The sequence below is a fragment of the Lotus japonicus genome, chromosome 1 (assembly GCF_012489685.1).
Source record: "Lotus japonicus ecotype B-129 chromosome 1, LjGifu_v1.2".
NCBI lineage: Eukaryota > Viridiplantae > Streptophyta > Magnoliopsida > Fabales > Fabaceae > Lotus > Lotus japonicus.
In genome coordinates this window covers 108,976,320-109,116,329 of record NC_080041.1, presented here as the reverse complement: position 1 = coordinate 109,116,329, position 140,010 = coordinate 108,976,320, and the positions used below count along the sequence as shown (strand labels likewise).

The 140,010-nt window shown below is 36.4% G+C and overlaps 17 protein-coding genes and 1 long non-coding RNA gene across 25 annotated transcripts; 8 read left to right on the top strand and 10 right to left on the bottom strand.

The window, feature by feature from the left end:
- The first annotated feature begins 1,244 nt into the window (after positions 1-1,244).
- On the top strand, positions 1,245-4,451 carry LOC130729076 (uncharacterized). The gene is made up of 9 exons (XM_057580704.1): positions 1,245-1,730; positions 1,824-2,061; positions 2,145-2,269; positions 3,084-3,117; positions 3,198-3,244; positions 3,347-3,493; positions 3,578-3,642; positions 3,728-3,800; positions 3,897-4,451. Exons 1-9 carry the CDS (start codon positions 1,363-1,365, stop codon positions 4,054-4,056), a joined length of 1,257 nt encoding a protein of 418 aa, XP_057436687.1. The 5' UTR covers positions 1,245-1,362; the 3' UTR covers positions 4,057-4,451.
- A 2,072-nt stretch (positions 4,452-6,523) lies between these two features.
- On the top strand, positions 6,524-8,746 carry LOC130729075 (rac-like GTP-binding protein RAC1). Its single transcript, XM_057580702.1, has 7 exons — positions 6,524-6,738; positions 6,865-6,952; positions 7,039-7,148; positions 7,245-7,308; positions 7,936-8,000; positions 8,142-8,207; positions 8,298-8,746. The coding sequence occupies exons 1-7, from the start codon at positions 6,640-6,642 to the stop codon at positions 8,397-8,399; spliced, it is 594 nt and encodes a 197-aa protein (XP_057436685.1). The 5' UTR covers positions 6,524-6,639; the 3' UTR covers positions 8,400-8,746.
- Positions 8,747-10,855: 2,109 nt separating this feature from the next.
- Positions 10,856-15,499, top strand: LOC130729073 (protein kinase STUNTED). Of its 3 annotated transcripts, XM_057580700.1 has the most exons (11): positions 10,856-10,994; positions 11,412-11,597; positions 11,715-11,788; positions 11,870-11,964; positions 12,211-12,326; positions 12,743-13,228; positions 13,615-13,863; positions 13,967-14,130; positions 14,319-14,546; positions 14,701-14,850; positions 15,083-15,499. In XM_057580700.1, exons 2-11 carry the CDS (start codon positions 11,462-11,464, stop codon positions 15,329-15,331), a joined length of 1,947 nt encoding a protein of 648 aa, XP_057436683.1. In that variant the 5' UTR covers positions 10,856-10,994; positions 11,412-11,461; the 3' UTR covers positions 15,332-15,499. The 3 variants fall into 3 exon arrangements, with proteins under 3 accessions (XP_057436683.1, XP_057436682.1, XP_057436684.1); XM_057580699.1 differs by lacking the exon at positions 10,856-10,994 and having other exon boundaries at positions 11,266-11,597; XM_057580701.1 differs by lacking the exons at positions 10,856-10,994; positions 11,412-11,597; positions 11,715-11,788 and having other exon boundaries at positions 12,211-12,303.
- Positions 15,500-28,908: 13,409 nt separating this feature from the next.
- On the bottom strand, positions 28,909-29,714 carry LOC130729072 (heavy metal-associated isoprenylated plant protein 26-like). Its single transcript, XM_057580698.1, has 2 exons — positions 29,547-29,714; positions 28,909-29,450 (listed from the first exon to the last, which is right to left on the bottom strand). Exons 1-2 carry the CDS (start codon positions 29,622-29,624, stop codon positions 29,067-29,069), a joined length of 462 nt encoding a protein of 153 aa, XP_057436681.1. The 5' UTR covers positions 29,625-29,714; the 3' UTR covers positions 28,909-29,066.
- A 15,550-nt stretch (positions 29,715-45,264) lies between these two features.
- LOC130732411 (probable BOI-related E3 ubiquitin-protein ligase 3) lies at positions 45,265-46,584 on the top strand. Its single transcript, XM_057584462.1, has 2 exons — positions 45,265-45,662; positions 45,754-46,584. The coding sequence occupies exons 1-2, from the start codon at positions 45,453-45,455 to the stop codon at positions 46,288-46,290; spliced, it is 747 nt and encodes a 248-aa protein (XP_057440445.1). The 5' UTR covers positions 45,265-45,452; the 3' UTR covers positions 46,291-46,584.
- A 3,225-nt stretch (positions 46,585-49,809) lies between these two features.
- LOC130718368 (uncharacterized) lies at positions 49,810-50,448 on the top strand. Its single transcript, XM_057568955.1, has one exon. The coding sequence runs from the start codon at positions 49,810-49,812 to the stop codon at positions 50,446-50,448; it is 639 nt and encodes a 212-aa protein (XP_057424938.1).
- Positions 50,449-51,380: 932 nt separating this feature from the next.
- Positions 51,381-53,656, bottom strand: LOC130718361 (sucrose transport protein SUC2-like). Its single transcript, XM_057568949.1, has 4 exons — positions 53,458-53,656; positions 51,924-52,570; positions 51,736-51,837; positions 51,381-51,470 (listed from the first exon to the last, which is right to left on the bottom strand). The coding sequence occupies exons 1-4, from the start codon at positions 53,654-53,656 to the stop codon at positions 51,381-51,383; spliced, it is 1,038 nt and encodes a 345-aa protein (XP_057424932.1).
- Positions 53,657-56,288: 2,632 nt separating this feature from the next.
- On the bottom strand, positions 56,289-58,605 carry LOC130729071 (chloroplast protein FOR GROWTH AND FERTILITY 2). Its single transcript, XM_057580697.1, has 2 exons — positions 58,208-58,605; positions 56,289-57,382 (listed from the first exon to the last, which is right to left on the bottom strand). Exons 1-2 carry the CDS (start codon positions 58,523-58,525, stop codon positions 56,555-56,557), a joined length of 1,146 nt encoding a protein of 381 aa, XP_057436680.1. The 5' UTR covers positions 58,526-58,605; the 3' UTR covers positions 56,289-56,554.
- Positions 58,606-61,578: 2,973 nt separating this feature from the next.
- On the top strand, positions 61,579-69,693 carry LOC130729070 (uncharacterized). Its single transcript, XM_057580696.1, has 14 exons — positions 61,579-61,846; positions 61,943-62,080; positions 62,215-62,296; positions 62,451-62,527; positions 62,639-62,739; positions 63,090-63,219; positions 63,600-63,716; positions 63,875-63,960; positions 64,951-65,017; positions 65,237-65,315; positions 65,508-65,599; positions 65,856-65,999; positions 68,528-69,244; positions 69,359-69,693. Exons 1-14 carry the CDS (start codon positions 61,748-61,750, stop codon positions 69,476-69,478), a joined length of 2,049 nt encoding a protein of 682 aa, XP_057436679.1. The 5' UTR covers positions 61,579-61,747; the 3' UTR covers positions 69,479-69,693.
- A 1,203-nt stretch (positions 69,694-70,896) lies between these two features.
- Positions 70,897-73,893, bottom strand: LOC130729069 (uncharacterized). 3 transcript variants are annotated; one of them, XM_057580693.1, is made up of 4 exons: positions 73,566-73,893; positions 73,343-73,465; positions 72,308-72,549; positions 70,897-71,891 (listed from the first exon to the last, which is right to left on the bottom strand). In XM_057580693.1, the coding sequence occupies exons 1-4, from the start codon at positions 73,702-73,704 to the stop codon at positions 71,109-71,111; spliced, it is 1,287 nt and encodes a 428-aa protein (XP_057436676.1). In that variant the 5' UTR covers positions 73,705-73,893; the 3' UTR covers positions 70,897-71,108. The 3 variants fall into 3 exon arrangements, with proteins under 3 accessions (XP_057436676.1, XP_057436677.1, XP_057436678.1); XM_057580694.1 differs by having other exon boundaries at positions 73,403-73,465; XM_057580695.1 differs by lacking the exons at positions 73,343-73,465; positions 73,566-73,893 and adding an exon at positions 72,932-73,244.
- Positions 73,894-75,269: 1,376 nt separating this feature from the next.
- LOC130718348 (uncharacterized) lies at positions 75,270-75,689 on the bottom strand. Its single transcript, XM_057568935.1, has one exon. The coding sequence runs from the start codon at positions 75,687-75,689 to the stop codon at positions 75,270-75,272; it is 420 nt and encodes a 139-aa protein (XP_057424918.1).
- A 95-nt stretch (positions 75,690-75,784) lies between these two features.
- LOC130718341 (protein FAR1-RELATED SEQUENCE 5-like) lies at positions 75,785-77,319 on the bottom strand. The gene is made up of 2 exons (XM_057568922.1): positions 76,299-77,319; positions 75,785-76,188 (listed from the first exon to the last, which is right to left on the bottom strand). The coding sequence occupies exons 1-2, from the start codon at positions 77,317-77,319 to the stop codon at positions 75,785-75,787; spliced, it is 1,425 nt and encodes a 474-aa protein (XP_057424905.1).
- Positions 77,320-80,075: 2,756 nt separating this feature from the next.
- LOC130729068 (60S ribosomal protein L5-like) lies at positions 80,076-82,392 on the bottom strand. 2 transcript variants are annotated; one of them, XM_057580692.1, is made up of 9 exons: positions 82,239-82,392; positions 81,923-81,992; positions 81,743-81,834; positions 81,491-81,617; positions 81,294-81,373; positions 81,094-81,210; positions 80,869-81,003; positions 80,591-80,760; positions 80,076-80,372 (listed from the first exon to the last, which is right to left on the bottom strand). In XM_057580692.1, the coding sequence occupies exons 1-9, from the start codon at positions 82,239-82,241 to the stop codon at positions 80,261-80,263; spliced, it is 906 nt and encodes a 301-aa protein (XP_057436675.1). In that variant the 5' UTR covers positions 82,242-82,392; the 3' UTR covers positions 80,076-80,260. The 2 variants fall into 2 exon arrangements, with proteins under 2 accessions (XP_057436675.1, XP_057436674.1); XM_057580691.1 differs by lacking the exon at positions 82,239-82,392 and having other exon boundaries at positions 81,923-81,998.
- A 5,462-nt stretch (positions 82,393-87,854) lies between these two features.
- On the top strand, positions 87,855-106,839 carry LOC130729067 (uncharacterized). Of its 2 annotated transcripts, none has more exons than XM_057580690.1 (28): positions 87,855-88,372; positions 88,474-88,634; positions 89,007-89,072; positions 90,048-90,165; positions 90,269-90,378; positions 90,484-90,579; positions 91,115-91,238; positions 92,326-92,393; positions 92,813-92,899; positions 94,196-94,348; positions 94,472-94,567; positions 95,934-95,993; positions 96,096-96,214; positions 96,338-96,425; positions 97,298-97,402; positions 97,519-97,620; positions 97,707-97,759; positions 97,850-97,913; positions 99,395-99,529; positions 100,293-100,405; positions 100,489-100,582; positions 101,165-101,384; positions 102,327-102,457; positions 104,064-104,210; positions 104,359-104,487; positions 104,822-104,920; positions 105,190-105,228; positions 105,898-106,839. In XM_057580690.1, exons 1-28 carry the CDS (start codon positions 88,135-88,137, stop codon positions 106,033-106,035), a joined length of 3,153 nt encoding a protein of 1,050 aa, XP_057436673.1. In that variant the 5' UTR covers positions 87,855-88,134; the 3' UTR covers positions 106,036-106,839. The 2 variants fall into 2 exon arrangements, with proteins under 2 accessions (XP_057436673.1, XP_057436672.1); XM_057580689.1 differs by having other exon boundaries at positions 97,516-97,620.
- A 5,298-nt stretch (positions 106,840-112,137) lies between these two features.
- On the top strand, positions 112,138-114,592 carry LOC130729064 (glutamate-1-semialdehyde 2,1-aminomutase, chloroplastic). Its single transcript, XM_057580686.1, has 3 exons — positions 112,138-112,410; positions 112,498-112,671; positions 113,271-114,592. The coding sequence occupies exons 1-3, from the start codon at positions 112,240-112,242 to the stop codon at positions 114,336-114,338; spliced, it is 1,413 nt and encodes a 470-aa protein (XP_057436669.1). The 5' UTR covers positions 112,138-112,239; the 3' UTR covers positions 114,339-114,592.
- A 416-nt stretch (positions 114,593-115,008) lies between these two features.
- Positions 115,009-120,236, bottom strand: LOC130729063 (uncharacterized). Its single transcript, XM_057580685.1, has one exon. It carries the CDS (start codon positions 119,760-119,762, stop codon positions 117,375-117,377), a length of 2,388 nt encoding a protein of 795 aa, XP_057436668.1. The 5' UTR covers positions 119,763-120,236; the 3' UTR covers positions 115,009-117,374.
- Positions 120,237-120,366: 130 nt separating this feature from the next.
- Positions 120,367-123,282, bottom strand: LOC130729065 (uncharacterized). 2 transcript variants are annotated; one of them, XM_057580687.1, is made up of 6 exons: positions 123,064-123,282; positions 122,835-122,951; positions 122,496-122,739; positions 122,273-122,364; positions 121,991-122,092; positions 120,367-120,571 (listed from the first exon to the last, which is right to left on the bottom strand). In XM_057580687.1, exons 1-6 carry the CDS (start codon positions 123,217-123,219, stop codon positions 120,410-120,412), a joined length of 873 nt encoding a protein of 290 aa, XP_057436670.1. In that variant the 5' UTR covers positions 123,220-123,282; the 3' UTR covers positions 120,367-120,409. The 2 variants fall into 2 exon arrangements, with proteins under 2 accessions (XP_057436670.1, XP_057436671.1); XM_057580688.1 differs by lacking the exon at positions 121,991-122,092.
- An 872-nt stretch (positions 123,283-124,154) lies between these two features.
- Positions 124,155-128,493, bottom strand: LOC130729066 (uncharacterized). The gene is made up of 5 exons (XR_009015851.1): positions 126,751-128,493; positions 126,477-126,561; positions 124,974-125,058; positions 124,549-124,620; positions 124,155-124,439 (listed from the first exon to the last, which is right to left on the bottom strand). It is a non-coding gene; the product is annotated as an uncharacterized LOC130729066 (long non-coding RNA).
- Positions 128,494-140,010: the final 11,517 nt, after the last annotated feature.

The window sequence follows — 140,010 nt, the reverse complement described above, 5'->3', positions numbered from 1 at the left end:
AAATCACCTTAACGGGTGGACTGGAGTAGCTTGAGTGATTTATCAAGTGAACCAGGATAAAATCCTTGTGTGCTTTTCTATCTCTTATCTTTAGCACTTAAGTTCTCGAAAGACTTGTCAAAATCTTTAAGGTGGAAGCTTTATCTTGAAAACGTTATTCAAACCCCCCCCCTTTCTACCGTTTTTCATACCTTCACGACCAAGGAAAACTAGTGTCTTTGGTAAGCAGGCAGTTCTAGGAGCGTTGGTTGAAGAAGTCGTTGAGATTCTGAGGGTTGAGATTTAACCAGAGAGGGGTCTTTCTCTAATTCTTCATGAAGCATGCGGGTCTAATCGTGCGTTGACGAGAGCTCAGAAGATCTTTCTAATTTCCAAACAAGTAGGAGTGGTCCCCATTGGTACCGAAGAGGAAGTCATCCAGAGCTTAGCCGACCATCTCATTGCTAACCATCCAAGACTCTATGGAGATCCTTAGCGCAACTTTCGGGTGTTGGTCTTTCATGGTTTTTCACTGGTCCTTTTCTCGAAATGTTTTGGTTGTTCTGAGCTGTTTTTTTGGGCTCTTCTGCATGTTCTGAGGGGTTTTGTTGTTTCTCTCGGTAGGCTTTTTAAGCATTGGGTTATTTATTCTCTGGCTAGGTCAGTTTTTTTGATCCCTTAGAGGAGGGTTGTGTATCCGACATATTTCCTCATCTTATATTTAATATATTTCCTCTTTCAAAAAATACTATTTATCAATAAAAAATAGTTTTAAATTTTAAAAAATGTTGTTATAATGTATTTAATTACTAGTATTAACTATAATGTATGTATGTATCATTTGAAAACTGTTTTTTAAATATATTTTTTGATATATTATATATTAGCAAATATGACTTCACGAAATAAATTTAATTTTACTAAATAGTATTTTACGCTATTTAAGTTATAACTTATTATAGTTTTAAAAGTAAAAATTGTTTTATTGTTGAAACACATTTGTATAACCGAGCCTTACATTTCCCAAAGGTGGGTGGTGGAGGACGCGAAAAATCTCTCAAACCGTGGCAGGAGGAGGTGTACGGAAGCTCCAGCGGCGATGGTGCAGCGACATGGGTGGAACCCCCAAATGGGGAGGGGGTGAAACACCCTCTTTTGACTAAAATAAAAATGAAAGGTAAGAGTATCAAAATCACCCAAAGATAAAACTAAAAGGACCAGAAGTGTAATTAAAAAAGTGACAATCCGACCAAAAAATTTGGAAAGAGAGGGAACAATATTAGTTCCCTCCAAAACATTTGATGTTGTGTTCTCTTCTCTTCTCCCTCGAAAATCAAAAGCTAAAACCCTAACCAGTGCAGTGCAGAAGCGATACGAATTACGATGTCAAACCACGAAGACGACTTGGATCTCCTCCTTTCTCTTGATGATCAGGATCAGGAGAGGGTTCTCGAAACCCCTCCTGGTTCTCCCTCCCCAGGTTACTTGACCGATTCCGATTCCGATGGCGCCCCCAACCAAAGGGACAAGAACCCCGACATGTCCGTTTTCAGAAATGCTGTTCAGGATTGCCTTCTCTCTCATTCCCCTGAGCCAAAACCTAAACCTAAATCCAAACTTCCTGCTACTCATGCTAAAGATTCCGATGTCGAGAAATTTTCAGGTCTTCGAATAAGGGACCAATTGTTAACCCCTGCTGAGCTCAGGGACTCCTTTTCAGACATTCGTTTCGTTCGGTTACCAGTTATCAAGTAATCCTCTTCAATTCCTATTCTACTAATTAATTGAAATTCATATAGTCTGTGGATCCTGTTTACTGATTGTGTGAGTGAATGTGCATTTAGGAATTTGTTTATTGGGGATTCTTTTTCTGGAAGTTGGGCGACGGTTGGAGTGTTAACCGAGAAGGGGATTCAGAGGACAAGTTCCTCAGGGAAGGGCTATTGTATATGGAAAATTGGCTGTTTGGATGAGAATACTGTTTCTCTTTTCTTGTTTGGTGATGCTTATCTGAGGAACAAGAACGAGCAGGCAGGAGCGGTTTTCGCGCTGTTTGATTGTTCCGTCCGCAAGGATGCCAAGGTATTGAACTGTTATGCGCTGGTTATTTTTGTTTTCAATCAAGGTTTGCCATGATTTGCAATTTGTTTTATATGTGTTTGCAGGGTAATGGTTTTTCATTGAGTATATACTCCCCTAGTCAAATTAAGAAGATGGGAACCTCTGTTGATTATGGAGTTTGCAAAGGAGGAAGAGCAGATGGGATGGCTTGTACAATGGTCATAAATAAGTATGAAAGCATATGACTATCTTGTTATTTCGATATGATGGCTTTTGAAATCACAATAGGCTTCCTTTTCAATTGTCTGAAGTCTGAACCTTCTCCTTCTGTTGGAATTCACAAAAAGAGTGATGATCGAAGTTTTTCCTTTATTGAATATTCCTGATCTAAGTTTGTAGTTTGGCTCTGCTTGGGGTTAGGGGTCGTGAGTGCTTTTTACATTTGCTTTGGCGTTGCAAGTTTTGCAAGATACTTTTGAAGGAAAAGATTATCTGAGGTTCTCTATAGAAAATGAAGCCTGAAGTGGGTGAATCAATATTTTAGGTTTTTATTAAGTACTCTGACTTAGATAATGGATTTTGTAAGACAATGAGCATCGTTAGTCGTAACATTGATCCATGTGCTTGTCATGCTTGAGTGATTGTAAGTTGTTTTTCTTGAGCACACCAGATATAATAATAGATAATTTGGCCCTAAAACGGTCCGATAAACTATACTCATGTTGATGAAGGATAAATGTTTTATTCTTCTTTTTATATAGAATCCATAAGTAGACATTGAAATGGAATGATCTGTCTTGCTTTTAGGTGTCAGTTATTCAAGAGAGTACAATATAGCATTATAAACATATTAATATTGTACTTTATATAAATTCTTAAAAAGTTTATTTGCTGTGAAGCTATTATCATTTTTTTTTTTGATGAAAGCTTTTCCATGTAAACCATGTTCTTATCCTTCTATTTTGCTTTCCTTCTCAGAGTGTCATAGTTTATTTGGTACTCTGATTGATTGACTTCATTACTGCTGATCTTTGTTATTTCAGGCGTCATGGGGCATATTGTAAATTTCATAAATCAGTAAGCAGCATTTTATTCTTTCATGTTTTATGTGTGGTAACAAGGATATCAATTTGTTAACTATGCATAATTTCCTGCAGAAAACATCAGAGAAATATTCTACAACGAGAACTGAACTTAAGGGAGGGTGAGTGTTCAGCTCTTAAAAGTTTCTACTATCTTATACTTTGCGCTCAACTGGTTTGATTTCATATCACATATGATACACACATGGAGTTTTTATTGGCAGAAACTTAAGGACAGCATTTAGGCCTAGGGATCAGTATCTCAGGTCAGAAGGAATTTTCGTAGTTGACCCGCTTGCTGACAAAACAAACTTGAAAAAGTCTCAGCCTGTGAAATTGATGTCTGTGGATGGTCTCAGAAAGGCATTGAGGTATGTAACTATTAGCAAGGGAATTTGAGTTTATCTTTCACTCCATTGAAATACGGAGTATTCATATTTTAATTTCTAAACCAGTAATGCAGGAAAAGTAACAACAACTATACGCTCGCAAGGGATCAGATTTCTTTCTGAGGTTGCAGGTGACTAGATAATCTTGTAACTAGTTGCCAGAATTTATGTATTCATACTGTCGTATTCTTACATGGATTTTATTACTATTTGCAGGTAACTCTGATCCAAAAATTACAAACAAAGGACCAAAGACTCCAAAAGAACGAAGAACTTCCGCTGAGAAGAGGTTAGTTGCAAAAAAGATTCTAGGTTAATGTTACTTGCATTTTGTGCATATTAGCGATAGAGCATACTAGATGACTTAACATGTTATTGTCTTCAGGAAATCATCTTTTATGAATGTGGGATCCTCTGTCATAAGAAACCAACAGTTTGATGTAAAAAGGAAAAAAACAGATGGGCAAGATTTGGTCGATAAAACCACAAAGAGTTCGGGAAAGATGATTGAATTAGATTTTGTTAGTTCAGATGAGGACTTCTGAAATATCTGCATCGTTCTGCCTGGTTCGTTGGTGTGTACTAATTTTGGTAAAAAATGTGTTGTGAGAGCATAGAGTGAAGGCTTCTGCAAGGTGGTTGTAAAATGGTGTGCGCCGTAGTCGTTAGAATCACAGGATTCACAATCTGAATTGCAAGGTTCAGCATGATTTAGCAAGCCAGTGATTCATATTTATATGATGAATCACAAATCATTTTGTATTGTGCAATATGTGCTTAAATTATTGCTATTCGTGTACTAATATGAAAAACCGCACCCTTCAACAATTTGTAACATTTTCCTTTTCTTTCACTAATTCTCATAAAAGAAATTGAAAATTCTGATACTCATTGTTCAATAGAAAACTAAAGGAGGGCACTTTGTTTAATTGCGTCATTGCTTTATTTCTATTCTTCTCATTGAGGGGCTTCACATAAGCACTATAATATAGGGGCTTCCCTAGTTACTTGCTCACTCTGCGCACTCAATTGAGCTATATCTTGGTTTTGTTTTCATTTTGACCAGGAAATATAACTTAGCTATAGTTTTATGAGGCATATGATTAAGTTTTGTCAATTTCCTGATTTAAAATTATTACATCAGACTCTACCATTAATGACTGTTTTTAATACTATGCTTCTGAAGGTTATGATTTTATCTGTGATATAATTTATGAATCAAAACTATCTGAATCATGATTTGATACCCAAAAAAGTTTGCACGGTTCACTTGGAAATTAGTTTTTTTTCTGGAATACCTAGTTCCTTCACCTCAGTCACTGGGATACCAAATTTGATTAGATGGATTAGTTCATTGTTTTCAATTTTTTGGGGCACTAGTATAAAATATGATTTTTTTTTTGAAAAGTGTATAAATTATGATTAATCAGAATCAAAAGTGTTCTCAATGATATAATCACAATTAGATCATAATTAATCTAGTTAATCTATTGCGGTTACCATAAGAACAAATCCTTAATGCTCAGAAATATGCCCCCTCCCCTCCAAGACTCCCCATCTCCAGTGCCTCTCATTGCGGGTACTCTACCTTTAATCAGCAGATAATGACAGATAACCATTCAGCATGGCCAATTCATGTACTGACCAACTAGCTAGCAAAGCAAAAATAGGTTGATCAAATGAGTTTCCTAGCTAATGTAACTTTGGACCACTCCTCCAGATCTTATGCTTTCAGGATTCGGTGCCTATTTTGTTGATCTCTTAATTTTGTTTGTTGTGTTGTGGTTGGTCCTTTTCTTTACGGTACCAAAATTAAATACTCATGGTAAAGAGAAAATAGAATGAATGGATTATAACCATAATGAATGAGTGATAAGTAAGTTAATGAGAAAAAAAATATATCAACATTAAAAAAAAGTATCTGATTGTTTTGAGAAAGGAAAATTATATATGATATGATATTGTTTGAGTTTAATGGATATGTACGGTTGGTGTAAAATAATGCACCATTTATCTTTTATTGTACTTTTTACTCACTTTTTTTTTTTGTCAAAACACTCACATGATGGTTTGTCTTGTTCATGCACTCCATTTCTCAATTCCGTTTTTTTATTCATCCGAAAATTAACGAAATAAAGCTTTCTCAATTTCATGCCACATAGTAAGTAGTAAAGAGATTTTTTTTAACTACAAAAACATTATTTTCTCACTTTATTTCTATTTTAAAAAAAAGTATACTTCAAATAATGAAATCAATAAAAAGTTACATTTTACTATTTAGAATACAGAGATGATATAAACTCTAGTTCATAATAACTATATAAAATACAATTTAATATAAATTGTGATACAATTTCATCATTAAATTATAGTTCATATCATCTCTGTATATTATAAATTTAAAACACTACCCTTTTCTATCAATTTTTTTGAGTATTTGATAATTAGTCACATATTTCACTTATTTCTCTTGTTTTTTTAATAGGAAATAAGGATAAAAAACTAAAAAGCCGAAGAATTTCTAAACAATTATATTCGAAGATCATCAAGGTTAGTAAGCTCCAACTGCCTACTGACACTCAAACCCGCAAGACAAATCTAAATAATCCCTAGACAACAGTGGAACAACTGCATTCGGGGATCATCAAGACTAGTAGGCTCCAATTGCTTGCTAGCATTCAAACCCGCAAGATAATACATAGGGTCATTAGCCCCACGAGGAATATGGCGAAGTCGAATGTCCCAATTGCGCGCAAGAAGATTTTTTTTTGTGATAAACCATATGAATTATATTGAAACGAAGTACAAGGGGTACTTCAACCCAATATAAATAGAAAAAGAGGAGAAAATGATTGGATAATTTGTTTAATCAACAATAAAATAAGATTGCCTAAAAAAAAACAATAAAATAAGATAGTACTACTAGGGGCCCTGCCCAAAATTGAATTCGGTTTGGTCTCTTTGTTCCCCTAAAAAAAGGTTTAAATTTTTTTTTTTTTTTCAAGTGTCAAGTCAAGTTGTCTTCTTTTCTTTCTTGACCTGATTTCTTGTTGAAGGAAAGAAAGAAAAAGAGAGATTGAGAGTGAGGTAAATGATTTGATTAGGGTTTCTGATTAGAACAAGAACCAATGAGTGCTTCAAGGTTCATCAAGTGCGTCACTGTTGGCGACGGCGCCGTCGGCAAAACTTGCTTGCTCATCTCCTACACCAGCAACACCTTCCCTACGGTCACTCACTCACTCTCTTCTCCTCTTTCTTCTTCCAATCTTTCTTCAATTCCAGAGTTAGGGTTTTGAAATTTGGGAATTGGGATGTAGCAATTTTGATAGCTTGTGCTGTTTTTGTGATTACAGGACTATGTGCCTACTGTGTTTGACAATTTCAGTGCAAATGTGGTTGTGGATGGCAGCACTGTCAACCTGGGTTTGTGGGACACTGCTGGTAACTTTAGATTCTCACTTGTGTTTTAGCTGTATCTCTGTCTGTGTTTCTGGTTATTGGTTTGATGTTTTCATGTTATGGAACAGGCCAAGAAGATTACAATAGGTTAAGGCCTTTAAGCTATCGTGGGGCTGATGTTTTTCTGCTTGCATTTTCTCTCATAAGCAAGGCCAGTTATGAAAATGTTGCCAAGAAAGTAAGCTTTCTTTGCTTGGTGGTTAATTTAATTCTTCTTTCTTCATTTTTATTTGTCCCTTTTACTGAATGTGTGTACATATTTTCTTTTTTCTAGTGGATTCCTGAGTTGAGGCATTATGCTCCTGGTGTTCCAATTATTCTTGTTGGGACAAAACTTGGTTAGATTCTTATTCCTTAGTTACTTTTGATTCCATGAAACCTCACTGACACTACCTTGATTCACCTGCATAATGTTGTAGTCTTCATTTCTAGTATAAGATTGGTTCCCACATGCTGGATTGTTCTCTATCAAAAGGAATCGATTATTAATTTGATTTTAGGCATTCACTAGACATTATGTAAATCATAGTCCATCCAACTCTATTCATCATTGTTTTCTTGGTAAGAGGTAGAACATAATAGTAGTTTCATTGTACAATGCTGATACCAATTGCTATGTTTTTGCTTGTGTAATGTGACATATCTTTCAATGTTTTTAAATGTGAAGAATTACATTTTTATTGAATCTACTAATTAAATCCCTACCTAAATTCTAAAATCTGAAGCCGCTGCGACAACATCTTCTCCCTTTATGACTTGTCATTGGATAGAAATTGAATTTGGTCAATATTTGGTAAAGATATAAGAAAATATTTCTGTTAATTGCTTTCACATGTGGTTGTTTTGAAATGTGTTTCCTCTGTGACATGCAGAATTAATTGAATGCAGTTGATTTTCTATTACAAAGCTGTCATGATTAGTTTGTCTGGTCATTTAATTTTGGGAACTAAATGTTTGTCTTGTAGATCTTCGGGATGACAAGCAGTTCTTTCAAGACCACCCTGGTGCAGTGCCCATCACCACAGCACAGGTATTTGCGAGTTGTTACTGATTCCATTATTTACTTATGATCATAGCTGATTGCACTTCTTTTAGCCTTTATTTATTGTTCATAACTAGGGCATCAACATGCTTGATAGGTTTGTGATCTGTTTTTCTATCTTTTTTGAAGGGAGAGGAACTGAGAAAACTTATTGGTGCTCCAATGTACATTGAATGTAGTTCAAAAACACAACAGGTACGCATTCTTTGCAATTTCAGATCTTTGAAAGTTTGGAAAATGTAAAATATGGTGACCTTAAAAGTGTACCTTTACCGTTGAATGCAGAATATAAAAGCTGTTTTTGATGCGGCCATCAAAGTAGTTCTTCAGCCCCCGAAGAAGAAGAGAAAGAAGAGAAAGGGGCAAAAAGCCTGTTCTATTTTGTGATTTCCAATTCATAATATTCTAGTTCTTGGAGGATGACATGACTGTAGCCTTTTCCGGGTAATCTTCACCATACCATATATCATACTGTTTCCAACCTAGACTATAAATTAAGGTTTGTGAGCTAATTGTCTAGCTGTAATGCTTTGCAATTTCAATATGGTTGGCGTGTGCACCTCGTGTGTTTATGTAGACTTGTATTAATTACCATTTCTTGCTCTAGGCACAATTTGTATTCCTGTTGTACTATTATTAGCGGCCCTGCATTGTGGCCTTGTATGTGAACCAAGTAAAATGTAATTATGTTAGCTATATCTGTATGGCTTACTGAATGTAGTTGTTTGGATCAATGTTTCATTCACTCATTTTCTGTTTTATTTGCTCTCAAGTGCGTGGAAAATGTGATCTGAAGTGTTTTTCCCAACACTTCGTGGGTGTTTGATTTCACTACTAGAATTCACATCTAGACAGAAAATCACGTGAAATCACACACAAACTACAATAAGAAAAAAGTGTGCTTTGTGTGTATCAGATGATATACATCAAAACACACCGGTACTAGTTATTTACACTTAAAATGTAATGGAATTTGTGTCCAAATCATTTCCAAAAACACAGGATTATAATCACTTGTTTTTTGAATTCATGGGCTGATCCAAATCTTTGATCCACATTAATTCACTTTTCTTTTTCCAGAATTATTGGTTTGTTCAAGCACCTACCCGGTGGGTAGATTTCTTCATTATATGCTTCTTAATAGTTACTCCCTCCGTTCCAAAACTATTGTAGTTTTAGTTTTTTCACAAAGTTTAAGAGTTCATTAATTGGTGTTATAATTTGACTGAAACACCCTTATTTAATGAGTTATAAGAAAGAGAGAGAATAAAAATCATTGATCAACTAATTGGTGAGAATTGTGATTGATCAAAATAAGAGGTGGTGCTTGGGAGATACACTATTAAATGAGGGCATGAATGGAAGAGAAAGAGATAAAGTGCTTTGGATATGTAAAACAACAATGGTTTTGGAACAGAACAAAAAAGCTAAAACTACAATAGTTTTGGAACGGAGGGAGTAATACTTATTAGTTAAGGAAATAAAGGGAGCAATTATTGAGTATACAATTGATATTCAAATAAATATACTACTATGCTTTCAATTCCCACTTCTATAATTGCAAAATGCATTGTATTTATGCAACTTTACGAGCATCCATTACCACAATCAAAATCAGCTATGCCATTTAAAATCAAGTCCAGCCACAGGTACAGTTTCTTAATGACAGCAACGAGCAGTGTTTGTGGTTGGCGTTATTGCAGAAGGAATAGTGCGAAACCATTAATATTCTTTAAGCGAAATAGTTCTTTTACTTAATTCCAAAGATGCAGTTGAGTAGGCCATAGTACCTATCTAATCTAATTTGTGGTCGCAAAATTCACACTTTTATTTTATATACATGAAGGATCTTTGGGGGATAACATGACCAGTCAAGATCGTGAGGCTTGAACCACTTTATTTATCTGTTAAATGATAAAAAAAAGTGAACATAACTCTTTGGATAGATTATGATTAAACTTCATTTACATTGCACTTAATTGGTGTCTAAACACAGTCTTGGTTGGTAATGCTGATGCATTTTTTCAAGTTTAGAATCTTTTCCTTGCTTTGACCAAAAGAAATTTCCTTCATACATCATAGATGGTTATGTGACGGGTCTTATTAGACCTCGATATGTTTTAAAACTAAAATCCCTCCCTGACTTTATAAATAATAATTTATTGTTTTTGAAGCTCCATTATCATGGTTGTTGATTCGGATGCAGCCATCCCAGCTAACATGGTTGTAAAACTTTTCGCATATATGCAATAATATAATTCCTCCGGTTCTAAATGATTTTAAAACGTTGAAATAATCGTTTATCTTATGTTTGTTCCTATATGCTTTATCTACAATGCATAAAATATGAAGATCTAGGTTTAAAAAATATTAGAGGGTCATCTCCATCATAAAGTTTTCTTTTGATGGAAAGGAAGCCTATTGTATTGGACATACCTTCAACTACAATTAACAAATTCCAAATTAGGTTGTACCTAACACGATGAGGTGGAGCATATGATCTCACGTTGAATTTGTGGGACCCTAGAAGGATGAATAAGAGATTTTAGACTTGGATTGTTACATGGTTGCCATAATTTTTGTTTTATGTATTGAAAGCGCGCATATTACGTACAAAATCACGTTGATTTACAAACCAATGGACCTCTGTAGCTCACACATCGCACACAATAATGGAAGCATAGTGATAATTAATTTGTTGCATCACTGCAAATATTTTCAAGTGTTACGGGTATGATTATGATGTTATTATTATTATAATTAATAAAAAAATAAAAATCCCAACGATAGTTGTTTTGATTTATGAGGAAATTTGAAAAACATGATACGGGCTTTTCAGTAACGAGAGGTGAAAATTTGGAGTTTGATAAGTCCTCCTCCGACATGAAGGGATTCCCATGAAAAACATACGGCTCTTGTCCCTCAAATTTCGCGGCAACTTCTTCTCTTCTCTTCAATCTCATCATCAACATCAACATCAATGTATTCTTCTTCTTCTTCTTCTTCTTCTTCCCTGCAATCTTGTTAGTGCTAGTAGTAGGTACATATACATGCTAATGCAAATTGGCGCCAACTTCGTTTGAAAACTCTCAACCACAGCGTTCGTTCGTTTAGGTTCATATATTTCTTCTCTAGTCATTCGTCTGTCTTCACCTGTTTATCGGTTTGCTTCAATTCAACATTCTTTTTTTATTATTATTATAATACAATCGTCTTTTATTTACTTTCTTTGTCTGTCACCATTCCAATGGGTCATGTGACAGACTAACTCATTCGTGACTTTGTTTATGGGACTTTGCTTTGCTTTATGGATGCTATTTATATACATGATCGAATACTAGTTAATATTTCAATTCAACTCTAATGATCTGAACCATCCTTGGTAGTTTTGTTTTGCAGAGAATGAGTGAGATTGATTGATATAATAGATTAGAGGCAGAACAAACGCTATGACTGTTGAGAGGAGATTTATTGTGGTGGGAATTAGAATTGATAGCCATAGCAGGCAACTGCTCAACTGGGCTCTTGTCAAAGTTGCTCACCCTGGGGATTCTGTTATTGCTCTCCATGTAGTTACTAATTCCGGTAACCAATTTCATTCACAACTTCACTCATGTTAGTGTTACTATGTATGCACTTTTTTTCTCAAACATATACACAATTACTTGTTGTCTTGTGTTTCTTTATTTAACTTGAATACAGATTATATTTCCAAAAGCAAGCCCTTAATTGATGATTACTTACGAGTTTATCAAGGGTTATGTGATGTCAGAAAGGTAAGTGTACATAATACTATACTATAAAACACCTACCTCACTGTCACTTTGTTATTCATAGGATTCAATATTCAAATTCAGGTAGGTCTCTCCAGTCAGATATTAATAGGAAATTCCATTCCAAACATTCTCATCAGAGAAGCGAAAAACCGTGCTGCTGTGGCTCTAGTGCTAGGGTATGTATGTGGAGCTTAATTGTATATATTTCACAATTTCATTTCTGTTCTGCTACTTGTCAGTTTAGTGTGTGTTTGGACTTTGTATACCAGTTGAGTTGAGTGTTATCTATGGACTTTCATCTCATTTCATAAGAAGATTTCAGTTCTTTTTGTCTCAAAATGAGGGCTAACGTCTGTTTGCACTGCACTGAAGCTAACAAATATCCAAATATAGTCTTATTCTAAAACATATTTCATTTTCAGGGGTCAAGTTTCCATAGCTAAATATTGCGCCAAACGACTCCCACCCACCACCAATGTTCTTGCTATTCAAGGTGCAAAAATTGCCTTCAGAAGGTGCACTGACAAAGAACTATTAGGTTTGGTATATCATGCATGTATTTAATTAATTATGCTTACTTGAGTGAAAATAGAACTCACTTCTTAACCGATTGAATGAATCTTAAATACAAAGTCTGTTTCCGTCCCTGACTTTACCTAATTAATGAACCAATTTCATTAATTCCTATTAGGTTCGGTATATCATGCATTTCTTTACTTAATTATTGTTACTTATGGGAAAATGGAAGTCACTTCATTAACTGATTGAATGAATCTTGCATACAAAGTTTGTATCACTCAACTCTACAACTTGCAAAACTACAACAAACTGAGAACATATCAGTTAACAATTACTAAGAAACAAGTTTTAGTTTTCTGACTTCCTCTTCAAGAAAATCAAGTTCCAATTGACAAAAGGAAACTAGAATTATAAGTTCGTCTTCAATTATGATAGGTAGTCTCATAGAGGATCCAAGACCAAGTCTTACTAACACAGTGATCCTGTCTGATTATGGTGACTCGGAGGTGGAGAGTGAGAAATCAACATGTGAAGATAGCAGAGAATTGGAGGAAGAAAGGTGCAAGAAAGTCTTTTCAAGATCAATATCACAGTTGGCAAGTGACTCTTCTGAGCAGAAGCTTGGATGGCCACTTCTCCGCAGGGCCAACACAGATATCTCACAGGACCGCAATGGAAGGCACATGTCTGTGGTGCAATGGGTAATGAGCTTACCGGATCGTTCACCGCGGAAAAATGCACCCCTTTCCAGCATTAGGGACAATTCGTCAGAACGGGACATCAACAGTGACATTGAGGATGAGAGCTATAAACCCAAAATCCTAAGTCGTAACTGGAGCACAGACTTTCACCCTAGCACACTCAATTGCAAGTGGTTCAGCCTTGAGGTTCTTAAGTCGTGTACTTGTCAATTCTCCTCAGGTTAGATCACCACTGCTCCTTACTGTAACTACTGTTAGATTGAGACTTATCTTGCTAGCTATAATTTACCAAGTTACATATTCATGAATCATGATAACTGAGTAGTAATGATGTCTTAGTATGTAATGATGACTTAGTTATTATGCTTTTGAAAAAAGGTATTTTACTGGTATAGACTTTCAGTTTATAAGACCTTTTATATGTCTGTCAGTTTGTGTATAGAAGCTCGCAAGCTATTAATGAAATACTTGTAACAGTTCATAGAGAAGCTTCTAATTTCCTCTTATGTTGTCTGCGTTTTCGGTGTCTTCCCTGTGTTACTCTATCTTTCTAACAATAACTCTGTTCATCCTCTATTTTAACCCTATACTTGTATCATATTGCAGAAAATCTAATTGGGAAAGGAGGTAGCAATCGTGTGTATAAAGGAACCCTCCCAGATGGGAAACCTATCGCAGTCAAAGTTATGCAGTCATCAAAAGAAGACTTGAAAGATTTTTCCCGCGAGGTGGAAATCATGTCCTCATTGAAGCACAAAGGCATCACCCCTTTACTTGGTATTTGCATTGAGGACAATGCTTTAATCTCTGTTTATGATTATTTCCCCAAAGGAAGCTTAGAGCAAAATCTACATGGTAATGCTTTAGTGAATTTTCCTTTTCACTTCTCAATCTCACCTATTGTTAAACTTATTTGAATCTGGATTTGGTACTGATCTGAAATCTGAAATGGATGTAGGCAAGAACGAGGATGGATCTTTCTTGTCATGGGAAGTCAGATTTAATGTAGCTATAGAGATTGCTGAAGCACTCAATTACCTGCACAACGAGACTTTGAAGCCTATTATACATAGAGATGTCAAGTCCTCCAACATTCTTCTTTCCCATGTGTTTGAGCCCCAAGTACTCATAAGTTGATAGTATTAGTATTTTAGTATTTTAGTATTTAGTATTAAGAACATAAGAGATGCCAAAATTCCTTTTTTTACTGGTTGTGTAACATTGGTATTTGTAATTATACTAGTATGAAAAAGTAGCAACATTACGCTTGAAAATTTTTATGTGACTCATAATTGTCCCTTCTGTGGCAGTTATCTGATTTTGGACTTGCCATATGGGGACCAACAACCTCATCGTTTCTGACACAAGATGACTTAGTAGGAACATTTGGGTATCTTGCACCTGAATACTTCATGTATGGGAAGGTCAGTGACAAGATAGACGTATATGCCTTTGGTGTAGTGCTCCTTGAACTAATCTCAGGAAGGGAACCAATCAGCTCAGAGGCTTGTAAAGGAGAGGAGAGTTTGGTTGTGTGGGTAAGAGCTACCTACAAAAACTGCTCAAACATTTCTTCAGAATTGATATTGACTTTAGAATCAACTGTGGAATTATTTCCAAACATGTACTTCATATAGGATATGTGTCTAAATGTCTAATGAATTCATATATACACAATGGTTTCATTTTCAGGCAAAACCAAAATTAGATAGTGGGGATGTTAAAAGCTTGTTGGATCCAAATTTGCAAGGGAAGTTTGATGTGGTCCAGATGCAAAAAATGGTTCTGGCAGCATCTCTATGCATTACACGGGCAGCGCGGCTTCGCCCTACATTGAATCAGGTAATGCCAATGTTCTCAAGCCGATAAATTCTTAGTGCATGCTTAGTAACCTTTATACAATTAATTTTGAAGTTGGAATCAATTTTGGGAAGAAACTTGTGTGTTGCAAATTGACCGGTGAAAGTTGACCCAAACATGCTATTAGTACAGAACTAGAAGCCACATTTTCAATATATCTCAAAGTATATCTTAACGTTTAGCTCCTGAAGTATATTACTTGCATTATGAACAGATACTGAAGATCTTAAAAGGACATGATGAGAAAGTGGAAAACTTCTTTAGCTCCCATGAGAATGATCATGACCATTATGAAAATCAAGAAAATATTGATGATGAAGTCTATCCAAATCCAAGTGCTGGTTTACACCTGAGCCTTGCATTACTTGATGTTGACGATGACACTACATTGTATAGCAGTACAGAGCATAGCAGTAGTGAACATTTGAAAGAACCGTGGAGCAGATCATCTAGTTTCAGTTAGATTCTTTCAATCTTATGAAATTCTGTAGGTAGCAGTTTGTAGATAGACAATTAAATAAAAAATCTGCTCCCATAGCTCATTAAGAGTGGTTGGTAAATTTGTCTTATAGAGATTTGGTTTACATTTGAAGTTTCCATTTAATAATATTTTGATTAAAGTTTCCATTAAGATGCCAGGTCCAATCATTTCTTCCTCCCCTCCTCCAAACCATTGAGGTTTGGGGTTTTCTTACTTCCGGTCTAGAATCATCTTATCATTCATCAATACTTACGAGGTAAATGCTACTCTCACACTATATGGGAAATATGAGAAATGTTCGCGGAAGATAGAGATAAAAAGAGAAGTTAAGTAAGAGAGAAAATGAGAAATATAAATTACTTTGACATATTAGTGGGATTACTTCTCTTTACTTTGATATAAGAAATTAAAAAATAAATAGAAACAAATATGAGGCAAGAAAAATGTGAGAAAAACGAGTGTAAAAATATAAAAATTCTAATTATAATTAGAGTTACTTTTTTTTAGATAAGCAAAATTTGTATTGAAATGAGAAGTACAAGGGGTAATTCAAACCCAATACATGAGAAAAAATGTAAACAACAAAGAGAGCAAAAAAGCATGAAAAAGCAAACCCAAACTAACAAACCCAACCACCCAATTGGTTGCAAAATAAAGTGTCTAGGCAACCCAAAATCATCTACAGGGAACAAATGCAAGTGATAGGCTCAGCACACCATTCAAACATGGAGTAGGAAAATCCTTTTAAGTTTGCTACATTCCATTGCCACACCCTCCATCTTACTAATTCCACAATTGTTGCCATACAAAATTCCTCTCCCCTGAATATAATGCCATTACGCTGTACCCAAATGGACCAAATACATGCCAACCAGATCGTGAACAAGCCACAACGCTGCTTCATAGAGCCACCAAAATCAAATTGAAGGAGATGGTCCCTTGTAGTAATTGGCAAGGCAGTTTGCACCCCAATCCATTTGTCACATGCACGCCAAATATCCATGGACACAGCACAGGAAAACAAGAGATGAGAAGTTGTTTCCACATTCTCACCACACAATCTGCAAACCGCTGCCTCGTCCTCCAACACCACCCCATGCCTAATCAGATTTTCGCAAGTGGGCACACGATCAAGCAAGCAACGCCAGGCAAATGCTTTGACGTTCGAAGGAGCATGCGAGTGCCAGATAAGCTCAAAAACTGGATCAGCTGGACCAAGAGATGGTTCCTGTAAAAACAAGTAAGCAGAATGCACTGAATATAAGCCATCTGAACTAGGTAGCCAAACCCAAGAATCCCGAACTCCCTCCTGAAAATTGCAGCTAGCAATTGTTTGAATCATTGTAGCTAGCCAATCCAGCTCTCGCCCTTGCAATTGGCGGCGTCACAGAAAGTTCCACTGCCACTGATTTTGAACCCAGTGCCCACAATCAGAGATGTTCTGTTGCTTCAACCGAGACAAGTTAAACAGCCTAGGAAAAAGCTCACGGAGTACACCAGCCCCACTCCAATTCTCTACCCAGAATTTTGTGCTATCACCACCGCGAACAAACTTCTGAACTCCTTCTTGAAACCAATCAACCTCATCGAAACAGCTAGCCTCCTGAATACTCCGCCACCAAGGTGAAACCTTTGCACACGGATCTGCCTCATATTTTGCATTAATCACTCGACACCAAAGAGCATTCTTCTCTGTACGCCACCTCCATAGCCACTTACCCAGTAAGGATCTATTGAAGAGGTCAATGTCCTTAATACCCAAACCACCCACATTTTTGGGTTGGCAAATATCAATCCATTTTACCCAAGCAATCCTTTTCCCTCCGTCACTAGTCCCCCAAAGAAAATCCCGCATTAATCGCAAACCTTCACAACACAGGGAGGGACCCTAAAAAATGAAAGATAAAATAGGGGCAGCGCTGACAGAACACTCTGAATCAAGCAAATCCGACCACCAAATGAAATCAGCTTCTGCTTCCACATTGCAAGTCTATTTCGCATCTTTTTAATAACGGGCTCTCAAGTCTTCAAACAACTTGCCCGTGCTCCCACCGGAATACCCAAGTACACGAATGAAATAGTCATAACTTTGCAGTTCAGAAAAGAAGCAAAATGATGAGCAACCCCTGTCTCAATTGCAATAGAAGCCAGTTTGCTTTTATGAAAATTTACCTTCAACCCGGAGACAAGTTCAAAGTAGTGTAGAATGCATTTCAGAGAGACCAAGTTCTGAATAGTTCCCTCCCCCATGAAAACAGTATCATCTGCAAACTGCAGCAAAGACACCTCAAGGCCCGGATCAGCACCCACTTTGATACCCTTGAAACTCCCCAATCTGACTGAATTATGGAATAAGCCATTCAAACCCTCAGCTACAATCAGAAACAGGAATGAGGCCAAAGGATCCCTTGTCGGAGACCCTTCTTCATTTTGAACTCACCTGTAGGACTACCATTAACAAGCACTGAAACAGAAGCAGATCTCAGACAACCCAATATCCAAGCAATCCATTTAGAGCAAAAATTCATTCTTCCCATCATATATTCCAAAAACCCCCAATCTACAGTATCATAAGCATTTTCATAATCAACTTTGAAAATAATACTTGGTTTTTTCTTCAGTTTAAGTTCATGGATTACCTCATTGAGCACCACAGCACTATCCAGCATGTTCCGCTTCCCCACAAACGCAAACTGGCGCTCATCAATAACCTTCCCAATTATGGTACTCAATCTAATTGCAAGAAGTTTGGAGATGACCTTATAGATGCAACCAATTAGAGAGATAGGTCTAAACTCATTCAAAGCTTGAGGAGAATTCACCTTCGGGATAAGCACTATGAAAGAAGCGTTGCTCCCACGAGGCCAAGCTCCCCTACGCCAAAATTCCTTCACAGCCTTGATCAAATCTCCCTTCAGAACTTCCCAAAATTGTTTGATAAACCTGAAATTAAAACCATCCGGCCCGAGGCTTTTATTTCCACCACAAGCCCAAACAACAGCTTTAATCTCCACCTCATCCATAGGCCCAGTCAGAACAACATTATCATTAATAGACAAGGTTTTAAAATTAACACCCTCAAGCTTCGGTCTAACCCAAGCATCCGCTTGAAATTTAGACTCAAAGAAGCTTTGTACTGCTGCTTTAACCCGAGGCGGGTCTTCCTCCCAAATTCCGTCAACCCACAAACCAATGATTGAATTAGTCTGTCGCTTCCAGTTTATAATAGAATGAAAAAACCCTGAATTTTGATCCCCTTCTGCTAACCACTTGGATCGAGCTTTCTGGCATAACAAAGACTCATGATGACGCGAGATTGACCATAAATCAGATAGGAGGGCCTCTCTTGTCGCCACCTCCTCTTGGGACAACCCTGTTTCATCCTCTTTAACATCAAGGAGATTGATCTTATGAACAACCTCCTCTCGCCGAGTTGTCAGATCACCAAACACAGTTTTATTCCAGTCTCTTAGTCGCACCCTGAGACCCTTCAGTTTCTCCTTAAGCACATAAGAGCCCCAACCTATGAACTTCATCCCCTTCCAAGTATTAGTAACAACAGGAGGTAGTCTAGGATCATCTAACCAACAGTTGAGGACCCTAAAGGGCTTGGGTCCCCAGTCAAACACCGATTGCCTCAAAAGCAGTGGACAATGGTCAGAGATGTTGCGGTCTAGCACTAATTGAGAACAATTTGGCCACGCCTGACACCACGCATCAGAAAACCAGAAACCTGTAAATTCTGCTCTGTGCTTGATTATTAGGCCTCCTCCAAGTAAATTTTCTTCCAGCCAAGGGGATGTCTACCAATTCCATATTGGAGATGAAGAGATTGAATTCATCCATCCCACGACGCTGCGAGTAACTCACACCTGCAATACCCCTCGTTTCTTCCTCAAAGAGCACAGCATTAAAGTCACCAACAAGGCACCAAGCCGGAATCAGACAGTTATTACGCCAAGAAAGGAGAGCAGCCCACAAAGCCCTTTTACTATCAATATCACAACCAGAATAAATGTTAACAATTACGCACCTTGATTGAGATGCCTCCCAACAATCCACAAGGCCAAGGTAACCTGGTCCAACCACACAACCCTCTAAGGTAAAAAGTGTTGAGTTCCATATACAGAGCATTACTCCTCCTCTGTTTACAACAAGTACAGCTTGCCATTCAAAGGCAGAATCTCCCCACAACAGTGCACAAGTCCTTCTGTTAACAGTTTGAAGTTTCGTTTCTTGAATGTAGAGAAATCAACATGATGTTTACACACAACTTCCCTAATCACACGCCTCTTTGCCCCCTCTCCCAACCCACGGACGTTGTAAGAAAGCATCTTCATGGGCACTCCGTATTCATCCCTTCAGTTCTGCAAGTTTGCTGCCCTGTCTTACATGGAGCATCTCGCTGCTCCATCCCAATCAACTTGGGTATCATATCAGCCTCATCACCTTCATATGAAATCCCAATCTCCTGACCCATGGACCAAATGTGCCTCGCTTCCCTGGCTGCACCACGGATCCAAGAAGCCACATGGAAGTGGACCTGGCACAGATGAGGAAGGCGAGGACAATGGACCCCGAGACTGCGCCCCAGACGGAGAAGGAGCTGACGTAGTGGCACAAACTCGCCGGCGCAGTACATTGAACTGGTTCCGGATAGGCACCGGCGACAGCGTGTCACGTCCCTCAACCGCTTGTTGTGGCCGGAATTGTGCGAGTGTGGGACGCGAGGTCATGGCTGGTGAGACCATCGAATTTGTGACTCCAGTGAAGGGAACAGAGATAAGGTTGGTCGGGTTTGGTATTTCCTCCACAAGCTGAAGACCCGACCCATATGGCATTAACCCGCTCGGCCCATTACCCTCAACTTGGCCCGTTGGAAGTGTAGTCAAAATACCAGACAGCTGCACTGAATTTTCCTTTGGTCCCACTGTGACGTCATTCCCCTCTGATTCAGTACCCAAATTTGTAACAACCTGCGAAATAATCTCCTCATCTGTTACAGCTTTTGGTTTCGAATTTGCAATCATGACGCCATCAAATCCCACGTAATCTTCGCCGCCGTTTCCGGGAAAATTGTTACTCTCCCCAACGGAAGCCTCATTTGAATTCATAGCGGCAGCACCTGGCCACACCACGACGGTATCCGGCAGTGTACCGTCGTCTCCGTCAATACTGAAGCCATTCAGCGAATGGGCCAAGCCATGTGAATCGCTGGACAAGGACAGCGTCGCAGAGTCCTCCTCAACACCGCGCGACTGGCACAAACACGAGGAGGTAAAGGCCACACCTACCTCTTCCTTCACACGAACACAGAAGACCACGCCATCAATCATGATATTCCTGACTGAAGAAATGGCCTCATACGTCGTCGTACGAAGTGCAATCGAGCATGCTCGAGTACAGACATGTCTGCTGTGCTGCCATCAATGGACATCAGTTCCCCCAATGGTCGAGTTAGCTCTTTGAAACAATCCTTATTCCACATATGGAGGGGAAAGCGTGTGCATCGAACCCACGCCAACCTAGCAGTCAGAGCCACCGCAGGAGTCCACTTGTACAACTCCTTGAACACAACATCTTCTCCTTCCTCCATATCCTTAAGAGCTTCGCCCAAATCAAACTCCTCCGGACCTGTCAGCAAGACCTTGTCGTCCCCAAGGTATCATGTCAGGGTGTTTGATCACCCCCACTAGACTTCGAGCCAGCCAGGCTTGTCCCTCCATAACGAGGGGTCCCTTCCAATCTTCAACAGGTGATGAAGAGCTCGTCTCTGTCGTGCCAATGGGAGGAGGTGTATGCATAAGTGGTGGGGGGCCAGATTGCACCACCTGAGCAAACGTGCGTGTCACGGAAGCAGCCCTCCGACCGCCAACATTGGCTGATAAGCCAATCTGCAAGTATACAGATTTGCCCGTAGTAATATAAAAGATATCGTACCCAAGGGATTGTGTTCAATTATCGATTAAGACTAGTTCTATGATTTGGTAAGCAAAAGTAAAATAAGATTGGGGGATTTGATTTAATTTTTCAATTGCAAGGAAATATGAGAAAGTTAATAGAATTTGTGAAACTTAATTTGGAAAAATAGCACCTGGATTAGCTTCGCCAATTATCACTTATGCCTAATCAAAATTGTTTGTGTGAAATAAAAATTACTCTCTATGGTGATCTAGCCTAAGTTCTTAACTTGCTAATTCCTTAAACAAGAAAGACTTTTAATCTGAATATTAAGTCTGTGTTACGAGCACCTAAACCAACAGATTAAAGATAAAATTATAATTCCGGCCACCACTATTAACTCCTACCCTCATTCCTAAGGTCGTAGAGAAAAGTTAATAAACTCCGTTCCCTTAAATCCCTAATTTCTAATAACTCTTCCAAGTCTCACAGAAATTAGTAAGGTATTTGCTTGCAATCAAATAGAATTAAAACTAAAACGGAATTCATAGATTGAAATAGAAATTCATCACACAACCAAAGTACAAATTAAAGCATAAGATAAAAAAGACTAGGCATCCCAAGTGCTAAAGAAGAATTAGTTCCTCATAGACATGAGAAACAATTCAATATCTAAGAAGGAAAACATAAAAGATCCAAGAAAACCTGGAAAAGTACTTTCAAGAACCAAAATTATGTCTTTCGGTTGCTCCAATTCGTCTCCAGGGGCTTAGAATCCCAAAAATTAGGTTTAAAACGCTATTTAGAGTGTTTTTCACGTTCTGGTGGGGCTGAGATCCAGTGTGGCAGGGTGCAGCGTAAGAACATGCACCCTCTCAATTCCTGGCGTCAGATTCCAATCTGGTGGTGCACATGGGTGATGTACACCTTAATCACATGTGCGCGAAGTAGGGAGCTGGGACCCCTTTTTTGTCTTTTCTGCTGAAGACGTGATCCGGTGCGGTTGCGCACGCTGTAAGCCTAAATGGTGCGGAATCTGGTGCGTCCTTTTCCAGTGAGCTGACAAGTGGCGCGATCGCGCGGCAGGTGCATGAAAAACTCGCGCGGTCGCGCGGTACATGATCACAGACTCAGAATTTTTAATTAAATTCCATATTTTCTCCATCTTTTCCAAATCTTCTCCTAAAATAACAATAAAAATAGGAAAAAATAATTAAAAGATAATAAAATAAAATCAATAGAAGATAAAATAAGATAAAAACTTAAAATAAACTTATCTAATTCTAAATTAAAATAATAAAACCTAATAATATCTTGAAAAATAATATAAAATGTAGAAAAATACTAAAACCAAGCAAAAATAATAAAATGCATGAAATAAGCCTAAAGTGTCCTAAAATGATTGAAATATATTAAAATGCATAAAAATAAACTAAGAATATGACTTAGACACCCGGGTCATCATTGGCCTCATGCGGTTATGGCAAGGTTTCTCTTCCAGCTCAGGAGTGCGTTTTGGGAAGCGAGGGAAGTTAGCATGCATCTTCATGCTTCCTATCAGGATAGTATCCAATTCCCTCTCCTGCTTTGCAGGGTTTCGAACACCAATGAAGCGAACAAAACCATACCTCCTACCTGATCGATTCCTTCTTGGTGCCACAAACACATCCCACACCCTATCATACCTCTGGAAAACAGGCCAGAGTTCCTTCTCAGAAAAATTATCCGGAAAATTGGTGATGAAAAAATGGGTGATATCTCCACCGCTTGGTGCAGGCTTGCTCCTCCTCCGCTCACCATGTCGACGGTGCTCCGATTCATAGCACCACCTGGCAGTCCTCCTCTCAAAAGCAGCAGACCTCCCTTTCTCTCTAATTTTCCGAACATCTCAATAAGGGTTAGATCTTATAATTATTTTTATTAAGGGTTATTTTAATGCGTTGTAATTGTATATTAATGATTTGTATGCGTTTGCATTTTAATGAACTTAGAGTGCTATTCTAGAAATAATCCAATACTTCAACAGTATTCACTCCACAAATTAATCATTTTCAATTTGATGATTTTTACAACAAACAATGAAATCTTTCAAATGGGGTTAGCTATATGAAGGAAATCATAATTGGCTTCTAAAATTCTCTTTAAAAAAAGATAATTAACAATACAATATTACATGTCATTATTTTTTGTAACTAGATATTGTGGGAGCATCATTTAAAAAAAATGAAAAGACCAATGTGGATATATTGCCTAACATCACACTGAAAGAATGAATGTAATATTGCCATATTAATTAACTCCTAAATATAGGGAGTAATCGGACCGAGTTGGTTATGATTATGGGTGATTAGAATTCGTTTGATATATCGTATTGTATAATGTCTGATAGTATAAGAATTGATTGTATTAGACCTGATAGGATAAAGCCTGATAAAATTTAATACTATATAACGTTTGGTCATACATTGTATAATTTAGTGACAACAGTGGTGAAGGTGGTAGTGGCAGTATTGAAAGGTGATGATGGTGGCGGTAGTGGTGGAGGGTGGCAGTGGTGGTGGTGGCAGGCACAGTGGTGGTGGTAGTGGTGGAGGGTGGAAGTGTGGAGGAGGGTGGTGGTTATGGCGGTGGTAGTGGCGATAACGATGACCGTATCAACAATGGTGGTGGTGGCAGCAATGGTGGTGGTAGTGGGGGCGGCAGCAATGGTGGCGGTTGATTAAACATATTCAAGTAGTTTATATATCACACTTTTATCATGCCTTATCTATCATCTATGGGTGGATTAAATAATCCATCATTTTAATGTATAAGAGAGGATTGATGTAAAAGCTTATACAATACAATATGAGCATCAAACAATGGATAAGTCCATAATGTATTGTATAAATTTATACTATCATGCCTAATACGACATATCAAACGAGTCCTTAGTGTTCTAACAAATCAAACATGGGTTGGGTTAGATTTTCTGATTTTTGCTTTTGGATCGAACCAAATCAAGACAATCTCAACTGGGTTGGTTCGGTTCAGATAGTCAAATTCAGAATAAAAAAAATATTATTGCGCACGAAATTTATTCTAAAATGTGAAAAAATATAAAAACTCCATATAATCCAACATCTCTAAAAGAACATAACATTCTTTCAAAAAAAAAACATAACATTCTATAATCCATATAATTCAAAATAAGCAAACTAAAACCAACATCTCCAGTACAAACATAAATAAACAACATAATATTAAACCCATAAGTAACTTAGGTCTTAACAAACAAACATTATGTAGTAGGCTAATGCTCTTTGGGATGAATGGTAACAAAAAATAACTGTTCCCAATACCATCAAGTTTATTCAGATTCATCGGATATTCGATCCTCAAATCATCACCCAAACCGATGTTGATCGGATACAGTAAATACAATCTGCACCGAACCAATGCCCAAATCCAATCCACTTTAACGTGTTTGGTTTGGTTTAATTTGATCGGGTATACGGACTGGACCTTACCCGTTGACACTCCTACCTAAATGGCTCATGACATATGATGCCTAACTCCTAAGCCAAACACTTCTTATATTTAAAGAAGTCTTGAAGCAAACTTGGAAAATAACATCCCTTATATAGTGAAGTTTGTCTTGAGAAGTGTTGGAATCAAGTGTTAGAGTCAAGTCCCACATCGAAGAAACCAAGGTGAGAGGGAAAGTTTATAAGGAGATGGACTCATAAACCTAATGCCTTAAGGTTTTGGGTTAAGATGTGGAGTCCAAGATCTCCTTGGTGTTTCCCCTCGACCTAAACTAAAGATTTTAGCCCAAGATACAATGAGCCAAATCTCAACAAGAAGTTCTAGCCAGCACAGATCAGACATGGACTCAATTATGGTATGCTTATGAGAGTAACAACTTATAAGGGACTAGGGGTGAAAATTTTAAGCTATTATATAAAGAGGGAGTAGAGCTTTTGATAATTCTAGGTCTTACTGAGTTACCTTATTTAAGAAAGATGTAAGCATATGTCTCTCCATTGATACAAAATCAAACAAATGTGACATACATGGATTCACTCTGTAGCTCTTCCAAATGGTTCAAAATGGTAGAGTGTAGGGCAAAGCATATATGTCAGCATCAGGCAAATAATGGGCATGTGGTTGGATTCCTTGATAGATGCCATTGCCAGTGTCATTGCTAACATGTTTGGTTTTTGTTGTTTTGCTTCCAGACACATTTTCCCTATAAAGCCACTCTTCATCTGCAACTTCAGTTGAAACCAATTCCATTGGAGGAGGGACCCAATCCACAATCAACTCTCTGTACTTTGCTTCGGTCTTCAACATGCTTCTTTCAAAAGTTGACATAGATGCTTTCAAGTTCTCATTTGCAACAAATTTACCCTTTCCCATATAACAAGTGTCACCTACATCAGATTCCATTTTCTGAGGGGCGACTTGGGAAGGAGAAGCAGAGAACTTCACTTTCCCATTTGCATGAGGAGAAGCAGGGGACTTCTCTGCAGCTGCATAGAACTTCATTTTCCAATTTGCAGGAGGTAATTCACATTTGCCAGAGTAGTCACCACCAAACTTGTCTTTCCCATTTTCATGCTTGTTGTCATCATGGCCAATCCTTTCCATCCCAGCCTCATTTTCATTGCGTTCAAGTTTCCTCCTTCTCTTCCTTTCTTTTCTTTCCTTCTTCCTTTCTTTCCTTTCCTTCCTTCTTTTGTGCTTCAAAATGCCAAAACAAAAAGTCAGCATGTCAATTAAAAAAGCTTAAAATGGTCAAATATCTTTGCAATAATTATTTACATTGATTTAGATGATGAGAACAAGTCTTCATCAGTTTCTACAAATTGAACTAACCCTGTCAAAAGTGAGAATTGCATGTGACAACATTATGGGTAACAATCACCAATTTCAGGTTAATTCCATAGAGCAAATACATACCAGAAAAATAACAAATCTACTAATGAAGTAATATGAGATAACATCTGATTTTTAAAATCAAGGGATAAAGAAAGTCTTAAATACATTTAAATTTATATGTAATCTTGATTTTAAGAATAACTAATATTATTTTAATATAATCATAATATGAAAACAAATCAAAACAATATCTGAAAATAAAATCTAAATCTTAACCAGAAATCTCCTCTTAATTGCAACTATTATAAGCACAAATAGGTCAAAATTTTAATCAAAATCAGCCCCAATAGGTCAAAATTACAATTTGTTTAGACCATTCATATTTGTATAAATTTCATATATAATTTTCTTACATGTCTCCGAATCATGTTTATAACCAGCTACCAATAGTCACTACACTAAATTATGAATGCAAAGATTGTTACGACTAGACACTTCGGTGTGTCATACAAAACAAACGAAGAATAATTTTAAAAACTGCTACCAAATCGAAGTACAAATATATCTGATCCACTCAAAGATTCCTATAGGCATTGAACTAATAAACCTTAATTGCTCTTATATACGCCCAAAGAATATGCAAATCTAATATAAAAAACCCAATCGAAGTATAAATATATCTGATCCACTCATAAATAAGAAGAAAAACTTTCATTTTCAAAGTGTCAATAAATCATCTATTCCTGCTTCGATTATAAAGAAATGGAGCAGATGAGTAGTCAATGCTTATGGTTCTATTAAAACTAAGTTTTTTTTTTCCATTTCCTGTGCACATTTTACATGAATCGCAATCCAATAAATTTAAAAGAAAAAAACTTTTACACGACGTTGGAACTGACCTCTAGTTGTTTTAAGAGTGCATCACCTCCTATACCATCTTTCACATAGTTTGGTGGAGGGAAAGGTAGACATCTTGACATTTTTTGAGAGAGAAAAAAAATCAATTATCCCAATTTTTTGTGCGGAAAATTTGTTTGTTCACACCTAATACACTCGCAGACAATAGAGGGATATAAAGATATAACAGAGTGACAAGTCGAAATGTGGTAGATGATGTAATATGAAAGGAAAAAATGAAATTTAAAAAGATAACATCATTGAAATTGGAACCCAAGGGTAAATGGATGTAAATCTATTAAATTGTTTTTGTGCTGAACTAAGCACAGTAGCTTTGATTTTACCGTTACTTGATGGTAAATGCAGGGTATCATAGAATATTTAAGATTATACACTAAAAATTGCGATCTAATATATTGGGAAGGAAAGAAAACCTGAAAATGCTTTTAGGTTATTATTATTTTCATAATTCATCAGAAAAAGTTTATTTTTCCCTGTTTTGTCAGCCGCTGTAATACACAATTTTTCAAAGTTAACTCTTTTCACATATTAAAAATGCAGAAAAATATTACTATTGGAATGGCACCATCTTACTCTATCCCTCTTTCAATTCCAGTCGGAGCTAAAACAAGTCTCACAAGTCTAAAGAAAGAATTCCCCTCACTCTCACTTCGCTGAACAAAGCCCACTTTCTAGGGATTTTAGATGGGTTGGGTTTCAATCAAATATCTCATTTGATAAATATTAATATGTTCCCATTTGTGGTAAATAATAAAAAAAAATATCAAAATATATATATTCCCAGTTATAGTAGATATTAATAGAAAATACTCATCTAAATTAATGTGATTAATTACTACAAGATTGCTTTTCAACTGTCCATTAAAGATTTTGGCATGAGTATTAAACAAACAGTAATAATTAATAAGTAACCGATGAAAAGTCAATGTAAATAATTAGTACTCCATAAACAATAATTATTATTATAATATTTATATATTATTTTTCTAAAGAAGGAAAAAGAAAAAAAAGAAATTTTGAATATTGTGTAATAAATTAAGAAATAAATTAAAGAATAAGTTGCCGAATCAGAAAATGACCTTTAAATTTAATTAAAATAAAAAGGAACATTAATGCTTATAAATACGTGACATTCAATTATTAAACGTCTGTGTAAAAATATTTTACAACGACAGTGCACAGTCATTAAACTTTAAATTAAATATAGTTGATTGAGGATTTCATTCATTCATAATCATAATGTATGTGTAAAAATATTTTACAGCGAGACAGTGCAAAACCATTAAACTCTATATTAAATTTAGTTGATTGAGAAAAGAGCAAGAAGAAGAGATATTTTGAGAGAGAAATAAATTGAAGGATCCAATTGTAGCATAAAAATATTTGATTGATGGATAAACATGGGCCGTGAGTGGGATCGGACCCAATTTGGAAGAACTCATTTGAGTTTATCTGATAACATAAACTCTTATATCAGTGTTTGAGAGAGTTTATGTAACGAGCTTATGGCATACCAAAAGTTATTTTGAGCTAATTTTCATAAGATATTCAGAATAGCTTATGAAAAAGAGCTTATGCTTATATATAGCTTATTTTCAATTTATTTTAATAAATATTTTAAAATAGCTAATGAACAAGCGCTTATTGTCAAGACAATAAATGGTTAATTAAGTCGTGTTTCAAACGGGGCCTATTGTACAATAAAGTCAGCATGCATTTTACACTCAATGTTGGATTAGAAAGGGTATGAACTCACTCATAGAAGCATTAGCTAGGCAGGTAACCATTACCAAGTAGTTAAGGAAGATGAATTGGAAGAATCATGATTCATGATTGAGCTCAAAACCAAAATACTAGTAATTTACAAGGAAGGAACATGAGAAATCTAATCTGCCCAATTTGATTTAATGTTACAGACTTACAGGGAAGGAAGAAAGCAAAAAGCTAGCTACTAGGCAAGCAAGCATTCCTCCTATTCATTCATAATCATATCATAACTAGTACTATATAGTTTGGTTTAATTACAAATTCACATTCACATGACGACACAGGCGGTGGGGTTTTCGTCGCTGAAAGCGGTGGTGTACCGGACCTCCGTGGAGCTGGCACGTGTGAGCTGGGAATACTGAGTTTGCTCAGCGTCTCTGACATAACCAGAAGGTGCTCTCTTATCATACACACCAGGGGCATAGGGGTGAGCAACGACGTCGTATGGAACATAGGGCCAGATCTCTGCCTTTTTCCCAGTGTGGTGAGCGATGCGGGACACAACCTTGTTGGGTTCCACATACCCAGTAACGGTGACCTTGCTGGCCTTGCGCTCAATATCCACCGAGTTCACTCCTTTCATACCCTCCACCGCCTTCCTCACCTTCCTCTCGCATCCGTCGCAGTCCATCTTCACTTTCACCTCCACCGTCTGCATCCATCAGTATCACACATATATACATGAATAAAGAAATAATGAAAGAAGAAGTAATTTATGGATCTGAGATCTATGGATTGGATTACGTACCTGCAATTGTTTGCGTTTTTTGTGTGAACTTCCGCTGGAGCAGTCAAAGAGATCAGAGATGTGATCAAGAGCACCCATTTTTGTAAATCTAAGTAGTATAATTTCTAGCAGTAACTGAACACTACTGAACAAAGAACTGTGAGAGATTCTAATTCTATGCTTTGGTTTGGGCAATTTTATAAGCAAGTACTGCAAACAGATAACAACACAGATTGATTAGCTTAGGGGAATGAATCTGAGACGTCCGTCCGTTGGATGAGATTTGAAGACACGTGTCCAACTCTAGTGAACTGTGATGGTTACAGAAATCGATAGTAACAAGTTTTTTTTTTTTATTGGTAAATGTTAGTGGTTCGTCGCTAGTAAGTTAGAAAATTCCTTCAAATTTCTCTTTCAGGATTTGAACCCTGGACTTTCCCATCCCAAACTCGTATGTCCCCTAGTTCTTATTACTTGAGTTAACTCTCGGGAACATCCATGGTAGCAAATGGTGGATTGGATTCATTCACACACGGGCCTAAGCGAAGCGTGGAACAGGGGAAGAGACAAGTGAGTAGTGTCCCAAAACAGTGTCTGTGGGGACGCGTAACGCTGGAACCCAATATATGGAACGCGCTACATTTGGTCCCATTCCACATTTTAATTGTTTCCTTTTCTTTTCGGCTCTTACGGTTGTTGTTATCACAACAGACTCCATTACTTTTCCATTAATCATTCATAATCACATATTTGAATCTCCACATTGTAGGTTGGGCCCAACACAAATATCTTCAATGCTATACAAACAAAATATCTTCTCTTCTCACCCTGGCCTCAATACTAAATTCTTCTTAGAGCATCAGCAACAAAGAAACTAAAATTTCTTTATGACATGTTATCTGAAGTAAAATTTTTTAACTGTTGCAGAAAATTAAGTTTCTCTACATGACAAGCAACTTTGCTCCAAAGTTTCTTTCTAGAGAAATTTGCTCAAAGTTTCTCTTCTAAATTTAATGATTAAAAAATAAATAAAAAACAAATAAAAAAGTAAATAAATAGGTAACTGGATTTACAAGAAAGTAGTGGGGTATATTGTGGGATCCATTTAAGAAACTTTTTAGAATTTCTGGATTAGAGTAAACAGTGAGTAGAGTTTATGAAAGTGGTTTAAATAATGTGGCATTACCAAAATTTAAATTAGAAACTCTAATGAGTTTCTTGGATAATGATGCTCTTAAACTACAAAATGCATATGTAAACCTTTATTTACCGAGTTACTAGTTAACAATCAAAATTAGGTAATCCTTTACTCGGTCCTCTCTTTTGTTTTTATGTTGTTCTAAATGAGTTATTATTTTTGGAATTACGAAGGTCTAACTAAACTCAAAAGTTAGCTCAAGAGTTGAGGGTTGCTCTACGTTTTATAATCACGTATTTAGTCATATTTATAACCAATGTGTAACTTCTAGAAATTATTATGGTGCTAGCTACAGTGCTCTTCAATCATTTTATTGCTATTGTAAATGAAAAACTTAGCTTCCTTTTGGGTCGGTTGATACTGAAAATCTTAGTGGGCTCACAGAATATTGTTGTTGGATCTCGGAATGAATTGGGCTAGCCCATCGATAAAAAAAATAGGAGAACGCAATCATTATATGGTTGTTTGACAAAAACAAAATCATTATTTGGTTATGAAATATAAGTGAGATTTTGACAAAAAAAAAAGATATTTAACATTTCGATATATTCTTTAATAAAGTTATTAAATATTTTAATATTAATTATTTCCCTATTTGAAGGAAAAAAATTAAACGAAAGAAAAATTAATGGTTCAGCTCAAACTGTTTGAAATTTGATTGAATGTAAATTTTAAACAAAAAGATTAGATGATAAAAAGCTATTGTTTAAAAGGATTTTTTCTCTGCTCATAAGTCAATTAGCTACTCTGGTTTCTGCGATTTTCTAGAGGCTTTTGAATGACCTAGCTTTGCATCATGTTTTTAGCTTTTTGCTTTAGTGTGCACGCTTGTTTTTCATTTCCTCATGTATTTGTGAATTGTTGCATCATTCTTAAAGATTTAGTGCCGGTTTGTTTTTCCATTCACTTGAAAGTGAAAGTACTACTGTCCAACCCAACACAAGAGTTCCATTGGGAAAAAAAGGGCCTAGGAATTCAGGATTCTACATGGCATGGCAACCCAACTTATACCAACCCATAAATAAACAATGTCTTTATTTTCATGTTGTTCCTTTTGTTGAGAATTCAAGTGTGAGTTAGAGTCTCACACTAGTTAAATATGGGTGAGGTATAGACTTTATAGAAATGGAACCCATAAACTCAATGTCTTAAGGTTTTTAGTAAAATTATTGCGTCAGATTCTCTGGACGTCTTATTTCTTTGGTCCAAGAACTCCCTCTGTCTTCTCAACCCCTTTGCGTATTTATTTAAACATTTTGATAAAAAAGAATTGGCTTACTCTTTGAAATCAATTCATTCCAATCTATAAATACTTTTATGGTACACCATATATAAACTTTGATTTTTATGTATATACCATGAGTTCATGACACCAACCCTGGGAACTGGGAAGGACCTGAATTTTGGTGCAGTAAAAAAGTTACTAAAATGAGTTCAGTTAACAAATCAGAGCTGTTAAATAATAAAGATCACAAGACTCAATTATTTTGGGGTTGATGTCTGATTTATTAGATCGATATATTTGTGCTGTTCTACAATCATCCAATATCTTCATTTCACTTGCCTCACTAACTAGCTACACCATTTTGAACTGTACCAAATCCGGTCCCCTATATATGTGATGATTTATTGAAAGACTTATATGATATGAAAATCTTGTTAAGGTTATATAAACATGCCATCTTTGATACTGGTTGGTATTATTTTTTTTGAAATATTACTGGTTGGTATTCGTAACCAATAAAAGGTGCAAGTTGTAGCGGGGTGTTGACTTATAGTCAATGTTACAAGAGATCAATTAAGCACTCTAACCTCTATCTCAAGTCTCATTACTCTGTTTTGGGTTAGGCAAAGACAAGCGACCCCATCCCAATCCCAATATATATCCCAATCCCAATATATATCCGAAAGGGGTCTTTAAATTTGCCCACAAACAGAGACTTCCAAAATTCACATGAGTTGCGTGCGTTGGCCTCCAATGTAGTGGTATATGTATAATGTATAGGAGAAATCAATATCGACATGATCGCACCAACCAACACTCTATATAGTATATACCCACTGAATTGAATTTTCTTCCACTAGACCAGACCAAGGCTATGTTTGAAACTAAAGAAATTAAACATGACTCAAGAAAACAGTGTGAAAAAGTACATTGTCTCTAGAAAACACACATGAAAGAAAAGATTAGCTAGGGGCCCTCATAAATTTTTCTAGGCTCCAATAATAGCGAGAAAACTGTGTGCAGAAACTCCATTCCCATTATGCCATGTACAAATTAAAAGACATATTTTCTTATACTATATTTCACATATTCAAGGGCAAAACAATTGAAGTTTTCTGAATGACCTATTGAAAAATTTAATTTAATAACTCATAATCCTAGGTGGACCAATCACATTTAAGATAAGTGAAATATAATTTGTATATTTTATTCATAAAATAATCTTATTAGTCTATTAAGGTGGGGTTAAGTATCTCTCGTGGGTCATTTAGTCACCCTCAGAAGAATAATTATGTACAACAATTATTTTTAATTCTACTTTTCTTCTCATTTTCTCTTCATATTTCTATCAATCCAAACAACTATAAATTCTACTTATTTTCTCTACATTTTCTTTTATTTCTGTTACCTTTCTACTTATTTTCTTGCGTCATCCAAACACACCCAAGAGGTTAGTTAGCTTCTCATCTTATATATGACTATGATTTCGTTGTTATGACAAAAGGGGATCAATGCATGTTTTCGCTGTTATGACAAAAGAAATGAACATATAAATTAAATTAATTATTGGACTAATCTGTCAAATCACTGCAACATTGTTGATTGAAGAGGAAACAACGAAGCTCGTGTGCAAAGATGATTGAGGAGAAGGACAGAAGGTTTTGAGGTCGTCCCTTGTTGTCAAACCCAAGAGGGGTCCCTATGAAGACATTTTAATACCTAAGTTAGTGATAGAGAAGTTTGGGATTTATTTAAATGTTGGAATAAGATGTGTGTGTCTGCTTTATACTTGAGTCTGACCTTTTATACCTGTGGGTGTGTTAGGGAGGTCTCGAGGATTGTAATGAGTGTCTAGCCTTAATCGTTGGGTACACTGCTATCTTCAGAGATTTCATGGCTGAAGATACCTCGTGAGTGAGACCCGGAGTCTTAACCTCACACCTACAATGTTGCTAGCTTTAGGATCTCGTGATGAGGTGACATAAACGTCTTGGGTGTTAGGACTAGAAGTGAGTAGTAGTTGTAGGGGGAGGGGTGATCGTACAAATCCCTTAGGGATGGTTGTGATCGGAGAAGGTGCTCGATCAGGTGTGGGTCTTAGTCGACAAAGGCATGGTTATTGATGGCATGGTCGTCAAAGGTGTAGTTGTCGGAACCTTCTAAACAGTACTATGGTATTCAACTATGAATGTTGAGAGGTATAAGTATGGTATGTGACGAGTTAATTGAGGAGTCAATCAGATCAACCTCCGCAACAAGTAAGTTGTTGAGTAACATCATAAACATAGGTGTTAGAATTTGAAAAAAAAAAATTGATAATATCTTTATTATATCTAGATTGATTTTTTTCCATATTTCTTTATTTAGTTAGAATTATGAGGGTACCCCATTACTGTTTTTCTTTATGAACAAAGGAATTTAAATATGTGTAAGTATTTTATCTTTTAATTAAAATATCATTCACAATATAAATCCTACCATATTTTCATTCTATTTGTTCTTTTCATCCTCTTTTCTTTTCATTGTTTCTATCTCTTAATTGAATAACTGAATTGTTCCTGAAAAACTTTACGTTTGAAGGGGTTAATCAGACATTTTTCTTTTGTCTTTCCTCCTTAGAAGTGGTGGGTAATGTTAGCAATAGAAGGCTCTCATGTTGTTGTAATATATATGATGTTTTTAGTGTTGTTTTTTTATTTTTTCCTATGTGTATTAGACTGATGTACTCTTTGTACTTCATTTCAATATATTTCAAGGCTTATAAAAAAATATTGACCAACAATCAATGAAGTGCATGTAGAGATCAGATTATCTAATTATCTCTATCGATCGTTGTAGCTACTAGCTAGATACAAACAATCAATTGTATTGGGAAGAATCGAAGTGTGAACTAGGGAGAGGGACTGTCGACCAACAAAGAATTTTCTTGGTTCAAAGACAATCACCCAAGTTCCGTGATGAGCAAGGCAATAATATCATTCAAAATTGACTTGATTGTTCTGACTGTTTCTATTTTAAGTAGTCCACTTCAACTACATATGGACACATAACTTAACGTAGGGGTCGGAGGTGGGACTGCCCTTATATACTGCACAAGTTCCATGTCGCGCGCATTTCTCAAGGTACGTTCAATAAACAAACAGAGGCAGGGGAAGCCGTTGAGGAGTTGCAGCAAAGACTTTTTTGCGACAAATGCAAGATTTTTTTAAAAAAAAAAAATGATAGAAGTTATAGAAAACACCTTTAAATTGCTGGGTACGTAAGGCGTAATAGTATGTTCAGTAAAGACTCACTTCTAGATATTGGTGTTGGGATTTTTCTAAGAAAATTGTTCATCATTAACAGAGATTTTACTCAATGCGGAGAAATTCAAACCCTCAACTTATTGAGAAATGATAATTGAACTTAAAATATGTAACTAGTTGTGTCAAATGCCAGAAATTGAACATATACAATTGTACATCCCCGACTGACTTTAATAATATAAATTGGTTTCAGTTCAACAAAGCAATTATATATCTCCTATTTCCCACGAGAGAAAGAGAAAAAGAAAGAAAAGTGATCGAGTACGTGACGATGATAACAATTATGAAGGTGAGTCAATTATATTAATGTCGATCGGGGTGCATGGCATGGTACTTTGTAAATTAGACTATTATCAGTAGGTTGGTTTCACATGTTTTTGGTTGCCGTTACACAAGGGCCAAGCTAGCAGTGATGAACTATATATTCATGTGGTCAAGGTGGGTGGCCTGCATGTGGCTCCACCACCACTCTCCACCTCACCACACCACAACATGACATGGACATATGTTCAAATCTGTCTCCATCTACGTCTCTCCTACTTTCCACTCCTTCTATATAAATCAAAAACAAAAATATATGCGATGACTTGACACTTATGAGTTTTATCATCAAACAGGATTTCCTTCTCCTATTTGCAGGACATAAACAAACTACTATAATATTGTTTCCGTGATTTGGGGTTTCACCACTCCACAACCGTCCAAGGCAGGGTTCATCATCATACCATGGTTTCGTCAGTGTGCAGTTCCAAAAAGGATAGCTCCACTATAACCTCCAAACTTTAATTATATATATCGTGTGTGCGCGCTGCAATTTTTTATTTTTTCAACCACCATATGTTTACATTTTACAATTTAAATTTTAAAATGAACTTATAGCAAAAACAACGTACTTTTTATTCATATCGTTTTGTTTCATAATTTGTGCTCTTTATACTCTTTCGCTTTCGGTTCTCTTCGATCGATCTATTCCCCAAACCAGGGGCGGACCCACAGCATAGTGAGGGGTTCAGTTGAACCCCCTGAAAAAAACAAAATTTTCACTTACCCTCTTATATAGTTTTTTTTGAACCCTCTGAGAATTTTAATTTGCACCTTACTCCTCTCTCTCTCTCACACACGTACAGACTCACTCAGCCTCACCCTCTTACTCTCGCTCTGCTACCCTAGGTCTGGACGTCTGGTCAAGCACACACGCACAGCGTCGGCGCGCCACCGGCCACCACCAGTCCCTCCCTCTCTATCTCTGTATCTCTGCAGCTCTGCTAACTCCGTATTTTTTTCCACCAAAATCTCTTTCCTTTTCTCGCTCTGTTCTAGAATTTTCCTTTTCCTCTATTTTCTCGGAGATTTTCCGAGTTGCCAAACACCGACATAATCCTGCAGAATCTTTTCGTTCCGATCGTGATCCCACCGATTTGCAATTTCTCACTCAGGTTCTCTATATTGATTCCGCTATTCCGATTGAGAGTGAGAAAAGCGTTAGGAGTGGTGAGTCAAACTATTTGGAAAATTGAGCAAGTTACCTGTTTGTTGTTGAATTTTTTCCTCCATTTTCCTCCAATTTCTCTCAAGTAACAATAATCGAGAATTTTATTCCCATGAAAAGGTGTTTATTGTTTTTCCCTAATTCTTGTGTGAAGCACTGAAGCTTGATTGCTAAATTGATTTTGGGTGAAAACTGAAATTCTGAAAACCCATGATTGATTGATAATTTGATATATATTTCACCTATTTTCAACTTGAGGGGGGTGAAAAACTAATTGAGTTAGAAGCAAGCGATGGGAGCTTGGGTAATCTGGATATCTGTCATCTTTTTTACAAAGGGCAACGACATTAGATGATTTAGATTTTGCTTTGTCTACAGGAAAGTTCTATTCTAAATTGCTATGGATATGAAGGTTTTTTATTTTTTGATTGACTGGTCACTGATAGCCAAGTTACTCCTTTGGCTCAAGTCATTGTTTCCCTGTCTGATTTGTGTTATTCTGCATTTTTCTCCCCTGCAATTCTCATTGTTGCTGTTATTTGCTTTCTTTCTTTGTCTATTTTTTTCTCTTCCTCTAATTTGTATCCTGTTAGAGCTAGAGCTAGTTAGTTGAAGTAATGAAAATTAGTCATTCAATTTAGTTACATTTTTCTCTCTTTTCAGTTCTATCTTTCTACTTCCTATTAAAAGTACCCCTTTTCATAATTTGTTGTTGAAATATTGCATTTGGTTAATGAAATACCACATTATAGTACTATGAAAACTTGACAGTTATGCACCGACTTGAAATGCTAATTATGTGCTACATTTGAGTGAAATGTGTGTTGATGTGATTTTTTTATCTCCCTTGGTATAAGCTTGAATTGAAGCAAACTGTTTATGTGCTATGTAAGTGTTGTTAGGACAACACAATCTTGACCTTGATTATTGGTCATGAGGTATATAAAGAATTCTGATTATGATATGCTTGAACCAAAAATTTGAACCCCCTGACCCCGGGTCCTGGATCCGCCACTGCCCCAAACAAAGCTATATATATAATATAGCTGACGCTCATTACGGGTTTTGCCTAGCACCCACCGTGGTTCAGTTAATTTTTCACCGTTCGATTTAATGTTTTTTTAAATTCATGGATGAGATTAGTTAACATTAAAAAAATCATTTGTTGGTTTTACAAAAACACCCCCTATCAGTCTACCCATACTAAGTTGTCGGTTTTACTGTTCGTTCTCCCATCCATGCCCTGTTCCAGTTCCTCCATCTACATCGCCGACCACCGTCGCCACCACAAACGACGAAGCAACCACCTGAAGCCTTCTCTTTATCACACCCTTCTCCTTGCCTTACAGCTCTAAGTCTCTAACTGCCATCTCCGGAAATCAATCTCTCTCTAGGACCAAACTCGCTTCTCCGAAAGTTGGATCTTTTAATTGGGTTTCTTCATGTCCAGGTTCCAGAATCCAGATTCAAGAACCTACGTTCCTATACTATAAGCCAACCAAAACGATTTTTTTGAGAAAAAAATATAAAATCATAGAGTTCAACACTGTTTATTTCAATCAAATTAATTATTATGAACTTCAAGGATAGAAATGCCAAATTAGTGTAAAATTTGTCCTCTGCACCACTGGACAAGCAACATTGTATCATTATACCAATTTGTCTCATAAGTCCACTTGAGGTACTTGACGAGAAACAGAGATGGAAGAAGCTTGGAGAAAAGCTTTGGGATATGGAAGAAATACCTCTGATCACCCTTAGTTCCTTTTTGCAGTTTTCTTCTTCTTCGATCTGATCTTTGACCTCTAAATTTTTATATTTGACTTCAATCTCTAATTTTCGATATCTGATTTTCGATCTACGACTTAGATCTCTGTTTTTCGATCTCCGACTTCGATTTATATTCTCCAATTTCCGATTTTCGACTTTCTACATCAACGTGTCTTCTTGCTTGTTGATTTCCATGGATGGATCTTCAACACCACTGCATTTCCCTCTCTTTCTCTTTCTTTCCCAGTAGATCTGCAAAGTGGAGATCTATCTTCACATGTGTGCAAGATCTCTATGAATTGGCTAGGTGGGGGAACAGAGGAGGAAAAATCGGAGGAAGTGGTGGAGTGGCGGAGCTGTTGGAGTGATGGGTTGAGACAGGCGCGGTCTGTCATGGCTCACCGGAGACAGATGGGAAGGGCAGTGAAAGTGAGAGAAAAGGAGAAGGATGGAAAGTAAAAAGGAAAAATAGACAATTTAAGTGTGGAATAGTAACTACACCACCGTGGTTCATTTTGAAAAGCACCCACGGTAGGTGCAGCCCTCATTACGTCTTCTTTTTGGCCTTTGGCTTTTGCCTTCTGCTGGAGGACAAGGTTTATACACGTCTTTCAACCACTCCCAAACCAATTTAATTTGTAGCCAAAGTATTTATAGTGCTTGAAAAACACATCATCATGATCATCAAAATTCAGCATAAATATAATATTAAGCTCAGGATATAAGAGGGCATATATGCAAATGCAACTTACCTTCAAAACAAAAATTATTAAACTTCTTGCTCCAATCGAAGCTATCCGTGATATATGCACTAGCTTATTTGTGTACGTAGAAAATGATATATAATATAGGAATTAGCAAATACAACTATTCAGCTTGGCATACTATATACTATATAACTTATTTAATTTGTGTACGTAGAAAATGTCAAGCAAACTTAATCTCTATATCGATCAATCATTTTTTAATAATATATTAGTACAACTATTAGCAAGTACAACTATTTTAGCTTTTAGACTGAGGGAAGTTAGTAGGGAACTAAACAGTTCAAAAGCTAATCCGAGGTTAAAGAGAAATAATTGGTAATTGAAAAAATTTCTCGGCAATAACTTTTAATCTTGGAAATAAAATAGCGACACCAAATTTATGTTTCAAGGTGAAGATTTTGAGACTCGGAGATGACGAGGGCGATGAGTCATCGCTGGCGCAATGAGAAGACACAAACAAGGAGAGACTCCTGGTAAGTCTTCTAGGCGAAAGGAAACATGAATGATCTGATTTTCACACAAGAGCGAGATGTATTCCGAGAATGTATAGGTATGGATTATACATTTGTGGATGACTTATAAGATTTGATTGATACTACTCATAACAACAAGGTGCATCTTATTTTTTGGATCCCAAATCGTAAAAACTCCAAAAGTTAAATGTGTTTGCATTGGAGAAGTTTGTGATGGACCTTCTGAAAAAATTTCTCAGAAAGCATGTGTGTGTGAGTACAAAGCGTAGCGAAAATATTCGTGTTGTTACCATGTGGTCAGTCTTCAAATTAAGATGTTACAAGAGATATAATACGTGTAGAAAAAATATACCTATGTGAGTAATGGGTAAATATGAGTCATCTACAATTAATTGATTTGTGCCATTATAGAGGTTGTTAGACATGAATTTGACCAAGGTCATTTGTGATATAATGCGCGCGTAAAGCCATAATCCAATATTCATTACTCCCTCCGTTTCAGAAAGTTTGTAGTTTAAGGTTGTGACACAAAGAGTAAGAAAACAATTATTGATAGTATAATTTGACTAGATTGCCCTTATTTAATTTTACTAGTATGATGTGCAACTATTAAATTATACTTAGATAGAGAAGAATGTAATTAATATGGAAGAGTTGTGGTTAGTTAATATGAAATGTGATAAGTGAGAGAAAATGTATTAAATGAGGGTATAGGTGGAAAATTTTTGCAAAAAATGCATTGGTTTTCTAAAACAACAAACATTTTGGATATATATTAAAAAATGGTGCAAAACAACAAACTTTCTGGAACGGAGGAGTATAACCTAAGCGCGGGGCACACGCATGATGAGCAGCTTCTGTGCACTAGTGTGTTTGGAGGGATAATCATACATGCAGTTTATAGCAAATCTTGGCAGTGTGCCCTGGTTTTTCACAATATTGACATATCACAAGGAAGGCAAATGCTGGTGTTTTTTTTAAATTATTTACATAACTATATTCAATCATATTAAATTTAAATAAAAATGTAAATTAGTAAAATACAAATTTCACACACACACATATATATATATATATATATATAAAATACTTCTTCCATTCCACAAAGATTGTTGTTTAAGGTTGTGGCACAAAAAGTAAGATAACAATTATTGATAGTATAATGTTAATATAGTACCCTTAGGGCTCGTTTGGCACGCCGTATTAGGCATGATAGTATAAGCTTATACAATACATTATGAGTTTATTCATTGTTTGGTGATGACATTGTATTGTATAAGCTTATCCATCAAAGTCCCCTTATACGTTAAAATGACGTATTATTTCATCCATCATGTGAGTGATGGATAAGGCATGATAAGGTTGTGACGTATAAGTCACTATCATCACCATCCTCCATTGCTGCCAACTTACACCACCATTGGCCCCACCACCGCCACCGGTGTTGCCACCACCACCGATCACCGCCGCCACCACCGCCCTACCGTCACCACCGGTGTTGCCGCCACTACCACCACCACCGTCCTACCGCCACCACCGACACCACAACCACCACCTTATCACCACCACCACCATAATCGTTGCCACCACCGCCACCACAACCACCGCCCTATCGCCACCACCACCACCATTGCCTCCACCCTCTACCGTCGCCGCCACCCTACTGCAGCCGCCACCACCACCACCACCACCCTATCGTCGCCAACACCACAACCACCATCGCTGCCACCACCCGATCACCACCACCTCTGCCGCCACCATCAGTGTTGCCGCCACCGCCCTACCGCCACCTCTGACACCACAACCACCGCCCTATCACCACCTCCACCACCATTGCCTCCACCCTCCACCGTAGCCGCCACCCTACCGCAGCTGCCACCGCCACCGCCTTACCACCACCACCACCACCACCTTATCATCGCCACTACCACAACCACCATCGCTGCCACTACCACCACCAACCTATCTCCACTATCACCACCACCGCCACCAACATCAACCTACCATCATTGCCACCACCACCACCAACCTACCACCACCGTTATAATCACCTCCATATTTGATTTTTATTATATATCATTCAATACTTCAATAAACATAAAATTGCATTAATTTAAACGATATGGTAAATTATACAGAGTATGGCCAAACGCTGGATAGTATAAGAAAGTTGTCATGACTTATACTATCAGGCCTAATACTATCAGGTCTTATACTATCAGGCTTTATACTATACGTCGCACCAAACGGGCCCTTATTTTATTTTACTAGTACTATGTGCAACTATTACATTTTTAGAAATAGAAGAATGTAGTTTTTTTATAAGTCAAAGAATTGTATTCAAAACTAGCACAAGGGATGCTAGAAGAATGTAGTTAATAGAGATAAGGTTGGTTAATTTAAAAGGTTATAAGTGAGAGAAAATGTATTAATAATGACGTAGGTGAAAATTTTTGGCAAAAAAATACATTAAAACAACAACAAAAATTTAAAATATTGAAAGAATGCTCAAAATAACAATCTTTCTAAAACGGAGAGTATTATAATATATATATATATATAGTATGTTTACATTGTAATCACTTTACATTGATTAAATATAAAAAAATAATATACATACAATACCATCAAATTCGGTTCACTTGTTAAGAGTTTTTAATTTTAACTTGAAATTTTTTATTTTGAATTAACGCGCAAGATGATGATCAGATCACCATGCTGTCCATGAAGGGACATTAACGTGCAATTAGATAGTATTGATAATTATCTGCAATGAATTGATAAATTTCTATAAAGAATTATTAATTAGCTGAATCGTCTTAAATTAACAATCTCACACGCGTTTCAATTAATGTACTTCTAAACTATAATATTATCCTACGATTCTATCTAAAATAATTTGGCTATATCACAGAAATTGTCATCCTATATAACCAAAATAACATTTACAATCAAGATCATAGTTGATATGATTTGCCAATTGTCATATTTTTTCATGCCATAAATATAATTTCAATTTAATTTATTAATCATAAAAAATAAACCATAAATTATCACCTCACTGTAAAAAAAAACTATATATTAATGATCCCTCGTGATTTAATACAAATTTGTTTGGTTAATTTCTTAATAGGCTTAGCAAAACTTGAATAGGTAACTTCCAAGGTTAAATAATGCTCATAATCAAAACAAATAGAGAAGGTTTTATATTTTTCTTAGAAGGCTTAATACATCAGAAGGCCCCTGTAATTGTAAAGGGAATCAAATCCAGGGCCTGAAAAAAATTTGCATCAAATTGGGTCCTTAGAATTTTTTTTTTAATTCAATTAAGGCCAAAGTGTGTCAGCCTTCAATTTTATCTCAGTCATCAATTCCACGTGGCTTTTATAATTTTTTTTAAATTAAAAAAATTTAAAAAAAATTATTTTTAATTCCAACTCAATTATTTAATCAGAAAAAAAAATTAAAAACTTAATAAAAAACCTAATCTAATAATCCTTAACTAAACAATCTAATAATCTAACTAATAAACTAATATAATAATATAATCTAATCTAATAATCCTTATAACCAATCCCTAATTAAAATATTTTCACCCCCAAATTGAACCAAATCTCAAATCTTCCCCCAAATTGAACCCTAATTAGATTATGTTAGATAGCAGAGATCCACTGACTACCACCACTGCCACCACCGTATCCACCTTCACACTGATCACCACCACCATCTTATCCTCCTCCGTCCCAGCCCTTCTTTCCTAGCCATTTAAACCAGCCATAGCAGAGATCCAACCTCTTTTCCACACCGGCGACCTCAAGACACTCTGGTGATGATGCAGATCAGGGAGCATATGCCAAAGCCATCTGGTACTGAAACCCCTCCTCTTGTCACCGTCGATTTTCACCATGACCCCTCGTGAAGATCGAAGCTTGGTCGCCGCTGAGAAAGACGAAAAACCCAGTAACAGAAATCACCCAGAAATGCAAAAAAGATGAGATCTTTGGTGTTTGTTGATGGATCCATCGCGCCATGTTTGTCAATCTCCTCCCCTTCCTGCGATCTCGCTCCCAGGCGCAAAGGGAAGAAAATAATTAGGAGAAGGAGGAGGCGAAAGGTGGAAGGTTTTAAACGGATCGGTCCCGGCGCTGATAAACAGAGCATGGGAGAGGGAGGAACATGGTGTAGAGGATCGGATTCCATGTGGGATCCATCTTTGGTTTCAACCAACAGAAGTCGCGTCTTTAACAGAATCTCGCTTCCCCTCTCATCTTCTGCGCCATCCACCTTGGCTTGAACCGGAAACACGCCATGAACTGAACTTCTGTTAACCTCTCAAACGAAACTACGTGCCTCAGCCTGCTATCTTCCTTCTCCATCTCCGCTCCAAGAAACACGCCGCCGCACGTTGCTCCTGCTCCTCCTCTGCTTCTGCTTCTGCTTTTAGGGTTTAATTTTTTAAATATATTTAGTTATTGAAAATTACTAAAAGCACCCTTGTTTAGTTAAAGATTATTAGATTAGGTATTTATTGAGTTTTTAATTTTTTTTTCTGATTAAATTATTGAGTTGGAATTAAAAATTATTTTTAAAAGCCACGTGTAATTGATGACTAGGACAAAATTGAGATTTGGCCTTAATTGAATTAAAAAAAAAATTTTAGGGACCCAATTTGATGCGAAAATTTTTCAGGCCCTGGAACTGATTCCCTTTACAATTTCAGGGGCCTTCTGATGTATTAAGCCTTCTTAGAATTATTACAAAAATGGGAAAATTTATAGGATTTTCTATCTCATTTTTACTCACTTTATGTTTATATATCTCTCTTATTTTCTTATCAAATCACTAATGATATCTTTTACTTCTCTATATCCTCTTCTTATAGTGAGTGGAATATTGGTGTCAAAGCATCCTTATCTAGAAAAAAACTAATAGCATTGTTATATATATACCGGAAATTAATGGTCAAAGATATTGGTGAAGAGGTAATTAACTTAACACGTCAAAAATAATAACGCAACGTTTGAGTGTTGGCGAGTAATTTCCTCTCCAAACAGCTGAAAAAAATCTGCATTACTGTTATATTTACTTGCTTTTGCTGTTGAATTTCAAAACTGACTGACTTTTTCAATTACTCATATTCACAGATCACTTACGTGAGTTTGTGTCTCACACATACACATTGAAATCTGAATTGAATTCATTGTTTAATTGAGAAGCAAACAAACAAACAACACCTCTGACCCGATAGTTGAGTCACAAAATCAGCATGTTGCTTAACGCGTCCCACACTCCTCTATCTTTAATGCATGCTTTGACGATGAAAAACTGAGAAAAAAGAGGAAGAAAAGTTAAAGGAACAGACACTGAGAGAAACCCTGCAGTATCCTAGGCCTTTCTTTATTTCCTTTTCAACTTTGTCAGTTACTATTTTTCACTCATTCAAATATCAAAACCAATCCATTCATTTATTTTTTAATATTCTCTTTTCCCATTCTAACTAGTATAAATATATTTCCACACCCCTCACTCACTGCCACCACCTTAAACAACTCTCATTCTTGCTTGCCCTCATCTTCCTAGAAGTGACAAGAAGACACCTTTTCATAATACTATGTGCAAGCAAAGAAATTCTGGGTGAAGGAGATTTTATTAGAGGAAAAGTTGTTCACTCTTCTGATTGTAGATCTGATCTTGAAAAACATGGCAATTGAAACTCAGTTGTATCCCAGCAATACAGGATTTCCATTTTGTGGATCACAACAGCAATTGGATCCTGCTCTTGTTTTTCTTTCTACTCCCAATGCCACCGATAGATATAACAACAATCAACCTTTATCAAATTCTTCTCAAAGAATGACTATTGATTTTGATGGACAGAGGGACCAGATTGATCAGTATATCAGATCACAGGTTAGTTTTCATTTTTACTACTTAAGGATTGAGTGAGTTTTATGTTTGTGTTGAATCTAATGTACCTTCTTTTTTATTTTGTTTGTGACAGAATGAGAAATTGAGAATTTTGTTGCAAGAACAGAGAAATCAACAAGTGTTCACGTTGCTGAAAACGATGGAGTCAGATGTGTCTTATGTACTGAGCCAGAAGGATGAACAAATAGCTCAAGCAGCTAAGAAAAAGACTGAATTAGAAGAGTTTTTGATAAGATTAGAGGCAGAGAATCAATTATGGCGGAGAGTGGCTCAGGAAAACGAAGCAGTAGTCTTGTCACTGCACAACACCTTAGAACAAGTAAAAGAAAGAAATCGGGGGCTGGTAGCAGAAGATGCAGAGTCCTACTGTTGTGATGAGAACAGAGGAAACAGGGTGATGCAAGAAGGAACAGGGGAAACAGAGGAAATAGGAAAAGAGACTACTGAACAGATTACTATGGTTTGCAAATGCTGTCATTCTCGAAGCTCGTGCTTTATGTTCCTTCCTTGCAGGCATCTTTGTTCATGCAAAGCTTGTGAGCCTTTTCTCCAAGCCTGTCCTGTGTGCAAAATGCCCAAGAAAACTAGCATAGAAACTTTGATTTTCTAGTCTCATATATTGAGACAAGTAGATAGAAAATCTGTTGATAAGATAGCTATAGGTCATGAGCACGTTCAATTTCAATGGTTGTTAGCTAGGTTTTATGCATTTCATTTTGCAAAAATATTTATTCCCTTAGGTATTTTATCAGACGTTAATTATTGTTACAATTTTTTTTATCTCCAGCTTCATTCGGTAGTAGTATATTTGATGAAGATGTGATTACAATCAATGATAAGAAGACAACAATGCTGCCCAGCAATACTTATTTTAAAATTTTCAGATTAAACACTTCTTCCGTTATTTTACTGGGATTTGAGGTGGATCTGTCCAACTTAGACATTGTATCTAAATAACCTAAGAGAGGAAGTATATTATTAACCTTTTGGAGGATATTGTTCTTCTGAATTCCAAACTTGTTGACACCACACGGATCCTTTTTTTTGTCGAAACCACACGGATCCTTATATCAAGCTTGTACCCCCATGAAGGGGCCTAACTCATAAAGAAACCAAAGACTAGTGGAAAAAAAAGTATCTCACTATAACCAACCTAGTATATCCTTCCTTGTTAGTCTTTGAGTCAATTCCTCATTTCTCCAAGTGATAGGTATTCAATAATGTTATCTTCACACCTCTCTTTGAGGTGGAGAGAGTTGGAATGAAGAGAGAGATATGAAGAAAAGAAAAAGTAAGAGAGAGAAAGTATTAGATGTGATAGATGATAAGAGGAGAGAGATAGAAATAAAAAGAGGTGGAAATGAAGTGTTTCAAAAATGAGGTGTGTATATATCATTACTCGATAGGTATTGGTAGGTCGTAATTCATATCCTTGGACATATCAAAATGTTACTCCCTCCGTTCCAAAACTATTGTAGTTTAAGGTTTTTGCACAAAGTTTAAGAGTTCATTAATTGATATTATAATTTGACTGAAACACCCTTATTTAATATGAGTTATATGAAAGAGATAAAATGGAAATCATTTGTCAACTAATTGATGAGAATTGTGAGTGGTGGAAATAAGATGTGGTACTTGGGAGATACAATATTAAATGAGAGCATGAATGGAAGAGAATGACATAAACTGCTTTGGATATGTAAAACAAAATAGTTTTTGAACAAAACAAAAAAGTTAAAACTACAATAGTTTTGGAACGGAGGAAGTACTTTAAAAGGGACTTATTTACACATACACGAGTCAGGCATGTATCGTTAGACACTCACCTGACTTAAACCGGCTCCCACTTTGATTGAGTTGTACTGGCTTTGGCACTAATTCAATTGTGCCCTGGAGACACGGTCGAAGCATGCCCGCCTAGTCAGGGACGAATTTATGTAGGAGAATATGAGTGCATTTGCCCTCACTTGGTTTTAAAATTTATTTGTTAGTAGTATAATATTGATCAAATGTTAATTATATTTTTATTTGTCATAGTTTATTTGCCCCCACTAGAGATCATACAAATTAATTTACACTATTTATATTTGCTTCCACTAGGTATTAAGTTTAGAATTAAGGTAGAAGTAGAGTGGAGAGAAGAGAGAAATATGAAGAAAAGAGAAATAAAGTAAGAGATGTGATAAGGAATATGATCGGATGATAAAAGAGAAATCTATGGAAAATGAAGGTGGAAATAAAGTGAGGGTATAAATGAATCATACCTCTAAAGTTTATTAAAAGGTGAAAAAACATTGCTAGTGTGTAAAACATTGCTAGTTTATTAAGAGGATTTCTGATGCTAGAGTCGGGCTCCAACGCCTTCAACGAAGGGCCCAAACCGAGGAGGTGGTGATTCAGATTAGAGAAACAGAAAGAGAGTTGGATGTTCTTCTAGAACAAGAGGAGATTGTGTGGAGCCAGCGCTCTAGGGCCACTTGGCTTCGCCATGGAGACCATAATTCGAGGTTCTTTCATCAGAAAGCTTCACAGAGGAGGCAGAGGAACAAGATTGAGTGCATTCGAGATGTGAATGGGAGAGAGGTGGAGACTGATGAGGAGATCGCACATGTTCTAACTACTTACTTCATAGATTTATTCTCTAGTTCTACTCCAAGTGGAATTGAGGAGGCAGTGGCTTTGGTTGCTAACCGGGTCACGGGTGTTCACTCAGAAACCCTCCTGGCTCCGTTTTCTAGGGAGGATGTGGAGGAAGCTCTCTTTCAGTTGCATCCAACCAAGGCTCCGGGAGCTGATGGACTTCTGGCCCTTTTCTACCAGAAATTCTGGAGAATCATTTGTGATGACGTTTCACAGTTCTGCTTGTCTGTGCTTCAGGGCGGCGTTGATCCAGGTATGATTAATCAAACCTTACTTGTTTTGATTCCAAAAATTAAAACTCCTGAGCATGCTAGCCAGTTTTGGCCCATTAGCCTTTGTAACGTTATCTTTAAGATCATTACAAAGTGCATTGCTAATAGATTGAAGCTTATATTGCCTGATTTAATTTGTGAGTCCCAAAGTGCCTTTGTGTCGGGTCGCCTTATAACTGATAATGCTTTAATTGCGTTTGAATGCTTCCATTTTATGAAGAAACGCTCTCAGAGCCGGAATGACATTATGGCACTCAAACTGGATATGTCTAAGGCATACGACCGGGTTGGGTGGCCTTTCCTTAAAAGTGTTATGATTGCTATGGGTTTCCCACTGTGTTGGGTGGATTTGATTATGAGATGTGTATCATCTGTGAACTTTTCCATTTTGCTTAATGGCAACAGGCAGACTTCTTTTGCCCCTCATAGAGGGTTGCGCCAAGGAGACCCACTCTCACCTTATTTGTTTATATTATGTGGTGAAGTTTTCTCTGCTATGATTGACAAAGCTGTTTTGATTTCCTCTTTGCATGGGGTTAAACTGTCATGAACAGCTCCTGTTATTTCTCATTTACTATTTGCAGATGATAGTGTTATATTTGCACGAGCTGATGTGCATGAGGCAGAGTGTATTCGCGGTATTCTCTCTTCCTATGAGAGGGCTTTTGGTCAAGCCATTAACCTTGATATGTCAATGCTTTCAATTAGCCGAACTGTGCCACAAAATTTATTTCATGAGCTGAGACAGCTATTGGGTGTAAAGGCAGTGGAAAGCTTTGATAAGTATTTGGGTCTTCCGACGATCATTGGAAAGTCTAAGACCCAGATTTTTTATTTTGTCTCGAGCAGGACGTGAAATTCTTGTAAAAGCGGTGGCTCAAGATATCCCAACTTATGTGATGTCTTGTTTCGTGCTACCAGATGGTTTATGTGAACAGATTGAGGGAATGATTAGTAGGTTTTACTAGGGCGGTGATGTTTCCAAACGAAGCCTTCATTGGGATAAATGGGGCAAGCTTTGTCGTACTAAAGATGATGGCGGATTAGGCTTCCATGATTTTAAATCTTTTAACCTTGCTCTGGTTGCAAAGAATTGGTGGCGGATTTATACGTCCCCAAATTCTTTATTTAGCCGTGTGTTTAAATCGGTGTATTTCCTGAGTGGCAATCTTCTGCATGCAAAAAAAGGCTATAGACCAAGTTATGCTTGGTCAAGTATGCTAAAGGCTAGTTGGATCTTTGAAAGAGGTGGACGGTGGAGAGTGGGGAATGGTGAGTCCATTAATATTATTGGTGATGATTGGCTCCCACATGGTTCTCCCATGCTTTATCGGGAAGATGCTTTTGCTGAATTGCACTTGAACAAGGTAGCTGATTTAATATCTAATGGCACTTGGAGACATGATTTGATTGAATATGTTTTTAGCCCGGCGACGGCGACTTGTATTCTTGTTGTTCCCTTGCCTTTGCAGGTGTATTCTGATATACTTTTTTGGTCGGAGACTTTTGACGGTTGGTATACCTCCAAATCTGGCTATGATTTTATTCGGAGATGGCAATACCAGGCGGAGGCTTCATCCTCCACGGTTTTTGTCCTTCCTACAACATTTTGGCAAAGGATTTGGAAGTCAACGACGATTCCTCGGTGCAAAGAGGTGGTTTGGAGAGCTAGTTCTGGATTCTTACCGGTTAGAGCGTCGCTTCGTCAGAGGGGCATGGATGTTGATCCATCTTGCCCGTGGTGCGGTATAGAGGAGGAGACGACCAGCCATGTTCTGTTTCAGTGCCCGGTGGTGGCACGTTTTTGGTTCGTTGCTTTGGGTCTTCATGTGGACGATGGGGGGGGATTTTCATGAGCTACTTTCGGGTTTCATTCAGGGCATGGATTCAGCGGTGGTGGAGCGAGTTTTTACGGCTGTGTATGTTGTGTGGGAAGCAAGGAACGCTCGGGTGTTTGAGGACCAAGAGTCCCAGATTCTGCGAGTGATGGAGAGGGTGGCAGAACTCCAATCATTGCCTCGACCTGCAGCTGTACAGCGCTCAGAGGTGGTTGGTAGCTCGACATGGAGGAGGCCAGCTCCGGGATGGATTAAAATAAATTTTGATGCCTCCGTGCGCAGGTCCGTTGCAGGGTTTGGCATGGTGGCCAGAGATGAGGAGGGTGAGGTTCTTGCGGCAGCGACTTTAGCTCCAATCATGATGCAATCTGCAGGTTTATCCGAGGCTCTTTGCCTCCGGTGGGCGATGCAGTTAGCTATTGACCTTGGATTTCGTACTGTTTGCTTTGAAACAAACTTCCTGTAGCTGTTCCAGTGGTGGCGTCGTTGTAGCCGAGGGCAATCCTACTTGGATCTTTGGATCTTATTATTTCTGATTGTCGTTCACTTTTGTTTTCTTTTACAAACATGGATGTTTCTTTTGATTGCCGTTCCGGCAATAGTGTCGCAGACTTCTTAGCCCGAGGTGCTTCCTCTTTTTTGGTTTGGATAGAGGAGGGGCCGCCGGGTCTAGATGCTTTTGTTCATTCTGACATTTTGGCCTCTGTGCCCGCTTAGTTTCAATATATTTGAATACATTTCAAAAATAAAACACATTGTTACTAACTAAAACTTTATTGAGTGTCAATTAATTGTTTATCCCATATTTTTATATATCTACTGTACTTTAAATGTCTTTATGTATATTAAAAGTAGCTTTGAAAAATGCATCAATCTAAAGAATTTTCTCCATATATTGTAAATGAAAAATGCATGAATTAAATATTTTTTTTCTTACTTATTTGTGGTTTTTAAAAATTTAAAAGAGAGTTAATTATTTGTTTCTGAACACTCTCGTTGATAGATTGAAGTTCATGTGAGTTCATGTAAAAGTATGAGATCTGCATGAATTTCAATTAATCAATGAAAAATGGTTAAAAAGATAGATTTTTTAACGCTCCTCAAATTCTTAATAATGATAGAAAAATCAAAGATTTCGTTTATATGAAAGCTACACAATAATTTTTAATAAATAAAAGCATTAATGTTGTTGTTTAATACTTGTCCTAAAACCTTAGTGACAAATAGAAATGATTGAATGTGGTATTATATATATGTGTGTGTGTGCGCGCGCGCGCATGCTTCCGCGTGCGTGCGTGTGTTTACACAATTATAATATTGCCCCCACAATTTAAAAATCTTGAATTTGTCACTGCCTGTAGTGATAAAGAATATTGATGCTAGAGCAAATGGGATGCTATATGTAACCTGCATACAAGTTAACAAAAAATGTGTATTGGTTTACTGTTTATTTACAATGGCATAAGATTGAATAAGGCAGGAATGAGGATTACCACAAGTGGAACACCGAGGATGGATAAGAAGATCATGGCACTAGCTGTCACTCCGGGGGATGGCTTCCTGACGGTGGCGCCTCCACTCACGTGGTGTTGGTGCTCTGCCACCTTGATAATGGGTACCGTCATCACAAGGCAAACAGCTAAAATCAAATTCACTATCCCCCACAGCCTCGTAGGTCCCCTGACGCAACGCCCCAACCGCTCCACTCCCAGCGTTGTAAAGAAATGCACCACCGAGTTCAGCATAAGTCCCAATGCTCCAGCACGAACTCCGGCATCGTATGCCTCAATGCTTGCATCCCCAACGTACACCTCAAGCCCCATCCAGTCAGTGTTGTACAAGACGTAGGGGAACCATGCTAGCAAGTTGCAAGCGGTCACCAACATGAGCATCCACATGGGCTTCTCCAACTCCTTGAATGTGTTGAAGAGCTCTGCGAAGCATGCAATTGTTCGACGACTCTCATCTCGGTGACCCGACACAAGTGGCGGGTCAGGTACATAATATAGGGTAAAGCTGGCAAGGACGATCAACAAGGTGATTGAGATGAAGAAACATGATTTCAAGTTTGCGCAGAACTGGTCGCATGCCTCTGTCTCTGTGAACGAAAAGTTGTGGTGGAGGCCACCGTATGCTCCTACTGCATACCCCAACATATTCCCAACAATGCATGAATTAAAATATATTTTTTTTTTACTTATTTGTGGTTTTTTAAAATTTAAAAGAGAGTTAATTATTTGTTTCTGAACACTCTCGTTGATTGATTGAAGTTCATGTGAGTTCATGTAAAAGTATGAGATCCGCATGAATTTCAATTAATCAATGAAAAATGGTTAAAAAGATAGATTTTTTAACTCTCCTCTAATTATTAATAATGGTAGAAAAATCAAAGATTTCGTTTATATGAAAGCTACTCAATAATTTTTAATAAATAAAAGCATTAATGTTGTTTCTTAATACTTATGCTAAGAAATGACTAAATGTGATATTATACATATGTGTGTGTGCGCGCGCATGCGTGTGTGTGTTTGCACAATTATAATACTACCCCAACAATTTAAAAATCTTGAATCTGTCACTGCATCCGGTGTGCTTCTTTCATGACATGCTCAAGTCCCGAGTCTCTTCCACTGGTCTTCACTATTGTACTTCCTCTCCCTATGAGCGTCTTCGAACCTTGGTCCTCTTCACGCTCTTACTAGCAAGAGAATAAAACTGCTCTCTGAATCGTGCTGGATAGTCACCCATCACGACCTTCATTTCTACCTAGCCTGGTATTCAGCATTACTGCTACAACTTCTTACCTTTTTTGACGTTTAAGTATTGTCTTTCATTCTTAAGAAGTAGAAGCTGCATTAGTTACATCAGCATAAATCAAAATAGAGGTCCCTCAAGGGTCCTCTTCAATCCAACAAAATTCTTTTGTTTTTGTAAAAGTTAGGTTGGATAGGTAATCTGCTACTACATTACAAGCCCTTTTTCCATGGGAGACAATACATAAACTAAAAGCAGAGGAAATGTGTTTACATTCTCTGACAACATCATCAAAGTATGAGATGCCCAGCTGGTTGTTCCCCCATTGTTTAACAAAAAGAAGGGAATCTGTTTCCACAAGCATAAGGTCAAAACCCAGTCCTTTTGCCCACTTTAAGGCCCATTTTACTCCAGCCGCCTCAACAAGAGTTGGATCCTCAATTTCCTCAATCATCCAAGTTGTTGCTGCCATGGTTTCCCTTTGTCGTTTCGGATTATATCTCCAAGGCCCGTGCCCAGATTTCTTCTTATTGCAGCGTCAACGTTGAGCTTGTAGAAACTGTGTGGTGGTGGCCTCCACTTTGTAGTTTCGGTGGGTGCATGAGGGGAACGATGTGTGGAGGTTCCCTTGCACTAGTGGTACTAACCTTGGCTAAAGTTCTCTCAATGTCCCAGAGTTGTCCTTAAAAGGTCCAAGCCTTTTGTCTACACCATATAGCCCATATCATATTGAAGATCTCAGCCATGGTGTCTTTGTCGGGGTGTTCAAGGATACTCTCCAGCCAGCTTTGGAAGTTTTCTAGAATGACAATTGGGATATTTATGTTGAGGTGAGATGCAAACCAGATTCTGCGAACAACTTCACATGTGAGGAGGGCATGAGTCGTGGTTTCCTCTTCTTCACCATTAAGGGTGGAAATAGGCCAGGCGGTTCGTCAGGGGCCTATGGCCTGGCTCGTTAGAGGCTCGGCTCGACTCGTTTATTAAAAAGGCCAGGCTTATGCTTTTTTAAAAGCTTGTTTAACTAAAAAGGTCAGACCCAAAATATTAAAAAAACCTATTTGGCCTAAAAGGCCGACCTATTTATATATTATTTGATTTTTTAACTGATGTATACTTTAGTATAAAAGAAAACCCTAAGTCCCTACCCTAACCTAGATTATAAACGTTCCAGACATATTCAGCATAGCACACCCTCAGCCGCACAGGACGTAGGCTGCAGCCAGCCACCACTGCTGGTTTGCCGCTACCAAGTCCACATCTCCTCCAAACCGCGAATAAAACCCTTTTGTTCATGTATAATTTTATTTTTGTTTGATTTAAAATGCAATGATATAGGTTTGATTTTTGAAATGCAATGATACAGGTTTAGTTTTTGAAATGCAATAATACAGGTTTTTTTATTTGAAAAGAAAGTGCAATGATATATAAAAGACTTATTAGCCTGCCAGCCTAATGACCTTCTTTTGACAAAATTGTCTATTAAATAGGCTTTTAAGCAGGCTTGTAGGTCAGGCCAGGTCATCCCATAAAATTTGGCCTATTGATAGGCCACAAGCCAGGCTTAGGCCACGAAAATATAAAGCAGGCCAGGCCTAGGCCACGCAAAGCTTGGCTCGGCTCGGCCTATTTCCACCCCTATTCACCATAGCAAGGGCATATTGATTCTAAGTTCATTCCTCTTCTCTTCAGATTCATCTTGACCGAGAGGACTTCTTTACTAGCTCGCCATATCAGCTCATTGCACCTTGGTATAACTTTGATTGCCCATATTTTTTGCCACAACTTTGATCCATGCATTTGACTGTGAAGGTCCAATCGGTTGTTGTCCCGACGAGTTGCTTTTGATCTCTTTGTAGCTAGACTTCACACTATATTGGCCATCCCAATTATCCTTCCAAATGATATTATCACATCCTTGGTATGCAATGAGGGGAATCTTAACTATTTTTGCAGCATCATACCTTGAGAAAACTCTGTTGATTCTTCCTATATTCCAGCTCCTTGTTCCCGGCCAAATTAGCTCGCTGACTTTCTCCATAATGCAGAGCCTTGGTTTGTTGGACGTGATCTTACCACTATGGGATGTTGGAATCCACTTATCAGACCAAATATTTATGCTCTCTCCATTCCCCCACTTTCCATATGCTTCCCTCCTTTATTATTTCCTTTGCAGCATGAATAATTTTCTAGAGGTAGCTGGAGTTTGTTCCACAGTTTGCTGACACAGCTTCACATTTTGGGTTTAGGACTTGTGCCACTAGAGAGTCGTCCCTCCGAAGGAGTCTCCACCATTGCTTTGCTAAGAGGGCTCTATGGACGCCGTTGAAAGATCTAAAACCGAGACAACCCCCCCCCCCCCCCCCCATTTTTTAGCTACACATTTTGGGTAATACCTAGCCTTTTAGGACTTATGCCACTAGAGAGTCGTCCCTCCGAAGGAGTCTCCACCATTGCTTTGTTAAGAGGGCTCTATGGACGTTGTTGAAAGATCCAAAACCGAGACAACCCCCCCCCCCCCCCCCCATTTTTTGGGTGCTACTAGATTGTCCCATTTAATCCAATTCATCTTGTTCAATTCAGTGCTGCCCCCCAGTAGAATTTGTTGACCATAATCTCCAAATTGGTTGCAAAGGGTAGCAGGGAGGAGAAACAAACCCATATACTTCAATTTATTATGGGTGAAATTTCGTGAGACTACTTAGATGACCCTCTCATCTAGTCTTTCATAAGATGACAAAAAATACAGAGAATGATTGTGATTTTATTAGCATTGTCAAAAGTTCTTTGTTAGCACCAAGGATCACTGGCACATGTGTTCAGAAAATGTTAAGTTGGTCCTATAACATGCTCTACATATATTCCAAGATGGATGGATACATGTGATAAAGATACTCCAAAGTCCAAACACTTAAAATACATCAAGTTACATGAAAAATTAATAATGTCCAATGTAATTTTTAAAAACCTCAATCATTGGATAAAAAACTATCACCTAGTTCTTTATAACATTCTCTTCCTAATTATTTGAGAATTTCAAATGGTGAATTTTGATAGAAAAATAAAACAAGACTAATTTTTCAACATGCTTTTATAACTATACATGTAAAACTCCCACATATATTGGTACAATAAATTCAATTAATAATGATAAATAAGCTACCCTGTTCTCAGCTGCAGAATCATTAAACTTACATATAGTTATACATATTCAAAAGCAAAATATAACAATTCAGAACAATCAATTTCACATGCTGCGTGGATAATGAACTTGCACTAAACAAACAATTTTTTCTCTAAAGTCTCTACTTTTTCTTGACACCAAAACGACGTTCGTAAAAAAATTAACTCCTTGCTGATTAAGGATGTGCTAATACAGACTAAACCCAAAAAACTGGCTAATAATGATCGCAAATCCAAGGGCTATAGCAATAAGAGAAGATGCCCAAGTGAGTTTCTCAGTTATCCTAGGTACTTTATCCTTAAGGGCCTCGCTACATGACCCTATGAATACTGTATAGCTTCCCATTGCAATTACAGTTCCAAATAAGAACATGATGAGAAATGCAGCACCAGCCAAACGAGAAGGCAAAGCAAGGGCAGGCAACACCATCATCAATGCATCTGGTTGCAAACCATGAACTATCCCGGTGGCAAAAGTAGCAAAACCAATCTTCTTCTTTCGTGTTTTTGGATTATCAAGTGATTCATAGACGTTTACATCACCTTCACCATTTTCTAAGGCAACAGAGGGTGCAGCCGCTTCTGAAGCTTCTCTAATTCCCATAGCACCAATTACTAGCAGGGTAAAGCCCACCACTCTAGTGCCCCAAGTTCGAATAATTTCAATGTGAAGTCGATCCTTCAGGATTAAAAATATTAAGCCAAATATGACCTGACCAGCATCATGGCCACAACCCCAAAGGGCTCCCACAGCAGCACTCTCCATTCGGGTGCGACCAATTGATAATGGAGCCAAAGCGGCAAGGTGGTCAGGCCCTGATAAGGTGTGCAAGCAACCAGCAAAGAAGCCAGTCCAAGCACTGCTTAGGAGCTCAGTGCGGATTAGTTTTCCACCAACTGCACCTCCGGCATTGGCAGCAGTTTGAAATGTTGCAAAAGCTGCTGGGGCAATAGCTGGTTGGATTAAGATCGTGACAAGAGCAGAGAGTATTACAAGTGTCCGAGCTGTTAGTGCCTGAGACAAAAAGCATAAAGAGTGAATTTTCGTAAGATCTATTAAAGACTGGAATTTTCACTGATCTAAGACAGAACAGAGTACTATATATTAGTCTACAGAGAAGACCTGTGGCAAAAATGACTGAAGAATTGAATACCATCCAAAAACCAAAGAGTACATTGAAATGTCAAGGTCACCAACTTCAACATATTAGTCTTTCGGATCAACTTTCTATACACAGATAAACCCCTATTCACTTAAAGATAACTCAACACGCGTGTTGATGATCATAATTTGATGCCCAAATTATAGAATTAACTGCCAAATTGGTTAAGGAATAAAATTTCATATCAGATCTGTAAGAAGCTGACAACATTCCCTCGCCCCAAAGCAGGGTTAGAGATTAAAACTATAGTAGTCAATCGCGGATGACCCCCAAAAATGAAATCTCATACAAGGGAAGGCCGCTATTGGCCGCGAATAGCAGAATTTCACAACAGCGATCCTGTCGCGGAAGGCCAAATGAAATTCATAAGAAACATGGTATTGAAGTTAAGTTTCTAAAGAAGAATCTTCACACTTGAGAATAATTCGGCTGAAAGGCAGCAATCAGATTCCAAGTTATAGTTAGTGGTTGAAAATGATCCAATAAATATAATACTCTTGCGCATGTCTAAGAAAATATGTTATACTTTTCAACAAATGACTACAACTATCGAAAGTGAACTTCACCCATTAAAAAGTAGCTATGTTTTCCTACAAGCCTAATTTACACTAATTCAAATAAGCATATGGGTATTCCTCAGCTTGAATATTTGATGAGAGTACAATTATTTATTATACCTTTGGTTTTTGGGAAGCCCCAGTTCCAGTTCCAGTTGAGATCTGAGTGAGAGAATTGGGTTCGGGTGAGGACCTATCAGGAGAAGACGAGAGAGATGGAAGATTATTGGGCTGTTTGGATGCGAGAATGGGACTAGAAGAGGTAAATGGAGAAGGGTTTTGGTGGTTGCAACAAATTGAGGTGCCACGCTTGAGGTAAGAACGTGTTGATGGGAAGAAATTGAATCTGGCAGATTGAGATCGATTGAGAAATGGAAAAGGCTTGAGGTTGAGGGTTTTGAGAGAAGGAGGTGAAGAAGATGATAGAAGCCTATCCATGGCAGGCAGGCTTCTATCTGCAAATGCACAAATGGACTTCACAAACTGGATTTTTTCCTTTACCTTAAAATCAAAAATACCTGCCTAACCCTACCTTTTTTTTCTCTTCTTTTTTCTTTATTTTTTGAAATTGCCCTAAACAGATAAATTTAAAATTATAACCACATATGAAAATCAAGAGCCGTTTATTTCAAATTTTTAATCACAATTTTATTTTGACAGAAATAAAAAAATTGAAAGATAAATAACAAATTATTTAAAAGGCACCAACGGTTGGTTCAAGTGATATATTCTTGATTCTCCTTAAGCAATGTCTCGGGTTCGAGTCTTGTGAATGGAAAAAACTTCCGCGGGGAGAGTTAGTCTCACCATGATGTTGATGTTTCCGGCTCGAACATGATTGTCTCCGAATGAAGACACATGTCTTACACAAAAAAAATATTAAAAGGCTTTTCAATGTTTTAGTTGGAAAAAAAATATTAGTATCAAAATAATTTGATATTTATTTTAACAACTTCCTTTAATTTGGAATTTTTTTCTCCTTTAGTTTGGAAATTTTAATCAAATAATAAATAAATATATTTTATATAAATCTTCAAAAGCCTACCACTCAATCATAGGAGGGTTTGCAAATAATGTCACTAGCATGACAACACGCATCAAATTGCTATTTAGGTAAAATAACCATTAACGTTCAACTTAGTAAGAGAAGCTTGTAATGGGGACAAAACAAGCAAGCAAGCTAACTAAGAGGAGAAACAAGGCAAAAAAAACAATAAGGAGTGCTAATAAGTAATAACACTCACTCTAACACTCTTTTTTCAATACTCACTCATTATTTGGTTGAAACTTATGTAATTCCGCTAAGATGGATGTGAGACACATAATTTTATTGCTAGCATTTTTCAAATCCTCTTTTGGAGACCTTTGGTTATGAACAGTTATTACATGGTTATAATTTCATGAGACGTGGAGGTGTGCTTAAGGACACCTATGGGACCTCAAATTCTTTTTTGGCAGAGTTGTGGGCGATCAAGGCAACCGAATAAATATTCTCATGTTATAATTGGGAGTGACTTCACTCGACGGTTGAGTTGATTAGTACACGTGTGACTTTAGTGAGCTCTTATGTGGAACTTGCTTCTAGCATTGTAGAATGACTATTTATGTGCGGGTGACGATTAAATTATAAGCCCTAGAAAAGATGACTTAGTGGCTGATTACTTAGCTAAGAATGCTGATATTTTTCATTTTGAACTTCATGTTTTGTTTCACCCTCTTGTAGAGTGTTGTCATTTGCTTTATCATAATATCTTTGAGGTTGTCTCCTCAAAGTGTATTATTGGCATGTAGTTTCTTTCAAAGCCTTACCTCTCCAACTTGCCAAAAAAAATTATCTACTAAAAAAGCATGGGCTGTTGTGGATTTTATTATGATATTATAGTGTGTAGTATTCATGATTCTAACGTGTACCTATATTCTCCTCTGGTTAACATGATTTAATAATGGCTCTTTACGAATTACTCACCTTTTGAAAGCAACAAGCACAAACTAATATCTCTTGACTTCAAGAGTTAGACGCCTCCTTAATAGCATTGAGCCGTTGTTACTTTTGACTTTGCCTAATAAGAACTCTCACGATGCTTGGCATGTGGATAAGTTTTCAAAGCTGGTTGGTAAATCTGAAAAGCAAATGTTAATAATTTCCTATACAACGATTAAATCCGCTCTGAAGAGGTGGATATTAATTTATTTTGAACAAGAATATAGTTTTTATTTTATTTTATAACATTATTATTATGGTGTTTGTAAATTGGAGAGGTGGATGATGGTAATGTGTTGTGTGATTATTGGGCCATATAAGATTTTTCGGACTTGAGTGAATGATGACATAATAAAGTCCACTCCACACACAATCGAGAAATCAAAGCAATTCTGGATTGTCCACTTTCTAACGTGGTCACGCTTGACATGTACTTGCGTGTGTTAGGCACACGCTTCAGTCATCTCAACACATGCCATCCATTCGGGACCATAATGTGTCACCACGATGTGGGCTTTGCTACTTGTCTTTGTTCTCCCTTTCTGGGCTTTGGGCTTCTAGACCCAGTTATCCAATGGAAATCTAACCTTTGACCAAAAACAAAACATGGACCACCAAGGTAGGATCTGTTTATCAATGCTAAAACAAATTGATATTGATGAAAAAAAATTAAAATGATTTAATATAATTCAATAAACATGTCACGTAGTATTTTTTTTTTACTTAAATAGAAATAGCATGTTTTTACAATTTTAGAATAATATGAGTTTTTTTTAACTATTGGGTTTGGTTTCATTCACATTTTTTTCTTTTATCTCATTTCTACTTACTTTCTCTTTCCAGTCATTTCTCTTTTTTTTTTCATATTACATCACATATATCATTTCTCTTTTATTCTTCCTAAAGTAAGACTTAGACGTCCTCCTTGGTTGCGACTAAGCACGACCTAGAGTGGGTTGGAGTGCATGATGGAGTCGTTGGACCAGGGTGCGGAAGGGGGTATTTGCAGAAGACACTTCGTCGCTCAAGTTTGTGAGAAAATAAAGAAAAAATCTTAGAGCGAAGAATTCAAAGATTGTAAAAATAATGAGTGTGTTAAGTAAATAAACTATTATATTCATAGACTTAGTACATGTTATTATTACCTTTACATATCCAAAAGAAACCCTTGTGAAGGCACTTGCGAGTATAACGTTGGCTTCAGGCCTCCCTACTTTGTTTGTTGGATCTAAGCCATCATCGGGTCGCTCGGACCCTGGCTATACCGGTTTGATTATCTCTAATTTTTTTTATAACAACTCTTTTTTTATTATTATTATAAGTGAATATAAAAAGATAAAGTTATTGTTTTTTATTTTATGATTATATTATAAAAAATACATATAAAATAAAATTTTAATTACAAGTCAGAATTCTTGTAAATGGTCATGCCGGTGGTAAGACAATTGGCGAATCCGAAGGGATCCAATGAAATGGCTCCATGGTGTCACAGACAGTAAATTGCAAAGCATGTTCCATTCCAAGGACAAGGACAAGGTTCTTACGCCGTCCCCTCTTTTTCTTCTCCGCCCTCAACAAACAAAGAAAAAGGAAACACAGTCAACAGTCAACAACAACAGTGAGCTCACACAGATTTACATGAACAAGTAACGCACACGCTCGACAACATACATTAATTCATGGCTGATCCACAACCGTTGTTGCTCAACGAGCCAACTCAGCTTCAACAACCACCCCGAATCGCCTCCCTTGACGTCTTCCGTGGCCTCTCCGTTTTTGTAATTTCACTCTCTCTTTCGAAATTGAATGAACATGTACTATTGCTTTATTTCTGTTAGTTTTTGCTTAAACATGAAGCCATCTTTTGTTTTCAGCTCATGATATTGGTCGATTATGGTGCCTCCATCTTCCCCATCATTTCTCACGCCCCTTGGAATGGTATTCATTTAGCTGATCTCGTCATGCCATTCTTTCTATTTATCGCTGGAATCTCTCTCTCGCTTGTTTATAAGGTACCTTCTCAGTCCCACTCCCCACTCCTTTATCATTAAATTCGATTCCCCTTCAATACAGCTAGCATTTTCACTCCACCTACCAAGTAGAATTAATCAAAACCCTTTATTTTTTTGTTCTAACAAAACGTCAGAGAAGGCCCAGCAGAACACAAGTTACATGGAAAGCCTTAGTTAAAGCTGCCAAACTCTTTATACTTGGTATTGCTCTTCAAGGTAATATCTTCTAAATCCTTAAACCTGCCAATGCATGTATATTTAATTAGACCATGTTCACCCAATTTCTTTGCACTAGCAACTAGCAACCAGGTGTTACTGTCATACTAGTTTTACAAGGTGAAACATTCATAATGGCATGTATTCATTTCAGGTGGTTATTTTCATGGGATAACTTCCTTGACTTATGGTGTTGACATTGAAACAATTCGATGGCTCGGCATTTTACAGGTCATCGTCAATTTGATAATCTTTTGACTACTTGTTGACTTAGCTGTTTCTTGCTGACTAATAGCATAACGCAGTAGCTAACAAATTTGAATTGATGATCCATGAATCCAGAGGATATCTATTGGATACATTGTTGCTGCTCTATGTGAGATCTGGCTTCCAGTCCTTAGATGGAAAGAATCAGGTTTCTTCAGAAGTTATTACTTGCATTGGTGAGACCTTCTTTATCATTTTTATTTTTCAAATCATTATATCTGTTGGACCGAATATGTCTGTAAAGATGGTCCCAAAATAAAATTCATGCTAGATCATAATCACAATGATTGTTCACTTTAGACAACTAGTTGCTGCATCAGCATGTAGTACATCTAGCTTGGTACTCTCCAAAGTCCCAACTCAAAGATGTTAATAGAAAATTAGTTACATACATTTAAAATAACAGGATTACTCCATTTTACATTTACTTAAATTAGCAAAATTTATTCTTTGAGTAACTTAATGTATTTGTATTTCTTTTATCTACTATTCCTTTCCTCTTAATTTTACCAATATTTTTATACAGGTTTTTAGCAGTGATATTGTTGGGGATTTACTCGGCACTACTGTATGGTCTATATGTTCCGGATTGGCAGTTCCATGTATCAGCATCGACCTCTTTGTTGCCTCCAACAGATGGTGGCAAGGTTTACACGGTGGGCTCAGCACCCCTCACTCCTCATCTTGCTATCTTTTGTGTGCTTCTTTGTTTCGGGTTTGACATGTTGCACAATATTGAAAAATTTATGGTGAAAGAAAATTGTTTCTATTTGCTAGTCTCAGATATCTTTGTTTAAGGTTAGGGAGGAAATGTACAACTGGTGGGTCATCGATGGTCCTCTTTCTGATTCTAATATGAATATTCACATGTCTCACTGTTGATTTCATATATGAATTCTTCTAAATTTTGACTGTGAAGACTGAAGATAGTTATCCAATGCTTATTAATTTTCAAAAAGTTTACCTGCTCACTCATATTTAAAATTCATTTGTTTGCAACTTCATAATGCTCACAAGGTTCTCAATTCAATACCAGGTGAATTGTTCAGTGAGAGGTGATCTTGGACCTGCCTGTAACTCTGCTGGAATGATTGATCGCTATATTCTTCGTCTTGACCATCTGTACAGAAAGCCTGTTTACAGAAATCTCAAGGTTTCTTATAATTGATCGTTGATCGCGTTTCTTTTTCGTGAATATCCCCTAGGCAAACAGCTTTTGAGATATAGATTAGTCCCATTTCCTTGCTTGATGTTTTACACTTTTACTACATAATATGACATATTAATGCCTTTTAATGATCTAACTTCCAGGAGTGTAATATATCTGGCAAGGGTCACGTTCCAGATAGTTCACCATCTTGGTGCCATGCTCCTTTTGATCCAGAAGGCATTTTAAGGTGACCAGTCTAGACTTTCAAAAATCCCCTGCAATTCCATTAGTTAAATTCCTCCATGTTGAGTAGTCTAAGTCTACGTTATATCTTGTTAAGTTAAAGACAAGTATGCTGGGTGCAAATTGAAGCTTCTTTTGTAGTTTAATGTGATCTTCTTTCTGATTAGTTATCTCATGGAACTATAACCGTACACTTTTATAAGTGAAATAGAGAAAATGGCATGCTGATTAAACGCACTCGGCCTCATGTGATACATAATGTAGAAACATTAGAAGATGTACCTTCTAGAAATCTTCTTTAAGCAAAGTATTCCATTGCTAGTTATTGAGACAATGTAACAAGGTCCAAGTGATATTATTCAAAATCAAACCTGGTTGATTTTCCTTTTAAACTCTTATGAAAAAATGATCTCCTTGTTGATGAGTCCTTTTGTCAGAACAGGTTCAATCACTGTACTGAACTACTGAAGTGATGATCTTCAATAAGTTTGGCAGCCTTGCAGGCATCATTATAGAACATAGACATTGATCCATATAAACTTCAAAGGATTTCTACTTTTTGAAAGACGAAGTTCTTATGCACTTTCAATAGGATTTCCACTTTCTGAAAGACAAAGTTCTTATGTACTTTCAATTAATATTGACCTATAGGTCCTTATTTTTTTTGGAACAGTACTCCTGTTTGTTTGTTATCCATTGTGCTGAATGATGTGATCACCTGTGAATTGATTCCTTAGAATTCCGATTTCCATGATTGATTCATAAACCTGAAAAGTTTATTTCTACAAAGTAAATTGCAAATATCATTACAATCTTCTCATTTTTTTCTGGTGCTTACATTCTTTTCATATTCCCTATCGATAGCTTGGCAATGAAGATTTATCTAAAAGCAAACTGAGTGTTGGACTTGGTTGTATGCTTTATATTAGTAACCGCGTTACGTTGATTGGTACCAACAGAAGTCATTTTGTAATTCTTTTCAAATGGTTTACAGCTCCATAACAGCCGCAGTTTCGTGCATAATTGGACTTCAATATGGTCATGTGCTTGCGCATCTAGAGGTGAGATCATGTATCAAGTTTACTGAACCCTCACAGCCTGTAAAATTTTAGCTTTTTCAATTATAAGAGTTCTTTAAAGTTTTAAATCTATAGTATAACACTAATTCCCCTTGTAGCTTGTTTTTCCACATCCTCTTGCATTGTAGCTTGAGATTTTCTTCTTGATTGCCTGGTAGAGCTGAGAAAACTGACCTTTTTTTCTGTATACTTGTACTGTAGGACCACAAGGGACGCCTAAACAACTGGCTGTGTTTTTCAGCTTCATTTTTAATCCTTGGATTGTTCATGGCATTAATAGGTTTGTGTAGTAAACTTTCTATGGGTATCTTCAGCTTATCAAATACCTACTAGAAGTTACTAAATACTGACTGATGATAATTTGAGCATTCTCTCTTTATAGTCATGGTTATCTGGTCATCAGCTAACCAACTTCTGATGCCTTAGAAAATGTTGTATTTATTTTTTACCTCTTTTCCCCTTTCATTTTCAGGAATTCCTCTAAATAAGTCACTGTACACAGTCAGTTATATGCTGGTTACTTCGGCAGGCTCTGGTTTCACATTCATTGCTCTATATGTTCTGGTGAGTTCCATGTGCTGTGAAAGTAGAAAACTACCTGGACATATATATTATATATAATTCCTTTTATTTTAGGGGGATATAATGAGCTTGAAGATTTAAATCTATGTACTGTTGCAAACAAAGTGATCCCTTTCCCTTCCCTATAATGACTGCATGATGTCAAAGGTTTATCATTGGCATTATTTATAGGGATCACTTTGTTTGTTTGGAACAAACCCAATTTGACCAAATTATAATTCATTTTCGCACACTGCAGGTAGATGTTTACGGCCACAGGTGTTTCACAAGTGTATTGGAGTGGATGGGAAAGCACTCGTTGAGTATATTTGTCCTTGTATCTTCAAACTTAGCTGTGATTTCTATCCAAGGATTTTATTGGCGTAAACCAGAAAACAACATTGTAAGATACTGCTCCATGCTATGCTAGCTGCTTTGTGTTGGGAAAAGTTTACAAACTTTAATTGACTATAGTGTTTAATTTGGGTGTTCTTTTGTTCCTTGCAGATACACTGGATTGTGAGACGTTTTGACCACAGATAAGGTCCTTGCTTCCTATTCAACTGCTGTTGAATTTACACCCTCGCCTTTGACATTATTGTGTATATATTTATAGGCATAGGTTTGTTATTTCCACCCTAGCTAGGTGCTTCCTAAATTGTATAGATACTTTCAAATTCAAATTGCACAACTAAATTAGCATACTTTTTGGTCAACATTGTCACTGGTTATTGGTGGTGCGCAGGTCAGACACTCTTTTTTCAGTTGGGATGGTCAATTGGTCATTGAATCTTTTCATGCAAACAAAAGAAAAAATATTATAAAAAGTTCCTTTGGCTTTCCAGTATACTGTACTCATTTAAATCTTCTGGAGTAATGATATATACACACCTCATTTTTAAAACACTTCATTTCCACCTCTTTTTGTTTTTATCTCTCTCCTCTTATCATCTATCACATCTCATACTTTCTCTTTCTTACTTTTTTCTTTCTTCCTATCTCTCTCCTCATTCCACCTCTTACACCTCTTACACCTTAAAAAGAGGTGTGTATGTATAATTATTCAAATCTTCTGTGCACAAAAAATATCTGTCTGGAAAGAAATTATTTATATATATGCTTAAATATTCCTAAGAATATTAGGAAATATGTTCAACAGTATTTATTGGTAAGAAGTATAATTATATAGCGTAGAAGAATTATAATTCTTAGCTTAAAAAGAAAAATGTGCACATGATAGAAACGACAAGTTGCAGCAAAAGCAACATCATTTTCAATGCCTGGTATCCCCAATTTTTATCTTAGAAATCCGTTGATGGAAAATGACAAAGCATTCAAGGTAGAGGTAGATGACGTGTTTATGAGAAATACTAGCAATAATATTTTGATTAATACCAACAGAACTAGATTATTAATGTATAACATAATTAATTCTTATAAAAAGGACTGAATTATAAGATTTGTATGTGGCTGAGGGAATGTTGGTCGCGCAGCAACAGTAATTCTAATCATCTAATCCAAAAGAAAGTGATTATTTTAAGCTGCAGTAATCAATGGAAGTGCATGAGATGGAAGAGACATACTGTTACATTAATATTTTGTTCGAAGGGTGGAAGGTCACTGTTACTTTTTCAAAACTGTTGTCTTATGCGAGTGATGCGTACAGATGCATCAGGCTAGCTCCTTATTCCAAGGCAGATGAGACGAGATCACTTTCGTTGAGGTGAGAGGGCACTGACCTGAAAACAACCAGATTATCCCTTTACTCAACGGAAACTTTGAAAAGGACATTTCCTTCATCCCAAATTCCCAATTTCAAACATTAACATAGAGAGAGGGTTTCATGTTTACATACCCGTTGAATAAAACTTATCTTAATATAACTTTTCATTATATATCCAAAACCAACTTATATTTATACAATTAATCATCTAATTCAATTAACCTTGTACACACTCACATTGGTTCAAGACTTTAGAAAGTACATGAAACTATATGTCTTGCTATTCATCTGCACTCATGCAAATAGGCATTGATACACCTTAATTAAGAGATGAAAGTGAACAAAAATGTTTTACATAAATTGTATTTAAAATCGTTAGCATTAGATGAGTGTAGCTGAATGGTAACCGTGTAAATGAGTGTTAACATGCACTTTGAGATTAAAAAAAAAAAGGCGAATGAAATTTTTCTAATATATATACTATTATGATGAACATACTTCATTGATATTGTATTTAATTAGCTTATATCTATACACTTGCTTAGCTGTATGTCATTTTAATATTTTTAATGTACTATTCATATGATTATTAGCTAGGGCAAGTGAGATATCTTGTTTTCATTGGGTGTAAAGTGAGGCATGGGGCCTTATTGTTTGTGCTTTATGCATGTAGGAGATTTTTTAATTAAAATCTATGTTTGATATAATTAACTAGCTTGCTATTCAAAAGATTATTATTTGCTACAAGTTGTTATAAAAAGTTACTTAAATAAGTAAACCCTTTATTTGAAAGCAAATTCTTGTAGAATGTGGAAGGACCTAGATTAAGAGGAAGAAATGACCGTTGTTGGTAGGGTGTGAGTTGGAAAATGGTTGCCAGGCTGACAAGCTGAACGTTCCCTACCCTCAACCCTACTACTGAGGTGGCTACCATTAGAGGATTACCTTCACATGCTCATTGCTTTTCTTCCTTCCAACCCTACCCCACCCTCTCTCTCTCTTGTTTTCATTGGCTCTTTCCAACTGTACTAAGACCAACATTTTGTTTTCCAAAATTACCCTTGTCTTATCCACACTCAACCACTCTTCCCATGCCCTTCTCGTCCTCCATAAAAGGACCCCTCCACCCTCCCACTCTCACACCACCATTTTTTCACTCACTCACTCCATTGTTGCTGAAAGAAAGGAGAAAGAGAGAGATGTCGAAGGAAGTGATGAGTGAAGAAGCTCAGCAGCATCACGGGAAAGACTATGTGGACCCACCACCAGCACCTCTCATCGACCTTGCTGAGATCAAGCTCTGGTCCTTCTACAGAGCCCTCATTGCCGAGTTCATCGCCACCCTCCTCTTCCTCTACGTCACCGTCGCCACCGTCATCGGCCACAAGAAGCAAACCGGACCATGCGACGGTGTCGGCCTCCTCGGCATTGCCTGGTCCTTCGGCGGCATGATCTTCGTCCTCGTCTACTGCACCGCCGGCATCTCCGGCGGCCACATCAACCCCGCCGTCACCTTCGGCCTCTTCCTCGCTCGCAAGGTGTCTCTCATTCGAGCTGTCTTGTACATGGTAGCTCAGTGCTTGGGTGCTATCTGCGGTGTTGGGTTGGTGAAGGCGTTCATGAAGCACCCCTACAACTCCCTCGGCGGCGGTGCTAACTCCGTGGCTCATGGCTACAGCAAGGGCTCTGCTCTCGGTGCTGAGATTATCGGCACGTTTGTGCTTGTGTACACTGTGTTCTCTGCGACTGACCCGAAGAGAAGCGCGCGTGACTCTCACGTGCCAGTACTGGCACCGTTGCCTATTGGTTTCGCTGTTTTCATGGTTCACCTGGCCACCATACCCATCACTGGTACCGGCATTAACCCTGCAAGGAGCTTCGGTGCTGCTGTTATCTTCAACAATGGCAAAGTTTGGGATGACCAGGTACATATGTTATGTGTCAACTTTTCATTTCCTAGCTAATTGCTAATTATTGACTAATGGAGTGAGTTTATGTGTAATTAATGTTAATGATGTTAATGTTTGTTTTGGTTGTAGTGGATATTCTGGGTTGGGCCATTCGTAGGAGCATTGGCAGCAGCAGCATATCACCAGTACATACTGAGAGCAGCGGCTATCAAGGCACTGGGCTCGTTCCGTAGCAACCCCACCAACTGAATCAATGATAATGAATCAACACAACCAAGATAGAATCATCATATACGTCTATTTTGTCATCATATATTGGTTTGTGTGTGTGTGAGATTCAGAGATTTCTTTTGTAATCAAATATTTATTTAATTTCTATGGTTTAATTGTTTGTGTGAGATGATGTAGCCCGTGTTCATGACATAAATTTAATTTACTCTATTTATTTTATAATTTACAACCAATCCTGGTCATTAATTTTTCCCCGTTAGTTAAACTGAGTACAAGTATTATTATGGGCAGGCACTGTTTAAAGTGCGATGTCAGAAAAGTGTGGGCCACACCGTATAGGCCATTTTGGGGGTGGCATGATCGATGCTATTTGAGTTTAGTTTGAAAAATACATGCTAGAAAAGAAAGAAATTGAATGAGAAACGTGAAAAAACTAAAAAGAGGAAAGCTAGCTAGCAAGATGGATGAAAGGTGGTGGAATGGGTCCAGGAAATGCAAACTACGTACGGTTGGATGCCATGTCGTGTAGTTCATTCATATCACGAGCTTGTTGTTTTTGTTTTAATTTGACTGACAGAATTGTTTTGTTTCACTTCGATACAGATTACAGAGTAATTCAAAACTGTACTAGTAGTAGTAGTACATGATTCCATTTCTAATTAACATGCATTAAGTTCCTTTAACATCGAAATAGAAGGCCCTTCAACTAATTAAATCTACAATGTGCTTTGCTTCCAATTAATGAATTAATATAGTGAGTATAAAAGTAAAGTGGGCCGGGAATGAACAATGATGGATGAAGGTGGGACCGCTGAATGAATGCGACGTAAAAAGGAGGAGAGAGAAGAGAGTCCACCCTCTCTCCAAACGGTCAAACCAGACTCACCTGACACTCGTGCTTTCCAACGGTAAGCGGTTGAGTTGTCTCTTTTTTTTTTTTTGGTCAAAGAGTTGTCTCTTTAATTTGAGCTATCATGGGAGAATTGGGCCACAGCCCACTATTGGAGGTGGGCTTCCAGTTTTACATTAAATTTATCGTCCTCAGTCTCAGGAACAACGACAGGGACTGGACTGGAAGGGACCAACATCTTTTCAACTTTTACACTCCAACTCTCATCATCATAATTACTTCAAATTTTAATTAACTATTACTATCATAGTTGACAATTAAGTTCATCTCATACTCTGATCAAAACATGATTACCTGTTCATTTTTTAAAAGTTTCTGTCTTAATTCTATGAATGATTTAAATTACAATTATAATGTGCATGACATAGACATATAAGGTCAAACGACATATAATATAGTGAAAAAATTATAGCATAAAATATTGTTCTTACATTCATACAAAAATAGCTAAAATTAAACGTTAATAAATGGTCACATGACTACTTGTGAAACGCTATGCATTCCCATTTCTGAATAAACCAAAAAATTATGCATAAAACTCACATGTATCATGTATGTGTATAATTTGTATACTGAGATAGAAAATTCCATCTGATTTAGTAATCTATTACAAATAAATATTACTCGCATCCATTTATTCAGTAACCTATTCTACTTTCTGAGACCTAGCTAAGAAAGTAACATATATGTGTGCAGTTTAGAGTCAAATTTGCTATATAAGCAGATACATTAACAATATTACAACAGCTCATCTATCAAGGATTTGCGATGCAAATTTTCAACCTCAGACTTGCTAGACAGCATGCTTTGCTCCAGTTCAGCAGACTTTAGCTCTAGCTCCTTCAACCGATCGCTTATCTCTGGAATTCGTTTTTTAATATCAGCAACCTCTTGTTCTTTCTCAGCCAAACTTTCCATTTCTGATTCTAGCTGTTCCCTCAGTGATTCCATTTCGCGATCAGTGTTGGCCTTTGCAGCATCCACCTCCTGGTGCTGGTTAATCACTTCAACATTTTCAGCTATTTCATCCAGTGCGCTACGCAACCACGCCACGCGAAGTTGAGCAGACTCAACATCCTTCAGAATGGCCACTAGTTCATTGATTTTGGACTTAGTTAAGTGCATTATTGAGTCTGATTGTAACTCTTGGACCACAAAGCAAACACACTCAATGTAGTATGAGCGCAAGACAAGTGATTCCAAATGACAGCTCGCTCCTATGTCTCCATACTTGTCAAGGATAGATTCCAAGATGGAAGCAAAACTTTCTTTTACATGGTACTTTCCTACCGGAACACGGGACTCGGATACCACAGACTCTGTATCTCCTTTATCATCATTATCTTCATTGCCCTGTGGAATAATACCAGAGAAACTAAAATCTATGGATCCACCTTTGAAAGTAGTAGCAAGACCTTCTCCAGGGTGGACATCAGAAGCAGTTTTGTCCTCTTGTTTTGTTTGAATTGGATTGGCAAGGTGCTCTACACCATTTTTTTGTTGGTCTTCTTCATGGACATGCTACAAAAAGATACACAAATAATTACATATGTGCTTAACATTAGTTTTGTATAAAGCCAAGGATTTTGGCGTGTGTTTGGCTCCTCATTGGAGGACCACAAAATCAATTCTGAAAGGGTAAAGTTAATTATAGATTGCAACAGAAATATAGATGTCTTAGAGTCATTTTGGAGAGTAGTTTTTGAATTGAATATAATCGATTGTGATAGTTTGCCTCTAGATTTTACAACATTACCCTACACAAATCACTATTTTCAATAATTGTATCCAAATATAAATCATTTCACTTCACTTCAACTATCTTCAATTCACTTTTACCATAATCAATTTTACTAAAGTCAATTTATCAATTGTGATCCAAACACCCACTAAAAGGGCTGTAGAAACTAGAGCTTGAGAGTAGAAGAGGCCACTACCTTAACATCAGGGACTGGGAGTGGGACATGTATTTGTCCAGAAACTGGTACAGAATGATTGTGATCATCGTTTCTTGACTCCACCTTTTTTATCTCAGAATGATTTGATATTGGTGATGAAGCATTAGACTTCTGAATCGCTTCAACTTTTGCGGCTGGAACAGCGCCGGCAACAACAGGGGGTTCTGGCCTAGAACCTGGCTTCTTTCTCCTGTCAAAATTTGAAGGAGGAGGCGCGGCACCTGCAATAAGAATGGATTTGACTCAGAAACATATATATTTATTCATGGAGTGCAAAAGATCTTTATCACTGACCCGTTCATCAGTTATATTAACGACAAATGGTAAGAATACTTAACAAAAAGGCTCGCTATCAATTTGTCTCATGGTAAAAAACTACATATATTTCACTGAAGGAACATGGAACAATACAGAAGAGATCAAGGAAGTGAGGAAAATAGAGGACAAGTAATATCAATCAAAATTTTAAACAGATGCACGCAGGAGAATCATGAACTGATTAAACCATTTACAATATTTTTCTCTGATAGTAATAGAATTAGTATGAATGTATTGATGCACAGAAAACGCAGTGAGAAGTTTTGTCAAATAAATTAAACTAACCCATTACAAGAAATGGTCAACAAAATGGCTATCCTATGAATGAACCCAAATGGTTGACTAATATCCGAAGATTCCCAACTTTATTCTTCTCGTTCCCATTTCAAAAACCAATAGTTGTACTAAAAAATTCCATACTGGTATAATTTAAAACAGAATTATATTGTTGGTGTATATACGACATGTTTTAAATGAAAGCATTGACAAAGCACTGAGATTGAAATTAAACAGTATATTATAAAATTTCTGGATCTCATTCTTCAAAAACTCACCAACTATATTTTAGATGATTCTGTTTATGTGAAAATAGATGAGATCATATAAAGGATTAGATGCTAACAAGACAAATAAAAAAGAAGAAAATTGTTACAGATCTAGATCATATTAATTAAAGGTGGAGGTGATTAAGTGAACCTGAAGCGGTTAAACAATTGTGATCACAGTGATGGTAAGGATTAGATGCTTTAGGACAACCTGAGTGTGTTCTGTTTGTGTTTTTGCTGCCGGGCTCACCATCTGTTGCGCTCCGTTGATAACCTTAAATCAAGGAAATATATGTATCACAGATTAGTATATATTTATATCTATCTATGGACAGAAACAGAAGAAAGAACAAGTAACTAACTATATAGCTAACCTGATGAAGAAGTGTTCTTAGCGTGTGGTTTGGTTCGGTGGCTGGTCTTTTTGGAGCAAGCTTGGGTGCATTGATGGTACGGATTAGAAGCATGAGGACAGTTGGGGTTACTTGCTGTTCCGTTGGAAGCCGCCATCATCAACAACAAAACTAAAAATCCAATATATATGAGGTTGAAGTGTGTGGTATTTATATAGGTTCAATGCAGAAGGGAATGCAAGATATATAGAGCAAAGGAGGCAGCAAGCAAAGGATTGAATATGAACGAATGAGAAAGAGAGGAAGAGAAATGTCCATTTATTGACTTCTCCATCCGGTACTGTTTCGTTTGACCAGATGAAATTCCATAATGACAATGTTTGATTTTTGAATCAACCCTTTGAATTAATATTTTCTGTTTTAATAAAATATACTAGTATATGGTTATGGTACATACATGCATATAAATTGTGTCAAACTTCTTGCCTTCTAGAACCTCACGCGCACGAAAAACCAGTCCCCAACTTTTAGGCGCGCCCTTGTTATTCAATAAATAATAGTTTAACTTGCAATATAAAATAGGGAATTGTTATTCAGACCCCCCTACAGCTATTCAGACCGAAGGAATTTTCTAAAATCCGAAATTACCCCTTTCGAACGCACCCTTGTAGTGCGTGTCTATCGCACCTACCCACGGAGCGACGTAGACGCACCTTGAACATGCGATGCAAGCGCACGTTGAAGGTGCGATTAAGTAGTGTTAGAGTTGATGTCCCAGTGTCTGACTATACATAGGAAAGACACATATACGCCATTAGTGAAGTGTGTTAGTCGCGCCGTTACAAAGTGCGTGATATGAGTCGCTCTTTATAAAGGCGTTACCATCGCACACTGAAAGTGCGTTGGTCACGCAGTTCCAAAGTGCGAGGTTTTGCAGAAACTTGACAGGAACAAACAGAATCAGAAACTCCAACAGAAACAGAAACTTTAACACAACAGAAACAGAAACTTCAACAGAAACTAATCTGACATTGATACATTACAATGTTACATTATAAACTTCAAGTTAAATCTTACATTATAATCTGTCATTGATACATTATAACTAATATGAAAATTTGCAAGTGGACTACTACAACATCACGAAACTAATCTTCAGCGAGATTTATGATTTCATCGACCTTATGTATGTTTACATTTGCCTCTCGGGAGAGTTTGTTGAATAGGGTCATGCGATCCAGATATGGTAGCTGTCAACCACGAGCTTCAACAGCACAATGATACATCCATTGTGGATTAACCATTGGCAAAGGAAAGTCACTTGAAATAAGCACCTACAAAATGATCAATTATATTGTTAAGTATCTGATAAAGTTCATGTAATGTTAGGTAAATTCATACTAAATGTAATATTGATCAATACCTTCACCCAGTGGTTGTTGTTGACAAGGAGTAAACATAAAATCTGGTGTTCTGACAGATATAGCACTGGACCGGTGAGAGGGAAGTAGGTGGCGCCCCCCGATTCGACAAGGTCACGAACACAACCTGGTACATCGTAGCAACAATGTGGCCCATATCCGGCACGCATAACCACTTCTCCTCCGTTGCAATCTCATTTGGAGCAAGATGCAAGGCTTGTAGAACTTTTTGGTAATGTGTGTCGGTGCCATACATACCATGATAAACAACTTGTCGTAATCTAAGCTCCTTTATCGTGTCTTCTCAGACTTGACGCCAATTTTGTTCTTCCTTACCCATCAAGGAAGCAATGCATCTATATCCACAATTGTCATCATCTTCAATATTGTGAATGTCAATGACATATTCACGGAGGAATTCGGGCACTTCATGGATGTAGTTGGCCGAGTAAACTTTGCCTTTCGGGTGCTGTGGCGGGAGCTGAGCTGACTTGCTTGTTATCCTCTTGCTTCTCTTCTTAGGTGCAGATTGCTTCCAAGGAATGCTCTTCCGTTTTCTCGACCTGGTCTTACGCCTCTTGCCTTGTGGAGCTGATGAGTTGCTAGCTTGCTTTGACCCAACTATTGCATCAACATTCTCCCAAGAACAAGGAATGCGTCTGCTAGAACCCTTAGGTTCATTGGGCCGACCCCTTGTAGGCAACTTGTTTGGAGGAGGACACATAGAAGTCTAATCCGGGTATGCAATCTCCCGAAGCCTCTCTTTGATAGCTTGTCTTCTCGAAACATTAGCTTCTTCAAACATCTTTGCAATGACCTCTAACTCTGTCCAATGCTCAATCCCAAAACAGGTTGGGATTCATCAGGTGCAGATGTTGATGTAAGCCTCCTCCAATGTTGGTCCACTGCCGTCAATGGAATAGTGGTCATCATACCAAGACGACATGAACAAGGCAAGTTGTGTGTCCTCCTGGTAGTGCAGCCGCATTTTCCAACGCGCGTTTTCTCCTTTGCGATCAACATGAGGGCATATCTTGAGACTACACCACGCAGGTTGTCGTACAACTTCTCCTTAAATGTATGCTTTCTGATAAAGATACTTGCCTGAAAAGCAGCATTAATCCTTGTATGCTGGAGAAGTGTGCACCTATGTATAGCTGCCCAAGCCGCACACATGTCACTCTTGCTATCTTTGATGCACGCTTTCAGTTTTGCGTGTGCACCTTCAACCTTGTGCAAAGTTATAACGTTAACATTAATACATACTTAATAAATGTAGCAAACTTATTGAAATGTCAGTGTCTAAGAATGTACCTGTTTGTAGTTGTGTTACCCATGTGCATATAACGGTCAATCGCATACTTCACAAACTTGTGCTTAAACGGCAACCAAGTTTCCTTAATGTAATTCATGAGGTTAGAGTGCTCCCCAACAAGTGAACGTAAGAAGTCCATGCCTGCATTAAACTCCTCCGCTGACTCGGCATACATGACTCTATTCCATGCGTCCCCGACATCATCCCACATCTCCTTGTCTTGGATAGTGAGCTTGCACTTTGCCTTCACACACTTAGCAATATGAAATTGGCATAGCAAGTGAGCTGCTGTAGGGAATGTGGTTGTAACTGCGTTCATCAAAGCAGTGTCTTTGTCAGTAACCATGACTTTAGGCATGTCCTCTTCCCTAAGTAGCAACCCCCTTAATTTTTCAAGTGCCCGTGTAACTTCAGGTTCACGTTCATTGCACATGTAGCCAAAACCGATGGTGTATGTGAATCCAACTAATGTCATGCCAACCATCTCCAACAATGGTATCATATACTTGTTGGTCTTGTACGTGCTATCAAGCAAGACAACAGTAGGAAATTGGTTGAATAGTTTGATGGAAACTGGATGGGCCCAGAATAAGGACCGAATCACCGTGGAATCCTCTTTAGTTCTGGACCATTGCGTGTACCCGTCTTCCTCCAACAACCTCATCAAGTGTTGCATCTCTGACAATTGTCCCCTCTTGGCCCTAACGTGTGTCATCCGCTCATTGTACACTTGTCTTATGGTAGTCAGATTCTGAGGGTTGGCATCCTTCAATGCCAGCAACATGTTACCTGGCTTCACTCTATTGTCAACCATTTTACCAACCATATCCTTTTCTTGACTTGTAAGGTGACCGGCATAGGCATGGCCAACCAGAGTCTCGGTTGGCTCATGGTTGTGGTCGCCACGTACTACAATCAACCTCCACAAACCATCTTCTGATGTGTATCTCGCCTTGAGCCTGAATGAACAATCACATTTCTTGGTTCCTGTCCCCTTCCGCACCAACACAGGCTTGTACGGTTTGTACTTGCCGCCCATCTCGCACACCAAAATAGTCAACTGTCTGCCTTTACTCCCACGGCCCTTGCTCCCACAATCAGACCTTCTAATAATGATCACAAAGCCTAGTTGCTTTCCTACATTCTTAGCTCAATCCAAAAGCTCCTCCCGAGTACCAAAAACCTACAAAGTATTAACACATATACGCATCACATATAAATTCAACTTATTTGACAAAAACTCACTCATTGGTTATGAAAATACCTTGTCTGTGGTAAATTGTTCTGTGTAGTCCACTGCAATTGGCACATCATGTCGATCTTCTACATTGGCTAATTGCTTTTCTTGTGGCATGTCCACTTCATATGACTCAGGGAGACTCATCCTGAAATGCAAAACAAAAATTGCAAATTGTTTACTGTTTCTCTTACAGGCCAGAACTGTATTAATCGCACGTTGAACGCGCGTCACAAACGCACTTTATAAGTGCGACAGAGACGCTGTTTAACAATGCTTCGGGATAATAATAACAGATAAACACACTCTCAGTGTGCGTCTCTGTCGCACTTTCAGGGTGCGAATTTGACGCACACAAAGAGTACGGTGCTCACGCTTAATGGAAGTGCGATAAATCTAGATCGGGATTAGAGTGCAGTACCTTCACAGATGACGACGGTAACGAGGGAGGAGAAGTCGGGTGAGGACGACGACGGCGGTGGCAACGTTGGTGATGGTGTTGGGTGAGGACGACAACGGCGGTGGCGACGTTGGTGGAGGCGGTGGCCGGCAACAATGTGGGAAGTTGAGAGTGGGTTTGGAAGAAGAAAGAGAATGTGGTGAGAGGGGGGTGAGGGGGGGCTTCAACATAGCATTAGGAATAAGGTGAGGATGGAGGGAGGGGTATTTTTCAAATTTTTTATTTTCATTAAGAGTATTTTTTACATTTCCCAGATTTTTGGGGGTCTAAATAGCTATGGGGTCTGAATAACAATTCCCTATAAAATATTTTACCGATTACTATACATATAAGAACTCAATTAGTTAACGTGCATCTTTTAATGTTTTAAAGGTAAGGATTATAGGAATTAATTTTGTTTTATTATGGCCCAGTTTGGAAGAGCTTATTTGAGCTTATCTGACAGCATAAGCTCTTATGCCAGTGTTTGGGAGAGCTTATGCAAACAGCTTATGGCCTGCCCATAAGCTATTTTCAACTTATTTTCATAAGCTACTCAGGACAGCTTATGAAAAACAGCTTATGCTTATGTACAGCTTATTTTTAATTTATTTCAATAAATTTTTAAAAATAGCTTATGAATAAGCGCTTATGTCATAAGCGCTTCTGACCATAAGCGCTTAATTAAGCTGTTTTTCCAAACGGGGCCCAGGTATAAAACTTCTTAACAATGAAATGAATTTTTTATTCCATTATATTCCAATTTATTCTATTCCATGGCTCCAACCGTCTATTCTCCATCTCCCCCACCGTTCATGATCTCCATCTCCAACAATGAGAAGTTTTATTTCTTAATATAATCATATATATAAATATTATTTCTGCCCGCATAAAATCCTTATACTTGCACTTACAACTAATTGTTGATAATTTCGCTCCATTACTCTATATTTTTCTGGATTTGTACTGATCTCTCACCTTTTATAGAACCACCTCCAGCTACTGCACCAAACTTGTGAAGAACATTCACCTCCAGCATCTTCACCAGACCTCGCATCTTATCAGCCACCACCACTAGTCCACTATCCTCATCACTCTCCTATTGACTCTTCAGAACTTTTCTCCAATAACCCCTTCTAACAACATTCAAGTTCTTACTTTTCTTCATGCATCTTATCAGCCACCACCACTAGTCCACTATCCTCATCACCTCCACCACTCTTCTATTGACTCTTCAAAACTTTTCTCCAATAACCCCTTCTAACAACATTCAAGTTCTTACTTTTCTTCATGCATCTTATCAGCCCCCACCACTAGTCCACTATCCTCATCACCTCCACCACTCTCCTATTGACTCTTCAAAACTTTTCTCCAATAACCCCTTCTAACAACATTCATGTTCTTACTTTTCTTCATGCAACACTGTAGACATGAACCAAGAGGATGAGAAGAGTTGTCACCATACTTGTTCTTAATTTGAATTAGTAACGAGGTTTCAGTGAATCGATGCAACAGGTAAAAGTTCATCCATGTTAATTTGAATCACTATGTACATCCAAGCTGTGAAGTCAAAATAGCACTAAAAGGTTGCATAGGAGTATTTACATAGGGGTTGGCATTGGTGGTAAAGATGGAGGAGGCTATGGAGAATATATCAGAGCCACAAAGAGATGGCAGTATAGTGACGGATAGATCACAATTACTATTTCCTTTGAACCAATTCTATCACTCAAACAACCTACTTAAACTTGTTACTAAAATCAATTTTATATTTTATAATCAATTATACATAGGTGGTGTGGCGATGGGAAACTAATTAAGGCTGGGAAACTAATTAAGGCTGCACGTTTATAGTTTACAAATCATTTATTGCACTCTACAACATAATTAAACCATTTCTCGAATCACAAAATATCTTCTCCGGCAACCAAAAACATTTTCACAAAGATCATTCAGTAAGATGGATTAACTCTCCTCACCTAAGGATGTGAAAGAATTGGAAGAGGATGGCTTAATTCTATGGTTTGATCAATTGGAGAAACAAATTTTCCCCATTTTTTAATGGAACGTGATTCTAAATCTTATCTAAACCCCCAAAAACACCTCAAAAAATAATATATGCATGGTAAGAAATTATCTAGTGCATAAAACCATGTAAATTGAAACAAATCAATTCAGGCTCAACATTTCCAAAAACTTTAACCTAAAACATAAGTGCAAGCGACAAAATTTCCAACAAAATGAACACGAAAATTCGCGTTAAAACTTCAAGATTGAACCTAGCCTTGCATTTTCAATTCAGTTTCACTCATCATCTTCCTCATCTTCATCAGCTCCCGCTGCTGAATTAAGAGCCTGCAATCGTGCAATTAACTTTGCCTTCCTCTCCTCATAGGTGAGCTTCTTCAGATTGTACCTGCTCAGAATGCAACAATACAACTTCAATAAAGTCTTCATCTAATTATTAGTCAAGCACAACCACATTAAAGAATATATAATAATCATAAAAGATAGCTGAAATACTGCTCATCAGGGAACAGGTCAGTAAATTTTCTAAAAGTCATATAATCAAAAAGACAAGTGCATTACAAAGGTTTATAGAGTGAAGATAGATTCACAAACATAACAGTTTACCTCTTAGATTTCTTGGGTGGCTTCTTCTCAGCCTTCTTAATTGTGGGATCTGCACGAATAGCAGCATGGACCTTTTTGTATAGATCCTCAAGTCCATCAGCCTCTATCCCGCGCTTGATATATTCACTGAAGTGTGACTGGTATTTTTCAGGTTCATCTTCTATCAACGTCTACAAGTATGATTATAAAAGGTTGTAACACAAAATTCTGGAAACTTAATACAATAGATGCACAAAACAGACAGATTGGAAGAAACCAAATATAATCTTTCCACATGCCTTCATATAGGCAGCAACATGTCCACCAAAGATATATTTTCGGTGAACCTCAGGATCAAGCTCTTTCTTCTCCTTCTCAAAGCCAGCAAATCTTTTATCACTGTGAGGAATATCCAGACCCCCATCCAAGGCTCCCTGTAATTCATCACAACCATTAACTACCATCAACATGAAAAGAATATAGGACAAATTGTTAACATCAAAATCAAACATCACATTGAATACCTTGAGCGCGCCAAAAACACGATTGCCTGTTGTGGTCTTAACAAGGCCAACATCGAGGAGAGCACGGAATGGCCTCCTGGTCTCAGCAGGTTCAACTGAATAATCCTCTCCAGTAGCCTGAATAAGATACCACCAATCAATATATAAAGAAGTAGAGAGATTGAAAAATAGATAAAATAGCATAGCATATCAATTGATACCTCTACATTGCCCTCGTACTCCTCATCCATTTCAAGCTTTTTAAGAACTCGACGGGCCAACAGGAGTCCAGTGCAATAGGCTGAATTTGTAATTTATACAATAATAAGACACAGGTAAACAAAAAGTAGGAGGGTGACGAATAAACACAGAACACACGCAAAAGGGTAGCCAAAAGCGAAGCTCATAAATGTAGAACCTGCAGCATAGTTTGTAAGGCCTACTTCCAAACCATAGTGTGGCAGTTCATGTGCATATGCTGAGGCAAGAACAATATCACCAGCAATGCTAGCAGATATGATTTGAGCAGTGATATCCTTGTTTGTCTAATAATATAATAATTAAGGTTCGATACAAACGAAGAATTTGCAAGCAACACAGTAAATAACTAAGAAGAATAAACACATTAGAAAACATTATTCACCCCTACACAAACAAAACAAAAGGATACAAATCGAACAACAAATCGGTATTTCGGTGTGTTATACTTATTTTTGTCCTGATTAATCAACCGAATCCTGGCTCGGTAATCGGTTTTTCCCTCTGCGTAGAATAAGAAAAAAAGGGTGAATGACAAAATGGAGATTAATGTAATAACAAAAAATGGAGAAAGTGAAACATGTAATAAGACCTCTTCTTCTCTTGAACTTGACTTGAAATCTCTTGAAGTAAGCCCTTGATTTCTGAGACTTGACGAAAACCTTCATCCATGGAAAAACAGTGACATTGTTAGTGCTCTTGTCTGGAAAACATGCATGATTCAGCTGAAATATATGCTAGCTACCGAAGCCCACAGTGGGACATTTCGCATGGCAACAAGAACAGTGACAATTTTGAAGCATCTCAAACAACATAATCAGATTTGAATGAAGTGTAGAACAGAACAACGAACAGAAATGCATTGAAAAACGAGTTAAAGCGGAAATGAGATGAGAGAAGAGACGCACCATTCTGAATCAGTGACGAGCAGCGGCGGGGGGAAGCGGAGGGGGAGAGGAAGGAAGAAAACCTAGTCACGTCGAGTTGATGATGGAGGGTTTTTTTAGGGTTTGATCTGGGCTTGGACTATGGCCTTTATCATTGTTTCTATCTATTCTGGATTGGCCCAACAAAATCAGACACCATTTTATAATGTCACCAATTAATTGGCCCCAAAAATAATTAAGGCAACCTATGTGATTGATGTTGTGGATGTTATGAAGAATGAAGGGGGGGGGTTAAATTTAACACATCACTTACACATTTTTTTTTTCACTCTATCCAACAATTTTGAACTCCTAGATAACCCTCCCCTTCATTATTCATCCCCACCACCTCAAACTCTTTTATTATGTGTTTCACATGTGAACAAGTAGGTTGAGGGAAGGGTGGGGTGGGTCGAGCTCTTCGGCCGACTTCAGATTTATAAAAATATGTTTCAATGTTTTTGAATTGTAAATGTGAGTTGTGTAATATTTTTTACTCAAAGCAATTCAAAAAATTAAAGATACAAGTGTGTAAATAGTAAATTGAGCATGCAAGTAAGTCTCGTCAATACAATAGGCAAGTTTTTACATAACAAATAGGTTTGAGCTTGTGTATGTGTATGAGTAATTATCTATAAGAATATATTGTCTGTGGGTTAATGTTATCAAACTTGGGTCAGTTGTCGACTCGACTCTACTACTTGGTTAATTGGTCAATAATTTTAATAGTGTGTTAAAAATTTACATTATTAGCTAGTTTATAGTATGTGGGCTAGTATTTATAACACTGGAACTTATTATGAATAACTGTGTAAGTATTTTTTTTCAACCATATAGGTAGTTTTTTAAAATATTAATATTTTAAAACTACTTCGAGACCATAAATCAAACAAAAACAAGTTATAAACATAGCCCAATGAGAGGCCCAACACGTGAATACATAGAATTTGAACAAACGTAAGTCCAAACTCTTTTGACAAAAAAAAGTCCAAACTCTCAAACCCTAATTAGTGGTATGTTCCTTAACTTTTTTTGAATGTGTATACCCCAACCTTCATATGTAGCTGCTGCTTTTATTCGCATTATTTTCATTTTTCCACTTTGTTGTCTTCTTGTATCCTCATGCGGAGAAGGCTTTCCGCAAAGATCTCCAATTCCATGAGAAAATGTGTGCTTTCGAAGACAAATAAGAATAATGATGCAACCAAATTTCAACGTCAATGGTAATCCATACACAATCGGATGAATTGCGATGTAAATGATGAATTTGTGAGTCCATGGCGCTTCAATCATGATTTGAGAGGCTCATTTAGTGGTTGATGACTGGTCGACCATGAATTCCCGACAGGTTTTTATTTTTTGTGATTTTCTTATTTCTCGATATGATCACCAGCTTTTACAGATCTCCATACGATTTTTATTGATCCATGTTGCACACCTACTTATTTGTTGGTTTGACTCTTAAAGTGTGTCATACTAGCCATGGGTAAGGTTTATAGTTTAAATACATGAACTGATTAGTCTGAGTTAGTTTTCATAACAGTGGTATAATGATGACAATTTTTTTTTTGAAAAGAATAACAATGTTGAAGTTTCCATACTTATAATGATACACTCATATTTGCTCCCTATGCTCACCTTAAGCTTTGGATTTTTTAGACTTTATTACTCTTTACTTGCTTTTGTTTATGTTTTTCCTTGTCATGTAGCATAGAATCAACATATCATATTTGCTTTGTACATTGTCTCAAACACTATTTTTAACATTATGTGATATTTACTAAATTGTATATCTTAGACTCATGATTTAGTGGGTGTCATCCCTTACATGAGATAACTCACAATTTCATGGATCACATACTCCTAATTTGGGGTGGGTAGCTCACATGGTTAAGCTAAGGATAATTGTATGTGAAAGGTCAGGGTTCAAACTCTAAGGTGAAATAATTTATATTAATTTACTAACAACTAACATTTGCCTATTAAAAAACATACTTCTAATTCATACGTTGAGTTAATTATAGTTGAGATTCTGAGATAGAATTCACATTTTCATTTTGTTTCATTTCCTCATATTAGGAGAAGAGTAAATTAGGATGCCCATTATTTAGCAATCATCCGATCTATATATTTTATTTAGTATTTACTAGTGACTCATATATCTTAACCAATTTATCAATAATTAAATCATTCATTGAGACGATTTTTTAGTGTTGGAGTTTATGCTTCGAGGATTGAGAATAATGTTCACTCATCAAAGAAGGCTTACTTGAGCTTATTGAGTTATAGCCACAACCTAAAAATTTAAAGAATTATATTATCATATATATATATTGGTCTCGGGTTTTTTTTTGTTGGGGGGAGGGTGAAGCATATATTTGAGAAATGTATGATTGATTGTGGCTAATAGGGCATTAGATAAAACTTCTAGAGGTTTTAAATCAAGTGTTGGCACTTACATTTCCCCACTAGCTCATTCGGGTATCTTGAAGTTGTGGGAGCAATCATCTTGATCTTTCATAATTATGAGTGGTTTATGATAATTGTGATATATCTTAAATTATTCTAGTTAATCTTGGTCATTCATAATTGTGATTTACGGTCCTTCATAATTAGAAACTATCTATTTATTTAAGATGACAATATTAACCTTCGATCTTAGATGGAGTCGTCCAATCGAGGGATGTAATTTCCGAAAGAGGAATTAGCTATTGGTAAGACAGAGTCACCTCATGATCTTGGTTATTTCATGTGTAACCTCTATTCAATTTTGGGGTTTCATCATTTTATGAATTTATATGATTTAACTGCATTCTTACACTATTTAAACTTGTATTATGTCAATTTGTTAGTCTTCGTTGTTAATTATAATTTATGTACATTGAGTGGCTTGCACTGTTTATTGAATTGATAAATGTGCTTATGGTGTTCCCTCTTTTAATCCATGGTGGTGGTTAAACCTCGCTTAATATTTGTGACTTGCTCATTTCATTTATTTAAATTACAGATTTTCAGGCAGTTGAATGGAAGGTTGCTTCAGGTACAACTTGTACAATTCATTCTTTTTTGTAAGCTTCGTTTGATTTTGTAGTCATGTTAATGTCTTCTGACATGTTTGATTTTAAGGTCTATATAGTTGTAATGCGTAAAACTTTGACTATGCTAAAGTGTAATAGTTGTTATTTAAATGCTCGATTGAGATATGAGTATCATTTAACTTTGACTATGCTAAAGTGTAAATTATGTTATTTTTTTGTATGTTGAAATATGTAATCTCTTCAAAAATATTAAAGCTTTTGAAACATGTTCAGTTTGAGAAATTATTCTAACAAAATTAGTTATGAAAAAACGAATTTGATAGTCACGGTAGACGTGTCTATGGAGTTCATAAGTTAGGCTATGTTAGGGAAGACTTTGAGGAAAGAGGATGATAGGGATAACTTATCACAAGTACGTGAATAATTTTCTCCATTTCTAAAATCTCTCAAACAAAAGGATAAGTTATCATAAGTCCCCTTTCATACATCGCAACCAATTTTTATCTAAAAAAAACACCTTTAGATTTATGGGCATCACCATATTAATAGATTGCAAACCAATATCAACATCTACAAACACCATTTTTTTCTCCATGTTTTATGCTTCTATCATATTATATCATATCTATCGCTTATCTTTCTTCTATTTATATCTAAGTGTCTACACCATTTTACTTTACATTGTACATTATTTATTTTTTGGTATTTGATGAATTTAATTATATGTTTGTAAAACAGTTACATATTTTTTTTGTTAATAGATTATTTTTCATTCATACAAAGAAGGCTAAAAAGCCCAAAACAACGGACATTAGGCCCTTACAAGAAGGTTAGGAAAACAACTCCGTTTTCCACTAAACATAGTAGCTAATAAGCACATAGTAACGAGTCCTAGACTTTAACTAAATTGAAGTCTAGAGAGACAAAAATCAACTGCCTCGTGCATTCCCAAACAGAATTATGTTAGAAAGCTATAGAGAAAAACAGTTCCACATGGTTCTACACAGGTTCAAACCTGCAACCAAGGCAGAATCAATGGAGCACTGCTTCCATACTAGCCTAATGTCACTGATCCATAGGGAACTGGGAGTTGCTGCCAGTCAACCCTTCATCCCGGGCAAGCATGGCATCCCTTACCAGGGCTCTTCTCATTGCTGGCGAGAGCTTGAAAAACCAATTACATTGAAGTTCCCCTTTCATGCACATATATGTTATGTTGTGTGTTGTCTCGTGTTGCAGGATCTAGGGGCCCAATTGAAACTCTTACACATCATGTTTTTTGTGAGTTCCCTAATGTCCTTAACGATGTTGTGGATTTCCATGACTTCCTTACTACCCTTGCATGCTTCAATTAAGGTCTTGTTGTCTGATTCAAATAGGACATGCATCCACTGTAAGTTATGAGCTAGAGTTGCAGCCTATCTTAGTGTTATTGCCTCTGCTACGAGTGGGGAAGGAGCCCGAATGAGCTTAGCAGATCCAATTAAAGGTTGTCCCTTGGCGGTCTCTTGCGATCACTGCGATGTTATGGTTAAGGGATCATTGGCTCCAGCCCGCATCTATGTTGATTTTGGTGATTCCCTGTGGTGGTGGTTGCCATAAGGTAGGTCTGTTTCTCCCATAGACTTCATCATCATGATTCCTCATGTTCTTTGTGTGCTATGTTTCTGCAGAAATGCATTCTGTTTGGAAGATTTGTGCTATCTTGAGAGTGTTTAGAAAACCCGACATGATTTCTTAGAATACCCACTCATTTCTACCTTTCCATATGTGTCAAAGAATTGCATTGATTGAGGACAACATCTGTTTGTTTCTCAAGGAAATTTTTTCTCCAAGTAGCCAAGAGTCAAGTCTCATTGTCTGCCGTATTCCAGGATCCCATTGAAGCTGAGACCCAAACCAAATAGGTATGGTCCAGGGGCAATGGAGGAAAGCATGTTTTGTGGATTCTGGGGTTTGGGCACATACGAGGCATTGCGGGCTCTGCATAAATCTTCTCTTGAGCATTTTTCCTTTAGTGCTAGTGAGTTGTGGCATGCCTTCCACATAAACATTTTCACTTTCTGAGGTGCGTCTGCTTTCCAAATGGAGTTCAAGAATTCCTTAGGCATAGTAACAGAGGTAGAAGGTTCCTCAGCCATGTGGTAGCCCGACCTGATAGTGTAGTCCCCATAGTTGGTATACGACCATAATAACTTGTCACTGCCCTTTGTGGTGCTTAGGGGAGTTTGTAAGATATCTCACTACCTTAGTGTATGCACTAGTTTGGAATGACTTTAGGTTTGCTCAAGCAGCTGTCCAATTATGATTCCAGATGTTGATAGCTGATCCATTGCCCACTGACCATCTTGCTTTCTTAAGAAGAAAGTCTCTTTCCTTTCTCAACTGATGTGTTTTTCGACATTTAAATTTGTACTCTCATCTTTATGAAAGTCTAACTTGCTTCCCACAAAAGCCAGACTGTAAACCAAACATTATTGATACCTAAATCCTCAAAATTCGGCTTTTCAATAAAAGGAAAAAATGCAAAGTATATATTTAAATAGTTTTTGACGATGACGCATTTCTGAGACAAGTGGAAAACAAAAAAATCCTCCCAATCAAGAGAAAAATGGAATTTGAGAAAACCTAGATAGAGATCAAGAACAAGGAATTTCACTTCTTCTCTATTGCCAATGCGATTTGATCAGTTGAACCATAACTCCCCTCAACTCTGATTCCGATAACACCATCGCCACCGTCTCGCGGTTGCCGGCGGAACCTCCCACCCTCATCATCACCACCGCAACCCTAATCATACCAAGTGCGGTGCGCTATCTGAGATTGATTGAAGAACAACGATGGAGTTGGCACAGCTAGAAGCATTGTGTGAGAGGCTGTACAATTCACAGGACTCGGTGGAACGTGCTCATGCCGAGAACACGTTGAAATGCTTCTCAATGAACACTGAATACATTTCCCAATGCCAATACATTCTCGATCATGCTTTGACTCCCTATGCCTTGATGCTAGCTAGTTCTAGTTTGTTGAAACAAGTCACCGATCACAGCCTCGCTTTGAAACTTCGCCTTGATATATGTAACACTTGTTTTTCTTTTTCTTTTCTTTTCTGGCTTCTTCTTCAATCTTCAGTGATTCAAATTGCTGGAATTCATGGTTTTCTTGGCAATGTATGTCAGGGACCTACCTCATCAACTACCTAGCGACTAGAGGACCTGAGTTGCAGCCTTTTGTGACTGCTTCTTTGATCCAACTTCTGTGTCGACTCACGAAATTTGGATGGTTTGATGATGATCGATTTCGCGACCTGGTCAAAGAATCTATGAACTTCTTGAGTCAGGTGATGTCAAGTGCATCTATTACTGGATTGCTGCTATAGGAAAAGGATTTGTGCCATGTTAATCAAATATAAAAGATCATCTCATACTGAAAGCTAATTTACTAGACTCAAACTGAACAATGGCAATGGTGTTTTGTTTGCATTAAATTACAGCAACATCATATAGTTTATCCTCTGTTTCCCCCAGCAGCAGTCAATTGTAGATCATCTTATGGCGTGTTCTATTATATTTTATCACTTAGTAGTTACTTTAGTTTCTGCATTTTAAAAATCCTATTAGGTTAAATGGAGATCAATTTTATCATTTAGTACCATCCAATTTGGTAAACTAATGTTTGTGGGACATTTTGCTCAATTTTGTTGGGAATCCAGGCTTCGCCAGGTCATTATGGAATTGGATTGAAGATATTAAATCAGCTTATCTCTGAGATGAACCAGGTTAGTTATTAACTTGGTCTACTTGAATATGTTTGGTGCTGGAGAGGATATCTCTACTGATGGAAGATTTATCATATTGATTAGATCTGTGCTTTGTGTGCCTGTCTATATTCCAATGATCTGATAGTTGAATTCTTTCAATAACGTAAAAGCATGGCTTGATGATACATACTGTGGATGGGCTGGGGGTTTGGTTTTGTTGTTTCTATTGGAAGTTGGAAGTTGTGTTAAACAAACAGATCAAAGATTCCTTCACATAGCACTTGGAGATTTCTGATAATGAGATGGGGAAGCTGTCTTAATATTTTCATCTTAGTCTATCTCTCTTCGAGGATGTCTTATCCATAGATTTTGTACTCTTCATGTGCTTTTTTATTAAAAAATATTCGCTCCTCACTGATAATTTATTTTTTAAATCAATAAGAAGTTTTATTGGTTGTATTTTTAAACATGTTTGTATGACCGTTTAATGTATGGAACTATGTTCTGTTTGCTAGACTTTGGTGTCTTTGGTTGGGGAAAGATTCTTGAGATTCCTGTAGCCAAGCTTTTTCTAAACTCTTAGAACTTCTGGGATGTAGATTTCTTGCCCCTGAAATTTTGTTTTGCCTTCCTAACGGTGTCCAAAATGCAGTATCTATTTGAATGTTATTTTCTGGATAGAGCTGAGGGGCTACCACATGTTTGTGGTTAATATATATTTTTTCCATTGTACTTCATTATACAATGAGTTTAAAGCATTGGTTGATGTGCGGACATATTGTCATGAGATCATTGTTGAAATTTTTGCCACTCCCTTCCCTTCAATGTTTATGCAATTTAAATAATTTTGTTGGTTGCTGATGCTTTTTTTTGGAGTGAGGTTTTTTAAAAAAAAATAGAAAAGCTAATTTTGTTTCGAACTTGTTACAAAGTTGCCTTTATACTTCTGTTATTGTGCTTAAGTCTTTTCTTATTTCATAAATCCTGCCTCAGGCTAATGCTGGTTTGCCTGCAACAAATCATCGAAGGGTTGCTTGCTCCTTTAGGGACCAATCTCTTTTTCAAATATTTCAGATATCTTTAACATCATTGGTTCAGTTGAAGAATGATGGTAAAATGGCTATCTCTTGCTTTAAAATTTTCGCCTATTTAGTATTGTGTCTATTACTGTTTGCTGATCGTTATTCTGAGAGTTGAGATTGCATAATTTGCAGCTGTCAATCAATTGCAAGAATTGGCACTTTCTCTTTCTTTGAAATGTTTGTCATTTGATTTTGTGGGGACCTCTGTTGATGAAAGTTCAGATGAGTTTGGCACAGTTCAGGTTTCTGCTTGTTTTGATTTTGTTTTAAATTATAATTTGTGGAAGTCTTACCGTAATTCCTTCGTATGGGTTCAGTTATTATCTTTGTAATATGCCGGTTTGCAGATTCCAACACCCTGGAAGTCAGTTTTGGAGGATTCTTCAACGCTTCAAATATTTTTTGATTACTATGCCATTTCAAAGCCCCCTCTATCGAAGGAGGTCTGGACATGCATTTGTTTCTTCAATTGTTTAGTTTACAGTCAGATTTTGGTGTTTAGTAATTAACTATAAGAATTTGAATTAGTGTTGGGTCTTGGGGATCCTCTACTACTTGCATCTTACCTAGCCGTTCATTTTTGACACGTGTTGTGCCCCCTTAATTTCAGAAAACTATACATGTTAATGAATGGCTCCTAGGCAATTAAACTCTAAAGTAACTGTTTTTTCTGATTTAGAGCAACACATTATGTGGAGAACTGTGATTAAACAACATTACCTATTTCTCTCCTTTTCTCATGTTATTTATTGTGTGAAAATTGAGTACCACAATAAAATACTGTTGCATGATTAAATAGTGCAGCAATAAAGTGTGTTCTCTTGAATATTTTCTGATTTGATATTATCACGTCTACTAGTTGACAGTTTCTTCTTTTATTGGTTTATTTTGTTCATTTAGAAAGTTTACAAATTAAGTAAGGCGTTCTTGACTGATGATTGGTTAATGTTTATTCTGAATATTTATTTTCCTTTCCAGGCATTAGAGTGCTTGGTGCGACTAGCGTCTGTAAGACGTTCTTTGTTTACAAATGAGGCAGCCCGTTCCAAGTTCTTGGCCCATTTAATGACAGGAACCAAAGTCATCCTGCAAACAGGGCAAGGTGTTGTAGCTTGTTACATCTTCTCTTGTTTTGTATTGTAATGGCTAACTGGAAACATTATCTTTCATTATTATTTGTGTAAAAATTTGTTAGTTTTTTTTTTGGTGATCCATGTTACATATTTATTATGAATTGCTTTAGAAAAACAGAATTTCTCTCCCTCCCTCCCTCTCTTCTAGTTTTTATGCATGCATTTCTCATCTTGGAAATTTATCTCGGCCTTGGGTTGTTTGATCTTTCCGCCTCTTCAACAAATCAGTCATCATCACCTGTCCATATAGGAAATGATATTTCCAACCTAAAAATTGTATCTACAGATTGTCTGGTAACTAGGGGGAGTTCTTATTCAACTCAGTTGAGGTTTTGTTCATTGGTTAAATTGGGCTAGACTGTGGTTGTCTCATATCAGTCACTAGTTCGGAAATATATTAGTTGAGTTTAAGATCAATGAAAATCTATTATAAGATCAATGGAATCTCAGGTAAAGCTCTACGTTTAGCAAAGAAAAATGTTAAGTTGTTGTGTGAAGAGACATGGATGGTTTTATAATATATATCTAACATGGTCCCTCATATGAGGGCCTTTGGGTTTATTGGCTCTTGTATGGACAATGCAAAGGTACACCTACCTTTTGCTGAAACTCAACTTTTTATTAAGATAACAGTGGCAACAAGTATCAAGTTCCGGACTACTTGGTCATATAGGCTTAAATACCGACATGAAAATAAAGGGAAGAGCTTGAATATTATTTTATGGTGAAAAATACATCGGATGATTACAATATATATCTAATCTTCCTAGTTAAGGGTTAGAAAGAAATAATATCTAATAAAATCTGTATCAATCAAATCTCTCATAATTATAGGAAATAACGGAAAAACGTATAAAAATTAAGAGAATTAATATTTATAGTAATTATGCCGCACAACTGTTATGAAGAAAAACATTACACATAAACATGAGCCAGTCATGCACATATGATCTATATTTAAAGCAATATGTTTATTCTTTATTTTTCATTTCGTTTTGTTTGTTGGTTTGATGCCATGCATTATAATTTGGATTCTTGACTGTGTTGAAAAAGCAGGTCTTGCAGATCATGATAATTATCATGAGTTTTGCCGTCTTCTTGGTCGGTTCAGAGTGAACTATCAGGTAGATTTTTGTATAATTCTTTCTCCTTTTGTAGCCTGTCTACTGTCTTTTATTTCACTTAGTAGTGATACGGCAAACATAAGAAGGCATGGGCTTCTTGGGGCGGAAGCTAGGTACATACTTTGGCTTAGAAGTTAGGTGGGCACTGTGTGCATCACACAAATTGCCACTTTAAATCTCGAGGGGTCTTAACTCTTAAGCTTTTATTACACATCGCACTAAGAGTCAAAGGGAGTGAAATCACAGATTGACAGTAATTTTTATAATGACCTTGTCTTTGCCACTGTTTCTAAAATTTGGGAGTATTGCGAACATTTACATATTCTGTAGTTTATTTCTTTAGAACATCTTTTGGTTTGTAGTTACCTGCTTTCTGCAACTAGCTTGAACTCTTTACCTAAATTTGTAATATGCTGCAGTTGTCAGAGCTTGTTAATGTGGAAGGCTACAGTGATTGGATACGCTTGGTTGCAGAGTTCACTCTCAAATCTTTGCAATCATGGCAGGTGAACTATTGTGTCACTTTTAAGAAATTTCCAGAGAATACATGATGAATCATGGACAGTGTTGTCAAGATCGTGATCTGACTTGAGGATCATGCAGAGCTTCACACCCTTTTCTGTGCTGAATTGCACCTAGATTACGGTTCGGTGTGTGTGACCGTGGTGAAATCACTAATTTTGCTCACAAAATTGTGGGAAAAGCAGTTCATCCTGAGCTCTGGACGTACTATGGTAACAGGTCCAGTTGCCTGACCAGGGTGCAAAAAATCTGTGATTCTCTTCCTTTCACCTATTCTAGTTGTCACATTCACCCAAGCCTGTTAGAAATGCATGCCCTATTTCTTTTTCAAAACCCTTCCAGATCTGTCTCGCAAAACTCTTCATCTTTGTCTTTGTCATCTCTTAGTGGTCTAGATGCAGGAGCCCCTCAAGTTGGAGCTCTCCTCTCTGCTATCTTAATGATTTTCAGCCCCTCCGGTTCATAATGTGCAGGTGAAGGTTGAAAGACCAGGACATCAACCGTCTCAGGTCTATTTCGTGTTCAGCTGAAGCCCATATCTCCAATTCAGTTGCTGTTCCAGTTCAGTTATTTTTTTAATGTTTCTGAACCCACAAGTTGGACTTCGTTCAGGGACTTTTTTGAAATATAGCTTCCACTGTGTATCTTTGGTTTCTCTCTCCTATTTACTTTCATTTCCTTTTATTTTCATATTTACTATCAAATGTAAAATAAAATAGATATTGGGTATTAATAATAGAATTCTACCTTGTAGATAAATATTATTATGCATAAAGCTCCTTTGAATTGAGTTTGTCTGTGAAGTGAGAAATGGTGTATATACCATTGGATTTTTTATGGGTTAAAAATATATTGTACTTAAATTTAATCAATGATTAATTATTTCTTATATGCTCACTTTAGAGGCAACCTCAATCTTGAGGAGCTTTATCTTATTTACTTATATTATATTATTGTCATATTTATATAAAAATATAATTAATATTTTTAGTTTGATCTTATGATTCCTGTAATGATCCTACATTTTACAATTTGTCATCCCTCTCTCTATCCTGGATAGGATCTCGATCTTGACAACGTTCACGGTTCGAAATTCACACTGTCTATTTAAGCCTTATCTTTGGGATAATGGCACTGTCACCTTCCCATTTGAAAACAAAATTCTGGATGGAATCCTGTCACAATTTCAATAAGATAAATTTCATGAGTTGTCAAAATTTCAACTGAGGTTATTTGCAAGTTTGATGTGAAGATTGATTTAGTTGATAACTTCTTGTCAGTGGGCCAGCAATAGTGTGTACTACCTGTTAGGGCTGTGGTCCAGATTGGTGTCTTCTGTTCCATATTTGAAAGGTGATGCACCGAGCTTACTGGATGAATTTGTTCCTAAGATTACTGAAAGTTTTATCACATCAAGATTCAACTCTGTTCAGGTATTTCCAATTATTCATGCGTGCTTTGCTTAATATTGCTTTCCACTTTCTATTATTTAACTCAACACTGCTGTTGGTGAGATGGCTGTAAGAAATATAATTTCTTCTGTCTATTTTTTACAGGCTGGATTACCTGATGATCTTTCTGAAAACCCCTTAGATAATGCTGAACTTCTTCAGGATCAATTAGATTGCTTTCCTTACCTCTGCAGATTTCAGGTATCATATATATTTTATATCATCGTTATTCTCTTTTTGAGGAAAGAAGAAATCTATTTGCAGGTAAGGACTACCTCTGCTGGATTCCTAAGGACTGTATAAAAAAAAGCAGCAGCAGAAGACAAAGCTAAAACATTTAGGGAATTTGATTCAAAACTGCTTTATAGCTCCTGTACTTGTTTAAAATGAAATGAATAATTAATATAATCATATTAAGTAGGCGCTCTCCGTCAAAATAAAAGATTTGATCTTAGTGGGAACTGTGGAGCCAGAATGGGTTTTAAGAAGGATTTTTTCCTCCACTTCAAGAATTAGTCAAAAAGCGCAAGGTCTTACAAAATAACACCAGTTGAATCAAGTATCCCAATCTTTATTCCTGGATTAAATGACATCTGACAGAATTAAGCACAAGATAACGTGATTGCAGATTAATCTGTCACTCAAATTCCTGACAACAATAGTTTGAATACATAAATGCTCAAACTTCAACTTTCTTGACGCTTAGACTTGGGAACAGGTAGATAAGAGAGATAGTAAACGAGATCCTTTGATAGGGATTAACCTTTTTCTAAACTAAGCTAGTGATCTAAAAGGGACACGTTCACCTGAAATGAACTTCCTAGGATTATAGTGAGCTGCCATGATTTAAACTAGAGAGTACTATTTACAGCATTGTGCCGCAAGGAAGAAACATTTAATCAACTAAAGCAATGCTTTCCGGCACCAAATTACCAATACCATGATCCAGAATCTTCCCTCATATGTGCGTGCACAACAATCAAACTAATTGATCCTCTCCTTTCTTTCTAATCTACTGAACAACCTAATTGGAATCTGAAATAAAGATGAGTAATTTGGTGGATACTGTTTGACCTCCCAATGAAAAATGAGACACCCTTTTGAATTCATAATCTGAATCATATATAAGAAATAGCCCGGGATTTTCCTCAAAATCACCCCCAACATGACGTACAGGTACAAAACTGAAGTTGCAAGATTTAAGAACTCTCCACAGTTTAGATCAATACCTGTAAATATACTCTTTGCTGAAAAATTGGGGGTGTCCTGCTTCTATGATAAGGCTTTTTTATTTATTTTTTCTCTTATCATGTGCTGCCTTGTTAAGTAGGATATTTTTTCTAATGTACAATAATGCTAACTACATTGTAATCCTGCAACAATAGAGATACAATCTAATAAAGGAATAGGGATAGATATTACTTTTGTTACTTATTATCTGTACTTCAATTTCAAAAGATAATCCTGCTTTCAATGTAGGAAACTCGTATTGATTTCTGCAATTCTGCTGCAATTTTTTGAACTGTGTTGGTTGTTTAACTCTTATATCTTTATATTCATTCTGCAGTATGAGAGCAGTAGTTTATTTATAATAAACATAATGGAGCCAGTCCTGCAAATATACACGGTGTGGTTATGACTTTCACTGAATTACCATTTTAACTTTTGTACGTATTTCTTGGAAGGAGTTACTAATCGATTTTTGACTGATTTCACTTGACTGGAATAGGAAAGAGCCAGATTACAGGTTAGTGATAACAGCGACCTCGCAGTGATTGAAGACAAACTTGCTTGGATTGTTCATATCATTGCTGCAATTCTTAAGATAAAACAATGTGCTGGTTGTAGGTAAAATTGGCTTTTACCTTGTATCTATTGGAATGTTGTGGATTATCAGAAAGGTTTTTTGCAGTGTTCATAAACACGTGAACTTGCTGTAGTCTTATTTTCCTGCAATATTTCTACATGCAGTGTGGAATCCCAGGAAGTGCTAGATGCTGAAATTTCAGCTCGAGTTTTGCAGTTGATTAATGTAACTGACAGTGGAGTACATAGTCAGGTATACCAGCACATGCAATAGTTTTTGCTTGGCTTGAGGCACAGATTATCTTTTTTTCTTCTTCTTTCTTTTAGATACTTTACTCCCTAAAGCTATAAATTAGTATCGCTATAGACTTCAATTAAAGACAGTTATCAATCCCAAAATGCAGCACAGAATGGCTGATCCGAAAAGCGCTATAGCAGATAGCGGGGTGATCACTATGCAGAAGATTATAAATCCAAGATAAATAGCTTATACTTCACACTTAAATGATCAAAAATACAAAATTGCCCAACATTAAATACATTCATAATTAATAATAAAAAAATAATAGACTTGTAAACGGATACAATATTATATTTCATAGTTATATCTATCTCATTTTGCCTGATTAGTCCATATGCGATTGGCGGAGACCACTTGGTCTTTAGGGGATCTCTCAGACCTAATATTTTTCTCTTCTTGCAACGTGAGATGGAAATCTCTCTCTTCTCTCATTTGTGTTTGTTAGGTTTCTTTGAAGAAACTAAGAAGCCTCAGACTTCTTCTTGCAAAGGGAATTCCCTAACTCTCTCCCTCTCTCTCTGAAATTATAGATATATTACAAAGAATGAACATAAGTGTCCCCCTTCTCTAACAGAGGGGTACCCCACTTATTCCCTATATATGCCACCTTGACCCACTTACTCCCTATTCTCACTTATTCACCATTTGATTAATATTTTCTCTATTTCTCCTAGTATACAGCGCCCATTCTTTCTTTTTACATTGGTCCCTAACAGTATTGTTACTCTAGTACTTTCTTGCTTTTGTTTTAATGATAAATTTAGCCAGCTGTTGGCTTTGGAAGAATATATTGCTTATGTGTTCTTATTATTGGAATTTGACAGAGATATGGCGAAATAGGCAAACAAAGACTCGATAGGGCAATTCTTACTTTCTTTCAGAATTTCCGGAAGTCTTATGTTGGAGATCAGGCCATTCATTCTTCTAAGGTACTATACTGTTTCTATTATTGATAAAAAGGCTTAACAAACCTGAATTTAATTTAATTTTCATGTTCATACATATATTTTTATCATTTATAGTTGTTTATTTTATGCTGCAGCAGTTATATGCCCGGTTATCTGAGCTTCTAGGCCTTCATGATCATCTATTACTTTTGAATGTGATTGTTGGAAAGATTGCAACCAACCTTAAGTGCTACACGGAGGTTAGTTTTAGTTTGTTGTTCTTGTTTTCTCTTTTACAAATTCTTTTCTGTGTTAAACCCGCTAGTGGTATTTGTGCTAATTTCAGAGTGAAGAGGTCATTGATCACACCTTAAATTTGTTCTTGGAGCTTGCCTCTGGGTTAGTTTTTGTGAGATTTATGAGTACAACTACCTTTTTATTTTTGTTTTGGGATAATCCACCCAAATTTCCTGATTTCTCTTGCAACAGGTACATGACTGGAAAGCTTCTTATGAAGTTGGACACGGTGAAATTTATTGTTGCCAATCATACGGTACAATCTCTTTCTTTTTTTCTCTTCTCTCTCTAATAGAGTAACACAAGTGACTCAAAGAAGTCCCACATTGTATAAATAAACAAGTGTACAATAGTATAAGTTAAAGGACACAGACACCCATTGCCTTAAGGTTTTGTTGTGTGTGGATGTGACTTATAATTCTAACATGGTGATGTTCCGCTTGAGTACAAGCCCAGACAAGAAGCAAGACGTTGGGCCTTTGAGACTTGGACAAAGAAACAAAAGTCTAACACCTAATGACGTTCCACTTGAGTACAGCCCCAGTCAAGAAGCAAGCCGTAAGGCCTCTGAGACTCAAACAAATGAGTACAAGGTCAGGCAAGAAGGAAGAAATAAAATGGAGTCCCACTTGAAGGGGGAGTATTAGAGTAACACAAGTGTGACTCAAAGAAGTCCCACATTGTATAAATAAACAAGTGGACAATAGTATATTAGTTAAAAAGACACACACCCATAGCCTTCAGTGCCTTAAGGTTCTGTGGTGGAAGTATGTGGCTGATGTTCTAATCACTTATATTAAATTCTAACACTCTTGTGGATCAGGATTGGCCCTATTGTGTTCACTTCTCAGTTATTCATTGTTAAGTTATTATTTGTAATAAATAGCTGGTTATTAAGAGATTCAGAATTTGGAACCTGATTATATGGTATTGAACCAGCTACTGAGATGAGTTTCCTACGAATTACTATTCAACTATTCATGTTCCAATATGATAGAAATTGCTCAAAAAATAATGTAGTTATGGATGGTCGAGTCTCTTTCGTTGGTCCTTATTTCCTATTCATATGATATAATTATCCATTAACACTTCATAATCGTATCCCTTGTCTTTGGGTTTTCACTTTCATAGAGACCTAACTCACAGGGAAGCTACTGAGCTAAAATCCCTTCAGGTTGTAATTTCATTTTGTAAGCTTCTTGCTAATCCAGAATCCAGACATAGAACGTGTCCTATTTGGAACATTTTTTTGCTGGTTTGGTTTATGGGCTTTGGAAAAAATTAGGCTGAAACTTTCCCTACAGTTTACTGTCCTCATGGTGCATTTAATAGAAGTGAAATGGCAAACCTCTCTGCTTCTCAAACATATTTTGAGACTGTTATTTTTTTGCGCCTCTATGGATTTCCGTAAATGTTTGTCTCAAGGGAGTTTCCTTTCAAATATATGAAGAGACTGGGTAGCCTCTTTGCAATTTTTACTTTGTAAATTACCTTGCACTCACTGATTTGGTGGATTGCCCCCTCCTTTTAGCTGTTCTGCTCTTTCAAATGAAGTTCTATTTCTAAAATAAGGGATGATATAAATCGATTTCTGAGAATGGACAGCAATGTTGGTTTCCCTTCCTTTCTCTTTTTTGTGAAGATGGGGGAACCACCCCCCCCCCCTGTGTTTCCACATTTCTTTTCAAAGAAATAGATTCCTCAATTTGATTGTTCTAATCTTTTTGTACTGAACAGAGGGAACATTTTCCATTTTTGGATTCAAAGAGATGCTCTCGCAGCAGAACGACTTTCTATTACACTATTGGTGGGTTGATATTCATGGAAGATAGCCCTGTGAGATTTAAATCTTCAATGGATCCACTCCAACAGGTATTCTACCACTGTCTCGATATTTAGTAATTTTTCATCCCATCCTCTACTGATTAATGCAGACTATTGTGCAATTAATTAAATATTTACATTACTAGTTTCATCAATATGAGTGTATTCTATGTTCTGCATGTCAGGGAGTTAGTGTATGAACATTATCTTGGCTGTCTAAGTCCGTATCTATAACACAGTTAAGTCTGTTAGGTTAGATAAGCTTCAGTTAGCAGTTACTAACAATTTCTGTCAATATTGAAATACAGAATCTAAGTGTTCAGAATATTGCTCGAGTTTCTCTCTCTCTCTCTCTCTCTCACACACACACACACACACACACACACACACAGCTCAGCACCTAACCGCCTAACCACTTAACTTTATTACATCAGCAATCTGACTTAGGCCATTCTACTCTACAGCCTAGAGATCACACATTTAGAACACACACACACAGCATAAACAATGTATATTCTGACAAGGTTTCTTTCATTTTGGTTTTATGTTTTTTACCTAATCTGTTTGAGGGACATGTTTCTTTCTTCATTGTTTCTATTTCCTCAAAAAGAGTATAATTTTACATAAGTTTGCTTATAATTAGCTTTTTGTAAAACCTGCCATGTCATTGTTTGGTGATAGATATAAGAAATAGTAATTTTTTGTTTATTCTATTGTGTTAACTATGGCATCTAGATGGCTTTTTCTTATAACTGGTGGGTTAATCTGTTGGTTTTGGTTGTAGTCAGCATATTTTCTCCCTCTGTTTTAGGTTTTCCTCAGTTTGGAATCAACATCGGATTCAGTGTTTCGAACTGATGCTGTAAAGGATGCCCTTGTTGGCTTGATGAGGGACCTTAGAGGAATCGCAATGGCCACAAATAGGTTGGTACTTGTGCTGTTTCTGTTATTCAAGCTGAGAAAGGCAGTTAACTGACCTCCCTGTTTTTCATATTTGTATTTCTTAGCCGTCGAACTTATGGCTTTCTATTTGATTGGTTGTATCCTGCACACATGCCTCTACTCTTAAAAGGCATCTCACATTGGACAGATAACCCAGAGGTAATGGACGTCTTTACATTGTCATTTATTAAACTCTTACTTTATTAGTTGTAGAGTGTTGGATATATGAGTAAGGAAGTTGGTTCTTAACGTGGTATTAAATTTCTATAATAAGTGGGTGGGAGTTTGATCCTTGACACCTTGTCTTGTAACTCAAAAGTTTAATTTTAGCTCATAGTAGGATGGGCTTGTGTCTTGCTGATTGTTCTATTCCAAATGGCTCTTGTGAGAGGGTTTGTTAGATATAAAAACCATTTCCAAGCCTTTACCTAATAGCTTAAACTTTTGGAAGAGTTTGTTTTGAGATAAAGATAATTCTTATCTTGGTTATATATGTAAAAGTTGAGGTTCCTTTGCACATCCTCTTGCTGAGCTTTCTTCGTTTACAATTATGTATCTTCATCTTTCTATTGTGCTTTTGACTTTTGATAACGACCGTGATTGAAATTCCATCAATAAGTATGTCGATACTGATTTTCCCCTTTTCAAATGCACTTTGTGCTTTACATGTGTAATTGCTTTCGATACATATGCTCTAATGTTTGTTTCTCTTTCCCCATCTGTTGCTGCTTGGTTTTGCAGGTTACCACTCCGCTGTTGAAGTTCATGGCGGAGTTTGTGCTAAATAAAGCTCAACGTTTGACATTTGATTCTTCTTCTCCAAATGGCATACTCCTCTTCCGGGAAGTCAGTAAACTGATTGTTGCTTATGGATCTAGAATTTTGTCTCTTCCAAATGTTGCTGATGTATATACACACAAGTACAAAGGAATATGGATTTGTTTAACAATACTGTCAAGAGGTGAAGTCCTAGCCCTGTTTGGTTCTTTTTATTCATGTAGCATGATTTGGTGCTAAGTGTGGTTCTTTTGCGATAGCAAGTATGGGTAGAATGTATTCATGGTAGTTTTAGACTTTTAGTTTATATGACTTCTTGTAGATCATCTTCTATTGAATTGTGGCTGGTTATTTATTAGGGTGCCAGGGACTGAGTTAAGTGCTTGACTACAGTTGGAATTTTACTTGCCCTCCACTTATACATTGAAACCCCTTTCTCTATTCATGAATTTTTGTCTGATGATAACAATATGATGAGAAGAGTCAAGATTTTGAAGGCTGTAGACTTAGGTATTGAGCGAGGCCAATGTAATTTGTGCAAGATGATATTTATGTTTCGTTCAGCACTGAGCAAGATTTTTTTTTTCATAGTTATTTATTTAAAGCTTCAGTCACCCAAAAAAGAAATTGGAACGGAGTAGGCCTAACTCAACCATAAAAGCTAAATCAAGAGGGGTGAAGGATTGCCTTTTAGTTTATTAGAACTTGGAAGTGTCAAGAATGGAGTAGAATTGAGACTGAAAAATTTCAAACTCGAAACCTAGAATCTTCCTGAGTTTTTTCCAAGTATAACATGGGGCTCAGGAGGTTTCTTGACTCAAAAAACATCAAGCTCAGAAAACCATATTTTTTCAGGTTAATATACAATATCACATGTATACTAGGATGAAGCACCTGTGTCTAATCTATATTATCAAGTTTGAGATGCCAAAAACTCAAAATAGTTTCTTCGATGTTCTGTGCAAAAATATAATTTGGTGGCGAAGGCTATATTAAAATTTCTGTGGTGGCAGTTTTAGCATATTTGGTGTAGATTTGTATTATGATAATTGATAAGGGTTCATTTTCATAACCCTATTGATTCGTATATGTAATTAATGTACTAGCGAAATTGTATTTGTCACAGCCCTTGCAGGAAATTATGTCAACTTCGGTGTCTTTGAACTTTATGGTGATAGAGCTCTATCTGATGCACTAGATGCTGCTCTAAAGATGACACTGTCAATTCCATTGTCTGATATATTGGCTTATCGTAAGGTATGCAAACTTGTATCGATTATTATGTTACTCTCTTTGTTCTTCGAATTCAATTTTCTATCATAATAAGGATATAAAAGTAAAAACGATTGCACATATTACCATCTTTTTGTTACCTGTGTTAGATTGTCTATGAAAACCTCAGCTAAGTAGTCATTAAACTTTATGTATTTGTATAATGCATTTATGTATTATATAAATTATATTTTCTTTTTGGGCAACCTGGTTCTTAAAGCCCTCCTTGGCGGGATCTAGGGAAGAGTCGGATTTTTGGCAGCTTTACCTTACATTTACAGAGGCTGATTCCACAATTCGAACTTATGACCTCTAATTCACATGGAAGCAACTCCAACTGTGTCACTAAGGCACCCCTGAAATTATATTTTCTGTTAATTGATATAAAATTTACTCATTAGATTGATGTTTATGTTTCGGTTGTGTTTTCATTCTTCATTAGTTAGATGTATGCACATGCTGGAATTCTATCCTAGTCCTTATTGGATAGAATAGAATCCTCTCAATTGTAAAAAAACTTGACCATGTCAACTTTCATCATCTCACCATTGATTTTGGTGAGTTTAATAATTAAAGAAACTTGACATGGTCAAGTTTTTTTACAATTGAGAGGATCCTGATCCATCTTTATTACCTTAATTTGGATAGATAGATTCTTTTCTTATTTTAGGTGATTTCTTTCCCTAAACTTATGAGATTACTCTTGTATATATATTGTACTCTGTTTCATGGTATAATCAATCAGAATATTTCATTCAAGTGTTATTTCCAATGCTTCGATGGTGCACTCTCTCTCTCTCTCTGCTCCTCCCTTTTGTTTCAGTCTCTTTTGCGGAATACCACTTATGTTGACTCCCACAAATCACTGCTAGTTTAAGTTTCAGTCAATCCCCAATCAAGACATCCTCCATTACTTGCCAAGTTATCTGCTTCCTTTCTTTTTACTTCCCTCTCCCCTGCTGCCTATCTGCCTTATACTCACAGCAATTTCAACAAAACCCATAAACATGTTCCATATAATAAGTTGACATGTTATGCCTCGACAAAAAAATCATATATCATCAGTGCATCACAAGTGTATCAATGTAGAACATGTAAAACTCAGAAGATAAGAAAGGGCTATAATCAGGATTGGATGTGGGACTTACTGAAGCATGTTTCATTTCAAATTGTCACACCATTTTTTTATGATATATTAGTCAACTTCGTTATATCTTTTTGAGGTATGTGTGTGTGTTGAGAGAGAGACAGACCATGCCTGTAATGAGAAGACATTGTCCATTCTTCGAAACCAATTGGTGCCAACAATGATATGTTCACACCTTATTTTTTATACAGTTCATTTCCACTCATTTTTATTTCTATCTCTCTCCTCTTATCATCTATCACATCTCATACTTTCTCTCTCTTACTTTTTCTTTTCTTCCTATCTCTCTCATCCTTCCACCTCTTTCCACCTCAAAGAGAGGTGTGAAGACAACATTATTCGTTTATCATTTATCTAGTGCCTGAATTATGTATCAGACTAGTTTTCTGCAGGGTTACCAAATAATGATTAGGTAAAGCTGACTCAGCTTTTGCTTTTATGCAGCTAACAAGGGCTTATTTTGCATTCTTGGAGGTTTTGTTCAACAGTCACATCACTTTCATATTGAACTTGGCCACAAACACCTTTATGCATATAGTTGGCTCCCTGGAATCAGGGCTTAAAGGCTTGGATACAAGTATCTCATCGCAGGTTATGGCAACATCTCATATGTATCTTCCGTACTCAATCACAATTTTTCCTAGTATTTTTTCAGATGATTCTGTCACTGTGGGTATTATGTATTTGGTTTCTTGAGGCTGTACCTTTTTCCAACTCTTTTTCCAATTTCTGATTACAGTGTGCATCTGCTGTTGATAATTTGGCTGCTTTCTATTTTAACAACATCACTATGGGAGAGGCTCCAAATTTACCAGCGTCTGTCAATTTGGCTCGTCACATTGCAGAGTGTCCAAATCTGTTTCCAGAGGTATATTATACATATTTTTCACTTTACTGCACACTAGTCTGTTATAATTAAAAAAAAATGTTTCCTCTGAAAGTCTTATAAAATTATTTATACTGAATCTGGAAAGCTCTGCTGTAGATGATGCTAATATGTTTGGTTTACTCACTTAGTGGCTGATTTGAGATTTTGTGTGCATAATTTGTTCTGAAATCCCTCCTAGTTTCAGAAGGCAAAACTACCATTTTAGTGTAATAATGATGCTTATCTTATTATTATTTTCTTCCTGTGAAACTGGGAGTGAGGGACCCTTTTTGTGAGGTTATGTGACTTGGGTGTCTCTTGTTTGCATGCCTAGATCTTGAAGACCCTCTTTGAGATCATATTGTTTGAAGACTGTGGCAACCAATGGAGTCTGAGCAGGCCAATGTTGAGCTTGATACTCATTAATGAGCAGGTAAATGGACCTCATAAATCCTTTTCCAATTCTCATTTAGTTTATTGCTAGATGCTCCAACTTGAAGTTGACTGTTACTGTGTCAGATATATTTCAATTAAAGTTAGTGGTTCATTTTAAATTTCAGGTGTTGAATCGTCCTGTAATTAACCCTGTACACAGTATAAATATATGCACATATAGACTGATTAGTAACACACAATGCAAGCCATACTCCATTTGATTCTTATTTGGCATTTCTCAAACTGGGAGTTTTCATTTACTTGCAGATATACTCTGATTTGAAAGCTCAAATCTTGTCATCACAGGTATTTTGCTTCTCACACTAACTTCAAAGTTGGATTATAGAATTTTAACAGTTGTATTGTGATCTGGATCACAGATCAGGTAAATAATAATGTTGAGGATGTATGGCTGGGTGAATGGATCCTGTCATTTGAGTTTTTCATAGTAAGAAGTAGATATGAATATCCTAGATATATTTCACTAATAGGGCCCTGACTATTCGCTCTTCACATATATCTTGTCATATGAAATGCTCACATGGGAGGATTCAGAGTGTCTGTTGATAATATGTTAGGATTTAGAAAACCCTAACAGCAGCCACAAGGTAAAAAAGGGGAGTACTCTTATTTATAATAAACTAACCCTACTAAGCAAATAACTCTGGCCCAACATAGGCCCAACTCAATACCCAAAGCAAATAACAAAAGATAAAATCAACCCAAGCCCTAAATCAAATAGGCCCATTCACTCCAGGCACAATAATATTTAGAACCCTAACATAATGCAACAAATTATTTACTTGACATTGCATCAAAATAGTGTCAATAACTTGCTAATTGAAGCCTATAATGATTCTGTTTTTGTAACTGTTATAATGTCTTACATGTATTTGGGTTGTACGAACCTGGGTTTATGTTTTTACTTTTCCACCACATAGTTGTTGTTAAACTCAGGCTTGTTATCTTTTGCAGCCAATGGATCAGCATCAGCGGCTCTCTCTTTGTTTTGATAAGCTTATGGCAGATGTTACCCTGAGCTTAGATTCAAAAACCAGGGATAAGTTTACTCAAAACCTCACCATTTTTCGGCATGAATTCCGTGCCAAATAATCCAAAATAATATAGAGTAAAATGAGAATAATTTGGTGTTTGTATATTGTCTTTTTGGATAATCTCCTTCCCCCCGATTTGGTGGCATCCTGGAAACCTATTTTGGAAGAAGCGACCTCTTGCGATTTCTTCATTTTGGTCTTATGTGAAAGAAATGTATTCTTTGTAATTATGGTTCATGGAGTGTGGAAGGTCAAGTTACTTGTGGTACCGTACCCAGATTTCAGTGATTTAAAGCTCAGGAATGACAAGGAAGATTTTGAACATTTAAGGAAGTGGTTACATGGATAAGAAAATTAGGGGAGGGATGAATTGGGGACCACCTAAAATGTAGAGTAGAGTGATCGGTTTAGATATATTCTTTCTTGGAATGCATGTACATTATTATCCATCATATTGGTTTAGAAACTTGCTAGTTATTTGATGTTTTGCGATATCAATGTCTTTGTACTCTGAAAACTAGTAAAGATAAAGAAATAGCGGAAGAAAGTGTTTAGATGGGGATAGAATCATAGACAAAAGGTTCATACTGTATTCTCAATCATTTTGCTGCCATTTTAAATCTTTCTTCAAATATTGTTTATTAACCGACTTCATTATTAAGAGTTTGTGTTTTTTTTTTTTTGGGGGTTGGTTCAGTGATTGGGTGGACTTGTAGAAATGTAGCGTACCTTACTGATTTGTTATTCTTTGGTGATCAACTACATATCTGTTATATGTCAGTTAACTCTTGGATAGTTAATTATAGCTTGATTTGTAATTAAAGAACACCATGAATTTTATAATAGAACGCTTCCAGATTCAGATTGTTTTTTTCATTTTTACCTACTCTGTCATAGTATCTATGGAGTTAAGATTCAGGTCCTGAGGTATGGCTCGACCATGCAATGACGCATCCGTTATGGTATTCTGCTCACTTTTTATGCACCACAGTTCAGCTATGTCTTCGAACACCCTGACACCCTGGTGATTGTTCTACTTCTACCCCCATTGGTGTCAATTCATAGTTGTCTCTACTTCACCTTTGATTACGTTTTCTATGCATGCCATCTCTCTCATTAGTTAAATAACAAAAACTTCACGCTAAGGAAAAAACAAATTGAATATGTCACTAAGGACACAGGTTTATCATTTTCTACTGAATTTATCCATTCCTTCTCGTTTTCTCATCGAGTTAGATCAAGATTTAGGTCGTGTAAACTTAACGTATGCAATTTGGAAGCTAGAGATAGAGAGGAGTCCGCACTTTTATCTCTCGTAGCTTCTCTAAGATCTGTTTTCATTTTCTATTTTATTGTGAGTAACTAAATCACTTGGCTAAAGCCAATGGTATGCAACAATTGTGATGAATATTCTTAAGTGGGAATGGTCTATTCAATCCGAGTGAGTTTATTCTTACTTCTTAGCAAAGACTTGTCCGTGTTCACCTTCGTCCTATAGTTCATCAAATTTTACAACAAAATTTATTTGCTTTTCGTTCAAAATGTTCGAAAAGGCAAGTAATTACTTACTAAGAGATGTTTTTATCTGTCCCTTTGTGTTGTTAAAGGTATCCAAATAAACATTTCGAAATATTTGTTAGTATTTTACTGGGTTAACTATCAGATTGATCCCTGTCTTTGTGTCGTCGTCTGAGGTAAGTCCCTCCCCGAAAAATTTATTGCATTTGGTCCTCGTTTTTGAAAAACTTTTGGAGCGGGTCCTCGCCGGAGGTGGAGCTCCGGCGAGTGCTTAAATGGCATGTTGACTGGGATAAAAATGCTTATGTGGATTTTAAAAATAAATAAAAAATAAATTACACATCATAAAATTAAATTAAATTAATAAAATTAAAAATCCAAATTACCCAAATTAATTAATTAAAATTAAACTTATTAAGTAGAAAATTAAAAACCCCAATTCTCCTAATCCTGATTTCAATTCTGTTAAAATATCATCTTTGATTCTTCTTCTTCATTGTTACACAGATCCACGTTCTACAACTCACATCTTTACACATATTTTCCCATTCAAAGGGTTTATTATAATCAAATCAAATCCTCAAAAATCTGAACAGAAACATGGCCAAAAGCAACACACCATATGACAATAAAGAGAAAAAATTAGTTGAAAGAAGAACCTGCATCTGCGTATAGATTCAAAAATAAAAAAGGAGATTGAGCCAAATTGAAAGCCAATCGAAAGAGAAGATTGAGCAAGTTGAAGAGAAGTGATGAACCCTCAACCTCTCCTCTTCCTCTTAGCACCGTGACAGAGGCCTCAACCTCTTTCTCGGCCTTCGATTCACAGCAACACCAAGTGGTTGTTTGGTTTGGGTTCTTCTGGATCTTGCTTCCTTGCTTTTCTTCTTCTCCTTGGTGGTTTGAAGGTGGTTGTTTGATCCTTGGTTGCCGATCCATGTTCTGGGTACTTCTGGGTCTGGCCTCCATGTTTTACTTCTTCTCCTTCTCTCATAACTCATATCCAAACTTAGATTGTGGTGGGTATTTCGGTTGGGGTGGGGGTTGGGGTTTTGGTCTTGGTTCCGATTGCAGGTGAGGGTGATGATGTAGGTTGGGGTTTGGCGGTGAGGTTGCGGGTTGGGGTTTGGGGTTTGCAGTTTGTGGGTGAGGGTTTGAGGGTGAGGTTGCAGGTGGGTGAGGGTTGAGGTTGGGTGAGGCTGGGTTGTGCGGAGGTCGAGGGACATGGCGGTGCGGTGGTTGTGTGGATCGCTATGGCTTCGTTGAGTTTTGGGTGACTTGTGAGAAGGTGGGTTGCTTCACTGCTTGCCTGCAGGTGCAATTTCTAGGTTTGGTACGAATTTGGGAAAAATGGGTCTGGTGGGGATTTGGGTATGGTAGGGATTTGATGAAAATTTCTGGTTTTGATGAACATGGGTGTGATTTGGGGAAAATTTCTGATTTGGGTCTGCAGATGAACATGAGTTTGGTTTTGATGAAGATGAGCTAGATTTGGTTTTGATGAAGATGATTTGGGGTTAATCGGGGGAAAATTGATTTTGTTAATTAATTTTTGGGTTAGATTTGTTAATTAGTTTTTATTTTGTTAATTAAATTAAAATTTATGATGTGTATTTTATTTTTATTTTTTATTATTATTTTTAATTCCACATCAGCTTCATTAACACAGTCAGCATGCCATTTAAGCACTCGCCGGAGCTCCGCCCTCCGGCGAGGACCCGCTCCAAAAGTTTTTCAAACACGAGGACCAAATACAATAAATTTTTCGGGGAGGGACTTACCTCAGACGGCGACACAAAGACAGGGACCAATCTGATAGTTAACCCTATTTTACTAGCCTGAGGTTAACAACTTAACATATATGTATTTGAAACGCAAAATATACTAAGGCATTGCTTAATGATTAAATAAGTTAGAATATACCATACAACATTTAGAATACAATAGAACGTGTGGCATGCATATTTTATTTTATATAAATTGGACATATTTTTAAAATATAATAAATTGGACATATTTAAATGATTGTAACGATTGTCTCGGTGAAAATACATGCGGCTTAAACTAAAAAAAGATTGTGTATGTTGATTTCATAATTAGAAGGGTGCTGAAAGAAACAAAAAATACATAACAATATGTTTTATTATGTTCTGGCCACATACTAAATTATAAATATTTGTCCAACAATTAAGTTCATTTGTCAACTAAATGTTTATTCTTTATAAAAAGCACTGATGTTTTATCAAGTACCATACAAGGCTTTGTTTAGATTGTGAGAAGGGGGTGGGGTGAAGGGGAATGAAATGGATGGAGGGAAGGATTAACTGTTTGTATTGCTCAAAACATGATGAAACTTAATGGAAACAAATGGAATGGATGGAATGAGAAGAAATCAGAAATTTCTTTTGTAATACATTCGTATGTTGTCGTACCGAAAGTTGTTGTGTATATCAATTTCCTTATCTATATGCTCACCAAGAATGATTATTGAAGTATTCATTCATCAAGTTTTTGTTCATTCAAACTTATATTAGTTATGATTAAATTAGTGGTTTCGAAGTTTGGTGCATGGTAAATTTTATCATAATTTGACAATGTATTGTGTCTCGATTCTACAATTGACTAGTTTTCAATTCCCCTTTCTCAAAGCCATCAAGAAAGGCTAACTCATGTACTTGATCACTTTCTTTTCCAGTATACTTCGTTTATAGATTAAAGAAAAAATTCCAAATCATATCAGTATTTACATGTTACATATAATATAATATTTCTAACAAAAAAAGATGTTACGTATAATATTTTAATAACTATATGTCTATATGAACCTGGCTTGATTTCCGACTCATCCTTTGTTTTAATTTTGCATTTTCATAACCAAATAATATTTAGATGTTACATAGTAGTATAATAGAATATTTCTACCAAAAAAAATGTTACATATAATACTTAATTATTATATGAACCTGCCTTGATTTCCGACTCATGTATCCTTTTGTTTTATTTTAGTATTTTATGTTAAGAGAAACATTTATCTCTTCATTTTACTTTTCGAGTGTATCATTTAGATAAGAGATTAATCTCCTAAATATTATCAGACATCAAAGTAGGACCCCTCTCAGCCGTGTTTTTTCATACATGTGGACAGTGACGGATCCATAAAGTTTGAGTTGTGGAGGCAATATACATACTCACATACATATAAATAAGTAGTGTGGGCAAATAACACATATAGTAGTAAGAAAATAATTTTTTTAAGGAAAATAATACAAACAACAAATAATATTAAGGAAACATCCAAAAATTGGTGGCGGCAAATGCCCCCATATCCTATAACATAGATCCGTCCCTACATGTGGATATAGTGATTGAATCTAGGAACACATGCTTAAAAGATCGGAGTCGTTTCTACTCGTACCAACAAATTATTGGTACATTCGTCTCTTCTTGCATTTCTTACCTAAAAACTTTCTTACTAAATAACACTATAAAAAAAATCATCTGATATAATCTAATCAGTTTTATAATTTTATCATTCAATAAATTTGTCTCAAAATTTAAATCTGGACCAATCTAATCCAATCTATAGCAGTTTGAATTTGATTGGATTTTTTAGTGTTTGTTTAATTTTTTCTCCATTAATATTATAGTGTATAAATATTAGAAATGTAGATTAAATAATAAGTACAACAATATATAAATTATTTTGTAAAAAAAATAATATGTAATTTATAGCATCAGTTTAACATCCATGGATTATAATAAAGTCAATGGTTGGGTGGGTTTTATGACTTCATTGATGATTCTTGTATTTTACGTCTTGAGTTGCTTGCAATTTTTCATGCATTGACCGTTGTTTGGGATCAAGGTTGGTTCTTTGTTAATTGTCATTCGGACTTTATGGATACAATGAAACTTGTGCATTATATGCCTGTTGCGATTCATCTGCATGCTTCGCTGGTTTAGGGCATTAAGGAGATTCTTGGGAGATCTTGGCATGTGGTGATGCATCATGTTTTAAGATAAGATAATGCGTGTGAAGATTTCTTGGCTAAGCATGACCCTTTTCAGGATGAAGCTTTCATGGTTGTGGAGCAACCTTTAGGAGGTATGAGTTTACTTTTGTTGGCTGACGTTTTCAGCGTCATCTCTTTGAGGCCTTAGCCCGAAGTACCCAAAAAAAGATTATAAAATAGTTAATATTTTTTAAAATTTATGATATAATTGTTCACTTTGATGTATGAGAGTCTTTTATTCAAATATATTTTTATAAATATGCACGTGTCATATAATAAACATATAAGGACGTAAATATGTAAAAATGAATGATATGATATAGATACCAATAAAACAATACATATTTGTAAATGTTCGTTTGGATTGGATTGATTCGGTTATGAAAATCAAATTTGAAATCTGATCCAGTGAAACAATTTGGTTTTTTTTTTCAATTTTCAGTTTAATTGAACTTTAATTTTTTATCAATTTTTCAGTTTTGTTTGGATTGAATCGGATTTCTCGAATTCTAAGCTTTCTTCTCAGCCCCAGGTTATGTCTACTAATTATTTTCCATAAATTTGAGGGATGAAATTGCAATTTTTCATATAGGAGGGACACACTAGATTTATATATAATGTTTTGTGCTTTGGGAGAAAGAGAGAGAAGAGAGGTTTTGTGTGTTGAGTCATCTTATCACATCATCATCTTCTAATCTCATTTCCCTTCTTCCCTTCCCAATCGAGTCGAAATGGCTGTTTCCGCCACCAAATTCACACTCACCGGAACCCTACCTCGCCTCCCTTCTCATCCACGACGACCAACTCGAACTCCTTCCATCACAATGGCCGTTTCCGTTGACCCCAAGACCAGCACCAAACTCATTCTTCGCAAGTCTGAAGAAGCTTTCGCTGCTGCCAAGGTTCTTTCACTTTATTTTTCGAATGAATTTCACCAGTTTTCTAGTAACTGTCTGTGATTGTAAATTGTTGCTGGTGTTTTGTGTTAGGAATTGATGCCCGGAGGTGTCAACTCACCTGTTCGTGCCTTCAAATCTGTGGGTGGACAGCCAATTCTTATTGACTCAGTCAAAGGATGTCGCATGTGGGACATTGATGGCAATGAGTACATTGACTACGTTGGTTCTTGGGGGCCTGCAATTATTGGTCACGCTGATGATCAGGTTCCATGCTCATATTTTTAGCTTTTACATATGAAAAGGGGTTGCTGAGTGTCACTGAGATGAGATAGTTTAAACCCTTTTTCAGACATTACTTTGTTGCAATAGAAAGGGTTGCTTATATTCTTATTTCAATGGAAAATGAGTAGTAGACAGTAGACAACATGATTAAGGAGCCACACCAAAATGGTAAGGGAGAGAAAGGAATAAAAGAGGTGTAAGTGATAGATATGGGGTGCGTTTCGGTAGACAACTTATTTAAGTGTAGGTGCTTATCACTTTAACGCTTATTCTTAAGCTAATTTGAGAATCTTACTGAAATGAGCTGAAAATAGGTTATATGTAAGCATAAACTCTTATTCATAAGCTAATTTGAACAACTTGTGAAAATAAGCTTGAAATAGCTTATAGGTAGACATAAGCTCCCTCAAACAGTTTGTACATGTACTTATGCTATAAGATAAGCTCAAATGGGTTTTCTCAAACGGGGTCATGATATATGATGTGATAGGAAGAGAAAGATAGAAAGAAAAATGTGATGTATATGGAGTGTCAGGTTTGGCTGTTTTAATAATCAGGAATATGTTTCCCTCAAATTACAGGTGCTTGCAGCTCTCGGTGAAACAATGAAGAAAGGAACCAGCTTTGGTGCACCTTGTCTGCTGGAAAACACATTAGCAGAGATGGTTATCTCTGCAGTTCCGAGCATTGAAATGGTACGATTTGTTAATTCTGGCACTGAAGCTTGCATGGGTGCGCTCCGACTTGCTCGTGCTTTCACTGGAAATGAGAAGATCATCAAGTTTGAGGGCTGTTATCATGGCCATGCTGATCCTTTTCTAGTCAAGGCAGGTAGTGGGGTTGCTACCTTAGGACTTCCCGATTCCCCTGGCGTTCCTAAAGCTGCCACTTTTGAGACCCTCACAGCCCCCTACAATGACTTCTCAGCTGTTGAGGAGATCTTTAAGGCAAACAAAGGAGAGATAGCAGCACTTTTCCTCGAACCTGTTGTTGGAAACTCTGGTTTCATTCCTCCTAAACCTGAATTTCTCAGTTTCTTACGCAAAATCACCAAAGAGAACAACACCCTGCTAGTCTTTGATGAAGTTATGACTGGATTTCGTTTGTCATATGGAGGTGCTCAAGAATATTTTGGCATAACTCCTGATTTAACAACTCTAGGAAAGATCATCGGTGGGGGTCTGCCAGTAGGCGCTTACGGAGGGAGGAGGGAAATTATGCAGATGGTGGCACCAGCAGGACCAATGTACCAGGCTGGGACCTTGAGTGGTAACCCTTTGGCCATGACTGCTGGCATACAAACTCTGAAGCGTATTAAGGAGCCAGGGACTTACCAATACTTGGACAAAATTACAGGTGAGCTTGTTCAAGGCATCGTTGAAGCTGGTAAGAAGGCAGGCCATGCAATATGTGGTGGGCATATAGGTGGTATGTTTGGGTTTTTCTTCACAGAAGGACCTGTGCACAATTTCACAGATGCCAAAAAAAGTGATGCGGACAAGTTTGTTAGGTTCTTCTGGGGAATGTTAGAGGAAGGTGTGTATTTGGCACCTTCACAATTTGAGGCTGGCTTCACCAGCTTGGCACATACTTCTGATGACATCAAAAAGACCATAGCTGCTGCCGAGAAGGTTTTCAGGCAGATTTGATTTGAGTGTTAAATTAATTTTGTCTCTTGGCTAATAGAGTTTTTGAAACGTGAGTTTTTTTATTTTATTTTTAGTTTTGTAGGTCAATTTAGATTAATATTATTATTGTTATGGTAGTTTCTTTTATTATAACCTGTATCACTTTCCCATGATGTATCTACTTTGTATTATTGTAAGCTGTATGCCACTTGAATTTGAAGCTTGTAAACATTTGAATCCACTGTGACTCATAAATCTTGCATCTTCATGCTGTCCTCCTAATCCCCCTCTGTATTATATCCATTCATTAGATATACATATTCATCCATGTGTGACCACACACGTCTAGATTTGATAAGTTGAACTCGGTTTTGAGTTCTTTGGGATTCAATATTGATGACATGATGCTTGGGATTTGATACATTTACAGGAATTGTAAAGCACTTTACTCGCAGGGAGAAAAAAGATATATTGGTATAAGTTTTTTCGCTTGGTCAGTTGTTCTGCATTCTTACTAATTTTCACGCATGTGAGTGTGTTTGCTTACGCCTGAGCAAGCTTGAGAATCGCATATCCAGGGTAAAAGCTGCAAGTTTGAACTTATCATTCACACGATTATGTGGAGCTGTTAGAACTGGTAATTCCTATACTACTGAATCAGGAAGAAAATCACAGAACAAGGGAGAGAAACTCCATGAAAACTGAGATGAATTGCATAGAATGGAAGAAAGAGAACGATACAAAGGGAGAGAGAAACCAGTTTCTCTCACAGTCTAACTGAATACCAGTATTCAGTTACAAATTCCCAACTAACCAAAAACTAACTCCTAACATAACAGCTTAGCTATTTATAGCTAAGACTTCCTGAAAATACAACTAGTCCTTAGAGACTTTATTATTCTACTTTAGTCCCTAAACTTACTTATTCTGCCTTCTCTGATATACCTTGGTTACAATAGGCTTTCCCCTAATCCTATCAATACCCCCCCTAAAAGTATGACCTTGTCCTCAAGGGGAAAATCAGGAAATTTGGACAAAACAGTGGCTGCCAACTCCCAGGAGTTCTCACAGTCAGGTAAATCCTTCCAAGCAATTAACACCTCCAGTTGGCCTGAAGAGTTCTATCTCCAGTTGAGCAAATCAGCAGGTACCACCTCCAACTGATAATCTTCCTTTAACATGGGAGGTAAAGGTTGAGGAGTATGACCCTGTGACACTGCCTTCTTCAACAAGGAAACATGGAAAACAGGGTAAATCTGTGCAGTAGAAGGCAAATCTAATTTATAGGCCACTTCTCCCACCTTAGCTAAAATCTGATAGGGACCATAAAACCTAGCTGACAGCTTGGCACAAGGTCGAACAGCCAAAGACTTCATCTTATAGGGATGAAGTTTGAGATAAACCCAATCCCCCACATCATACTCCACATCCCTTCGATGCTTATCAGCTTGATGCTTCATAGATGATTGAGCCTTGAGCAAATTCTGTTGGAGCTGAAGAAGCAATTCATCCCGCTGCTGAACTAGCTGAGACAAATCTTCAAGCTTAGTTGGTTCCACACAACCTCTCACCAAATTAGGAGGATCCCTTCCATATAAAGCTCGGAATGGTGACATCCCCGCGGAAATGTGGAAATTGGTATTGTACCAATATTCAGCCCAAGACGGTCCATCTAACCATTTCCTAGGATTTGGCCCAACAAAGCACCTCAAATAGGTCTCTAAGCACCTATTGACTACCTCAGTCTGGCCATCAATCTGAGGATGGTAAGAAGTGCTCATTTTGAGCAAGGTACCAGCCAACCTAAATAGTTCCTTCCAGAAATTACTGAGGAAAATTGGATCCCTATCAGAGATGATGGTGGCAGGGAATCCATGCAGCCTTACTACTTCTCTAGTAAACAACAATGCCACATCCATGGCATAATATGGATGGCCTAGGGGAAGGAAGTGTGCATATTTTGTTAATCTATCCACTATCACAAAGACTGTATCCTTTCCTCGCACCCGTGGCAATCCCCCAACAAAGTCCATGGAAATGTCTTGCCACACTTGATCAGGAATAGGAAGTGGTTGAAGTAACCCAGCTGGAGACAGAGCTTGGTATTTACTTCTTTGACACACTTCACATTCAGAAACATACTTCTGGATATCACTCCTCATGCCTGGCCAATGGAGGAAACTGGCCACCCTCTTATAAGTCCTGAAAATTCCAGAATGTCCCCCTGCTACAGTTGAATGACACTCTGCCAAAATCACAGGAATCCTATTGGATTGAGGGGATAACACCAACCTACCCTTATACCTCAGAACCCCTTGCTTCAGCTCATACCCTGAATGAGAAGAAGGGTTTAATAACAAGTCTTGTTTGATTTTCTGCAAAGTAGGATCCTGATCAGCCTCTTATGCCCAGTCCTCTGCTTCTTCAGAATGCACTAGGGAAATAGCAGAGTACATATCCCTCCGAGAGAGAGCATCAGCAACTCTATTCTCAACCCCTGGCTTAAATTGTATCTCAAAGTCCAAGCCAATTAGCTTAACTGCCCACTTAAATTGCTCATCACTGAAAAGCCTCTGGTCGGTCAAGAATTTCAAACTTCTTTGATCAGTTTTTATGATGAAATGCCTTCCCATGAGGTAATGCTTCCACCTTTGCACAGCCTGTACCACAACCATTAACTCTCTTTCATAGACAGATTTTTGTTGAGATCTCAAAGAAAGGCCCTTACTCCAATAAGCCAAAGGTCTTCCCTCTTGCATAAGCACTACCCCCAATCCCTTGCTGGAAGCATCAGTTTCAATGACAAAAACTTTGTCAAAATCTGGGACTGCTAGTAGTGGGAGGTTGATCATAGCATTTTTCAAGGCCTGGAAAGAAACAGTAGCTTCTGCAGTCCAAATAAATGCATCTTTTTTGGTTAAGTCAGTTAGTGGCTTAGCTAACTTTCCATAATCTCTTACAAACCTCCTGTAATAACCAGTCAGACCCAAAAATCCCCTTAGTCCCTTTATCTCTGTTGGAACTGGCCAATTTTGCATTGCTTCCACTTTCTTTTCATCAGCTGCAACCCCTTGCCCAGAAATTATATGGCCCAAGTATTCCAAGCTTCTTTGGCCAAAAGAGCATTTCTTCTTGTTGGCTGAGTGAGTTCTCATCTAAAACTGCTAGGACCTGCTGCAAATGAGTAGTGTGTGCCTCCATACTCTTGCTGTATACCAAGATATCATCGAAGAAGACCAGGACAAATTTTCTCAGAAATGGCTTCAAAACATCATTCATCAAAGCCTGAAATGTTGAAGGAGCATTAGTAAGGCCAAAAGGCATTACTAAGAACTCATAATGGCCTTCATGAGTCCTAAAAGCAGTTTTTGCAACATCCTCATCTCTCATTTTTATTTGATGGTAGCCAGACTTCAAGTCCAATTTGGAAAAAACAGTTGCCCCTCCAATTTCATCTAACAATTCCTCAATAACTAGAATAGGGAATTTGTTTGGAATAGTGACTTTGTTTAAAGCTCTATAGTCCACACAAAACCTCCATCCCCCATCTTTTTTCTTTACCAAAATAATTGGACTAGCAAAAGGACTAATACTGGGCCTAATGATACCTGAATTCAACATTTCCTGCACCATGTTCTCCACCTCAGACTTCTGGAAATGAGGAATCTTATAAGGTCTGAGATTAGGAATATCAGCTCTAGTTTTCAAGTGAATGGCATGGTCATGCTTCCTGGTTGGTGGCAGCCCCTGAATATCCTGGAAAACTGCATCAAACTCACCCAGAACTTCAACTAACTCAGTGGGAATAGAGGGATTAGTGGTTGCAGCTATGCCCTCACTGGTTATGTGTAATAACCAGCCTTCTCCTTCTTTCCTGAGGAGATTCATGAAGGTCCTCATACTGACTTGGCTTCTGGTCAGTGCAGGGTCCCCAGTAATCATCTTCCAATCTGCTCCCTGCTTAATTGTGAGCTGAAGCTTACCAAAGTCAGCCTTTACCTCCCCCAGTCCAGCTAACCAATCTAATCCCAACACAAAATCTATACCTTTCAGTCCAAATAAGTAGTACTTTTGTTGGACTAACACACCTTGGATGTTAATCAACTGACCATCACATCTCCCTTGACAAGAGATCTTGAATCCATCCCCCACTTCCACAGTGTAAGTGGCTGTTGGAGTAATAGGCAATTTCAGCTGTGCCACTATCTCCTGAGAAACAAAATTGTGTGAAGCACCACAGTCAATTAGGATGATTACTTCCTGTCCATTTAGAACCCCCTTCACCTTCCAAGATTTTGCTGAAGTAAATCCAGCCATGGAATGCAAAGACAGTTGCAAGGAACTCAAACACTTCCCTTCCTCTGCTTCCATCTCTATATTCTCTTCTTCATCCTCCTCCTCCATGATAATCATTCTTAGTTGTTTATTTTTACACTTATGATCCCTACTAAAAGGTTCATCACATCTAAAACATAACCTCTTCTCTCTTTTTTCCTTTATCTCTGCATTTGTCAACTGCCTATAATCTCCACTTCTTAGTGAGGGTCCAGTACTCAAAGCAGAGCTTATGCTACTGCTAGGTGTAGATTCCACCTTCTTATCCCCTACAACTTTGGCATCAAATGTAACTACTTTATTGAATGAATTATTCCTGTAAAAGCTATTTCCTCTAGCATTACTTCCAGGATTAGATTTTTGCAAAACCAGATTCTTTTGTTCTATCATCAAGGATTTCTGGATTACAGTAGTTAAAGTTGGCAAATCATAAAGCTTTACCTCCACTCTGATTTCTTCTTTCAAACCGTTCAAGAAAATTCCTTTTGCAAAATCCTGATCAATCTCCTTCAGAGCTCCAACGTACCTTTCGAACTCCTCCACGTAAGCCTCCACTGTACTGCTCTGTTTCAAAGAAAGCAACAACTCAAAAGGATTCTGCACCATCGCTGGTTGAAACCTTCGAATCACAGCGAGTTTGAAACCTTCCCAAGTAGGAGTTGGATTGCAACGTTCACACCACTGGAACCAACTCAATGCTTTCCCTTCCAAAGCCAACAGCGTAGCCTGCATGCGTTCATCATCAGCGACTCCTCTGAGTTCAAAATAGCGTTCCAATTTGTGAATCCAGCCATATGCATCTTCTCCCCCGAATATCGGAATCTCTAGCTTCCTCCACCTGCTACCTCCTTTGTCGCGTTCGGAATTCAATTCGACTCCGCATTCAGATCTGATTTCACGTGTGACGGTGTCGTCAATGGTTGTGATTCCCAATTTCGAAAGCACAGCGTACAAGGAATCCTCGATTCTCTTCGCTCTGGTCTCGTTTTCCAGAATCGCATCCTCCACACGCTTCGTTCTGGCTTCATTGAGCTCCATACGCACTCGAAGCTCTTCTTTCTCTGGAACATTGTCGTCTCCTCCCTGTGAATTCGCACGAGTCACCACCATCGCTACAAGCTTCAGAGTTTCCCAAATTCTTCAGCGGAAGCAAATCAGGGCACCAAGATCGGTGCTCTGATACCAGTGTTAGAACTGGTAATTCCTATACTACTGAATCAGGAAGAAAATCACAGAACAAGGGAGAGAAACTCCATGAAAACTGAGATGAATTGCATAGAATGGAAGAAAGAGAACGATACAGAGGGAGAGAGAAACCAGTTTCTCTCACAGTCTAACTGAATACCAGTATTCAGTTACAAATTCCCAACTAATTAAAAACTAACTCCTAACATAACAGCTTAGCTATTTATAGCTAAGACTTCCTGAAAATACAACTAGTCCTTAGAGACTTTATTATTCTACTTTAGTCCCTAAACTTACTTATTCTGCCTTCTCTGATATACCTTGGTTACAATAGGCTTTCCCCTAATCCTATCAGGAGCATATAAGGCTCTTTTCCAAACACTAGGAAACAAGATATTCTGTTTCTGTTTTCTTAGGGTTCTGGTTCCATCATAATTTTTGTACAAACAAATTACCTTTTCCCATGCATATTAGAAACCAAACAAAATGATGAAGCAAAACAAAAATTGTTGGGAAAAAACTTGCCCTATGTTGAACCACTGATTATTATATAACAATTACTAACAAAATCGTTAAATTACAACCTCAAAGGTTTCACAAGCTTCACATGAAATGTATAATGCAGTTAAGTTAAATTTTGTCGTTAGACAAAATTTGGGCTTCAATCTGCAGCCTCTGTCAAGATGCTCTATATGGACTTCAGCCAGCCGGTCTCGCAAAAAGTCCAAAGTAAGCTGAAATCACAAAAGAATAAGATTATTAGCATGTTTGGATCAACTTCTCTTTCCTCATAATCAATTCCGACACTCAAGCTACTCAAAAAACTTTTCCACACAATTGGTTCTGGCTCCAAATCAATTGTATAAGGGTTCTCAAGCATGCACTATGAGTAGGAAAATTTTACACTATGATGGCATCAATAGTAAGACACACGGCTGGTCTTTTACGTTATTTAGATATGTAAAACTTATATACAGACACAAGTTCCCATTCAATAACTAAAATAGCCTTGTTAAATAGAAAAGTAAATGCATCCAAGGATACAGAACAATCAACAGCAATCACGCAATGACCGTTCAAGAGGAACTGAGTTATCACTGTAACGTTAGAGGCCCCAAGTGTGATTGCCCACTTACCCAGATGAGAAAAAACCAAATTCTGAGAGATTTTGCTAGACTAAGATAGTCCATCAAGATTCCCTCTGCTGTTGGTAAGAAGACAGGTTCCTTTGGTTAAAAAACTGTGAGGCCTGTCTACAACATGTTTGAATCAATTGATTTTTCCTCATAATCAATTTTGGCACCTAGAAGCTTGTGTAACTTCACCCAAAAACTGGTTTTGGCTTTAGAATCATGTTTGGAAATTCATCGACAATTGACTCTAGAGACAAAATCAATTATGGGGAGAAGCTTCTGTGAGTAGTTTATTGGTTTTAGAATTGCTTCGGAGAAAAGACTAGTTGATACAAACATGCTATCAAGTTTCCAAACTTCCACTTCGAGAATATTTTGAAAATATACCAGGCACAGGTCTATTGGCAATTTTTATTTTCTGTAGCAAAGGAAACAGGAAATATCCAAGGTGAATGGATGCAACAGTACCAACATTAAAAAAGTATGTAATTTGAGCTTGATAGGGTTTACTTCTATGCAGAACAAAAATTCTCCTGCATAAACATGGAGCATATACTTTTGCATAGAAGTTACTTCTGTTCACACTTTATGATCTCAATGAAATTTTCAGCTGAATATAGGTAATAAATGGTTTCAAATGAGTGCAAGTTTTTTGAAAAAATATTGAGAAGATTTTAAGCAGTTGAGCAACATAAATGAAAAGAAGAAATTAACTTTAAAGGGAAAAGTGGCCAATCCTCTATCTATGCTGGACAATTTCTCTCCTGCATAGAAGTTATACCTTGAAGCATAATGTTTAGCCTGACAGTCAAGTACAGAACAAGTAGAAATCTACAGAGACTAAAATAAACTTGTAGAATCCATAGTAATGCATTGAATTGCTACTAGGCTGCTCAAATCTACAGCCTCAATGCCCCTTGACGCATAAACAAGTAAAATAAATAAACAAACAAACCACCTTTTTATTCTCTAAAAATGAGTAAACCAACAGTCATGACAAATAGGAGGAAATATAAGTACCTCGTTGGCTTTGTTTAATTTAAGTTCACAAAGAGTGCAGTATATGAGATTGTGACTGTCTTTAAGCTCTCCATGCTTACAAATAGGACACCAAATTTCATCCTATTATCAATTTTTATGATCGAATCAGTGACTTTGTTCCAATTATTTAGGAAAATGGAAACTTAAGACTGCCTTGTATTTTCCAAGTTGAAAATAGTATAAAGACAAATACTATTGAGAGTTGCCAATATCTATTATAGAAGATAACGATAGGAATTTGTCATGATTTAAAGTGCATACCTTATCTGTATTTAGCTGCATATGCTCGTAAACTGCACGAGCCAGGTACTCGTCCACTTCTTCTTCCCAAGTTTCAATTTCACTTTCTAAACCTGTAGGGAGATAAGTAATTGCCATATTAAAAACAGGTAAGAGTTAAAGCAATTCTAGTAGCAACTAAGCTAAATGAGCAACAATCAATGGAATTCGAAGCATGCAATTGAATCATGTAGCATAAAACAACCTTGAATTGGTGGTTGGGATTTGAGATCTTCATAAAATATCCTTTGCATTTCTAACAGTATGTCTTGACAATCACCCTGGTAAGTAGTGTGAGGAGGAGGACCTTCATATTCCCATAAAAGATCATCATCCATCTGAGACTGAGAATGAGAATGAGACATTTTATTGAATTCATCGGACACAATATCTTCGAACGCGGCTCGGACAATGTCCTCTCTTTCACCAAGCAATAATTCCAACTGATCCTAAATTCAGCAAAATGTATTCCTTCAAAAATTGGGTATTAAATTAATTAATAAAGCGAAAGCGAAGTCGTAATTGAATGGGAAATTAGGGAAACCTCCTGCTGCTGCTGCTGGCATGAATGAGAATGATGAGACGCAGGCAAGTGCAACCTCATTTTCCAGAGCAACCTGGTTCTGTCCTCTCGTACCCTCTTGTAGCAATTATCCCTCAACTGTCAATGACATTCATCAATGAATTGAATGGTTCTGGTTCCAGAATCATGATATAACAATTCTCTTATCGAATAACAACGTTAGATTAGATGGATAAGGAAGTGAACGAACCTTTTGTTTCCAGAAAGGGTATTTGTTGAATTCGGAATCGGATTTTAGAGATGGTCGCGTTGCAGGTGAAGCTGTTCCATTAATCTGCTTCGCATTCGCACTATTTTCTTGTTCTTGTTCCATCTCTCTCTGTGCCTCGCCAATTACACCCTTCATCGCCCTCTCGTCTTCTCTAGGTTCAGTTTTCTCTTCAACTCACGACTTTTACATCTTTCCTTCCTTGCATCACATATATCTTACTTCAATTTTAAATTTAAATAACAATTTTATATTAATATCTCAATATAATATATAACATGTTTTTACTCAAATTAAGTAAAATTTAAATGAAATATCATACTGCATATTTTGTATATTTTACTAGTACGTTTTACCCGTGCGATGCACGGGGATATTCATTTTTGGCTTTTGTGGATTTTTTTTAAATCTATACTTTTTAAAGATATTTTATAGATTAAAAGAAATATATTTATTTTAGATAAGAATCATAAATTTGCATAGTTTTTTGTTATATGTTTATGAGCAAGTTGCTTATGAGAAACGTCTCATGAAAAAAGTTCATGGCCTGTTTTGGTCTACGGGTAATGCTCACTAAAGCCCCATGAGTTAGTGTTTGAATTTTTCATCCACGGGATATTCATTTTTATTTATCGGGTCAAAATTTCCATAATGTGTAGGTCTGAGTAGAAGGGGCTCAAGTCTCTTAAGCATATAGTCCTAGGTTTGTCCTCTGGATCGATGTGTATAAAAAAACACGGTTGGAAGTGGTCACTATTCTCACCTATCAGGTTGGAGAATACTTTGGATTAATGAAAAAAAAAAAGTATGTTGTTTTCATTATGTTTATTAAAAGATAATTTATGAATTAAAAGAACAATGGTTTTAGATATAAGAAGCATTAATTTATATGTTTTTTTTATGAATGTGTCTTTTTATTTGTTTTGGAGAAGCGCTATTATTTTACTTATTTCTAATTTTTTCTTTGTTTATCTAAATGAGAACTTATTTAATTTTAGTTTTTATGTAACAATTTAATAATTTATTGTAGAGAGTGAAGTAACATATATTAGCTAATAATATTTTTTGCAACATAAGTAACCACATTGATAATAAAACTGAAAATAATGATTGTCCTGGTGAGTTTTCTGACATACAGTCCAATAGTAGACTACACGGAACATAAATATGAAACAAAACATAACTAAATAAAGGACTAATTCTTCTCCTTTCAAAAGTTTGATAAGTTCAACATTAGAGCTTCCATTACCATCTTCAATCAAGTAGCTTCCAAAACGCTCTACAACTATCATCAGCTAAATAAGTGAATTCATCTGGGAGAAGTTGTATGAAATGGAAACACTCGTGAATCTATCAACCTAATAACAAAATGCGGCAAAGAAACGGGGTGCTCAATGCATAACAAAGAAGGTAAAAAAGAGGCTAAAGAATGTCAAATTAAAAGGGTACTCATTACATAATCATTACCTCTTACTGAAGGTGCTATATTATAGAGCTGAAATGTAACTCTCGGAAACCCAAAAGCTTACTCAATAACTCCTAATAAAGTGCATTAACATTAGACTTTGTAACTGACTCTTAAATGCACTTTAACCAAAATTAAAAGCATGAAACAAAACTGACAATAAGCAATTATTTTTAAGTTATTGGCAACCCAAAAGCTTACCCAATGACTCGTAATAAAGTGCAATAACATTAGACTTTGTAACTGACTCTTAAAGACACTTTAACCCAAGATTAAAAGAGGGAACAAAACTGACAATAAGCAATTATTTTTAACAGTTGTAGGCAGCCCAAAAGCTTACTCAAGGACTCCTTACAATTATTATAACAGAAACCCCATCAAATTCCAGAGGGAAAAAGAGAAGTTTGAATCGATGGGAGGAGCAAACCTGCTACTGCCTTTTGAATCTGGAAGTGAGGTGAAGTGGGAGAGGAATCTCAAAGACGTATCCATGAAGCGAGAGAAACATGAACCTGTAAAACTTTGGAAAAATTAGAGCCCAGGAGACAAAAAAAAAAAAAGAACTAAACAAACCCCAATCACCATTGGCAATTTACAATGTAATTGAGATTCAGAGAAATTCAAGTAAAATCCTCCTTGATTTATATGAAGAACATACAATTAGCCTGTTTCTTCAAAATATCAATTAGGAAGCAACCAACACAACTCACTTTCCCAAACAACAAAAAGGCATAAATTTTAACAGATTAACTCAAATCATTCCTCATGTTAAACACAAACCTAACAAAGCATAGAGCATTAAGTGAAAACCCACTTGAATCATCCACATGGGTGCGTGGTAAGGCTTACATCTTTGGTGAATTGATGGGGAGAGGAATCCCTGGCCTCAACATTGGGAATGTAGGAAGAAGGGACCTTACCCGGGCCAGTGAGAGCGCAAACAAAGAAAGAGAAGCGGGAGAGGGAATGAGAGGCGAAGAGAGTGAAGATAGAGGCATTTAAATTGCCAAGATACAGCAAAGTTTAACAGAAAAAAAAAATCACACAGCCAAAGAAACACAGCAAAAAGCTATCAGAAGCTAATCACAGTCGCATCCCACCATTTAATCAAAACTTTCAAGAACCGGTTTTGGAAATTCAATTGGGTGATGGGAGATGAACAAACCACTTTCAGGAATTAAATATGAGACATTAAAACCAATTTTACCATCAAAACTGAAGAAGTATAGATCATGATAATGGAGTTATAACAATCTTAAGCCAAAAACAAAAAACTTCAGAAATAAGGGGAAAAAATCTTTTTTTAACTCTCATGTAGGTTGATCTTAACTGAGCACTCAATCCATCAGCCAGTTCCCTTTGAATGCTCTCAGTATTGCTTCTCCATTTTCAAAGCAATTTGGGTCAGGTAAAGGAATTGCCACAAAAATAACATATATTGGAAAACATAGCAGAAACAGGTTTCTCAAAACAAAACTGAATTCTCAAATCAACACCAAAAAGTTCAGATTTAAGCTAGTAATGAGAACCACTATTAATAACATCACCCCACTATATAAGACCACAATCCTTGTAAGCACAAAATTCTCTTCAGATGTGAACTAACCAAGAATGCAAAATAGTGATGAAAATTAATAAAAAATGAACAAAAGATATGATACCATTAGTCCTTGTTTGGCATTCTTCTTTCATTGTCTTTCCCTTTGTATTTCTCTAAAGGACTTGTCTAGCATCTTTTTGTTTTCCCTCAAAATCTCTATCGCAATAACCCACTTTTGAAACTTAAGAATACAGTAATAGAATATAAATTTGTAAACTTGGAAGGAAAACAAATATATACACACATTCAATAAAAATTAGGAAACACCAAAAAAGAATGAATGCATTTTCATTTAAGAGGGTAAAAAAGGATAAGACATACTTGTCATACCTGATCAAGACGATATTGTACAGATTGTTGTGATTCTGGTCCCCTCTGTGCGCCGTAACTCCTTCCCCTCTCCGATATCTTGAACCTACAAAAAGGGTAGTTCTAATTCAGAGTTCAATAGATATACAATTAGATAATTCAAAGCTCAAGGCATTTAATAGCTTGATAAATGAGAAAAACCGCAGAACTTTCAAAAGCCATGTTGATGTTCCTTTGAAAAGATTAAATATAAGAACCTACATAGTCAACAATCTTGAGAGAGGACATGAGATACCTGCAACCCTTGTTCTTCTTGCTCTCCTTTTTTTGTCTCTTGTTTCAACTGGTTATACTGTTTGAGCAATTCCATAGTAGTTATCTGTAACATAAATTATAGCGTAATGCACACAAAAATGGCTCTGATTGAAGCAATAAGAGCTTTTGATCTGATAGCTGAAAGTGTTATTTGGGGCACTTCATGTTCCCTTTTGACAATTCCATAGCTCTTACTAATTTTAAATTTCTGGTTTTGGATCCTAAAATGACCTCCCGTGCATATTGTTCAATCAATTAAGAGCATATTCATCAATGAAACTCATGAGAATTGCTAAATCAAAATATTTTTTACAATTCCTGAGAAACTTCAGTGTCACACTGCCTCACCTAGCAAAGCGAAAGCTCAAGATAAAATATCAGATCAGCCTAAGCATACTTGGTATGGTAACAAAAATTCCAGAACTCATTTTAAACCTTATTCAATGATCTCTGAAACAAAAAAGTAAAAAATGGGGTAAAAAGACATTGCTTGTTTATACTCGAATATGACTTGAGCACAATATTATGTATTATGCTCTTCTGTTATAAAAAGATTGATCCATGGGTGTGGAAAGATAACCATGTCACTCAAAAGTTAGCATAGAATTTAAGTTCAAAGGGAAAAACCTATGACAATTTATTACTAAGGAAAGGATTAAAAAATCATGGCTTAATTGCACTTTGAGTCCATGATGTTTCACAAATGTGCGATATGCATCCCCCATGTCTAAAATGCGCGGTCAAGCTCCCTCATGTTTCTAAAACGGTCGATTGAAGCCCTTCCGTCCATCTCCGTTAGTTGACTAACGGAAATACTGACTTATCACTTTTTTAATCAATAAAATATTTATTTTTTAGAACACAATAAATAAATAAAGACTAAAACTTAGTGAAGGATGGTTGTTGTAAGCGAGGTGAAGCTCTTTGAGGGTGGAGATGTTTCCGAGGGAGGTAGGGATGGTTCCGGTGATGCGGTTGGAGACGAGGGAGAGGGGCTGGAGTTGCCGGAATTGGCCGAAGGTGGATGGAATTTCCGCACCAGTACCACAAGTCCTCTGTCCCGTGCACCTCTGCCTCGCGACTCAGTCGCCGTGCTTCTCCACTCTCTGCACCGCGCGCCCTCTCTGTTCAGCGTTGCAGATCCGAGCACCACAACCCGACCTGCGCCCAGATCCGCGATTTCTTCCCTAAACCGCGTACAAATCCGCGCGTCACCACCCACCAGCATCGTGCCCAAACCGCGTCTGACCTTTGTGCGAACCTAGCCCGTCGTCGTTTCTCCAGATCCGTGACTGCCCCTGGTTCCATATTTGTGACGTTTTGCATCAGATTCCCACGTTCTACATCAGATTCTCGCGACGTTCTGCATCCGCTTCCCGTCGGAGAAGTTGTTGAATGAGAGGTCGAGGCGGCGGAGGTGGGGGAGGTCGGTGAGCGTTGAGGGAGAGGTTGAGGTGGCGGAGGGAGGTGAAGGCGGCGAGGCCAGTGGAGGGGATGGAGGAGTTGAGGTTGATTTTTCACCTCTGGGTACTTTTCTCACCTTCCTTTGGGTATTTCTCACCTCTGAGTTGAAATAAGAATTGATACATTAAAAAATTTGGGGATTGGGGTTATTGAGAGTAAATTTACAGATTTTAATTTAGTTTGATATTTGAGTTTTGGGTTACATTATGTTAATGATTTGAGGTTGAAGAGGAGGATAAATTTATGGCGGCGTGGGGTGTTCAGAGGCAGCCAAGAGAAGGATAAATTTTTGGGTTCTGTACTTGGTAAAATTCAAAGCGTGGAAATGGCTCAAAAACAAGAAGAATGAATTTATGCTCCTATTATGAGTGGGAAACGAATCCAGCTTTTGCTTGCAGGCAGGATCAATGAGACAGTGGCAATTTTATTGGTATCATATGTCTGTTGGAGTCTTTGGATTCTGCTCTGTTTTTTGTTATAGCAATCTATACATAAGAGAGGTTATGGACTTAGCTGTGTTGTTAGTTTGCAAATTACTAACAATTTTCTTTGTGGTTGGTGTTGCATGTCTGCAATTTTGCACAGTCGTTTCTTTTGTTCTTGTATCAAGGATTAGCACCCTTTTTGCTATATACTTGTTTGGCCTTAAAAAAAAAGTTCAGAAATTGAAGATGGAAGAAGATGATGGAGTTGAAGATGATATATAAGAGATGAATTTTATGTTTTTGTAAATTTTTAAAATTTATTTATATATTTTGTTTTAAAATATAAATATTTTATAGATTAAAAAAGTGATAAGTCAGCATTTCCGTTAGTCAACTAACGGAGATGGACAAAAGTACTTCAATCGACCGTTTTAGAAACATGAGGGAGCTTGACCGCACATTTTAGACATGAGGGATGCACACCGCACATTTGTGAAACATTAGTGACCCAAAGTGGAATTAAGCCAAAAATCATACTGATTTCTCAGGGTCAATATCTGCCGACTGCCATGTTGAAATCCTTTTCAAACTATTCTTGAAAGACTTTGCATACAAACGACCTTGGAAGCACAATATCAGGACCAACCTGCAAATGTAATCTTTTATGTGAAATCTACAACACTATCAAAATTAGTGCTACACATGACTGCGAAATCTGATGCAAAAATGCATTTAAAAGAGAGTTCTTACCATTAATCTAGACGATGATGAGTAGTAGGACTTGTCTGCTGAAGAAACAGGAAGGGAAAATGTGAGATAAAACAATATGTCGAAGTCAGAACATGCAACAATGGGGAAAGATCACATATAACATAAAATTACCCCTATCAGACAGCCGTTTTCGAATCAGAAATTCCATAGAAAGCTGTGTTTTACAGATGTTACTAATAATCATTTATCAGTTAAGGCATCGAGTATTAGTACCTGGGGAGTGGCAGACATCAGATAAGGTCGTCGCAGAGCTTCATCAGATAAGGTCGTCGCAGTCGCTGGTTTTCCTTTGTCGCTCGTCTCGACGCTGCTAGTCGCATGAGACTGGGTAGCTGCTCCTCGATTATTTTCCCTTTTTCCGTGTGTGTGCGGCCGTCTAATGGGATATAATATATAACGGAAGAAAAAATAAAAAGAAACGTAAGAAAGTAAAGGGAAAGGGCAGAAGGAAAATGTGATTGAGGATGTACAGCTATGATTGATTCTTTAGGAAATAATGTATGTTTTTACTAAAATGTCCATGCTAAAAATTAGATTGTAGTGCATTGAATAATTAAATTATGATGAATGACAAAATCACCCTTCAGGCTACCAAAACTTTCCCTTTATATATAGTATAGATTAGTTATAAACAAATATAAAATAATAATTCAGGTCTGTGGTGGAGGTTTGGAAACTCAAGTCACATCTTAATCTATATATATATGAAAATAATGTTTCCTTCTAGAAGCCTATGCCACATGGCACCCCCAAATTCTTCCAATTTCCCTTCAAGAAAAAAAAAGACATCCCACTTTTTTGTTACAACATATTTCATCTCTCACCTATTTAATTTCATTTATTATTAATAATTCTTTATCCTATATGATACACTTGAATGTATATTTTTAAATATTATATTTTTGAAAGTTTGTGACAATTCAAGTAATATTACGAAATCTATTTCAAAAAAAAATGATTATTTCGAAATCTTTTTCTCACTTTTTAAATTTTAAATATAAAAATTACTTGAAATTATTTTAAAAATAAATCTAACATTATTTTTTTTATTACAAATTAAAAAATATAATACACAACAAAAATTGGAATCCTTTGTTTGTTCAACTCCAACAGCAATGTTGATAATAAATATTGAAACTATTAATTTAAACTATCATTATTTCCTAACCTATAATTTATGTCTTTAACATGTTTTTAAAAAATATATTTAAATTTTTTAAAAAATATATTGGAAGGAAATATTATATTAATTTTACATTTGAAATTTAACTTTCTTCATTATAATAATTGTTGAAAATCTAATTAATATTATTGGTTGTTGGTTTACTTAGATGAGAAAATGAATGTTTTCAAATCAAATAAATATTTTTTTTTCCAGCATCATGATTTTTAAAAATTTTGCTTTTTTTTTTTGCTAAAACTTCTACAAATCAAACAAATAATTTATATGTGAGACACACATCATTAATAAACATTTCATTACTAAACAAATTTCCAAGGTTTTTTCCATTAGCGGACCTTATTATCCTATTTGATCCAAAAAGTTAGAGCATATTCTGGAATTTTTTCTCCAAGAAATGGAATATTCCAAAAATCTATATCTATATATATGTGAAAATAAGGTTTAGTCTAGAAGATCTATGACACATGGCACCTCCATATTCATCCATTTTCTCTCTAAGAAAAAAAATATTCATTCTACTTTTTTGTCACAACATCCAATCATGACTCACCCTATTTAATATCATTTAATGTAATTCCAATTTTTATGTAACCTTTATTTAAAAGTTCAAAAATATTTTAAATCCTTTTTAATTGAATTATCACAACAATTAATGTTTTAATTTTTTAATATTTAATATTTAATTTCGATTTTTTATATAACCTTTACTTGGAATTATATTTGGAAACATTACAAATATGATAAGAAAAATTAAATTCGAAAATAAAAAATAATAATCAAAATCAGAAAAAATACTTCTTAATTTAATTTTCAACGTAATTATTATTTTAATTTTTCATCTGTTTCGAAAGTACAGATTTTCAATATTTAATATTGATTTTAATTTCAATTTTTTATGTAACCTTTACTAGGAATTTTATTTGAAAATATATCTAATATAATAAAAAAAAAATTGAATTCGAAAATAGAACAAAAATAATAAAAAATCAGAAAATAAAATTAATTTAAATCCTTTTTAATTTAATTTTCAACGTAAATGTTATTTTAATTTTTCAATCTATATCTATATATATATGAAAAGAAGGTTTTCTTCTAAAAGACCTATGCCACATGTCTCCTCTTAAGTAATTCATTTTCCTTCCAAAACAAAAAAATATATTTCCACTTTTTTTGTCACATTAATTGCTAAGTTTAATATAGGTAAAATCTTTATTAAGAATAAAACATAAGTAATACTTATAAAAACTATCAAAGTAAGGATATAATTCCAAATAATATTATTTTCTGCCCCCTCCATATTTTCGAAAACATGATACAATACATGAACATCTCTAAACCTATTTCATTTCATCCATTATTAAAAATTCATAATTAGATTTAAACTTTTTGAAAATAATCAATTCTGATTAAAAAAAATTAAATTTTTATTTTCCCTGAAATTATGTTTTAAGATAAATCAAATATTTTTAAAAAATATTACAAATTTGAAAATACAATTCATAAAAATAATTGCAATCCCTTTATTTTAATTAACAATATTCTAAATAGTTATAATAAATATTCGTAATTATTTCAAATAGAAATAAATATTGGATCTTTTAATTTTTATTTTTCTAAAAATCATTTATTTTTTTTCTTTAATATTATGGTTAAAATGATTTTAAAATATAAATTAATTTTTTTGAAATTCGAATTTCCTTTACTATAGTAATCGTTTAAAATCTAATTATTACTAGATTAGTTGTAAAATGAGTGTGATGAGCAAATAATTTTTTGAAAATAAAATAAATATATTTTTAAAAAAAATTTAGCATCATTTTTTTTTTAATTTTTCGAAAATTTTGCAATTGAATAAATATTCCTATTTTGGATACTACAATTTTGATTTCTTATAATTGAAATTAATGGCTCTAATTAATTCCTACAATTAATGAGTATAATTAATTGTCTTTTGAAATTCAATTTTTAAAAACCTTGATGCTCAAGAATTGATAATTTATTGGAACAATGAAATAATTTGTAAGAAATAACGAAAAAAATTAATTAAATTAGACAAGATTAATTAAAGAATTGAAATTTCAAAAATGAAATATTCCACATTTTCGAAATTAAATTGATATAATTTAATTAATGAATCCTTAGAACATTTAATACAAATAATTTTGTTGATATGTTTAATTTCTGATTAATTTTTCACTGACCAATAATGAATATTTTATTTTAGGAAAAAATTAAGCATAAATAAATCAAAATATTTCAGCATCATTTTGTGCATACCTCCTCGAAAACAAGGTAAGGACTTTCATTTTCCTCCATTTCCTATTCAACTTATACTTCTTCCTCCCATCTTTAGAATTTCTTATGAAAAAAACCCATCATGTTTTTCTCTCCGTTCGTCTGCTACATGGTAAGTATTTTCAACTTTCTTCCATATTTTTCATACTCCTCTCTTTCCTCCCTTTCATTTTTTCTGTTTCTCAATTCTTTATTCAATTTCATGTTAAGCAACTTTCACCTTCAATTTTCTTTCATTTGAAACAATTATAGAGAAAAATAATTTATCAATCATGTGTTAGGTAATGCTTTAATTTTATCTTAATGCAAAAATAATTAATTTTGCTATACATGTGCATTGGTTAGAGAATTCATTTGCTCTTTTGAGACATTTCTCACATTATTTATTTAATCTATAACATTTTGATATAATTTAATTAATGAATCCTTAGAACATTTAATACAAATAATTTTGTTGATATGTTTAATTTCTGATTAATTTTTCATTGACCAATAATGATTATTTTATTTTAGGAAAAAATTAAACATTAATAAATCAAAATATTTCAGCATCCTTTTGTGCATACCTCCTCGAAAACAAGGCAAGGACTTTCATTTTCCTCCATTTCCTATTCATCTTATACTTCTTCCTCCCATCTTTGAAATTTCTTATGAAAAAAACCCATCCTGTTATTTTCTCCGTTCGTCTACTCCATGGTAAGTATTTTCAACTTTCTTCCATATTTTTCATACTCCTCTATTTCCTCCCTTTCATTTTTCTGTTTCTCAATTCTTTATTCAATTTCATGATAAGGAACTTTCACCTTCAATTTTTCTTTCATTTGAAACAACTATAGAGAAAAATAATTTATCAATCGTTTCGGTTTTATAATTTAATTACCCAATTTTTTTTTTTTCAAATCCGATCCAATTTTTATCGGTTTGGATTGGATTGGATTTCAGTTTTTCAAAGAAAGTAAAAATCTTGAAATACATAACAAAATAGAAAATAAAATCATAAAACAAGAAGCACTGTAAAAGTTACAGAGACAAGATATCATGCTTAACACTAACATCAATACTGTAAGAAATGAATTATGTACGCACTGATATGTTTCACTTTCGCTGAATGAAAAGAAGACATATGTCTCCTAACTTGGAAAATGTTAAACACATTACTGTAAAGGTTTGGGTATACATGGAATAAAATATTATAAGTATGGTTAAATGGGTAATTATGTATGTCAAAATTTAAATAAATAAATACTTTCGGTTTGGTTTGGATCGGTACGATTTAGAACATGGGAACTGAAAACCAATCCGATCCATTAGCGTAAATATTGGTTTTTGCTATTTTCGGTTTTTCAGTTTTTGGTTTTTTTGAATCGATTTGAGCGGTTTTAATTGGTTTGGTTCGGTTATGAACACCCCTATTTCATGATCCTATTATTTACTTATTCATCCATTTTTTATTCACCATCATATATTGTTTCACCCCTTTATTAAATCATGAAGGGGAAAGACGAACATCCTTCAATTTATCTGCTTGGATTGATAAAATGAATTTTTCCTCCATCGTCCCTGGTAGGCGGTGGTTACCAAAGGTATGATCGAAGAGCCAAGGACAAAAAAGAGGAACGAGTTCAAACTTAAAAGTAATAGTCACATGAGAGTTTATTCAAAAATAAGAGAAGCCTCTGGATCTAAATAATTTTCGTAAATTATCTATTATTTTGGTTTATTTAATCTGGCGATTTTCTCCTATGATTTGATTTGAGTTTTATTAGAAGTGGGGTTTCATTTTGTTGTTACATGTTTTTTTTTTTTGTCCTTTGGCCACCAGTCACCACAGGGGAAAAGAGCCCCACGTGACTAATCTGGCTCGGGATACGGTAGTAATGTCCCTGACCACAAATGTATTATATTTTCCCTTAGAGGGGATCGAACCCGGACCAGAAGCCTAAGCGAAATCCCTTAAGGAAATGCACATTCACCCAACATTTTGAATCAAAATATATATATTATTATTAGTGTTATTGCTATTATAAATAGAAACATTGATATGAAAAATAATCAATCAAATATTAATAATTAAACATGTATAAAAAAATTAAAATACTGATTTAATGCATATATAAAAATTTGAGTGAATTTAAATCTTATAATTTAAAATATTTAATTTTTTTCATATTTAAATAATTAAAAATTTATAAGTAAAAAGTTGTGGTAGATTAATACATAATTATCACTATTAAGAACATATAGTTGAAACAATTGTTAAAATTAAAATATATTTACTAAAAATATACAAAACATAATATTACATGAAATTTAAATTGTAAATAACAAAAGTCACTCGTGCCCTGCACGGGTAATCCCGCTAGTATTATCATGCTTATTATGCTTATTTGGTTGACCTGCACAAACTCGAACTCGGTGAATGCGTTAAGACATTGTAGGGGCTTATCAGCTTCTAATTTGTGTTTGAGATGTTGTGATGAAGATGACACAGTGATGCATTGTCTTACAAGCTATGTCCATGCGCGTGTAGTATGGGTTCCATTGGGTTTTGACCTTGAGTTATTGACCTCTGATATCCAGGGTCGGTTAGTGTTGATGTTGTGTGGATCAAATCCTTGGTCACTAGCTACCCTTTGGTGGGTTTGGAGGATGCATAATTTGTTTTGCATTAAGAATATCAACTTGCGACTAGAGATTATTGTTGCCAACATTGTCTCATTGGTGTGGGACATTCAGGTAGTTTTTATCGCCATCCCCTAGCACGCCAATTAGGAGGTTAGATTGGTGAAGTGGTTGGCTATGAGCTCTCCACAAGTTAAGCTCAATGTGGACAGTAGCTACTTCTATTGTTCAAATCGCGTTGAGTGTGGTGGATGCATTCACGATCATCTTGGTCAGTCATGTGTGGGATTTTTCGAGTTAGGTGTAATGCATAAATCATGGGCATGGAGCTTATTGTTATCTTTGAATGTTTGAAGCTTGCTTGGGCTAGTGAGCCTTCTTTGAATCACAATTTTGTTGTTTTGGTTTGGGACACATAGAAGTTGTTGGCTTTGGATTAAAGTGTTTTTGCAGTTCATACTTTGAGAGTAGGTAACACTTGTGCGGACTTGATAGCTAAGATATGTGCTAATCAAGATCTTCCTTTGGTGATCTTTCACAATTCTCTTATTGGGTTTGATTAGCTTCTTTTAGCTAATTATAACGGGTATGTGTCTGAGAGAAGTAGTATGTGTGTGTTTTTTGTTCTCTTTTGTTTTTTTTTAGCATTAAGCTTGATTTATTGTCTAAAAAATTCTAACTTGGCATTATACTTTATATTTGTATTTATATATATATATATATTATTAAAATGGAATATGGAAAATTTTAAATCATGACCGGTTTTAACTAGTTTATACCAGTTTAATTACATTGGTTGTATCCAATTTCGACCAAATTATACTGGTTTTTCACATTGATTTTTTTAGAAATAAATTTAAATATCATTGTAAGTTATTTTAGTTTTCAAATTTAAATTAAGTATTCAAATAATAACAAATAAATAAAGAAAAATATAGAAAAAAAGAATTCAACTAGGCAAACTTAAATAGTGTAAAAAAAAAAAAGATAAACCTAAACAGTGCATTAATTTGTGCTATTAACTTCCTTCTCATCCTACCTTTGAGTTCGAAGTAAACCACGGAACCCTATCTCCTCTTTTTTGTAGGAAAATTATTTACAACTAATCGATGACACTTAGCATATAGAATAAGTTATTCTTAATTTTATTTTCATGTAACTATGTTTTTATCCATGTCCTCGTGTAAATGTATCGAATTTTTGTTTTTATCACCCATTAAGTTAAAGTTGTAAAAAGTCCATGTGTTTAGAAAAAATACCTTAGTTTTAGTCCTTTGAATGAAAGATTGAGAGAGAGCTCTGCTGACTTGCCCGTGTGTTGGTGATATCGCACGCCCATGTGTTTAATGAGAGACTAAAATCAATTTTTTTTAATGGAAAATGCAATACTTCATTAGATTATAAATTTATAATAAAAAATATATCTGCTAAAAGCGTAATTTGGATTTGAAAAGAGAAATTCTCCCACCAACATCGGTTCAGATTCTCCGCTGCCATCAAAGCTAAAATATGAGCCACCTCATTACCTTCTCGTCGCGCATATTGTAAGCTGAAAGAAGGAATCTGAGCTGCTAACAATCTACAACCCTTTATCAGCGGCTCCAACTCTGCCTTACCCCTCCCTTTGATGAACTGGTTCACCACATTCAGAGCATCAGATTCAACCACCACCGTATCCAACTCCAGCAGCTGCAGTCGTGCAATTTTCCATCGTAACGTCGTCACGTCTGCCATTCCAGGTCCCAACCGATATTGTTTTCCCTCATATCATAATAAATAAAAATGTAAAATCTAATGAAATTAATTATATTTATTTTAAATATTAAAAAATTATGATAATTTACATTTTTTATTTTCAGAATAGAAAAATCAATCCAGACAAAAAGTAATATTATATTTTCTCCTTTCTATCGAACCAAACAACTTAAATAATTTAGTATTTTTGTCACGACTTTTTATCTATTCACATTTGCTTTCTCTTTGGTCAAACAATTAGTTAGTGTTATACTTTTGAAAGATTAATTTCTTAATAACATGTGACTTAAATATTCTTTTTACCTTTGACTTGAAAATTTTATAACTGTTATGAATAAAGAGTAAACAACTAAATAAGAGAGGAGAATAGAGGAACAAAAGATAGAGAAATAGTGTGATGGAGATGCTCTGCTAGGTGCAGACTCCCTTGTATTTATACTATTAGGTTTAGAGTGTTGAACAAGTATACATGTGAGCCTGACCCATGGACTCCTAACTCTGATGGGCATCCAAATATTCATAACACTCCCCCTTGGATGATCATCCCTTAAGAATGTGCCTCATTAAAACCTTACTAGGAAAACCCAGTGGGATAAAAACCTAGTGAAGAAAAAAGAGTACATCATTCTATAGTCCGTCTTTGTACATTGCCTCATTAAAAACCTTACCATGAAAAACCCAATGGGAAAAAAACACGGTTAAGGAAAAAAGAGTACAATGCATTTCAATTGAGATCTTTGAGCCGACGAACTCCCATATTCTGCACAAGCTTTTCAAATGTTGTAGTTGGAAGAGCCTTCATAAATAAGTCTGCTAAATTATCACTTGAACGAATTTGTTGGATGTCCATGTCACCGTTCTTTTGTAGATCATGAGTGAAGAAGAGCTTCGGTGATATTTGCTTTGTCTCATCTCCCTTGATGTATCCTTATTTTGATTGAGCAGTGCATGTAGTATTATCTTCATATATAGTTGTTGGCGGCATCTTTCCAGAGGACAAATCACCAATATCAAGTACTCATTGAATCACGAATCTCAGCCAAACGTATTCTCGTCTTGCCTCATGTAATGCTAATATTCCTGCATGGTTAGCTGAGGTGGCTATCATAGTTTGTTTCACATATCTCCATGAAATGGTTGTTCCTCCACATGTAAACAAGTAACCTGTTTGAGATATTTAGACAAATATCCAGCATCTGCATAACCAATTAGATCAAGCTTGGACATATAGGGGAAAAATAAACGCATATCCATTGTGCCTTTAAGATAACGAAAGACTTTTTTTATTCCATTCCAATGTCTTCGTGTAGGTGAAGAACTATATCTTGCTAATAAGTTAATAGCAAATGATATATCAAGTCGAGTATGACTAGCAAGATACATTAATGCTCTGATAGCACTAAGATATGGTACTTCAGGACCAAGTAATTCTTCATTCTTTTCTCAAGGTCTAAAATGATCTTCATTTACATTTAATGACCTTACAGTCAATAGAGTACACAATGAACATGATTTGTCCATATAGATTCCTTTTAATACCTTTGCAATATAAGTCCCTTGATACATAAATACCTCAGCCTTTAGATACTCAATTGATAAGGCTAAACAAAATTTTCATTCTCAACAATTTTATCTCAAATTCTTTCTTTAGCAAATCTACAGCTTTAGTAGCTCTTCTAGAGTCTCAATTAATCATTGTCATTAACATTAATTATGACATAAGCAATCTCACATCTCATCATAAATATGCATGAGTTGGTTGAGTCATTTTGTGACCGTCCTTAAGCAAATAATCATCTAGATTGCTTCAATCTAGTAATTTGTTCATTGTTGAGAACATGAATTGTGTGCTTTAGGCATCTTACAATCTTCAAGGAGTTTTATAGAGATATCAATCTCAAGTGAGCCATACAAATAAGTTGTAACTCCAAGTATCCACCACTATTGTCACATGTGTCTTAAATATGACAACATTATTTCATTTTACTACAAAGACTCTTTAAGCCTTATCATCTTTATACTTTTAGGGTATAGACATGAGGTCCAACGACCCTTAAATTCAGCAAATGAATTGCTTCTTTCTATTTATGGCCAATCATACCCATTCATTTTCGGGTTCAAGATTCTCGCACATATTTCTAATATTGAGCGCTACTTCATCATGTCGACAATTCTTCATGTTCTTGGTTCCTTGTTTTAACTTGTAGAGACATAATCATATGAGATCTCTTAAATAAATAATTACAGGTATCTGAACCTCTTCAGGAGGAATAAACATTTTTGTAGTCTCTACACTTTTGAAGATAGTTTGCCTCCTCAACAAGATCATCATCCTTCTCTAGGATCTATCTTTTTGAACCAAGTTTTAGGCATGCCTTAGTCTAATAATAAATTTTCCAACTGGGATATTAAGTTAGAGAAGGGTATTTGCAGCATATAAGGAATTTAATAATTCCTTTTCGGTCAGAGAATGCATCTTTTGAACTTCTGGTTCATAGTGCGAGTATACATATGCATTCTTTACAAATTTTCAGAGCTGCTTAATTTCATCTCCCCCTAATGCTGAGAAACAACAAGTAAGATATGAAATATCTATCGGTAATGGCTCAAATTGATTACATAATCTCAGCTTTCCTTGTGGTATCACCTTAGTGTGTTGTGGTGGAGCAACTAAAAATATATAATGCACATTGAGAATTCTTAGTTGAGAGATATTAGGTTCCTG

Excerpts from the sequence above, each read along its gene's own strand:
- LOC130718368 (XM_057568955.1), top strand. The coding sequence starts at position 49,810 with ATGCTAAAGGCTAGTTGGATCTTTGAAAGAGGTGGACGGTGGAGAGTG.
- LOC130729067 (XM_057580689.1), top strand. The coding sequence starts at position 88,135 with ATGGAGTTGGCACAGCTAGAAGCATTGTGTGAGAGGCTGTACAATTCA. Across the intron at positions 97,914-99,394 it reads TTATTGTTGCCAATCATACG|AGGGAACATTTTCCATTTTT; the intron begins GTACAATCTCTT and ends TGTACTGAACAG. Across the intron at positions 100,583-101,164 it reads ATTGGACAGATAACCCAGAG|GTTACCACTCCGCTGTTGAA; the intron begins GTAATGGACGTC and ends TTGGTTTTGCAG.
- LOC130729063 (XM_057580685.1), bottom strand. The coding sequence starts at position 119,762 with ATGGTGGTGACTCGTGCGAATTCACAGGGAGGAGACGACAATGTTCCA.
- LOC130729071 (XM_057580697.1), bottom strand. The coding sequence starts at position 58,525 with ATGGATAGGCTTCTATCATCTTCTTCACCTCCTTCTCTCAAAACCCTC. Across the intron at positions 57,383-58,207 it reads GGGCTTCCCAAAAACCAAAG|GCACTAACAGCTCGGACACT; the intron begins GTATAATAAATA and ends TTTTTGTCTCAG.
- LOC130729064 (XM_057580686.1), top strand. The coding sequence starts at position 112,240 with ATGGCTGTTTCCGCCACCAAATTCACACTCACCGGAACCCTACCTCGC. Across the intron at positions 112,411-112,497 it reads AAGCTTTCGCTGCTGCCAAG|GAATTGATGCCCGGAGGTGT; the intron begins GTTCTTTCACTT and ends GTTTTGTGTTAG. Across the intron at positions 112,672-113,270 it reads TTGGTCACGCTGATGATCAG|GTGCTTGCAGCTCTCGGTGA; the intron begins GTTCCATGCTCA and ends CTCAAATTACAG.
- LOC130718348 (XM_057568935.1), bottom strand. The coding sequence starts at position 75,689 with ATGTGTCCTCCTCCAAACAAGTTGCCTACAAGGGGTCGGCCCAATGAA.
- LOC130729072 (XM_057580698.1), bottom strand. The coding sequence starts at position 29,624 with ATGGGTGCTCTTGATCACATCTCTGATCTCTTTGACTGCTCCAGCGGA. Across the intron at positions 29,451-29,546 it reads AAAAACGCAAACAATTGCAG|ACGGTGGAGGTGAAAGTGAA; the intron begins GTACGTAATCCA and ends TGATGGATGCAG.
- LOC130729065 (XM_057580687.1), bottom strand. The coding sequence starts at position 123,219 with ATGAAGGGTGTAATTGGCGAGGCACAGAGAGAGATGGAACAAGAACAA. Across the intron at positions 122,952-123,063 it reads ACCCTTTCTGGAAACAAAAG|TTGAGGGATAATTGCTACAA; the intron begins GTTCGTTCACTT and ends TGTCATTGACAG. Across the intron at positions 122,740-122,834 it reads GCCAGCAGCAGCAGCAGGAG|GATCAGTTGGAATTATTGCT; the intron begins GTTTCCCTAATT and ends TGCTGAATTTAG.
- LOC130729069 (XM_057580693.1), bottom strand. The coding sequence starts at position 73,704 with ATGATGGCGGCTTCCAACGGAACAGCAAGTAACCCCAACTGTCCTCAT. Across the intron at positions 73,466-73,565 it reads TAAGAACACTTCTTCATCAG|GTTATCAACGGAGCGCAACA; the intron begins GTTAGCTATATA and ends CCTTGATTTAAG. Across the intron at positions 71,892-72,307 it reads TCCCAGTCCCTGATGTTAAG|CATGTCCATGAAGAAGACCA; the intron begins GTAGTGGCCTCT and ends ATCTTTTTGTAG.
- LOC130729073 (XM_057580700.1), top strand. The coding sequence starts at position 11,462 with ATGACTGTTGAGAGGAGATTTATTGTGGTGGGAATTAGAATTGATAGC. Across the intron at positions 11,789-11,869 it reads GGTTATGTGATGTCAGAAAG|GTAGGTCTCTCCAGTCAGAT; the intron begins GTAAGTGTACAT and ends ATTCAAATTCAG. Across the intron at positions 11,965-12,210 it reads GCTGTGGCTCTAGTGCTAGG|GGGTCAAGTTTCCATAGCTA; the intron begins GTATGTATGTGG and ends TTTCATTTTCAG.
- LOC130729076 (XM_057580704.1), top strand. The coding sequence starts at position 1,363 with ATGTCAAACCACGAAGACGACTTGGATCTCCTCCTTTCTCTTGATGAT. Across the intron at positions 3,245-3,346 it reads AGAACTGAACTTAAGGGAGG|AAACTTAAGGACAGCATTTA; the intron begins GTGAGTGTTCAG and ends TTTTATTGGCAG. Across the intron at positions 3,643-3,727 it reads ATTTCTTTCTGAGGTTGCAG|GTAACTCTGATCCAAAAATT; the intron begins GTGACTAGATAA and ends TACTATTTGCAG.
- LOC130718341 (XM_057568922.1), bottom strand. The coding sequence starts at position 77,319 with ATGGGCGGCAAGTACAAACCGTACAAGCCTGTGTTGGTGCGGAAGGGG. Across the intron at positions 76,189-76,298 it reads TGACCGTTATATGCACATGG|GTGCACACGCAAAACTGAAA; the intron begins GTAACACAACTA and ends ACAAGGTTGAAG.
- LOC130729075 (XM_057580702.1), top strand. The coding sequence starts at position 6,640 with ATGAGTGCTTCAAGGTTCATCAAGTGCGTCACTGTTGGCGACGGCGCC. Across the intron at positions 6,739-6,864 it reads CCAGCAACACCTTCCCTACG|GACTATGTGCCTACTGTGTT; the intron begins GTCACTCACTCA and ends TTGTGATTACAG. Across the intron at positions 7,309-7,935 it reads TCTTGTTGGGACAAAACTTG|ATCTTCGGGATGACAAGCAG; the intron begins GTTAGATTCTTA and ends TTTGTCTTGTAG.
- LOC130718361 (XM_057568949.1), bottom strand. The coding sequence starts at position 53,656 with ATGGCAGCAACAACTTGGATGATTGAGGAAATTGAGGATCCAACTCTT. Across the intron at positions 52,571-53,457 it reads TGATGATGTTGTCAGAGAAT|TAGGAGCATACGGTGGCCTC; the intron begins GTAAACACATTT and ends TGGGGTATGCAG. Across the intron at positions 51,471-51,735 it reads GGGGGCAATATTATAATTGT|ATCTCATACTTTTACATGAA; the intron begins GTAAACACACGC and ends AAATTCATGCAG.
- LOC130729068 (XM_057580691.1), bottom strand. The coding sequence starts at position 81,998 with ATGAAGGTTTTCGTCAAGTCTCAGAAATCAAGGGCTTACTTCAAGAGA. Across the intron at positions 81,211-81,293 it reads AGTACGAGGGCAATGTAGAG|GCTACTGGAGAGGATTATTC; the intron begins GTATCAATTGAT and ends TATCTTATTCAG. Across the intron at positions 80,373-80,590 it reads CCACCCAAGAAATCTAAGAG|GTACAATCTGAAGAAGCTCA; the intron begins GTAAACTGTTAT and ends CATTCTGAGCAG.
- LOC130732411 (XM_057584462.1), top strand. The coding sequence starts at position 45,453 with ATGGCAATTGAAACTCAGTTGTATCCCAGCAATACAGGATTTCCATTT. Across the intron at positions 45,663-45,753 it reads ATCAGTATATCAGATCACAG|AATGAGAAATTGAGAATTTT; the intron begins GTTAGTTTTCAT and ends TGTTTGTGACAG.
- LOC130729070 (XM_057580696.1), top strand. The coding sequence starts at position 61,748 with ATGGCTGATCCACAACCGTTGTTGCTCAACGAGCCAACTCAGCTTCAA. Across the intron at positions 62,081-62,214 it reads CTCTCTCGCTTGTTTATAAG|AGAAGGCCCAGCAGAACACA; the intron begins GTACCTTCTCAG and ends ACAAAACGTCAG. Across the intron at positions 65,018-65,236 it reads ATGTGCTTGCGCATCTAGAG|GACCACAAGGGACGCCTAAA; the intron begins GTGAGATCATGT and ends CTTGTACTGTAG.